The sequence below is a fragment of the Coregonus lavaretus genome (assembly GCF_964263955.1).
Source record: "Coregonus lavaretus genome assembly, chromosome: 17".
Lineage (NCBI taxonomy): Eukaryota > Metazoa > Chordata > Actinopteri > Salmoniformes > Salmonidae > Coregonus > Coregonus lavaretus.
The window spans coordinates 1569197-1713375 of record NC_140004.1 but is presented as its reverse complement, the minus strand read 5'-3'; the positions used below and the strand labels follow the sequence as shown (position 1 = coordinate 1713375).

The window sequence follows — 144179 nt, the reverse complement described above, 5'->3', positions numbered from 1 at the left end:
AGGTAGTTCTAACCTGTAACTCACCTCGTTCAATCTCCTCAGGACTTTAAAAGGCCCCACAAACCGCCGACCCAGCTTCCGGCAGGGCAGGCGGAGGGGCAGGTTTCTGGTTGAGAGCCAGACTCTATCTCCAGGTGCGTACACTGGCCCCTCACTGCGGTGTAGGTCGGCGCTCGTCTTCTGTCGACGTATGGCACGCTGCAGATGGACGTGTGCAGCGTCCCACGTCTCCTCCGAGCGCCGCACCCACTCATGACGGACTCCATCCTAGCTGGAGGGGTGCTCTCCTCTTATCTACCAACATAGATAGGGCTCTAACTCCTCTAGCCCCACAGTAAAATAGGGTGCAGGCCAGGCAGCAGGCTGTTAGCCAACCTGCCAGCTTAGTGGAGTCTGCCAATAGCACAGTCAGTGTAGTCAGCTCAGCCATACCCATTGAGACTGTGTCTGTGCCTCGACCTAGGTTGGGCAAAACTAAACATGGCGGTGTTCACCCTAGCAATCTTATTAGGATAAAGACCTCCTCCATTCCTGCCATTATTGAAAGAGATCGTGATACCTCACATCTCAAAATAGGGTTACTTAATGTTAGATCCCTCACTTCAAAGGCAGTCATAGTCAATGAACTAATCACTGATCATAATCTTGATGTGATTGGCCTGACTGAAACATGGCTTAAGCCTGATGAATTTGCTGTGTTAAATGAGGCCTCACCTCCTGGTTACACTAGTGACCATATTCCCCGTGCATCCCGCAAAGGCGGAGGTGTTGCTAACATTTACGATAGCAAATTTCAATTTACAAAAAAAAAAATGGCGTTTTCATCTTTTGAGCTTCTAGTCATGAAATCTATGCAGCCTACTCAATCACTTTTTATAGCTACTGTTTACAGGCCTCCTGGGCCATATACAGCGTTCCTCTCTGAGTTTCCTGAATTCCTATCAGACCTTGTAGTCATAGCAGATCATATTCTAATTTTTGGTGATTTTAATATTCACATGGAGAAGTCCACAGACCCACTCCAAAAGTATTTCGGAGCCATTATCGACTCAGTGGGTTTTGTCCAACATGTCTCTGGACCTACTCACTGCCACAGTCATACTCTGGACCTAGTTTTGTCCCATGGAATAAATGTTGTAGATCTTAATGTTTTTCCACAAAATCCTGGACTATCGGACCATCATTTTATTACGTTTGCAATCGCAACAAATAATCTGCTCAGACCCCAACCAAGGAGCATCAAAAGTCGTGCTATAAATTCTCAGACAACACAAAAATTCATTGATGCCCTTCCAGACTCCTTCTGCCTACCCAAGGACGTCAGAGGACAAAAATCAGTTAACCACTTAACTGAGGAACTCAATTTAACCTTGCGCAATACCCTAGATGCAGTTCCACCCCTAAAAACGAAAAACATTTGTCATAAGAAACTAGCTCCCTGGTATACAGAAAATACCCGAGCTTTGAAGCAAGCTTCCAGGAAATTGGAACGGAAATGGCGCCACACCAAACTGGAAGTCTTCCGACTAGCTTGGAAAGACAGTACCGTGCAGTACCGAAGAGCCCTCACTGCTGCTCGATCATCCTACTTTTCCAACTTAATCGAGGAAAATAAGAACAATCCAAAATTTCTTTTTGATACTGTTGCAAAGCTAACTAAAAAGCAGCATTCCCCAAGAGAGGATGGCTTTCACTTCAGCAGTGATAAATTCATGAACTTCTTTGAGGAAAAGATCATGACCATTAGAAAGCAAATTACGGACTCCTCTTTGAATCTGCGTATTCCTCCAGGGCTTAGCTGTCCTGGATCTGCACAGCTCTGCGAGGGCCTGGGATCGGGAGAGACACTTAAGTGTTTTAGTACTATATCTCTTGACACAATGATGAAAATAATCATGGCCTCTAAACCTTCAAGCTGCATACTGGATCCTATTCCTACTAAACTGCTGAAGGAGCTGCTTCCTGTGCTTGGCCCTCCTATGTTGAACATAATAAACAGCTCTCTATCCACCGGATGTGTACCAAACTCACTAAAAGTGGCAGTGATAAAGCCTCTCTTGAAAAAGCCAAACCTTGACCCGGAAAATATAAAAAACTATCGGCCTATATCGAATCTTCCATTCCTCTCAAAAATTTTAGAAAAAGCTGTTGCGCAGCAACTCACTGCCTTTCTGAAGACAAACAATGTATACGAAATGCTTCAGTCTGGTTTTAGACCCCATCATAGCACTGAGACTGCACTTGTGAAGGTGGTAAATGACCTTTTAATGGCGTCAGACCGAGGCTCTGCATCTGTCCTCGTGCTACTAGACCTTAGTGCTGCCTTTGACACCATCGATCACCACATTCTTTTGGAGAGACTGGAAACCCAAATTGGTCTACACGGACAAGTTCTGGCCTGGTTTAGATCCTACCTGTCGGAAAGATATCAGTTTGTCTCTGTGAATGGTCTGTCCTCCGACAAATCAACTGTACATTTCGGTGTTCCTCAAGGTTCCGTTTTAGGACCACTATTGTTTTCACTATATATTTTACCTCTTGGGGATGTTATTCGAAAACATAATGTTAACTTTCACTGCTATGCGGATGACACACAGCTGTACATTTCAATGAAGCATGGTGAAGCCCCAAAATTGCCCTCGCTAGAAGCCTGTGTTTCAGACATAAGGAAGTGGATGGCTGAAAACGTTTTACTTTTAAACTCGGACAAAACAGAGATGCTTGTTCTAGGTCCCAAGAAACAAAGAGATCTTCTGTTAAATCTGACAATTCATCTTGATGGTTGTAAAGTCGTCTCAAATAAAACTGTGAAGGACCTAGGCGTTACTCTTGACCCTGATCTCTCTTTTGACGAACATATCAAGACTGTTTCAAGGACAGCTTTTTTCCATCTACGTAACATTGCAAAAATCAGAAATTTTCTGTCCAAAAATTATGCAGAAAAATTAATCCATGCATTTGTTACTTCTAGGTTAGACTACTGCAATGCTCTATTTTCCGGCTACCCGGATAAAGCACTAAATAAACTTCAGTTAGTGCTAAATACGGCTGCTAGAATCCTGACTAGAACCAAGAAATTTGATCATATTACTCCAGTGCTAGCTTCCCTACACTGGCTTCCTGTTAAGGCAAGGGCTGATTTCAAGGTTTTACTGTTAACCTATAAGACACAGGCCTCCTAATTGTCCCTAGAATTTCTAAGCAAACAGCGGGAGGCAGGGCTTTCTCCTATAGATCTCCATTTTTATGGAACAGTCTGCCTACCCATGTGAGAGACGCAGACTCGGTCTCAACCTTTAAGTCTTTACTGAAGACTTATCTCTTCAGTAGGTCATATGATTGAGTGTAGTCTGGCCCAGGAGTGTGAAGGTGAACGGAAAGGCTGGAGCAACGAACAGCCCTTGCTGTCTCTGCCAGGCCGGTTCCCCTCTCCACTGGGGTTCTCTGCCTCTAACCCTGTTGCAGGGGCTGAGTCACTGGCTTGCTGGTGCTCTTTCATGCCGTCCCTGGGAGGGGTGCGTCACTTGAGTGGGTTGAGTTACTGACGTGATCTTCCTGTCTGGGTTGGCGCCCCCCCCCTTGGTTTGTGCTGTGGTGGAGACCTCTGTGGGCTATACTCGGCCTTGTCTCAGGATTGTAAGTTGGTGGTTGGGGATATCCCTCTAGTGGTGCGGGGGCTGTGCTTTGGCGGAGTGGGTGGGGTTATATCCTTCCTGTTTGGCCCTGTCCGGGGGTTTCTTCGGATGGGGCCACAGTGTCTCCGGACCGCTCCTGTCTCAGCCTCCAGTATTTATGCTGCAGTAGTTTATGTGTCGGGGGGCTGGGGTTAGTTGGTTATACCTGGAGTACTTCTCCTGTCTTATCCAGTGTCCTGTGTGAATTTAAGTATGCTCTCTCTAATTCTCTCTTTCTCTCTGAGAACCTGAGCCCTAGGACCATACGTCAGGACTACCGGGCATGATGACACCTTGCTGTCCCCAGTCCGCCTGGCCTTGCTGCTATTCCAGTTTCAACTGTTCTGCCTGCGGCTACGAAACCCCTACCTGTCCCAGACCTGCTGTTTTCAACTCTTAATGATCGGCTATGAAAAGCCAACTGAGAGACCTGAGCCCTAGGACCATACGTCGGGACTACCGGCCGTGGTGACTCCTTGCTGTCCCCAGTCCGCCTGGCCTTGCTGCTATTCCAGTTTAAACTGTTCTGCCTGCGGTTATGGAACCCCTACCTGTCCCAGACCTGCTGTTTTCAACTCTTAATGATCGGCTATGAAAAGCCAACTGAGATTTATTCCTGATTTTTTTTTGACCATGCTTGTCACTTATGAACATTTTTGAACATCTTGGCATGGTTCTGTTATAATCTCCACCCGGCACAGCCAGAAGAGGACTGGCCACCCCTCATAGCCTGGTTCCTCTCTAGGTTTCTTCCTAGGTTTTCGCCTTTCTAGGGAGTTTTTCCTAGCCACCGTGCTTCTACACCTGCATTACTAGCTGTTTGGGGTTTTAGGCTGGGTTTCTGTACAGCACTTCGAGATATTAGCTGATGTAAGAAGGGCTATATAAAATAAAATTGATTGATTGATTGATTGATCCACAGCGGGGGCCTCGATCTGGCTCTCATGCCATGGTGCCAGAACCGGCTGGTACCCTAATACACACTGAAAAGGGGTTAGTTGGGTGGAGGAGTGGCGGAGAGAGTTCTGTGCCATCTCGGCCCAGGGCACATATCTCGCCCACTCCTCCGGCCGGCCCTGACAATATGACCTCAGAAACCTACCCACATCCTGGTTAACACGTTCAACCTGCCCATTACTCTCCGGGTGGTAACCCGAGGTAAGGCTTACCGAAACCCCCAACCGTTCCATAAACGCTCTCCACACTCTGGAGGTGAACTGGGGGCCTCGGTCAGACACTATATCCTCGGGTACCCCGTAATGCCGGAAGACATGGGTAAACAGAGCCTCAGCGGTCTGTAGGGCAGTGGGTAGACCCGGCATGGGAAGGAGACGACAGGCCTTCGAGAACCGATCCACAACGACCAGGATGGTAGTATTCCCCTGTGAGGGGGGAAGGTCGGTAACAAAATCCACCGAGAGGTGGGACCAGGGTCGTTGTGGAATAGGCAGGGGTTGTAGCTTACCCCTGGGCAAATGTCTGGGCGCCTTACACTGGGCACACACCGAACAGGAGGAGACATAAATCCTCACATCCCTAGCTAACGTTGGCCACCAGTACTTTGTGCTAAGGCAGTGCACTGTCCGGCCGATACCCGGATGGCCAGAGGAGGGGGACGTATGAGCCCAACAAATGAGGCGATCGCGTACCTCGAGCGGAACGTACGTCCGACCCACTGGACACTGTGGAGGACTTGGGTCGGTGCGTAACGCCTGCTCGATCTCGCCATCCACCTCCCACACCACCGGTGCAACCAGACAAGACTCTGGTAGTATGGGCGTGGGCTCAACGGACCTCTCCTCCGCGTCATACCGCCGAGACAGGGCATCTGCCTTCCCGTTCTGGGACCCAGGGATGTATGTGATTTTAAACACAAACCGGGCTAGAAACATAGTCCAGCGGGCCTGGCGAGGATTCAGTCTCCTAGCTGCCCGGATGTACTCCAGGTTACGATGGTCAGTTAGAATGAGAAAAGGGTGTTGAGCCCCCTCGAGCCAATGCCGCCACACCTTTAGGGCCTGTACCACGGCTAACAGCTCCCTGTCTCCTACGTCATAATTCCGCTCCGCCGGACTGAGCTTTTTAGAATAAAACGCACAGGGACGGAGTTTAGGTGGAGTGCCAGAACGTTGGGAAAGAACGGCCCCTATACCGGCCTCTGACGTGTCCACCTCTACCTGGAACGGTAAAGAGGGATCCGGATGCGCCAACACCGGCGCCGAGGTAAACAGGTCCTTCAGTCTCCCAAATGCCCTGTCCGCCTCAGCTGACCACCGCAAGCGCACCGGACCCCCCTTTAACAGAGACGTTATGGGAGCTGCCACCTGTCCAAAACCCCGGATAAACCTCTGGTAATAATTCGCAAAACCCAAGAACTGTTGCACCTCCTTCACAGTGGTTGGGGTCTGCCAATTACGCACAGCTGACACCCGGTCTACCTCCATCTTCACCCCTGACGCAGACAACTGGTAACCCAGAAAGGAGACCGACTTCTGAAAAAACAGACATTTCTCTGCCTTGACATATAAGTCATGCTCCAACAGCCTCCTCAATACTCGGCGCACCAGGGCTACATGCTCTGCTCGGGTAGGACTGTACACCAGAATGTCGTCGATGTACACAACTACTCCCTGTCCCTGCATGTCCCGGAAAATCTCATCGACGAAGGATTGGAAGACTGAGGGAGCATTCATTAACCCATATGGCATGACTAGATACTCGTAGTGTCCGGAAGTCGTGCTAAACGCTGTCTTCCATTCATCGCCCTCTCTAATGCGCACCAAGTTATATGCGCTCCTGAGATCCAATTTTGTAAAGAACTGCGCACCGTGCAGTGACTCCGTCATAGTCGCAATCAGAGGAAGTGGATAGCTGTACTTCACCGTAATCTGATTGAGACCGCGGTAATCAATACACGGGCGCAGACCTCCATCCTTTTTCTTCACAAAAAAGAAACTAGAGGAAGCGGGTGAAGTGGAGGCCCGTATGTATCCCTGTCTCAGAGACTCAGCGATGTACGTCTCCATTGCCTTCCTCTCCTCTTGAGACAAGGGATACACATGGCTCCGCGGGAGAGCTGCTCCTGACTGGAGATCTATCGCACAATCCCCCCGTCTATGAGGCGGCAGCTGCGCCGCCCTAGTCTTACTAAACACCAGTTTCAAATCCTCATACTCGGGGGGAATATGCAGTGCTGTCATTAGATTCGGACTTTCCACCGAGGTCGCCCCTATGGAAACACCCAGACACCGCCCCTCACACTGGGCAGACCACCCTTTAAGAGCTTTCTCTCGCCACATAATAGTAGGGTCATGGGTCATCAACCAGGGAAGGCCCAGCACTACCGGATACGCAGGAGAGTCAATCAGATAGAGCTGAATCGTCTCCTCATGACCCTCCTGCGCCATCATCTGAAGGGGCGCTGTGACCTCCCTAATCAACCCAGACCCTAACGGACGGCTATCTAGGGCATGAACAGGGAAAGGCTTATCAACTGGAAGGAGGGGAATCCCTAACTCTATACAAAACTGGCGATCTACAAAATTCCCAGCTGCGCCTGAATCTACCAGCGCCTTATGCTGGGAACGAGGTGCAACCTGTGGAAAACAAACAGGCAAGGTTAGGTGCACGACAGAAAGCTCTGGGTAAGTAGGGCGCCTACTCACCTGGGGGGACCCCCCAATGCGTGACCTGCCTTCTCCTCCACCGGGGGACCCTCCCCAACACCTAGCCGCGGTGTGCCCTCCACGGCCACAGTTAGTGCAGGGAACGGCCCCCCCTCGGGTTCCTACTCCTCCGTTCTCTAGCGCCAGCACCCCCGAGCTCCATAGGGCTCGGCTCGGAGGTGCTGGAGAGTGGAATGGGCGAACCCCACCCGGGACGTCCACGGGTGGCGAGCAGGGTATCCAGCCGAATGGCCATGTCGACAAGTTGGTCAAAGGTCAACGAGGTGTCCCTGCACGCCAACTCTCGCTGGACGTCCTCCCGGAGGCTGCAACGGAAGTGGTCTATATGGGCCCGCTCATTCCACCCTGCATCGGCCGCTAGAGTCCGGAATTCCAAGGCAAAGTCCTGGGCGCTCCTCATCCCCTGTCGGAGGTAGAACAGACGCTCCCCCGCCGCCTTCCCCTCTGGTGGATGGTCAAACACAGCACGGAAGCGGCGGGAGAACTCCGCATAGTTAGTGGTTGCGGCGTCCATTCTCCTCCATTCAGCGTTGGCCCACTCCAACGCCTTGCCGGTGAGACAGGAGATGAGGGCTGAGACGCTCTCGTGTCCCGAGGGCGCCGGGTGTACGGTGGCGAGGTAGAGCTCCACTTGCAGCAGGAACCCTTGACACCCGGCAGTGGAGCCGTCGTACGCCCTCGGGAGCGAGAGCCGAATCCCACTGGGTTCCGGAGATGGGACAGGAGGACTGGCCGATGGGGATGGTTCGGTACGTGGGGTCGTGGGTACCCCGCTGGTTTCCCATCGGTGGAGAGTGTTCATCACCCCCTCCAGGGCATGACAGACCTGGTTAATCCGATCCTCCTGCCCACGAAGACGTTCCTCCATACCTGCTGTTGGCGCGGTCGCTCCTGCTGATTCCATGGAGTGATGCGTGATTCTGTCAGAGTGGTGTGTGGGGATGAGTGAAAGGAATCAAGCGCAGGAACCAGGATGACTTCAACCGTCTTTAGTAATTTCCAACACATGAACAATGAGTCGCCAACCCAACCGGGTGGCGCAAACAATTACGCACAAACACAGTGCGTAATAAACAAGAAAAGCGCACGCAGTGCGAACTCTCGGAAAAACAACAACGAGAGATACAAACTCCTCTGAGGCAGGCTGACAATAAACAATCACGCATAACACCTGACCCAAACCAACGAAACTAAATAGGGAACATAATCAAACACAAACAAGGGACAGGTGTTACAAAGAGACAAAACCAAACGAACATGAAACATAGAACGGTGGCAGCTAGTACTCCGGAGACGACGACCGCCGAAGCCTGCCCGAACAAGGAAGAGGAGCAGCCTCGGCCGAAACCGTGACAATAGTTCAACCGCTGCAGGATTGTATTAATGGGAGAAAGATGGAGGCGAGTGAAGTTGTGGTCCGGACTGATGAAGCTGAGGTGGCATTGGTAATATTGAAACAAACAATGTCTACCCCTTGCTTGGGTTTTCCAGACCATACTAAACCCTTCCATCTCTTTGTTTCGGAGACGGGTGGGTTTATGTCAGCAGTTTTGACACAGTATAATGGGGTGGGATACAGACCTGTTGGTTATTATTCTAAAAGACTGGATACTGTGATCAGGGGAATGGTTTCCTGTTTGAGATCGGTAGCGGCTGCTACTGTGGTTGTTTTGGCATGTTCTGATATTGTGGCAATGTCTCCTCTAACTGTACATGTGCCCCATGCTGTGCACGCAATTATTACACAGGCAAGAATGGCTCATTTGACGCCTGCAAGACTGCTAGACTATCAGAACATTCTGTTGACAATGTCCAATGTTAGTCTGAAACGATGTACAATTCTTAACCCGTCAACTCTTCTCCCTACAGCAGATGCCCGTGAAGACCATGACTGTGACTTAGCTATTAAAGTTGGCTGTAGCCCTAGGTTGGACGTGAGAGACACCCCGTTAGACAATCCAGACTTTGAGTTTTTTGTAGATGGGTCTGCTCAGAAAAATGAAAAAGGGAATCCATTAGTTGGATATCCTGTTGTGACTGTTTTGCAAACAGCGGAGTGTGCTAGACTCCCCTCACACTTACCTGCACAGTTGGCAGAACTATTTGGCTTGACCAGAGTTTGTATTTTGGGAAAGGACAGCTCTGTTAACATTTACACTGATAGTAGATATGCGTTTGGTATAGTCTGTGATTTTGGAACATTGTGGAAGAATAGAGGGTTTTTAACCTCGTCTGGAAAACAAATTGCACACAGTAATCTTGATTTGTCTCTGTTACAGGCTGTCCAAATGCCCTCCTCTATTTCTGTAATCAAGTGTCAGGCACATACTTCCTCTGCAGATAACATTTCTCTGGGGAACGCTAAGGCTGACTGCGCAGCTGAATTAGCTGCGTCATCTTCTGTTTCCCCCCTCTTACAGATTGCAACAGTTCCTGCTTCCACTAACACTTTCTCTGTTAATGACATTGTTGCTCTGCAGGCAACGACTGATGAATCAGAGAAACGCAAGTGGGATGGCTGCTGTCATAAGGACTTCTCGGGTGTATGGCTGGATGAGTGGAGCAGACCAGCCATGCCCCTTTGTACTTTCCAATTCCTTGTCAAATTGTCACATGGTCAAGACCATGTGTCAAAAGGAGGGATGGTGGATCTTGTAAATAAATATTAGTGTACAGTAGGTTTTACTGTGTTTGCAGAAAAGTTCTGCAAGAAATGTTTGATTTGCATGACTAACAATGTTGGACGCGGCAGTATCCCCTGCTTCCCATCCAAGGCCTGAACTAAGATCATGGATATCCTACCAACGGGACATTAAAAACTGTAATATCTTATGTTTCACCGAGTCGTGGCTGAACGACGACATGGATAACATAGAGCTGGCGGGATATATGCTGCATCGGCAAGATAGAACAGCTGCCTCCGGTAAGACAAGGGGTGGCAGTCTGTGTATATTTGTAAACAACAGCTGGTGCACGAAATCTAATATTACGGAAGTCTCGAGGTTTTGCTCGCCTGAGGTAGAGTATCTCGTGATAAGCTGTAGACCACGCTATTTACCAAGAGAGTTGTCATCTATATTTTTCGTAGCTGTCTGTTTACCACCACAAACAGATGTTGGCACTAAGACCACACTCAATGAGCTGTATAAGGCCATAAGTAAACAGGAAAATGCTCATCCAGAGGCGTCGCTCCTAGTAGCCGGGGACTTTAATGCAGGGAAACTTAAATCCATTTTACCTAATTTCTACCAGCATGTTAAATGTGCAACCAGAGGGAGAAAAAAACAAGAGACGCGTACAAAGCTCTCCCTTGCCCTCCCTCGCCCTCCATTTGGCAAATCTAATCATAACTCTATCCTCCTGATTCCTGCTTACAAAAAAAACTAAAGCAGGAAGCACCAGTGACTCGGTCAATAAAAAAGTGGTCAGATGAAGCAGATGCTAAGCTACATGACTGTTTTGCTAGCACATACTGGAATATTTACATTTTAGTCATTTAGCAGAGGCTCTTATCCAGAGCGACTTACAGTTAGTGAGTGCATACATTTTCATACTGGCCCCCCGTGGGAAACCATCCCACAACCCTGGCGTTGCAAGCGCCATGCTCTACCAACTGAGCTACAGGGGACCTACAATATGTTCCGGGATTCTTCAGATGGCATTGAGGAGTACACCACATCAGTCACTGTCTTCATCAATAAGTGCATTGATGACGTCGTCCCCACAGTGACTGTACGTACATACCCCAACCAGAAGCCATGGATTACAGGCAACATCCGCACTGAGTTAAAGGGTAGAGCTGCCACTTTCAAGGAGCGGGACTCTAACCCGGACGCTTATAAGAAATCCCGTTATGCCCTCCAACAAACCATCTAAAAGGCAAAGCATCAATACAGGACTAAGATTGACTCGTACTACACCGTCTCCAACGCTCGTCGGATGTGGCAGGGCTTACAAACTATTACAGACTACAAAGGGAAGCACAGCCACGAGCTGCTCAGTGACACGAGCCTACCAGACAAGCTAAATTACTTCAATGCTCGCTTTGAGGCAAGCAACACTGAAGCATGCATGAGAGCATCAGCTGTTCCGGATGACTGTGTGATCATGTTCTCCATAGCCGATGTGAGTAAGACCTTTTAAACAAGTCAACATTCACAAGGCCGCAGGGCCAGACGGATTACCAGGACGTGTACTCCGAGCATGCGCTGACCAACTGGCAAGTTTCTTCACTGACATTTTCAACCTGTCCCTGACTGAGTCTGTAATACCAACATGTTTCAAGCAGACCACCATAGTCCCTGTGACAAGAACACTAATCTGCCTAAATAACTACCGACCCGTAGCTTCACGTCTGTAGCCATGAAGTGCTTTGAAAGGCTGGTCATGGCTCACATCAACACCATTATCCCAGAAACCCTAGATCCACTCCAATTTGCATACCGCCCCAACAGATCCACAGATGATGCAATCTCTATTGCACTCCACACTGCCCTTTCCCACCTGGACAGGAGGAACACCTACGTGAGAATGCTATTCATTGACTACAGCAGCGTTCAACACCATGGTGCCCTCAAAGCTCATGACTAAGCTAAGGACCCTGGGCCTAAACACCTCCCTCTGCAACTGGATCCTAGACTTCCTGACGGGCCGCCCCCAGGTGGTAAGGGTAGGTAACAACACATCTACCACGCTGATCCTCAACCCGAGGGCCCCTCAGGGGTGCGTGCTCAGTCCCCTGCTGTACTCCCTGTTCACCCATGACTGCATGGCCAGGCACGACTCCAACACCTTCATAAAGTTTGCCGACAACACAACAGTGGTATTCCTGATCACCGACAACGATGAGACAGCCTATAGGGTGGAGGTCAGAGATTTGGCCATGTGGTGCCAGGATAACAACCTCTCCCTCAACGTGATCAAGACAAAGGAAATGATTTTGGACTACAGGAAAAAGAAGAGGACCGAGCACGCCCCCATTCTCATTGACGGGGCTGTAGTGGAGCAGATTGAGAGCTTCAAGTTCCTTGGTGTCCACATCACCAACAAATTATCATGATCCAAACACACCAAGACAGTCATGAAGAGGGCACGACAAAGCCTATTCCCCCTCAGGAGACTGAAAAGATTTGGCATGGGTCCTCAGATCTTCAAAAAGTTCTACAGCTGCACCACTGAGTGCATCCTGACTGGTTGCATCACTGCCTGGTATGGCAACTGCTCGGCTTCCGACCACAAGACACTACAGAGGGTAGTGCGTACGGCCCAGTACATCACTAGGGCCGAGCTTCCTGCCATCCAGGACCTCTATACCAGGTGGTGTCAGAGGAAGGCCCTAAAAATTGTCAAAGACTCCAGGCACCCTAGTCATAGACTGTTCTCTCTGCTACCGCACGGCAAGCGGTACCGGAGTGCCAAGTCTAGGTTCAAAATGCTTTTTAACAGCTTATACCCCCAAGCCATAAGACTCCTGAACAGCTAATCAAATAGTTACTCTTTCATTATTTGTTTTGAGCACTTAATGATGGACTTAATTGAGTTGACCCCTTGTGAGGGGAACAAGTATTGTTTGGTGATCGTTGACGTGTTTTCTAAATGGGTTGAAGCTTTCCCTTGCCGGAGAGCCACAGCAGCTGCTGTAGCGAAAGCACTCGTGAGAGAGATCATACCCAGATGGGGTCTGCCATCAAAAATCTCTTCTGACAATGGTTGACATTTTGTGAATGAGATTGTTCAGTCCCTGTCAGAGGCTTTGCAGATTTATTTGAGAACCCATTGTGCCTATCATCCTGAATCTGGGGGTGCAGTAGAAAGGCGAACTAATTGGTGAAACAAGCCTGACATGGGTAAAGGTGCTTCCATTGGCACTGATGAGTAAGAGAGGCAGGTCCCACACAGTCACGGGTCTCTCTCCACACGAGGTGCTGACTGGCAGTCCCATGAGGATGACTAATACACCTTTTCCCCAAAACAGGTTGTCCTTGCAAGGAATGGAGGAAGACATGGTTGAGTATTATGTCACCCTTAACAGTGTTCTTAAGACTCTCTTTCCCCTGGTGAAGGCGTCTTTGCCGAACCTAGCAGGTGGAGCTGGGCACTGTTTGAGCCCAGGTGATTTTGTGGTGGTCAAAGACTTCAAGAGAAAGAGTTGGAAGGACCCCCGTTGGAGAGGGCCGTACCAAGTTCTTCTGACCACCCCAGCTGCGGTGAAGGTTGCTGAGAGAGATACCTGGATCCACGTGTCGCACTGCAGACAAGTTCCTGATCCAGGAGAAGATTGGCCTCACCAGTTACGGTGGTGCAGTGTGGTCCTCCTCTGCATTAGCACAGGAGTGCTAATAAGAACAGTAGGTTGTCCTCGTGTAGGAAACCTGACAGAGGGTGAGATGAGTCCTGAGCTAAAGGGACCAACACAGGCCTGGAGTAGTGTCCCAGAAGAAGATGGTCATCGGAGAAGGAGAGGCCTGCTGGGCCCACATAACCATGAGGACAATCTGTTCCTCTCTAGAGCAGAAATGTTTGCTAACGTCTGGACAAAATGAGTGTTGGGTGTGTGGGTTGGGGCCAGTTAAGGTAGGAGCAGCTTTAACACTTGTGGGAGTTCCAATAGGGGTAGATCAAGACAATGCAAATGGCTGAAACATTCGTAGGCCTCCTGTAGCTCAATTGGTAGAGCGTGGCGCTTGCAACGCCAGGGTTGTGGGTTTGATTCCCACGGGGGGCCAGTATGAAAAATGTATGCACTCACTAAACTGTAAGTCGCTCTGGATAAGATGTAAAAAATGTAGTAGAGATACCACGTAACCCTGACCGCATGACATTTTTTGCATTATACAACCACACAGGTCCACCGTCTTTTGCTAGGCCAGATAATACTTTACTCCCACCTATTTCAGTAGCTGGAGTGATGACAGCCCCTTGGTGTATTAGAGGAGAATGAGATAATCATTTGGGTGAACTAGAATGTAATTGTACAATGTGTTACAACGGATCCAATACCTGTAAGTTAACCGTTAACAATGCACGACACTGGGGAACCTGGTAATGTTACTTATGGTATTTCAGTCTATAATGTTCTTATCCCTTTGGGAGGAGCCCCAAATGGCACCTATTGGTTGTGTGGCAAGATGGCTTGCTATAGCCTTCCCCTGAACTGGAGAGGTACTTGTACTGTTGAGTTTGTGGTGACAGCTATGAGAACCGTTCCAAACAATGACAAGAATCTGAAGGCTCTGTTTAGAGTTTGAGGTCTCTGGCTGACATCACTCACACTCAGGCACCTGCCTCCAGGTTCTTTGGTGTGTTTTTCCCTGGGTATGGAGTTGCATGTGCCCTAGATACGTGATATCTCTAAACAATTGAATGGGGAACTAAAATAATTGCCTAAGTTGGCTCTGCAAAATAAAGAGGCTCTTGACTATCTTTTGGCAGGTCAAGGGGGCACTAGTGCAATAATTGGAGATGAGTGTTGCACTTTTCTCCCAGATCGGTACTGTAATGTTACTGATCTTGCCGAATACATTGCCACTGTGGCTAAGAACAATTCCCCACAGCCAATGGGCTGCAGTGTGTGTTTTTTGCTTAGTCTGCCTAATTGTATTACTAACATGCTGTAAGGCTATATGTACCTCCCTGGCTGATAAGGTCTCAGCAGCCATCATGTTTAATACTCCTTAAGAGGATGGTGAGACTGATGAGCTGCTGACGCTGGATGAACTAACTGTACCAAGTTCTTCTGACCACCCCAACTGCGGTGAAGGTTGCTGAGAGAGATACCTGGATCCACGTGTCGCACTGCAGACGAGTTCCTGATCCAGGAGAAGACGGGCCCCCTCCTGTACTCCCTGTTCACCCATGACTGCGTGGCCACATGCCTCCAACTCAATCATCAAGTTTGCAGACGACAGAACAGTAGTAGGCCTGATTACCAACAATGACGAGACAGCCCTACTGGGAGGATGTGAGGGCCCTGGCGGAGTGGTGCCAGGAAAATAACCTCTTCCTCAACGTCAACAAAACGAAGGAGCTGATCGTGGACTTCAGGAGACAGCAGAGGGAGCACGCCCCTATCCACATCTACGGAACCGCATTGGAGAAGGTGAAAAGCTTCGGCGTACACATCACTGACAATCTGAAATGGTCCACCACATGCCTCTTCAACCTCAGGAGGCTGAATTAATTTGTCTTGGCCCCTAAGACCCTTACAAACTTTTACAGATGCACAATTGAGAGTGTCCTGTCGGGCTGTATCACCACCTGGTACGGCAACTGCACCGCCCGCAACCGCAGGGCTCTCCAGAGGGTGGTATGCTCTGCCCAACGCATCACGGGGGGGACACTGCCTGCCCTCCAGGACACCTACAGCACCCAATGTCACAGGAAGGCCAAAAAGGTCATCAAGAACATCAACCACCTGAGAAACGGCCTGTTCACCCAGCTATCATCCAGAAGTTGAGGTCAGTACAGGTGCATCAAAGCTGGGACTGAGAGACTGAAAAACAGCTTCTATCTCAAGGCCTGACTTGCCTAGTTAAATAATATTTACAGTGCCTTCGGAAAGTATTCAGACCCCTTGACTGTTTTCACATTTTGTTAAGTTACAGTTTTATTCTAAAATGGATTTGTTTTTAAATAATCCTCAACAATCTACACACAATACCCTATAATGTCGAAGTGAAAACAGGTTTTAAGAAAAAAAAAACAAAAAAAAAAAAACATGCAAACTTAAATACCTTATTTACATAAGTATTCAGAACCTTTGCCTTGAGACTCGAAATTGAGCTCAGGTGCATCCTGTTTCCATTGATCATCCTTGAGATGCTTCTACAACTTGATTGGAGTCCACCTGTGGTAAATTCAATTGATTGGACATGATTTGGAAAGGAACACACCTGTCTATATAACGTCCCACAGTTGACAGTGCAAGTCAGAGTAAAAACCAAACCAAATCAAATCAAATCAAATCAAATCAAATTGTATTGGTCACATGCGCCGAATACAACAGGTGCAGACATTACAGTGAAATGCTTACTTACAGCCCTTAACCAACAGTGCATTTATTTTAAACAAAAAAAGTAAGAATAAAACAACAACAAAAAAAGTGTTGAGAAAAAAAGAGCAGAAGTAAAATAAAGTGACAGTAGGGAGGCTATATATACAGGGGGGTACCGTTGCAGAGTCAATGTGCGGGGGCACCGGCTAGTTGAGGTAGTTGAGGTAATATGTACATGTGGGTAGAGTTAAAGTGACTATGCATAAATACTTAACAGAGTAGCAGCAGCGTAAAAAAGATGGGGTGGGGGGGCAGTGCAAATAGTCCGGGTAGCCATGATTAGCTGTTCAGGAGTCTTATGGCTTGGGGGTAGAAGCTGTTGAGAAGTCTTTTGGACCTAGACTTGGCACTCCGGTACCGCTTGCCGTGCGGTAGCAGAGAGAACAGTCTATGACTAGGGTGGCTGGAGTCTTTGACAATTTTGAGGGCCTTCCTCTGACACCGCCTGGTATAGAGGTCCTGGATGGCAGGAAGCTTTGCCCCAGTGATGTACTGGGCCGTACGCACTACCCTCTGTAGTGCCTTGCGGTCGGAGGCCAAGCAGTTGCCATACCAGGCGGTGATGCAACCAGTCAGGATGCTCTCGATGGTGCAGCTGTAGAATTTTTTGAGGATCTGAGGACCCATGCCAAATCTTTTTAGTCTCCTGAGGGGGAATAGGCTTTGTCGTGCCCTCTTCACGACTGTCTTGGTGTGTTTGGACCATGATAGTTCGTTGGTGATGTGGACACCAAGTAACTTGAAGCTCTCAACCTGTTCCACTACAGCCCCGTCGATGAGAATGGGGGCGTGCTCAGTCCTCTTTTTTTTCCTGTAGTCCACAATCATCTCATTTGTCTTGGTCACGTTGAGGGAGAGGTTGTTGTCCTGGCACCACACGGCCAGATCTCTGACCTCCTCCCTATAGGCTGTCTCATCGTTGTCGGTGATCAGGCCTACCACTGTTGTGTCGTCGGCAAACTTAATGATGGTGTTGGAGTCGTGCCTGGCCATGCAGTCATGGGTGAACAGAGAGTACAGGAGGGGACTGAGCACGCACCCCTGAGGGGCCCCCGTGTTGAGGATCAGTGTGGCAGATGTGTTGTTACCTACCCTTTCCACCTGGGGGTGGCCCGTCAGGAAGTCCAGGATCCAGTTGCAGAGGGAGGTGTTTAGTCCCAGGATCCTTAGCTTAGTGATGAGCTTAGAGGGCACTATGGTGTTGAATGCTGAGCTGTAGTCAATGAATAGCATTCTCACGTAGGTGTTCCTCTTGTCCAGGTGGGAAAGGGCAGTGTGGAGTGCGATAGAGATTGCATCATCTGTGGATCTGTTGGGGCGGTATGCAAATTGGAGTGGGTCTAGGGTTTCTGGGATTATGCTGTTGATGTGAGCCATGACCAGTCTTTCAAAGCACTTCATGGCTACAGACGTCAGTGCTACGGGTCGGTAGTCATTTAGGCAGGTTATCTTAGAGTTCTTGGGCACGGGGACTATGGTGGTCTGCTTGAAACATGTTGGTATTACAGACTCAGTCAGGGACATGTTGAAAATGTCAGTGAAGACACTTGCCAGTTGGTCAGCACATGCTCGGAGTACACGTCCTGGTAATCCGTCTGGCCCTGCGGCCTTGTGAATGTTGACCTGCTTAAAAGTCTTACTCACATCGGCTACGGAGAGCGTGATCACATAGTCATCCGGAACAGCTGGTGCTCTCATGCATGCTTCAGTGTTGCTTGCCTCGAAGCGAGCATAGAAGTGGTTTAGCTCGTCTGGTAGGCTTGTGTCACTGGGCAGCTCGCGGCTGTGCTTCCCTTTGTAGTCTGTAATAGTTTTCAAGCCCTGCCACATCCGACGAGCGTCAGAGCCAGTGTAGTATGATTCAATCTTAGACCTGTATTGACTCTTTGCCTATTTGATGGTTCGTCGGAGGTCATAGCGGGATTTCTTATAAGCGTCCGGGTTAGAGTCCCGTTCCTTGAAAGCGGCAGCTCTACCCTTTAGCTCAGTGCGGATGTTTCCTGTAATCCATGGCTTCTGGTTGGGGTATGTACGTACGGTCACTGTGGGGACGACATCATCGATGCACTTATTGATGAAGCCAGTGACTGATGTGGTGTACTCCTCAATGCTGTCTGAAGAATCCCGGAACATGTTCCAGTCTGTGCTAGCAAAACAGTCCTGTAGCTTAGCATCTGCGTCATCTGACCACTTTTTTATTAACCGAATCACTGGTGCTTCCTGCTTCAGTTTTTGCTTATAAGCAGGAATCAGGAGGATAGAGTTATGGTCAGATTTGCCAAATAGAGGGCGAGGGAGAGCTTTGTATGTGTCTCTGTGTGTGGAGTAAAGGTGGTCTAGAGTTTTTTTCCCTCTGGTTGCACATTTAACATGCTGGTAGAAATTAGGTAGAACGGATTTAAGTTTCCCTGCATTAAAGTCCCCGGCCACTAGGAGCGCTGCATCTGGATGAGCGTTTTCCTGTTGATTAATGGCCTTGTACAACTCATTCAGTGCAATCTTAATGCCAGCATTGGTTTGTGGTGGTAAATAGACAGCTATGAAAAATATAGATGAAAACTCTCTTGGTAAATAGTGTGGTCTACAGCTTATCATAAGATACTCTACCTCAGGCGAGCAAAACCTCGAGACTTCCTTAGTATTTGATTTTGTGCACCAGCTGTTGTTTACAAATATACACAGACCGCCACCCCTTGTCTTACCAGAGTCAGCCGTTCTGTCCTGCCGATGTGGAGATGGGAGAACATTCCAGAAGGACAACCATCTCTGCAGCACTCCACCAATCAGGCCTTTATTGTAGAGTGGCCAGATAGAAGCAACTCCTCAGTAAAAGGCACATGAAAGCCCACCTGGAATTTGCTAAAAGGCACCTAAAGACTCTCAGACCATGAGATATAAGATTCTCTGGTCTAATGAAACCAAGATTGAACTCTTTGGCCTGAATGCCAAGCGTCACATCTGGAGGAAACCTGGCACCATCCCTATGGTGAAGCATGGTGGTGGGAATGTATTTCAGCGGCAGGGACTGGGAGACTAGTCAGGATCGAGGCAAAGATGAACAGAGCAAAGTACAGAGAGATCCTTGATGAAAACCTGCTCCAGAGCGCTCAGGAGCTCAGACTGGGGCGAAGGTTCACCTTCCAACAGGACAACGACCCTAAGCACACAGCCAAGACAACGCAGGAGCGGCTTCGGGACAAGTCTCTGAATGTCCTTGAGTGGCCCAGCCAGAGCCCGGACTTGAACCCGATCGAACATCTCTGGAGAGACCTGAAAATAGCTGTGCAGCAATGCTCCCTATCCAACCTGACACAACTTGAGAGGATCTACAGAGAAGAATGGGAGAAACTCCCCAAATACAGGTGTGCCAAGCTTGTACCATCATACCCAAGAAGACTCGATGCTGTAATCGCTGCCAAAGGTGCTTCAACAAAGTACTGAGTAAAGGGTCTGAATACTTATGTAAATATTATATTTCAGTTTTTTATTTTCAATACATTTGCAAACATTTCTTAAAACCTGTTTTTACTTAGTCATTATGGGGTATTGTGTGTAGATTGATGAGGGGAAAAAAAACTATTGAATCAATTTTGGAATAAGGCTGTAACGTAACAAAATGTGGAAAAAGTCAAGGGATCTAAATACTTTCCGAAGGCATTGTGTATATTTCTTAATTCCATTCTTTTACTTTTAGATTTGTGTGTATTGTTGTGAATTGTTAGATACTACTGCACTGTTGGAGCTAGGAACACAAGCATTTCGCTACACCCACAATAACATCTGCTAAATATGTGTATGTGTCCAATAAAATTTGATTTGATTCCAATAAGGAGACAGTGAAGAGGGAACAGTGGCCTCCTGGTAAACATAAGTTATCAGGTTTAGTTTTGTCTGTAATGAAAACCTTTTTGTTCACCTGGTAAAGTAATGTTAAATGGAAAGTTGGGACTGATTTTAAGATTTAGCATAGTGGAAACTTACAAAATGTTTATTTTCTCTTCCAGTAGATGATGGGTTGTCCCCTATCAAGTATTCTGATGAGTTCAACAATTATTCTGTTTCTCTCCCTTTGAAATGCTTCCTGAGGCTGGTGCCTTGGGAGAGCAGTTAGTGAAATTCTGCAGTTCTATAAAGTATAAAGGTACCCGGATCTGGCTGTTAAGGGAGCTCACAATTAAGCCACACACACCAGGATACACACACAACCCACCCGTTTGTTAGTAGTGTTAATACAATCTCTGATTCATTGGGTGTGTTTTTTTGTTGTTGTCTTTTTATTAGGTTTTAGTAGGTTCTTCATGGGTGAGAAAGGATGCACCTTAAAGGGCACACAAATGTTCCGAATTTTGGTTGTACACATGTAAGTTCTCCTGATGAAAAATTTACTGAAGAATAACGCAAACCTGGTACGGAGAATGTTTTAAACACTTTAAAACCGGGAAAGAAAGGGGAAAGAACACTCACTTAATGGTGTTGAATGACCTCTGTTCTGACTTGGTGAGGTCTGATCGCCCTCACTAGAAAGATCAGAGACATTGGTTGAAATTTAAACATAATATGTAAACACTGATAATTATGTAGAAGCGTGTTGTTGTTGTTGTTGTTGTTGTATGTTTAGTTTTTTTTGTATTTGCTTCCTGATTTTGTTTTGTTTTTTACCCTTTTTATAATGTATCAATAGTTCTAATTTGGATTTGGATGGGTGACAAGGAGAGAGACAGAGCACTGCCCCTGAACTGTTAAGAAAGCACAAAGGGAGGGTTGGGTAAGCTACTCACACACAACAAGCGCATGAGTGGTGTGAAAGAAACCGGTCTCTAGTCTATTCCTTAAATCCCCTTATGGGGTTACAATAATTTCCTTATTAATTTATCAAGGTTTGTAATATTAATTGTATTTGTTATTCTGATTCTTTTGTTTTGTTGAAATGTTTTCTTCCGAATAAATATTGAGTTACACTGCCAAGGGGAGAAATGTAGGGAAACAGTACAGAAAAGCTACTCCTACACATTCCTGTGCACTCATTCATATTTTGTGGAGAGGTGTCATATGATTTCACACTTGGAAATGTCATCCTGCAGGTGGTTTCTTAAACTAATTACATTTGTTGTAGGACTCTCTTGAGATCCATGGTTAGGGAGGGTTTCCTTCCAAGATTGAGAGAGAACGCACTTTTGTATACTCTAGCCGATAACAAGCTACTTTGTATTAGTGGCTTCTGGTTGATTACTGTAACCAATTTTTGAAATGTCATACTGTGTTGGCTACATATGGGGAGGGTTCCACTGAGGAAGGTACAACCCTTGAACGATTAGCCACCGGCACTGTTGGGTTATCTTGGACGCATGTATCACGACGTGAGTCGTGTCCAAAGGTTGGAATGGTCAGTGCATGCAGAAAAGAATGGGACGCACCGAAATGTACTACTTTCGCAGCACAAGTTTGTGCAAAATGTTTAATTTGCCAACAACTCAACCCATTTCTTTGTCTCGACTGCCAGTTCCCTGGGGCCCATTTGTAAATATGCAAATTGATTTTGTGCATATGCCCACCTGTAAGAGAAAGAAATGCATGTTGGTAATAGCGGATAGCTACTCAAAATGGATTGAAGCTTTTCCTATCACAAATGAGGACGCAAATACAGTGGCTGAGTGCCTGTTGCAGAAAAACTGGACTTAGCCCAAACAAGGTTCTCATAGCAAGGCCTATGAGAACGCCAGCATCCGTTCCATGTGCTATCCTAGACCTGCATTTGCTAGATGATACTATGATAAAGTATTGTGTAGCCGTAACTGACTGCATCCGAGCTGTTCACTCATAAGTCTCCGCAGCACAGGCCTGACGAGAAACTGCACCACGAGCTCCAGCCAGGAGACAGAGTAATGGTGAGATGACACGATCAAGGGAAAGAACCACTGAAACCCTGGTGGAAAGGGCCGTTCCAGATCGTCCTGGTCACTCAGACTGCAGTTGCCTTGGACGATACACGTGGATCCACGCCTCCCACTGCAAGAAGGTTGCCGAACCGGAAGAAGATGTTGCTCCTACAGCCAAGTAGCGGTACTCTGTTCGTCCTGGGACACTCAGCAGGTCTGGCTCTGGGACTCCTTTGGGCGTTAGCAGACAATGGGCCGGAAGCAGGTGTAAGTACTGGTAACTCTTCCTATCTTCTCCGCCCCAGGAGGACATGGTCCCCAAAAAGGGGGACCCAGAAGAAGCCCAGAACCACCGGAGACAAGAGATACGAGAACATCATCAACACAACGTGTTTCTGAACCTCACTGCACATGTGGCCCATACAATGAACTCTTGGGTCTGTCAGCATGTTCCAACCTCACTTAAACATGGTATACCCCTGGTCCCGAATCTATTTGATGCTCAATCTATAACCACTGATTATTGCTCTAGGTATAGTAGATACCAATCTGATTCTGTGTACAATGCCTGGCACCAGGCTACAATTATTTTCGAGATGAATATAACAAGTAAATAATTCCACTCTAAGAATTTGGAAAACATTGACTATAGTAGTTTTTATCTGCCCTCATTCAACCTCTCTACCCCACCAAAACCGCTGGTGGTCGCTAGGCGACTAGGCTGTGTGTGTCTAACCTCGGAGTTATTGAAGTGGGAACATGTAAGTGCAATTTCGCTATCAAATGTGAACATGCTAATGCAGATTTGGGCAGTACTAAAGAAACCTAACAACCAGGTCACTAATTTGACTGATATAACTGCTATTTGCGACTTGCTGAAAGGAGCTAGAACATGGAATAACACCTATTGGGTGTGTGGGACCTCTGCCTACCCCCATTTGCCTTTTGGGTGGAGTGGCTCCTGCTACATGTAAATGTCCACCCTTCAGCACGTGTTTTGCCTTTTCTGCCAACTCCTGTGTCCCGTAGGCTCAGATCCGTGGCAAAGAGACCGAAATGTTCTTTGCCATTGCGTTCCCACCCTACAGGATGGGGATGTTTATGAAAGGTAATTAATTTGGCCCAGGTTGTACAGCAGACTGCAAATGACACTGCAAATGCTATAGACAAATTGAAAACTGAGATGGTGGCTATGAGAAATGTTGTGTGGCAAAACCGTGCTGCCTCAGATTATTTGTTGGCATCTCAAGATGGCACATGTGCAGTAATTGGCTCAGAGTGCTGCACTTTTATCCCAGACAATGCTAATGACATCACTGACACACCTCCCACATCCAACAAGAAATCAAAAAGCTAAAGCAGCCTGAAGAGTGGGGATGGGATTTGTTTGGGTGGATAAGGGGGAGCATGGGAAATATAAGAATTATGACTATGCAAACTGTACTGGTGATGAAAGGCTTTCTAATGTTTGTATTCTTTCTGTTCACTTGCTTTAAAGTCATTTTGCATAAACACTGTGTTAAAAACTGTCCCTCTACCACAGTTTGTATTAATCACTCAAGAAAAACTTTGTCTCCACTCTGGCGGAGGTGTGTCCTCTCAGTGAGGAGGGAGACTGCCCCTTAGAGGATGTTAATGCTTATTGCCATAGAAATGACCCTGAGTTCTATGTAACTCATCATTTCAGAATGTTCAACTCCCCTGTGATTATTAAGGGTCTAAAAACCATATCTGACAGCAGATCAGGTATACAAAGGTTGGTTATGCTTATGGAACACCATAGCATAAAAGGGAGACTTGTGGGTGCAAAAATGGTTTTGTTACAGTCTAAAATGCTATGAATATGCTTGAGTTGTATAGTGCTATAAAACGGGTAATGTTCCATTACTGTCTTGTGTTCCTCTTCTCACAGCACACAAAGGAGTGATTTGCTGCTGGCTCCTTATCTTTTCGGGCACCAGAGGCCAAGCTCAATGTTAAAATCTTCTTGCAGCTGAATAGGCTTTAAAGAACTCATCACTACCAAATCTTGGGCATGTAGGCTGTGAGAACTGGTGTACAATGCTTTAAGTGGAGCCAAATACTCCTTATCTCTCATGTAACCTTGCATCCCCTGAGAGGAAAGGCAAGCAGCTCTTTGTGTAAGCAGAAGTATATAATGATTGTGTGTGACTCTAACTTTGAGTTTTCCTCTCAGATTCATCCTGAGTGTAATCTCCCTTGCAATTGCTTGAATAAACTCTTTTTAACTGGATAATGAGCTCTGCCTGATCCTTGGAAAAGTTTTTCTCAACAATTGCATGATAATAGGGAGGAGTGGTCAGGGGTGAGGGCTCTCTCTCTTTCTAGCACTCACTACCTCTATCTGTCTCTCTCCAGGTGCTACAGAGACAGAATGGTCCAAGGACCTCCAGAGCCTTATGACCAACTACCTGTGATCTCTCCAGAGCACAGAGAAGTAAGCTACACTCATAATAGTATCAACTAAAATGTTAAGTTATTGGTCGCATACACATATTTAGCAGATGTTATTGCAGGTGTAGCAAAATGCTTGTGTTCCTAGCTCCAACAGTGCAGTAATATCTAACAATATACACAAATCTAAAAGTAAAAGAATGGAATTAAGAAATATAGAAATATTAGGACGAGCAATGTCAGAGTCCGGAGTGTGTGTGTATATATATGTGTGTGTGTGTGTGTGTGTGATGGGATGTATAGACAGTATGTGGATAGAATATGTAGTATATCTGAAGAATACGTGGATAGAGTAGTACACTCAGGATAGTAGATGCACTATGTAAACCTCCTTCACTATGGCAGTCTGCCTGTGTGACAACATAGCATATTATCCAGGGCCACTGGTTGGATTGGATTTACTGTACTCACGCCAAAACTCATGCTCTCTCCTCCCTGTAAAAGTCTCCCAGACATTTATCAAAACTAACATGTCCATCCCCCTATCCCCAGGTGAGTCTGCTGGGCTATGGAACTCTATAGAACATCACCCCAAAAAACCTGCCAAACCTGTGGAAGGATGCAAATATCAAGCCTTTCAAAGGCCACATTTTGGGGATGACCAAATGCAATAAAGTTTTGTATAAACACATTTTACTTAGATTACAAAACTTTTTCATAGCATGTTTATCACGTTGGTCTTCACACCAACTTTGACTAACTTCTGTGGTAACTGAAACACAGACAGCACTTGGAGCTTATGATTCAAAAGGAGTAAATGCAAGTCTCATGTCCAGGGTGAATACATATTTATTAATGTATATCAGATACATCACACAGGTGTGTTAACTAAAATATATATCCAAGACAAGATTGAAGAATGGGGCAAGTAGACAAAGTCAGTGATTGCATCCGTAGCAGTTTGTATGAATTTGAGTGCTTACATACAATACATGTTGACAGAATGACAGTTTCTGTACTCCCAGGTAAGGCCCTCGCTTCCGGTACCACTGAAGGCCACAGCATACAATCAGACAGCTTGAAGATGTGTCACCATCCAGGCCCATGTCACAGTATGCAGAGGCCTGATAAGGAGATGACATTATGTATCTTTCATTACCCAAGCCATGTTAGCATTTACTGCACATGTTTCTGAACAATTCAAACCTTTTGTTAGTGTCATTGATATATGGAAATTCACATACAATATTCAGTTCATAAGCATTGACTAATACATCTAGGGCAGGGGTATGCAACCCTGGTCCTGGAGCGCCGCAGACACTTAACCAACTTGGAAGACCAGGTGTGTTGAATTTAATCAATCACTGAACTGATCAATTAGCTCAGTTGGTCAGGGCTGCGTTCAGCACATAAAAACGTACTGAACGACCAGTTGAAAAATGTGGCATTCAGTACAAAGCATTCCGCAACGTAGCAAATGTTCAAGCGAAGTGAACGCACCCCTGGTATGGTACCTGCAGCACTCCAGGAACAGGGTTGCCTAACCCTGCTCTAGGGACCTGTGGTGAAATGACTGCTGTGCAAGGTATTGGGCAACCGCTTTCTTCTAGGGCCCATTTCACAAAGTGTCTCAGAGTAGTGATAGTGATCTAGGATAACCTCCCCCTTGTCAATGTAATTGTACTCAGTGTGCAGGCAAAACGTATCCTAAAATCAGTAAGCCTACTCTGAGATTCTTTGTTAATATGGGCCCTGATTTGTCAGCAATGCCACTCCACCTGAAATGCAACAAAAACATGAATAAGAATTAGCTTAGTCAGTCAGTAACTTAGCTAACGAAACACTCGTGTAAATGTGCACACGCCCCCTAATCAGAAAAATGATATGAAAACAGTCTATTTACAGTCAAATTAGGAGGGCACAAATTCATGAATAAACCGGCCGGGGAACAAAGTTCAACAAAAACTGTTCAAATAGTCAGCTAGTCTTTAAAATGTGTATATAGTTACCAGTTATATAGCTAGCAGTTATTTTCTAAGTGTCCCAGCAGTTTCAACATAGCTGGCAATTTTATCAACTTTATTAATCATATGAATAGCTAGCACATATATTTGTTCACTTATGTGTGCCTTGTAGCAGCTAGCGGACCCACATTTTCGATGCATGCCTCCACACGGAAAATAAGGTAATCTGGAGATGCGTCCTTTATTAGCAGCGGCCACACCGCCAGAACCACCAATGTGAAGCTAGCCACAATAAAGATTAGTGACAATAGTGGAATTTGCGGTTTGCCTTCAAAATAAAGGTTCTGCATTGTAACGTATACAAATAGTGGAATCATGCCATATTTGGACTAGATAATGCTTAACAACTTTGGAATGTTGTTATATGAATTCAACAAAAGACAATAATTCGTTATTTGACAAAAAAAATGACAAATCAGTTCAAATCGCACTGTGGATAGATTAGATTTCATAATTGCATTGGGGGCATACTTATATTTCACTGTACAGCCTTACCTATGGATTGTGGATCAATGAAATGACGTATCAGCCTATTCAGTGACACCCACAGAACACAACTGTGAAGAGTTTACAAACATATTAGCTTCGTAGCTCTTATTGCAGGACTTTGACTGTGCGAAATCACCTCCCCTGTCAGTCTATTTGGTATTGGAGATTGATATTACAATGTACAGCCTTACCTATGGATCTTGGGTCCATGATATGGGGTATCAGCCTACTCTGTGACAGCCACAGAACAAAACTGTGAAAAGTTCACACAAACATTAGCGTCGTAGCTGTTATTGCAGGACTTTGACTGTGGGAAATCACCTCACTATTCAGCCTGTTGACTGGTGAGCTAATGTGGCTAATTTCACAGTAGTTTTATTTCACAGCGGTGTCAAAGTCCTGCAATAAGAGTTACAACCTTAATATTTGTGTAAACTCTTCCCAGTTGTGTTCTGTGGTTGTGACTGAGTAGGATGATACCCCATTTCATGGACCCAAGATCCATAGCTAAGGCTTTACATTGCAGTATATATGTTCAATACGCACAATTGGCTGAATAGTGAGATGATTTCCCACAGTTAAAGTCCTGCAATAAGAGCTACGACACTAATATATGTGTAAACTCTTCACAGTTGTGAACATGTTATGGACCCAAGATCTATAGGCAAGGCTGTACAATGCATAAAGTATACCCCCAATGCAATTCTGAAGTCATATACATCCACAGTGCGATTTCAACTGATTTAAATGTTTTGGTCCAATTAACAAATTATTGTCTTTTTCGAATTTATATAACAACATTCCAAACTTGTTAAGCATTATCTACTCCAAATATGGCATGATTCTTCTATTTGTATCTGTTTGCGTCAGTTTCAATGGATAACTTTTATTTTGAAGGCAAAACACAAACGCTACTATCGTGGCTAATCGTTATTGTGGCTAGCTTCACATAGTTGGCGCAAAAGCGATAGCAATGCGCTGTGACATTGATCAACCAATGGTGTGTTAGATACCACACACAGACGTTTGATTGACATGCCCTCATTGTGACGTTGGAGGAAGAAATACATAAATAAATAAACGAATACATATATAAATGACTAAAATGAATTAAAGTTTGAATAATTAGATAACACATCGATAATTAATTAAATATTTACAGATATGTAGAGAATTAATACATTTTAGTCAGTATTTTTGTATTTCCTCGCTCATTTATTTAATTATGTGTGCATTTATTTAATTATATTATGATAAGTTTGGTCCTCTATATGGGCGAGGGGGTGGTTTGGGATTCATGACACTATTTACCATGGGATTTCTTTTTATTGTCCTTACTATCCGGGATCCTTGGGACGTACATAACCCCCATTGAAGTTGAAACGTAAAAGGGTAGGGGTTAAGGTTGGTGAAGTTCCAAGGATTCTCGATAGCACTACTTCGCTTTTTAAGCACTTGCAAATGATCTGTTGCCCTGGATGTGCCCTCTGACTTGCCGTACTGCGTCTCTCTGCCACTGTTTTCTCCCCAGAGTTGCTTGGGGTGTATTCATTATTGAAACCGTTTAAGAACCAAACGGAAGCAAACGGAACTAAACGGTGAGAGACTACCTGAATCTGTCCAATAGAAATTATCTTTTGGGGTTTCCGTTTGGAGTGTACGGTTACGTTTTGTAACAGAATCGGTGTAATGATTACACCCCTGTTTCGCATAGTGGGGTAAACATGTCGGTGACGGGATGCGGAACGAGAGGGTTTTACTTCAATACGGTTCTGTCTCTAGCCCGGTCTCTGGCTACACACAGACCTGCACCAGTTGAAAAGGTGAGTGCCGATATATGCACTCCATTGCTTCCGCACAGGCGGTGTTTTTTGATTGGTGATACATTTGACAGGTGTGTCTGCAGACTCGCACGGTTCCTGTTTTACCTCAATCGAATCTACTGCTGTAATCACTTTTGTAGTCGTGAAAGTAGTAGAAAGTTAGTGGCGTGTATTCATGGATGCCAAGGGAAGCCAGGCGTACTAAAAAATGTGACCAATATGTGTTATCAAAATTCTCCTTCAATTCGCAATTGGCAGTATCTACTGTACTTCACCGGAGAAATCAGCGCCCCTCTGTCTCAGTATGTGTAGCCCATGTATCTTATGCTGTCTGGACAAAAAGAGTATGACATGATGCCGCCTTAACGTTTGATGCCAGCGGGCATATGCTTGCCAGCTTGTAGTCCTAAAACCCGGAAATGAGTTACTTCTGGTTCGTTCAGCCATTCCTATTGGGAAAGAATAGGGTTTTGGAATAAACGGCGAAAATAAGGTCTGAGGTTAACAAGCTCAGGATATTTTATACATTTTGTTCAATGAGATAATATCAGTCAGTTAACATGACTTTTATGAATTATGACGCCTTTATGTGCTTTTTTAAAATTACATAAATGCTTTAAAATTCAGTGACATTAGTTGATGAAGATTCTCAGAACAAAACGTGTAAGATTTCCTAAGCCTGTGTTTACCACAGACCTTATTTTCAGCTTTTGTCCAAAACGCCATTCATTTCCACATAGGCTTTGTCCAATGAACGAAGGTTACATATGTAACCACGGTTATGTGAGCTATTGGATCACTCCAATATGGTATCCATCCACGCGGCAGGATACATTCCGAGTAAGAATTTCAGATTAGTCCCGTGTACTTGGTAGTGCTGCGGCTGACCCCCTTAAATAGCTTCCGCCGCACTACTTCCACCTCGTGTCCTTTTCGATGCGCTGTAGATCACCGACGAAGAGGATTGGAGTGGTCCAATAGCTCACATAACCGTGGTTACATACGTAACCTTTGCAAGGTAGCACTATATTGGATCACTCCAATATGGTATCACAATACCAGATGAATCGGTGAACTATGTAAGGGCCAGACAGAGAGCAAAGTCCCGTAGGACTGAGCTGATAGTTGCTATGTCCCGCTGTCCCCACTCAGGGAAGCAGAGGCAACACCCAGCACCTCCGTTCCGACCTCATTGGTGGGGGCAACAATGACTGGATAGTACCTCGAAAAAGGTGCTAGACGATGCCAAACTTGCCGAGGCGCAAACGTCATTGAGGGGAACGCCTCGGAGCAGTGCCCACGATGTAGCTACTCCTCTAGTAGAATGCGCCACTACAGCAGACGGCAGAGGCCTGCTGGCCAGATGATATGCTGTAGTAATAGTGTCCGAAATCCAATGTGAGAGTCTTTGTATCGATAGGCTCTGGCCCAGAACTCTCTCACCATAGCAAACAAATAGCCGATCATACTGTCATATTTTTTTAAAGTAAAAAAATTACTTTTTGGGGTAGATCAGCTTTAATATTGCATAAAGATTGTAACTTCCATCAATGTAATTGTCTGCATCACTTCCAATCCCCCATATATATATATATTTTCTCTCGCATATACAGTATATGTGTGTGTGTGTGTGTGTATATATATATATATATATATATATATACATACATATCCATATCCTTAAAAAATATATATTTCCCTTCATTACTTTCCAACCCCCCACCACCCCTTCCCTAATTGGAGTAAACTAGTGAACAACAACGCTTAGGCCTCTACTTCCAGCTTATACATACTATATACATTTTATGTACACAGTCAAATTTACAATAATTCTATTTTGTTTGTTTTTACTCCTGAACTTCCTCTACCCTCAACCTCTCCGATCATTTTCATGATGTCCGTCCGGTTTGCTTCTATATGCCATATCTTTCGAACTGTGCTCTTTCACAAAAGCTCTCAACCTATAACCTATATACTTATTATGGACACAGAATGCTTTACATTAGTTATCTTGTTGTTATTAGTTGTTGTTATTAGTCCCATCCTTCAGCTCCATTCAATACCTCCCATCTATCTCTTAACACCATCCATATTGGATTTTTATTTGCCATATAATTTTCAACTGTGATGTTTCACAAAAGTTCTGAACCCTTCTATTCTCATTGTTTCTACAGATTGTCAATTGAAAATAAACATTTTTGCTAAAAGTATTATTATATTATTGATCGATTGACTATGACTTTTCAGATCACCCAGTAGTGCTATCTGTGTCGTATTGCTTGTGTCTGTGCAATGTAAGTGTCCAAGGCCCTGACCCAGGCAGAGAACGCTTGGGGGGAAAAAACACCCAGCTCACCCGCAGCCGCGGAAGGAGCATATGCGGACAAATTTAAGGGCCGGAACACATGTCTGTCAAACAAGACCTTCGGCAAGAATGAGGGGTTAAGACGGAGGGTAACACTCCTCTTGTCTGGACCCATTCTGAAAAACATTCAGTGCTCACTGAAAGGCATTAAGTTCACTCACCCTCTTAGTGGAGGTAGTAGCCAACAGGAATGCCACCTTCATGGATAGGTGCTTCAAAGTCATCGAGAGAGAGAGTGCATTTAGCAAGTGCTGACAGCACCCTGTCAATGTTCCAGTTTGTCACCGAGCGGGCCATTGCTGGACACAGACGTCGAACTCCCTTCATAAATTTGGAGAGCAATGGGTAGCTAGCCATGTGTCCCTCTTGGCCTTCGTCATGGCATGCCGAGATGGCGGCAAAAAAGATTTGGCATGGGTCCCCAGATCCTCAAAAAGTTGCACCATCGAGAGCATCCTGACCGGTTGCATCACCGCCTGGTATGGCAACTGCTCGTTATCCGACCGTAAGGCGCTACAGAGGGTAATGCGTATGGCCCAGTATGTCACCAAGCTTCCTGCCATCCAGGACTTATATGTGACCGACCGGCTCATGTCCAATGTTTTTTACATTGGATAAAAGTAGAGACTCATAGCTAGAAAATGGTATATCATACACTACAGTTGAGGAACAATGGGAAAGTAGTTCTGCTTTGAAAGTTGATCGACTTGTAATCTCACTTTTGAGAAAATGGCCTTTGAATGTTTTTGTACACCCACTGGAGAGCTCTTCTTTGTCTACACCCATTCAGCATCATTCACACCCTCTTAAGCTATAGCCCCGTCCATAAACTCAGAGCGTTGTCACATTTGTCTGTTTGTAAATTCAGAGCGTTTCGCTCTCTGAGCGTTCAGAGCGCACACTGGACGCTCTGGCCGAGGAGTAGGGTTGATCCGAGCGTTCTGCCCTAACAACAGCAGTCAAGCACCCAAGCTAACGTTGGCTAGCTTGCTAGCTACTTCCAGACACAAATGAGAGAACAGCTCACTGACCATTTTATTAGCCCTAGCAGAGCTGGTTAGGCTGTTTTTATGTTATCCAGAGCGTTGGTGACTGCAACTGTGCTGCTGGTAACAATTTTAATTACGCTTTTTGCCAACGTTTACTGACACCGGCCATATTCAACGGGTGTTGAGCATTCGTTAATTCGTCAGTTATTCTGCGCTCTGGCACACTCAGACGAGAGTGCTCTGAAATCGGAGTAGATAGCCAGAGCGAATTTACCAGCTACGTCTATCAACAGTTGTCGCATTGATATCATGAACATTCTATTGAAATGGTTACTTGCCAGCTAACATTAGCTATCTATCTAACAGTACACTTTAACTTGAAATGAAAACGACTTTCTTAGCTAGACTGTTTTACCCGTATACATCATGGTTGGATGCTTCTTCCTGTCACAGATGCATGGTTTCCCTTAGTTTGAAGATGTAATCCGAAGACAGGTGTTTTCTCCATCTCCTTAGCTATCATACTGTAATTCCACTGATTTCAAAACTCGGTCCTCCAGAAAGTGGAGAGCAACACTTATGCAGTTCTACTAAGCAATATATTTGTTAAAAAGCAGCGTTAGACAGGATTACCTACACATACTGACCAGCTCAAATAGCGTGCTATATGGCAGACCAATCCGAACTCCTCTCTCGGCATGTCCAGGTCACTCATTATCTCAGCCAATCATGGCTAGCAGGAAGGTTGCTGTCTTTTTCTGTGGCTAAACCAACTAGGCTCGTAATTTAACAATTTTATTCGTATTTACAGATGGCATACAAGTTTGTTATTAAGGCACATGAAAATGTGCATGTTCCAGAAGGCATTTCTGCCAAAAAACACATTTTAATAAAAAAAATTGTTTACGTTCAAATGGCTCTCCTGTGAAATAGTGACCCGCGACATACGCCCAGTTTCCTGAAACGAATCACATATACTAGGCAGTGTCAGAGGAAGGCCCAAAAAATTGTCAAAGACTCCAGTCATCCAAGTTATAGACTGTTCTCTCTGCTACCGAATGGCAAGCGGTACCGGAGCGCCAAGTCTATGTCCAAAAGGCTCCTTAACAGCTTCTACCCCCAAGCCATAAGACTGCTCAACAATTAATCAAATGGCCACAATTAATCAGCAATTAATCAGCATGGAGCTATCAAGAGCAGCTGGTGGCCAACCAAGATGACCCTGTCTAGTGTAGCTGTGATCAGGGGAAATGGTGGGAAAGTGTAAAGCGGTGTTGCAGGCCAATCGTGAGTGAGGGCGTCCAGACCCATAGGGTCTGACATCGAGTGTTCTCCTGAAATGCAAACAGGACCCCTTGTGCTCTCCCGAACCTGTCCCAAAGCTATAGCACCACCTGAGGGTGTAGACTCTTAGCCCCCCCCCCCCCCCCCTTGGTGGGCCGTCTCTCGATAGTATGTCCGCTGCATTGTTCAGGACGTCGGGGATGCCTGAACAATGCAGCGGACATTGGATCAGGAATGGGCTGGAACTGTTGAAGAGTTAGGTGAACCACCCTGAGCTCCAGCACTCCATGGGGTGATCCAGCGGCCAGCTGCCTCTGAACACGGCACCTCAACAAGTCAGAAAGGCTTCAGTGCACACCAGCTCTTTGCGGTGGACTCTGTTCAGACTCACCCCCTTTAACAGGAAGGAGCGGGATAGCCACTTTGATAGGGTCCTCAAACATGCACTCATCACCAACAGTTGACAGTGTCTGTGTTGTTTTGGATGCCGGCCGTGGGAGTTGAACCATCGCTGGATTGGCCTGATGGAGAATGCCCAGCAGAACCAACAGTGAAGCCACCGTCAGTAGGCCAAGTAATTGTTGGCACTCAAACACCGATATGGCTCGTCTGAGCCGGAAACAGTTGAGGTAGGATTTTGTCACCCTCACCTGAGGGAGACGTGCCCTAATGAGAGTCGAGTCTATGGACATCCCGAGGTAGATCACCTTCCGTGAAGGGGTCAGGTGACTCTTCTCCTCGCTTAGGGTGAGGCCCAGAACTCGAATCTGGTTCAAGAGGGTCCTTGTGTCCATTGTGGCCTGTTCCCTGGATGGGGTAGACTATCCAATCATCCAGGTAAGGCAGTTACTCCTCCAGTAGAATGTGCCACCACAGCTAAAGGCAAAGGCCGGCGGGCCAGCCAAAATGCTGCAGTAACAGTGTCCACCATGCAATGTGAGAGTCCGGTTGTATAGGCCCTGTTCCAAAACTCTCTCACCATAGTTAACGAAAACTGATAAAGCTTTCGTATTGCCTGCGCTTGTGAAATGTGTTCATTGCCCTAGCCGGGCACAACACACTGGGGAAGCCCCTAGTTCACCCGCAACAGGGAGAGGGGCGCGTGTTGACAACTGTAATGGCCGGTTAACCTGTCTGTCAGACAGAACCCTTGGCCAGAATGAGGGGTTTGGGTGTAGGTTGACACTCCATGATCTGAACTCATTCGGAAACATTCAGTCAACCAGGGCATCAACACTAGAAGACCTGAGACATTTGAGGCGCCAGAACTATAGCGGTGGCCAGCATCGGAATTGGATTTCGTAGCCTTCCATCACTGTATTCAGAGCTTTGGGCCTGTGAGAAGCTGCTAATGACATCGGCAAGCACCTCAGGGTGACTGCAGAGTGCCACCCTTCTTAGATGCAGTTCGCTGCCTGTGGAAATGGTAGTTTCTCTCTGTGGGAAGAAGAGATGGATAGTGGATACCCTGCAGTGTAACAAAATAATATGGCAACCCCAGCTACACACTGCGTAAGATCAGCAGTGTAATCTAGCTGTTATGTGAGTTTCTAAGGGAAACTAGGATAGTTACTGTCAGTACTGTAAACTGATGTAACAAAACTATAGAAAACCCAGCTATATACTGAAACCCTCAGTGTAATAGATCTGAATTGTGCGTTTCCAGGGGAAACTAGGATAGTTACTGTCTTAACTGTAAGTACAAAGTACCCCAGCTACACACTCTGCAAGACCGCAGTGTAAGAGTGGAAAAGTGAAACTAGGATAGTCACTGGAAACTAGCATAGTTACTGTATGTAGCCTACTGTATGAAGCTTACTGTAAGTAGTGTACCCAGCTACACACTGTGAAAACAACAGTAGTGTAATAAAGCTGTCAGTTTCCAATTAAGGTATAGTTACTGTCTGTACTGTGAAGTAGCGCAACAGAACTATAGTAAACACAGCTACACGCTGAAACACTCAGTTTAATAGAGCTGAGATGTGAGTTTCCAAGGGAAACTAGGATAGTTACTGTCTGTACTGTAAAATAGTCTAACAAAAACTATCGCAACCCAGCAACTGTGTGAAAAACAACAACAGTGTAATCTCACTATGGTTGGGCTAACATAAACTCAGCCCAATACTGGAAAATGAAGCCAACAGTGTAATATTACTGTCTATAGTACACTCTGTGCAATACTGTATGATAGTATAGAATGGGACCTACAGTATCAGCCTTTGTCTCATACACTATCTGAATGAAGGAGAGGAGACATGAATGGCTGTAGTTTTTCCTTGTGTAAAAATAATTAAGGCAACAGTGTAATATACTGTCTATATTAATCACTGCGCAATACTGTATTAGTAAAGATTACTACAGACCTACAGTATCAGCCTTAGTGTGTGAGACAATCTGAATGATGGAGAGGAGACATGAATGGCTGTAATGTAAACTGTCTGACTGTGAAGGGGCAGGGCATTCTACCTCACACACATTTCTAGCTTATTTTTTGCTTTGTACGTGTGGGTTGGCTGTAACCTGAGGCACGTTTATAGCTTATCTCTTGCTATATACGTGGGGGTGCTGGTTGGCAGCAGTGTGTTTATAACCATGCTTAGTCCTGCAATGGTCACCTCTGGTTAAGCTAGCTACTTTGCATAGCTCGTTCACCATGGAACACACGAGTCTAGGCAAGATGGCTGTGACCTGTGAGAGATAAAACATGGTGCGCCTCGTGACATTTAGCTCATTTTCAGGGGAGAACTGCAAGCCTGCCCGAGCGAAACATACAGTCTCCCGATCTTGCAAGGAAGGCGCGGTCCCCGAACCCGAAGGCTATAACCGGGAGGGTTCCAGTGGACAGACAAGTCACACAGACAACCAAGAGTGTGCAAAGCTGTCATCAAGGCAAAGGGAGGTTATTTGAAGAATCTCAAATATAAAATATGTTTTGATTTGTTTAACACTTTATTGGTTACTACATGATTCCATATGTGTTATTTCATAGTTTTGATGTCTTCACTATTATTATTATAAATAGTAAAAATAAAGAAAACCCATTGAATGAGTAGGTGTGTCCAAACCTTTGACTGGTACTGTATATATTTGCAAAATAAATATACGGTGGATTGGAAGTGATGCAAACAATTACATTGATGGAAGTTACAATGTATCTGCAATATTAAAGCTGATCTACCCCCTAAAATAAAAATTAAATAAATAAAAAATAAGACGCCATTACTATTTCTCTCTATTGAGTCCCACTGTCTTAATACCCATAAAACCTAGTGGTCAAACACGGAAATGGTTCCAATCGTTTTTTCACCATTCATTTTATCCGTTGTGGACTTTAGAAACACTTCAAATAAGGGCTGTGTTTCGTGATATTTTGATAACCGTGTAAATCTCTCTTGGACAAGGTAACTTTTATCAATATATTTGTCTATTTACTCTCAGATTCTAATATGCTAATTATCAACAAAGTAGACATCATGCAAGGCTACAAATTCATGCAAGCTCCTGCACGTCATCTCTAGCTGACACCTTTGCTATCAGCTAGCTACCTTGATCCAAAACAAAAGATATATTGAAATTTTTTATTGACTGTTCCGTATTTTATTTTATTAATATTTGTTGTCTTATTCATGCATTTGGTCTTGTCTTGTACAGAATACTATCCTAGTAGCAGTCAGATATTTATATTAGCAAATAGAGCTTTCCCCGACTAAAAAAAATATTGGTCGACCGAGAGTCGTCTGTTCTTATTTTAAAATGTGTATTTTTCCATATATGCTACCGTTCAAAAGTTTGGGGTCACTTAGAAATGTCCTTGTTTTCGAAAGAAAAGCAATTTTTTTGTCCATTAAAATAACATCAAATTGATCAGAAATACAGTGTAGACATTGTTAATGTTGTAAATGCTACTGTAGCTGGAAACGGCTGATTTTTAAAAAATTGATATCTACATAGGCGTACAGAGGCCCATTATCAGCAACCATCAGTCCTGTGTTCCAATGGCACGTTGTGTTTGCTAATCCAAGTTTATAATTTTAAAAGGCTAATTGATCATTAGAAAACCCTTTTGCAATTATGTTAGCACAGCTGAAAACTGTTGTGCTGATTAAAGAAGCAATAAAACTGGCCTTCTTGAGACTAGTTGAGTATCTGGAGCATCAGCAATTGTGGGTTCGATTACAGGCTCAAAATGGCCAGAAACAAATAACTTTCTTCTGAAACTCGTCAGTCTATTCTTGTTCTGAGAAATTAAGGCTGTTCCATGCGAGAAATTGCTAAGAAACTGAAGATCTCGTACAACGCTGTGTACTACTCCCTTCACAGAACAGCACAAACTGGCTCTAACCAGAATAGAAAGAGGAGTGGGAGGCTGCCAGTTGAGGACCTGTGAGGCATCCGTTTCTCAAACTACACACTCTAATGTATTTGTCCTCTTGCTCAGTTGTGCACCGGGGCCTCCCACTCCTCTTTCTATTCTGGTTAGAGACAGTTTGCAAATTTATTAAAAATAAACAACTGAAATATCACATTTACATAAGTATTCAGACCCTTTACTCAGTACTTTGTTGAAGCACCTTTGACAGCGATTACAGCCTCAAGTATTCTTGGGTATGATGCTACAAGCTTGGCACACCTGTATTTGGGGAGTTTCTCCCATTCTCTGCAGATCCTCTCAAGCTCTGTCAGGTTGGATGGGGAGTATTGCTGCACAGCTATTTTCAGGTCTCTCCAGAGATGTTTGATCGGGCTCAAGTCCCAGCTCTGGCTGGGCCACTCAAGGACATTCAGAGACTTGTCACGAAGCCGCTCCTGCGTTGTCTTGGCTGTGTGCTTAGGGCGGTTGTCCTGTCGGAAGGTGAACCTTCGCCACAGTCTGATGTCCTGAGCACTCTGGAGCAGGTTTTTATCAAGGATCTCTCTGTACTTTGCTCTGTTCATCTTCCCTCGAGCCTGACTAGTCTCCCAGTCCCTGCCGCTGAAAAAGATCCCCACAGCATGATGCTCCCACCACCATGCTACACCGTAGGGATGGTGCCAGGTTTCCTCCAGACGGGACGCTTGGCATTCAGGTGAAAGAGTTCAATCTTGGTTTCATCAGACCAGAGAATCTTGTTTCTCATGGTCTGAGAGTCTTTAGGTGCCTTTTGGCAAACTCCAAGTGGGCTGTCACGTGCCTTTTACTGAGGAGTTGCTTCCGTCAGGCCACTCTACAATAAAGGCCTGATTGGTGGAGTGCTGCAGAGATGGTTGTCTTCTGGAAGGTTCTCCCATCTCCACAGAGGTACTCTGGAGCTCTGTCAGTGACCATCGGGTTCTTGGTCACCTCCCTGACCAAGGCCCTTCTCCCCCGATTGCTCAGTTTGGCCGGGTGGCCAGCTCTAGGAAGAGTCTTGGTGGTTCCAAACTTTTTCCATTTAAGAATGATGGAGGCCACTGTGTTCTTGGGGACCTTCAATGCTGCAGACATTTTTTGGTACCCTTCCCCAGATCTGTGCCTTGACACAATCCTGTCTCTGAGCTCTATGGACAATTCCTTCGACCTCATGGCTTGGTTTTTGCTCTGACATGCAATGTCAACTGTGGGACCTTATCTCCGCAGATGAATAGTGTAAACAACACTAAATAAATAATACCAGAGAGGCTGTTCTAACGAAAAATTTGTAAAACCTTATTACAGCATAGCAAAGATTAAAAACAGACGAATTTGTGTAATTCTTTATCTGACATGTGGCTGCGTGAGGCTTGATGCTCATGGAATCAGTAGGCTATTAAACAAACACTCAGGCAACAGAAGCAGGATCTGTCTTATTTCTTAAGATATATATGCATTATTTATAAAGCCAGGCACATTTAACAGTTAGGATATTGATTATAGATCTAATTCAGTTGGGCTTTCCACTCTCCTCACTTTTCTTAGACAGTTAAGGCAAGGGATGTTTTCTAGTCTCCTAATTCCGCTGCATTGTTCTCAACACCAATATGCTGGTTAATTATGCGATTATGCAAATATTATTTGTATTAGTGTTGCGCCATTGTTCTTACGTAATATAACCATATACAATTTCAGTAGCACATGTCTTAGTGATGGACTGTGCCATCCCCACGGCCTCCACAACGGATTAATCCACTCAGACAGGTGTCTTGTACACCATGACATTATATATATTATTTTTGCTACTGCTCGATTAAAGAAATCTCGGTCGACCTAACAATCGACCAGTCGACTAAATGGGGTATACCTTTTATACATAACATATAAACATCTGAATAAAGTAAACGTTAAATGATTTATTCATGAATGCCACAAACCTGAGAGATCGAAAGAGCACCATATAAACTATTATTACTATCCGAGAGCGCACATATTCTTCTGCTTTTCCATCCCGTGAATATATTGTCTCACATTCCTACCTGCAAAAAGACCAACCACATGGACAACCGATAAAACATTCTGGCTTGTAGAGGTCGTGAGAAGAAACATTCTGATCCAAACGCTCTTTTATGCCCGACGTAGAATTCAATGCAATTCAACGTCTGGTCTTCAGGCTAAGGCCTAAGTACAATCAAAGATTTCCAATTCAGAATGGGCATGAGATATAGCACCTAAATATTATATGAGTCCTATTAATTGAAATGGCCAATTTGGTATACAAAACATTAAGAACACCTGCTCTTTCCATTACACAGACTGACCAGGTGAATCCAGTTAAAAGCTATGATCCCTTATTGATGTCACTTGTTAAATCCAGTTCAATCAGTGTAGACGAAGAGAAGGGGACAGGTTAAAGAAGGATTTTTAAGCCTTGAGACAATTGAGACATGGATTGTGAATGTGTGCCATTCAGAGGGTGAATGGGCAAGACAAGATATTTAATTGCCTTTGAACGGGGTATGGTAGTAGGTGCCAGGCACGCTGGTTTGTGTCAAGAACTGCATTGTTGCTGAGTTTTTAATGCTCAACAGTTTCCTGTGTGTATCAAGAATGGTTCTCCACCCAAAGGACATCCAGACAACTTTAGTATTATTATTATTTACTTTTTTTGTCATTTAGCAGACGCTCTTATCCAGAGCGACTTACAGTTAGTGAGTGCATACATTATTTATTTATTTTTTCATACTGGCCCCCCATGGGAATCGAACCCACAACCCTGGTGTTGCAAACGCCATGCTCTACCAACTGAGCTACACGGGGCCTACTGTGGGAAGCATTGGAGTCAACATGGGCCAGCATCCCTGTGGAATGCTTTCGACACCTTATAGAGCCCATGTCCTGACGAATTGAGGCTGTTTTGAGGGCAAAAGGTGCAACTCAGTATTAGGAAGGTGTTCTTAATGTTTGGTATACTCAGTGTATATTTAAACAAAATAATTTTGCGGGAATGCTAATCTTATCTGTTTCTAACTATAAAAACAATTTTAGAAAGACCTGAGATGGTGGGAGTCATGGCTTGCTAAAATGACATGGAATGACCCACCATTCTTATCAGGACACTGTTGCAGTATGGGCATGTTTGGGTATTTTTTTTAAATTTTTTATTTAACCAGGTAAGCCAGTTGAGAACAAGTTCTCATTTACAACTGCGACCTGGCATTTATTTTTTCATACTGGCCCCCCATGGGAATCGAACCCACAACCCTGGTGTTGCAAACGCCATGCTCTACCAACTGAGCTACACAGGGCCTACTGTGGGAAGCATTGGAGTTGTGTATGTTTCCCCTTCAAATTGCACCATAACATGGAGGCAAACCACATAAGGGGTGTATTCATTAGATGAAGACCGTAGCAAACAGTTGAAAACTGTTGCAAAACGTTTCGCAACAGAAAACTATTACTCCAAATGGAAATAGTTTTACAACGAAAACGAGTTTCTATTGGACAAATTCAGTTAGGTCCCTCCCTGTTTCATTCAGTTTGCTTCCGTTTGGTTCTGTTTGGTTCATAGTGAATAACCTACACACCAGGGCTAGTTTGACAGCAGATTTATGAAAGTTGTGGGTCTGGCTTCTAGGCATGTTCCCCTGTACTGTTACCATGCACCTGTCCTGACCTCAGTCCCATGGCCTCTCTCTCAGATCCAGAAGCTGCAATGCATGTGCCCTGTGGAGGTGAGGGGTGCCTTCACCCTTGACTTGCGTCGCAGAGATGCTGTCATAGCTCTCGCTGTCTTCCTCGTGGAGTCTGACTTACAGGTAGGTGGTTTATTGATTGATTTCAGGTAGGTAGGTTATTTGGCTTTGTAACCGTTTCAACAGGAATCCTGGCCCTGTTTCAATGCATCCTTCCTCCTTTCCCAGATGTAGCAAAATTGCATGCATGTAGGTATTCAGCTTTGCTTGTTGGAGTGGCTGTGTGTATTCTGGCCAATCTTGTTAGATCGGTGATTAGGCTATGAGAAAGGATGAAAGGTATAGTGAGTTTTGGAAGTACTTAAACTAGGCCATGCTATGTCACAGCATACACCCACTCCATAGGTAGACATTATTATTATAAAGCCAAATCACATTATTCAGATGTCACAGGCAAGGGAACTGCAGCAGCTCCACACAGATCAACAAAGTAAGCTAATTGGCCTAATCGGTTTGAGCTAGTGATTAGACCTGGTGCTGCTGTGTAAGCTACTAAAGTCCATCACAACAAGACATGGCATGGCAGGCCACAGAAATACACCTTTTGAGAAGCTATCAATCCCCCAACACACGCACACACACACGCACCTACACACTTTTTGATTATGGGGTGAACTGTCCCTTTAAGAGGAGTGAACAAGTGTGTACTGTGTGTACTGTAAGTGTGTACTGTACTAGTGTGTGTACTGTGATGGTAAGGGTGTATACTGTATTGTGTACTGTAATTGTGTACTCTAAAAGTGTGTGTACTGTGATGGTAAGGGTTTGTATTGTATTGTTTTGCCCCTGCAGCACAAGGAAACAGTTGTTCCTTACTTGTTGACCCTACTGAGGGGATTGCCAAGGGTCCAATGGATCGAGGAGAGCTCGGGAAAGAAAGGAGGGGGTTCAGACAATCTTCTTACTCATTGCATTTTTCATCTACAAGAACAAAGTCCTGTTCACACAAAGCATCTCAGAGTATTAGTGCTGATCTAGGATCAGGTCCCCCCTCTTATTCATTATGATTTAGAAGGCAAAACTGATCCAAGATCAGTACTCCTACTCTGAGATGCTTTGTGAATATGGGCCCTGTTGTTTACTTTTGATTAGTTTATTATTGACTTTATACTTATACTATACTATTACAAATAATTTTTTCAGTGTCATTGTAGTATTGTTTAGTTATATTTACATTTATTTGGACCGTACATTGAAATACGTTTAGTTGTTTTTGTAATATATATATAGGCCTACTGCCATTGACATACTTTAGGCTACATTTGCAATGTCATTGCAGTGTGACTTTACTAAACTCCCCATGTTGCCTCAACAGCTTTTTATATGGCTCTGAGTGTGCACACAGTCAATGTCCCAAATGCAGTCACAGTATTTGCTGTTTGATAACTGTACTGTGTCTCTCCCCCTCAGAGGCCCTCCCCATTGCGGAGAACTTTAGCTTCTGTCTGGTGACCCTGCTGGCTGATGTGGCCCAGAGAGACCCAGACTCCAGAACCCAGGTTTGTGGTAACAATAGGCTTTATAGCACTGTGCTAGGAATTAATAACTGTTAATAACAGCGTTATAGCACAGTGCAAGGAGTTCAATACTGTTAACAGAATTATAACACTGTGTAGGAGTTAATAACAACATTACAGTACTGTGCTGGGAATGAATAACTGTTAATAACAGCATTATAGCACTGTTCTATGGAGTGAATATCAGCATTACAGCATCGTGCTAGTTATTAACTGTTGATAACAGCATTTTTTACTAAGAAGTCCCCCTCTGCCATGTCTGTAGATTCTGGAGGCTGTTATGGAGGTAATGCATGGGTTTCTGGAGATGTGCCAGACTCCAGAGAACCACGACAAAGGTACCGACACACACACACACACACACACCTCTCTCTCTGCAGTCATAGCATGTAGCACATTGTGTGCATGTTTTTCCTGATGTGGTGTGTGTGTGTGTGTGTGTGTGTGTGTCTCTTCTCCAGTCTACCTGTGCAGGTACATCTTTCCCTGCCTGCTGGGTGTGATCCGGGCATTTGGTCGCTACAGCAACACGGAGGAGGCCCTGCTGTCCAAACTGTTCCCTCGAGGGGTGCCACAGACACCTCGCGTCAGCGAGGAACCGGAAGGAATACGGCGGAGGTCCTTCAACGACTTCCGCTCCATCATGCCCAACTCCCTGCTCACCGTGTGTCAGGGGGATACGATCCACAGGCGCACATGTACCGCCACGGACACCTCACAGGTAGGACTATTGTAAACCCTGGGCTTGTTGTTGTTGACTGTCCGGTTGTGGAAGGAGTTAGGGTGTTTGTGTTTTATGGGAGATGGACACACACACGCACACACACGCACTGTTTGTCAGTTCATGTTATGACGGCATGGAACATCTCTCGTCCTATAGGTTAGTCCGGACCCAGCAGGCCAGTCCCCCTGCTCCCCTACAGGTCCTGGCCTACACTACTTTGAAGGTAAAACCAGCTGCATTTAATGAAGTAGTTCCCTCCCTTCTGCCCTCGTCGATCATGGGTCTGTTTTTATACAGTTAGTCAACATTGTCATGATTCTAAATTAAGTGGAGGGTTTTAGGCGTTGGTTCTGCCTCTCCTCAGCTTATTGTTTCAGCTGTGTGTGTGAGTGTGCACGTGCATGTGCGTGGTCATTTATGAGGGATAATCATTTTTCAGGATATTAACCATTTTATAGTCCCAGTTCAGTAGCCGTAGCCAAGCAGTCTAAAAATGAAGTTGTTGTGCGTGATTGAGACAACAAAATCTGACAAAATGGGGAAAACATTTTTAAATGTAGAGTCAGCGATGCACGAACGTAAAACGGCAATATCGGGCCGACTTCCGCAAAAATCCAAAGTATGAACCGCGAGGCTAAACTTCACTTCTGTTTTTGTCCCGCGTTTATCACGTTGCAGCAGTGGGAAGCGCACCAGTGCACTTGCGCTGATTTTTTTTGCGAGTGCAACGTCTTGGCTCGCCCTCATCTGCAATATCCTGCTACCTGTAGCAACTTTACATCGCTGAGTCTCCATTTAAGATGAATGAAAATTATGACAGAAGTGTATCTCTCCCTCTCCAGGTTCCTATCTTCCTGACGGTAGCGCAGTGGACCCAGACTACTACTTCATGACTGTTAGCTCCAGCTTTTCCGTGTCTCCTCTTTTCATCAGGGAGGGCGAGGGGGAGATGGAGGTGCCTGTGGATCTGCTCAGACAGCTCCTCAGCATGGTACACTACCACACAGCAGGACTATTACTGTCGGCTGTAGCACTCACACATTCACATCTCCTTGGTTAGAACTAAGAGCATATAGCACAGCAATTTATCTTCAAAGCCTGTGGGAGAAGGAAAAATGTATTGTTTGTATGAATTAACCTAATCCGTATAAGTTGTCAATGTGTTAGTTGTACGTGCTACGATTATGAATTCTGCATCAACATTTGAAAATGTTATTTAGTTTTTTTGCACAAGTACTTGATGTACAGTGTCTTGTAAACCCATATAGGCTGGGCACCAAATGGTGTATTACACTGAAATAAATCAATATCCAAAAATTGAAATTACAGCAAACATGTATGGCCATTGGTCAGTTATTACATGCACTGCATTCTAAACGGATGTTGTTTTTTCATGTGCAGGTGAAGAGCTTTTTGTCTGACTCCTTCCTGAAAACACTGGACGCCACAATGGTGGAAGTCACTGAGGTGGGGATTGGTTTTAGGGCTGACCCCATTTAGTCGACTGGTCGATTGTTTTGGTCACTAGGCTGTTGGTCGATCGAGATTTCTTTAGTCGAGCAGTAGAAAAATATTAATGGTGTACAAGACACCTGTCTGAGTGGATTAATCCATTGTGGAGGCCGTGGGGATGGCACAGTCTACTAAGACATGTGCTACTGAAATTATATATGGTTATATTACGTAAGAACAATGGTGCAACACTAACAAATGCGCTTTCTCCCACGTTGGATAGTGGTCGCTCTCCGCGGTTCTGGAACATCAGCACGCTGTTGAATTGGCGTCTATTGCTAGACCATGTTGCTATGTGCTAGCAAAGTTAACCATCATATTGGTGTTGAGAACAATGCAACGGAGTTAGGAGACTTGAAAACAGCAATTGCCTTAATTGTCTAAGAAAAGTGAGGAGAGAGGAAACCCCAACTTAATTAAATCTATAGTCAATATCCTAATGTGCCTGGCTTTATAAATCATCCATATATATCTACAGAAATAAGACAGATCCTGCTTCTGTTTGAGCGTTTGTTTAATAGCCTACTGATTCCATGAGCATCAAGCCTCACGCAGCCACAACATGTCGGATAAAGAATTTCACAAATTCGGCTGTTTTTAATCTTTGCTTTGCTGTACTGAAGGCTTTACACTTTTCTTTGTTCGAACAGCTCTCTGGTATTACTAATTATTTATTTCGTGTTTACACTCTTCCAAATTGTCAGAAAAATAATATTTATAATAATAATAATAACCCTCCCTTTTTCTTGATTTCCTTATTGTTATTATTAGTCTTATTATTATTATGATCATCGTTATAATAATAAGTAATGTCTTATCATTACTTGGCTTAGTATAGCAGCCTTGTATAACCACCATCGAGCTGTAGGCCAAAGAGCGCATCCGGGTTAGTCTTAATACCGTAACTTCCTTAGGCCTATATTTCAATAGTTACAGTGTATAGGCTACTGTATCAATCAATATTTATTTGTTCATGTCATCACACAGCATATGAATCACACACAACTTTTCAGTCAGAAATAGCTTCAGCAACACGGACAGCGCGATAAACACTGTTGAAGTTCTGTAGTGGTCGCTGCAGCATGGAGGAGAGGGAGACAACGGGTGCTAGTCACACAGTCATGCGCTGTCATTTTTGTTAACACAGCGCAGCAAGTCTGAGCACAATCAAATCAATTGCGGTCGGACTCCCTCTAGTCATTTGTCTGTCTTAATTAGTTAATCAAACCGTGTGCTTAAAGCGTCAGACAAGCTAAGTGCATATAGTTAATTTGATTAAAACACAGGATGTGTATGTAAACTCAGCAAAAAAAGAAACTGTCTTTCAAATATAATTTGTAAAAATCCAAATAACTTCACAGATCTTCATTTTAAAGGGTTTAAACACTGTTTCCCATGCTTGTTCAATGAACCATAAACAATTAATGAACATGCAGCTGTGGAATGGTCGTTAAGACACTAACAGCTTACAGACGGTAGGCAATTAAGGTCACAGGTATGAAAACTTAGGACACTAAAGAGGCCTTTCTACTGACTCTGAAAAACACCAAAAGAATGATGCCAGTGTCCCTGCTCATCTGCGTGAACGTGCCTTAGGCATGCTGCAAGGAGGCATGAGGACTGCAGATGTGGCCAGGGCAATAAATTGCAATGTCCCTACTGTGAGACGCCTAAGACAGCGCTACAGGGAGACATGACGGACAGCTGATCGTCCTCGCAGTGGCAGACCACGTGTAACAACACCTGCACAGGATCGGTACATCCGAACATCACACCTGCGGGACAGGTACAGGAGGGCAAAAACAACTGCCCGAGTTACACCAGGAATGCACAATCCCTCCCTCAGTGCTCAGACTGTCCGCAATAGGCTGAGAGAGGCTGGACTGAGGGCTTGTAGGCCTGTTGTAAGGCAGGTCCTCACCAGACATCACCGGCAACAACGTTGCCTATGGGCACAAACCCACCGTCGCTGGACCAGACAGGACTGGCAAAAAGTGCTCTTCACTGATGAGTCGCGGTTTTGTCTCACCAGGGGTGATGGTCAGATTCTCGTTTATTGTCGAAGGAATGAGCGTTACACCGAGGCCTGTACTCTGGAGCGGGATCGATTTGGAGGTGGAGGGTCCTCATGGTCTGGGGCGATGTGTCACAGCATCATTGGACTGAGCTTGTTGTAATTGCAGGCAATCTCAACGCTGTGTGTTACAGGGAAGAAATCCTCCTCCCTCATGTGGTACCCTTCCTGCAGGCTCATCCTGACATGACCCTCCAGCATGACAATGCCACCAGCCATACTGCTCATTCTGTGCGTGATTTCCTGCATTTCCTGCATGTCAGTGTTCTGCCATGGCCATGGTCTGGGACCTGTTGGATCGGAGCGTGAGGGCTAGGGCCATTCCCCCCCAGAAATGTCCGGGAACTTGCAGGTGCCTTGGTGGAAGAGTGGGGTAACATCTCACAGCAAGAACTGGCAAATCTGGTGCAGTCCATGAGGAGGAGATGCACTGCAGTACTTAATGCAGCTGGTGGCCACACCAGATACTGACTGTTACTTTTGATTTTGACCCCCCTTTGTTCAGGGACACATTCCATTTCTGTTAGTCACATGTCTGTGGAACTTGGCAGTTTATGTCTCAGTTGTTGAATCTTGTTATGTTCATACAAATATTTAGACATGTTAAGTTTGCTGAAAATAAACGCAGTTGACAGTGAGAGGACGTTTCTTTTTTTGCTGAGTTTATAGATATGGAAAAATACACATTTTGAAATTTCAACCAATCGATTGGTCGAAAGAACAGACGACTCTCGAAGAAAATGACTCTCATTCTGTGACACAACATGTGTTCTGTCTTAAATGACACCCTATTCCCTATATAGTGCACTACTTTCGACGTCAAAAGTAGTGTACTATGTAGGGAATAGGGTGCCATTTGTGACACAATCTTGGTTTACATTTGACTTTCCCATCTGCAGGCTAATCCTAGTATGAATTTATACTACAAAACCTTCAGTGATCCTCTCTACGTCTGCATGTTCAAAATGCTGAGGGACGCCCTGTATTACATTAAAGGTAAGCGAACAGGTCCCACTGCTCCTCTCCCACTGTTTTGCAGTTATTTATGATCATGCTAAGCTGTAGCGAATCCCTGGATTCATAGACCTCTTTGTAGATATCAATAAGATTAAATCAATTTGGGTGAACCATTCCTTTTTAAAGTGCATTAATTTCTGCGTTCTCAGCCTTGCAGCAGTGATTTGTGATGGAGGAAAATGACGATGTATTACATGTGATTGTGAATGTGTAATAATGGTGTAATGTGTTCTAAGCCCTCCACCCGGGGTTCGTCAGGGAGGTGCACGACTTTGTGCTGGAGCAGTTCAGCAGCAGCCAGTCCGAGCTGCAGAGGGTGCTCCATGATGCAGGGGGGCTGCCGGGGGAGCCCAACCCTCTTAAACTCCGTTGCCAGGCCAACGCAGCCTGCGTGGACCTCATGGTGTGGGCCGTGAAAGACGAGCAAGGTAATTAGTCACAGCAACGCCTGATAACGCATTGCTTCTCAGCATATGGTGTTATCACATCTTCGATATTGGGTAATGTTGTACAGTGGGGAAAAAAAGTATTTAGTCAGCCACCAATTGTGCAAGTTCTCCCACTTAAAAAGATGAGAGAGGCCTGTAATTTTCATCATAGGTACATGTCAACTATGACAGACAAATTGAGAAAAAAAATCCAGAAAATCACATTGTAGGATTTTTTATGATTTTATTTGCAAATTATGGTGGAAAATAAGTATTTGGTCACCTACAAACAAGGAAGATTTCTGGCTCTCACAGACCTGTAACTTCTTTTTTAAGAGGCTCCTCTGTCCTCCACTCGTTACCTGTATTAATGGCACCTGTTTGAACTTGTTATCAGTATAAAAGACACCTGTCCAAACCTCAAACAGTCACACTCCAAACTCCACTATGGCCAAGACCAAAGAGCTGTCAAAGGACACCAGAAACAAATTGTAGACCTGCACCAGGCTGGGAAGACTGAATCTGCAATAGGTAAGCAGCTTGGTTTGAAGAAATCAACTGTGGGAGCAATTATTAGGAAATGGAAGACATACAAGACCACTGATAATCTCCCTCGATCTGGGGCTCCACGCAAGATCTCACCCCGTGGGGTCAAAATGATCACAAGAACGGTGAGCAAAAATCCCAGAACCACACAGGGGGACCTAGTGAATGACCTGCAGAGAGCTGGGACCAAAGTAACAAAGCCTACCATGAGTAACACACTACGCCGCCAGGGACTCAAATCCTGCAGTGCCAGACGTGTCCCCCTGCTTAAGCCAGTACATGTCCAGGCCCGTCTGAAGTTTGCTAGAGTGCATTTGGATGATCCAAAAGAGGATTGGGAGAATGTCATATGGTCAGATGAAACCAAACCAACTCGTCGTGGTTGGAGGACAAAGAATGCTGAGTTGCATCCAAAGAACACCATACCTACTGTGAAGCATGGGGGTGGAAACATCATGCTTTGGGGCTGTTTTTCAGCAAAGGGACCAGGACGACTGATCCGTGTAAAGGAAAGAATGAATGGGGCCATGTATCGTGAGATTTTGAGTGAAAACCTCCTTCCATCAGCAAGGGCATTGAAGATGAAACGTGGCTGGGTCTTTCAGCATGACAATGATCCCAAACACACCGCCCGGGCAACGAAGGAGTGGCTTCGTAAGAAGCATTTCAAGGTCCTGGAGTGGCCTAGCCAGTCTCCAGATCTCAACCCCATAGAAAATCTTTGGAGGGAGTTGAAAGTCCGTGTTGCCCAGCGACAGCCCCAAAACATCACTGCTTTAGAGGAGATCTGCATGGAGGAATGGGCCAAAATACCAGCAACAGTGTGTGAAAACCTTGTGAAGACTTACAGAAAACGTTTGACCTGTGTCATTGCCAACAAAGGGTATATAACAAAGTATTGAGAAACTTTTGTTATTGACCAAATACTTATTTTCCACCATAATTTGCAAATAAATTCATTAAAAATCCTACAATGTGATTTTCTGGAAAAAAAATTCTCATTTTGTCTGTCATAGTTGATGTGTACCTATGATGAAAATTACAGGCCTCTCTCATCTTTTTAAGTGGGAGAACTTGCACAATTGGTGGCTGACTAAATGCTTTTTTCCCCCACTGTAGCTCTCAAATAAGGTCAGAATCATCTTAACTTCAGTACATGCAGCAACATGTCAAAAGGTCAGAGCCATACAGTTTGATTAATCATCCACCATGTGGGCAATAGCATTCATGCTTTATGTGTCCCGATGGGCCTTCTATTGCCATGGGCCACTATTTTAGTGTCCCTAGAGCTTTAATAACAGCAGCCTACCTCCTCTTTCTTCCCTTTTGTGCTCGTAGGAGCCGAGAATCTGTGCATCAAACTTTCCGAGAAGCTGCAGTCTAAGACCTCCAGTAAAGTCATTATCGCACACATGCCCCTCCTCATCTGCTGTCTACAGGTAATCTTCTTCTTCCTTCTTCCTTCTTCCTTCTTCCTTCTTCCTTCTTCTTCTCCTTCTCCTTCTCTGTGTCTTTCTGAAGGGTCTGGGGCGTCTGTGTGAGAGGTTTCCAGTAGTCAAATCAATTCAAATTTTATTTGTCACATGCTTCGTAAACAAGCGGTGTAGACTAACAGTGAAATGCTTACTTAGCGGAATAACAGAAAGGTACATACAGTGCATTCTGAAAGTATTCAGACCCCTAGACTTTTACACATTTTGTTACGTTACAACCTTATTCTAAAATTGATAAAATTGTTTTTTTCCCCCGCTTCAATCTACACACAATACCCCATAATGACAAAGCAAAAACAGGTTTTTAGAAATGTTAGCAAATTTATAAATAATACAAAACTGAAATATTACATTTACATAATTATTCAGACCCTTTACTCAGTACTTTGTTGAAGCACCTTTGGCAGTGATTACAGCCTCGAGTCTTCTTGGGTATGATGCTACAAGCTTGGCACACCTGTATTTGGGGAGTTTCTCCAATTATTCTCTGCAGATCCTCTCAAGCGCTTTCAGGTTCGATGGGGAGCGTTGCTGCACAGGTATTTTCAGGTCTCTCCAGAGATGTTTGATCGGGTTCAAGTCCGGGCTCTGGCTGGGCCACTCAAGGCCATTTGACTTGTCCCGAAGCCACTCCTACGTTGCCTTGGCTGTGTGCTTAGGGTCATTGTCCTGTTGGAAGGTGAACATTCACCCCAGTCTGAGGTCCTGAGCACTCTGGAGCAGGTTTTCATCAAGGATCTATCTGTACTTTGCTCCTTTGATCGTTCCCTCGATCCTAACCAGTCTCCCAGTGTCCTGCCGCTGAAAAACATCCCCACAACAGGATGCTGCCACCACCATGCTTCATGGTAGGGATGGTGCCAGCTTTCCTCCAGACGTGACGCTTGGTATTCAGGACAAATAGTTCAATCTTCGTTTCATCAGTTTCTCATGGTCTGAGAGTCCTTTAGGTGCCTTTTGGCAAACTCCAAGCGGGCTGTCATGTGCCTTTCACTGACGAGTGGCTTCCGTCTGGAGTCCTGCAGAGATGGTTGTCCTTCTGGAAGGTTCTCCCATCTCCACAGAGAAACTCTAGAGCTCTGTCAGTGACCATCGGGTTCTTGGTCACCTCCCTGACCAAGGCCCTTCTCCCTCGATTGCTCAGTTTGACCGGGCGGCCAGCTCTAGGAAGAGTCTTGGTGGTTCCAAACTTCCATTTAAGAATGATGGAGGCCACTATGTTTTTGGGATCCTTCAATGCTACAGATATGTTTTGGTACCCTTCCCCAGAGCTGTGCCTCGACACAATCCTGTCTCGGAGCTCTACGGACAATTCCTTCGACCTCATGGCTTGGTTTTTGCTCTGACATGCACTGTCAACTGTGGGACCTGATATAGACAGGTGTGTGTGTGCCTTTCCAAATCATGTCCGATCAATTCAATTTACCACAGGTGGACTTGTAGAAGCATCTCAAGGATGATGAATGGAAACAGGATGCATCTGAGCTAAAGTTCGAGTCTCATAGCAAAGGGTCTGAATACTTATGTAAATAATGTGTTTCTGTCTTTTATTTGTAATCTTTGTCATTATGGGGTATTGTGTGTAGATCGATGAGAAAAAATAAATAATTTAATCAATTTTAGTATAAGGCTGTAGCGCAAAAACGTGGAAAAAGTCAAGGGTTTCCAAATGCACTGTAACAAACTCTGAACACTGTAACACATGTGACAGCAAAATGGATGCAGAGGACGTGACAAATAAACTCGAAACGGGGGAATATTTACTGGTTTCTAAGGAGGTAAAGGGGTAGTCAGATGTGTGGAATATATTTGACTAGTTGTGGAAAATACTGGATATCAAGAAAAAGGCCAATGTGTGCCAAACCGGTGCTATTAGACTACAATATTTTTCGGACCGTTTGGAACAATATAAACAACACTAAATAAATTAAGCGTACTAGAGAGTCTGTTGTATAGTTTTTTTGTAAAGCCTTTATAACAGCAAAGACTAAAAACAGTCACATTAATTTGTGAACGCAATTTCCGAAATGGAACGGTTTAGGCCTATTTGTGACCAACCGGCTCGTTTCAGTCTTATGTAGCAACATTTGAAATTGTGTTTTTTACAATGGATACAAGTAGAGACTCAGAGCTAGAAAATGGTATATCATACACTACAGTTGAGGAACAATGGGAAAGTAATTATGCTTTGAAAGTTGATAAACTTGTGACCTCACTTTTGAGAAAATGGTCCTTGAATGTTTTGGTACGGAGAGCTCTTCTTTGTCTACACCCATTCAGCATCGTTCACACCCTCTTAAGCTTTAGCCCAACCCAGCTCTTTAAGGATTCACATGTGAGAACTAAACAACCAAAGATTTCAAGACTAAAGGCTGGTTTTATACTACGGGTGTGTTCGTAAATTCAATCTGGAGTGCCAGAGTGTGCTCAGAGTGCGTTCTTGGCGTTCGTAAACTCAGAGCGTTGTCAGATTGTCTGTTCGTAAAATTCAGAGTGTTTCGCTCTTGGAGCGTTCAGAGCGCACTCTGGATGCTCTGGACGAGGAGTAGGGTTGATCCAAGCATTCTGACCTAACAACAGCAGTCAAGCATCCAAGCTAAAGTTGGCTAGCTTGCTTGCTACTTCCAAACACAAATGAGGGAATAGCTCACTCTGACCATTTTACTCACCCTCGCAGAGCTGGTTAGGCTGTTTTTATGTTATCCAGAGCGTTGGTGACTGCAACTGTGCTGCTGGCAACAATTTTAATTACGCTTTTTTTGCCAACTTTTACTGACACCGTCCATATTCAACGGGTGTTGACCGTTCGTAAATTTGTCAGTTATTCTGCGCTCTGGCACGCTCAGACGAGTGCTCTGAAATCGAAGTAGATAGCCAGAGCAAATTTACCAGCTACGTCTATCGACAGTTGTCGCTGTGACATCATGAACATTCTATTGAAATGGTTACTTGCATAGTGGAGTCTTTTGTTTAGACATGTAACTTAGCTAGCTAGCTAAACAATGAACCATAATCCCAACTCATAACGTTACTACCCTGCATGAATCTGCAGGTAGCTAACCAACCAGGTTCAATGTTAGCTAGCTAGCTAACATTATGGCTATAACTAGCAATGCAAATGGCTCTGAGATACGAATAATATTACTACACATATCATACACATAATGTTAGTTATCGAGCCAGCTAACATTAGCTAGCTAGCTAATAGTACAATTTAACTTGAAATTAAAATGACTTTCTGACTATTTGAAATGTGTAATATCTGAAAATGTAGCTAGCTAGACTATCTTTCTGTATACATGGATGGACGCTTCTCCCTCTCTGTCACGGATGCCATGGTTGCTTTAGTTTGAAGATGTAATCCGGAGACAGGCGTTTTTATACAACAGCCTTCTGTGTGTTCTCTTTTCAACTCCGTCTGCATATTTGCAATCAAATGCCATCTCCTTAGCTATCATACTCTAATTCCACCGTGCATTCCACTGATTTCAAAACTCGGTCCTCCAGAAAGTGGAGAGCAACACCTTTGCAGTTCTACTTCGAGATATCTTTCAAAAAAACTGCGTTAGAAAGGATTACCTACACATACTGACCAGCTCATGTTATAAACGGAAGCGCGCTACATGGCATACCAATCCAAAATCATCTCTCGGCATGTCCAGCCCACCCGTTATCTCAGCCAATCATGGCTAGCGGGAAGGTTCCTGTCTTTTTCTGTGGCTAAACCAACTAGGCTCTTAGTTTTAACAATTGTATTCGTATTTACAGATGTATACAAGTTTGTTATTAAGACACATGAAAGTTCACATGTTCCAGAAGGCATTTCTGCCAAAAAACGAATTTTGATTTTTTTAAACCTTACATTCAAATGGTTCTCCTGTGAAGTAGTGACGCGCGACATACGACTAGTTTCCTGAAATGAGTCACATTTATTGTTTACGCTAATTGTTCTTGATTGCATTTACATCATGAATGACTTGTGTGCTGTGCGATGACATCAACAAATAAGTGATTGATTGATACAGTAGCCTATATAAGTAATATATATAAATTAATTAATATAGGCCTCCCGAGTGGCGCAGCGGTCTAAGGCACTGCATTGCAGTGTTGCGGCGTCACTACAGCCTGGGGTTCGATCCCAGGCTGTGTCATTACCGGCCGTGACCGGGATTCCCATAGGGCCGCGCACAATTGGCCCAGTGTTGTCCGGGTTAGAGGAGGGTTTGGCCGGGGGGACTTTACTTGGCTCATCGCGCTCTAGCGACTCCTTGTGGCTTGCTGACTTCGGTCGTCAGTTGGACAGTGTTTCCTCTGACACATTGGTGCGGCTGGCTTCTGGGTTAAGCGAGCGGGAAGTGCAATTGGCTGGTCATGTTTTGGAGGACGCATGACTTTCGCCTCTCCCGAGCTCGTTGGGGAGTTAACGCGATGAGACAAGATCGTAGTCACGAAAAAGGGGGTAAAACAAATAGGCCTAAGTAAGTTACGGTATTAAGACTGAACAGGATGCGCTCTTAGGCCTACAGCTCGATGGTGGTTATAAACGGCTGCTATACTAAGCCTACTAATGATAATGACATGACTTATTATTATAATGATAATCATAATAATAGTAATAAAAACAATAAGGAGATCAAGAAAAATGAGGGTTATTAGTATTATTATTATTATAAATATAGAATTTGGAACAGTGTAAACAACACTAAATAACTTATTAATAATAGGCTGGTTTAACAAAAAAAAAAAGTATAAAGCCTTTATTACAGCATAGCAAAGATTAAAAACAGCCGAATTTGTGTAATTCTTTATCCAACATGTTGTGGTTGCGTGAGGCTTGATGCTCACGGAATCAGTAGGCAAATAAACAAACACTCAAACAGAAGCAGGATCTGTCTTCTTTCTGTAGATATATATGGATGATTTATAAAGCCAGGCACATTTAACAGTTAGGATATTGACTCTAGACTTAATTAAGTTGGGGTTTCCTCTCTCCTCACCTTTCTTAGACAATCAAGGCAAGGGCTGTTTTTCTCGTCTCCTAACTCTACTACTGCCACCGTCGCATTGTTCTCAACACCAATATGCTGGTTAACTTTGCTATTATGCACATACAGTGGGGAGAACAAGTATTTGATACACTGCCGATTTTGCAGGTTTTCCTACTTAGAAAGCATGTAGAGGTCTGTAATTTTGATCATAGGTACACTTCAACTGTGAGAGACGGAATCTAAAACAAAAATCCAGAAAATCACATTGTATTATTTTTAAGTAATTATTTTGCAATTTATTGCATGACATAAGTATTTGATCAGAAAAGCAGAACTTAATATTTGGTACAGAAACCTTTGTTTGCAATTACAGAGATCATACGTTTCCTGTAGGTCTTGACCAGGTTTGCACACACTGCAGCAGGGATTTTAGCCCACTCCTCCATACAGACCTTCTCCAGATCCATCAGGTTTCGGGGCTGTCGCTGGGCAATACGGACTTTCAGCTCCCTCCAAAGATTTTCTATTGGGTTCAGGTCTGGAGACTGGCTAGGCCACTCCAGGACCTTGAGATGCTTCTTACGGAGCCACTCCTTAGTTGCCCTGGCTGAGTGTTTCGGGTCGTTGTCATGCTGGAAGACCCAGCCACGACCCATATTCAATGCTCTTACTGAGGGAAGGAGGTTGTTGGCCAAGATCTCGCGATACATGGCCCCATCCATCCTCCCCTCAATACGGTGCAGTCGTCCTGTCCCCTTTGCAGAAAAGCACCCCCAAAGAATGATGTTTCCACCTCCATGCTTCACGGTTGGGATGGTGTTCTTGGGGTTGTACTCATCCTTCTTCTTCCTCTAAACACGGCGAGTGGAGTTTAGACCAAAAAGCTCTATTTTTGTCTCATCAGACCACATTACCTTCTCCCATTCCTCCTCTGGATCATCCAGATGGTCATTGGCAAACTTCAGACGGGCCTGGACATGCGCTGGCTTGAGCAGGGGGACCTTTTGTGCGCTGCAGGATTTTAATCCATGACGGCATAGTGTGTTACTAATGGTTTTCTTTGAGACTGTGGTCCCAGCTCTCTTCAGGTCATTGACCAGGTCCTGCCGTGTAGTTCTGGGCTGATCCCTCACCTTCCTCATGATCATTGATGCCCCACGAGGTGAGATCTTGCATGGAGCCCCAGACTGATTGACCGTCATCTTGAACTTCTTCCATTTTCTAATAATTGTGCCAACAGTTGTTGCCTTCTCACCAAGCTGCTTGCCTATTGTCCTGTAGCCCATCCCAGCCTTGTGCAGGTCTACAATTTTATCCCTGATGTCCTTACACAGCTCTCTGGTCTTGGCCATTGTGGAGAGGTTGGAGTCTGTTTGATTGAGTGTGTGGACAGGTGTCTTTTATACAGGTAACGAGTTCAAACAGGTGCAGTTAATACAGGTAATGAGTGGAGAACAGGAGGGCTTCTTAAAGAAAAACTAACAGGTCTGTGAGAGCCGGAATTCTTACTGGTTGGTAGGTGATCAAATACTTATGTCATGCAATAAAATGCAAATGAATTACTTAAAAATAATACAATGTGATTTTCTGGATTTTTTTTTTAGATTCCGTCTCTCACAGTTGAAGTGTACCTATGATAAAAATTACAGACCTCTACATGCTTTGTAAGTAGGAAAACCTGCAAAATCGGCAGTGTATCAAATACTTGTTCTCCCCACTGTAGCAACATGGTATAGGAAAAGGTGCCAATTCAACAATGCACTGATGTGTTTCAGAACCGCGGACAGCGACCACTTTCCAACGCAGGATACATTTTTATTTGTGTTGCACCATTGTTCTTACATAATTTAACCATATAGAATTTCAGTAGCACATGTCTTAGACTGATGGACTGTGCCATCCCAACGGCCTCCACAATGAATCAGTCCACTCAGACAGGCGCCTTGTACGCCATGATTTTGCCCAATTCTTTTTTGCTACAGCTCGACTAAGGAAATCTCGGTCGACCAACAGCCTGTCGACTAAATGGGTCAGCCCTAGTGTGGAGATATGGGATCAGAGCATGACAACGTTCTATTTCATACCGAGGCTTGGTCGTCATCGATGGGGAGTGTTGGAAAGATTTTTCGCATTGAGAGAGGAACTGTTGTTATTCAATGGATGTAAAAAAACAGACTTTCTGTGTAATGAAAAGAAAATAGCATCAGTAAGTGTCCCACACGAGTGATGACTGCTCACCTCCAAAGCTTGGAAAGAGCACTTTGGAATCGAAAAGCTGATCAAGCTGTCATGTGGCCGAATGCTGCAGACAACGCATTCACAGGTCACTACGGAGGAGTTTTGGTTCCTGACTCAAAGGGAATACCCTGCCGTCTCCCTCTGAGCATTAATGCCATGTTCAAAACAACTGGGAACTCTGAACGGGGAACTTGGAAGTCTCAGACTTCAGTGCGTTCAAGACAACTGGGAAATTGGAAAGAAACAAGCTCCTACTGGGCAAAATCTTTTGAACGGTCATCAAACTCAGAATTCCAACTCAGGAACTCAGGCCTCTTTCTAGAGCTCTGACTTTCCGACCTAAAGATCACTGATGTCATGATTTGACCTCGTATTTTTCGGAGTTCCCAGTTGTCTTGAAAGCACCATAAAACTCATGGTACTCTTCACCAGCTCATATATGTGTGAAGCTGGGTTCAGTGCTCTCGTCTGCATTAAAACCAAATATTGATCCAGGTTGGATGTGAGATGAGGTGTGCACTGTTGACCCCCACCCCTGACTTTGAGAAGCTCCGACATGACCTGCATCAAGCCACACCCATCTTTTTATTTTATTTTATTTATTTCACCTTTATTTAACCAGGTAAGCCAGTTGAGAACAAGTTCTCATTTACAACTGCGACCTGGCCAAGATAAAGCAAAGCAGTGCGATAAAAACAACACAGAGTTACATATGGGGTAAAAAACATAAAGTCAAAAATACAACAGAAAATATATATACAGTGTGTGCAAATGTAGCAAGTTATGGAGGTAAGGCAATAAATAGGCTATAGTGCAAAATAATTACAATAGTATTAACACTGGAATGCTAGATGTGCAAGAGATGATGTGCAAATAGAGATACTGGGGTGCAAATGAGCAAAATAAATAACAATATAGGGATGAGGTAGTTGGGTGGGCTAATTTCAGATGGGCTATGTACAGGTGCAGTGATCGGTAAGGTGCTCTGACAACTGATGCTTAAAGTTAGTGAGGGAGATAAGAGTCTCCAGCTTCAGAGATTTTTGCAATTCGTTCCAGTCATTGGCAGCAGAGAACTGGAAGGAATGGCGGCCAAAGGAGGTGTTGGCTTTGGGAATGACCCGTGAGATATACCTGCTGGAGCGCAGACTACGGGTGGGTGCTGCTATGGTGACCAATGAGCTAAGATAAGGCGGGGATTTGCCTAGCAGTGATTTATAGATGGCCTGGAGCCAGTGGGTTTGACGACGAACATGTAGTGAGGACCAGCCAACAAGAGCGTACAGGTCACAGTGGTGGGTAGCGTATGGGGCTTTGGAGGCAAAACGGATGGCACTGTGATAGACTACATCCAATTTGCTGAGTAGAGTGTTGGAGGCTATTTTGTAAATGACATCGCCGAAGTCAAGGATCGGTAGGATAGTCAGTTTTACGAGGGCATGTTTGGCAGCATGAGTGAAGGAGGCTTTGTTGCGAAATAGGAAGCCGATTCTAGATTTAATTTTGGATTGGAGATTCTTTGTGTGAGTCTGGAAGGAGAGTTTACAGTCTAACTAGACACCTAGGTATTTGTAGTTGTCCACATACTCTAGGTCAGACCCGTCAAGAGTGGTGATTCTAGTCGGGTGGGCGGGTGCCAGCAGCGTTCGATTGAAAAGCATGCATTTAGTTTTACTAGTGTTTAAGAGCAGTTGGAGGCTACTGAAGGAGTGTTGTATGGCATTGAAGCTCGTTTGGAGGTTTGTTAACACAGTGTCCAATGAAGGGCCAGATGTATACAAAATGGTGTCGTCTGCGTAGAGGTGGATCTGAGAGTCACCAGCAGCAAGAGCGACATCATTGATATACACGGAGAAAAGTGTCGGCCCAAGAATTGAACCCTGTGGCACCCCCATAGAGACTGCCATAGGTCCAGACAACAGGCCCTCCGATTTGACACACTGAACTCTATCTGAGAAGTAGTTGGTGAACCAGGCGAGGCAGTCATTTGAGAAACCAAGGCTATTTAGTCTGCCAATAAGAATGCGGTGGTTGACAGAGTCGAAAGCCTTGGCCAGGTCGATGAAGACGGCTGCACATTACTGTCTATTATCAATCGCGGTTATAATATCGTTTAGGACCTTGAGCGTGGCTGAAGTGCACCCATGACCAGCTCGGAAACCGGATTGCATAGCGGAGAAGGTACGGTGGTATTCGAAATGGTCGGTGATCTGTTTGTTAACTTGGCTTTCAAATACTTTCGAAAGGCAGGGCAGGATGGATATAGGTCTGTAGCAGTTTGGATCTAGAGTGTCACCCCCTTTGAAGAGGGGGATGACCGCGGCAGCTTTCCAATCTCTGGGGATCTCAGACGTTATGAAAGAGAGGTTGAACAGACTAGTAATAGGGGTTGCGACAATTTCGGTGGCTAGTTTTAGAAAGAAAGGGTCCAGATTGTCTAGCCCAGCTGATTTGTAGGGGTCCAGATTTTGCAGCTCTTTCAAAACATCAGCTGTCTGAATTTGTGTGAAGGAGAAGCGGGAGGGGGCATGGGCAAGTTTCAGCGGAGGGTGCAGAGTTGGTGGCCGGGGTAGTGGTAGCCAGATGGAAAGCATGGCCAGCTGTAGCAAAATGCTTGTTGAAATTCTCGATTATTGTAGATTTATCGGTGGTGATAGTGTTTCCTAGCCTCAGTGCAGTGGGCAACTGGGAGGAAGTGCTCTTATTCTCCATGGACTTTACAGTGTCCCAAAACTTTTTGGAGTTAGTGCTACAGGATGCAAATTTCTGTTTGAAAAAGTTTGCCTTTGCTTTCCTGACTGCTTGTCATTAGTGATGGTGAGATAAGAGACATTATGTCAGACTAATTTGCAATTCATAGCCCCACATTAAAAGAATGTGATGGTGAGTTGAGAAGACAATCAGAAATACTGTTAAAATGTTTTTCAATTGACTGCCATAGCCCCCCCCAAAAAAGTTAACATTGATTTAGAAAGTCATAGTCAATCTATCAATAATATAGTAACACTCTTAGCAAAAATGTTTTATCTTTAATTTACAATCTGTAGAAACTATGAGAATAGAAAGGTTCAGAACTTTTGTGAAACATTACAGCACAGTTGAAAAATATATGGCAAATAGAAATCAAAACTGGATGGTGTTCAGATATAGATGGGAGGGGTTGAGTGGAGCTGAAGGGTGGGAGTAAAAACAAACACATTTCCCCTGTAGCTCAGTTGGTAGAGCATGGTGCTTGCAACGCCAGGGTTGTGGGTTCGTTTCCCACGAGAGGCCAGTATGAAAAATGTATGCACTCACTAACTGTAAGTCTCTCTGGATAAGAGCGTCTGCTAAATGACTAAAATGTAAATGTAGCCCTGAGTCTGTCTGTAGGCTCTAGAGCACCTGTGTAAGAGGTTTCCAGTAGTAGCCAACTCTGCTCTCTCTCTCTGTGTCTGTCTGTGTCTGTCTGTCTGTCTGTCTGTAGGGTCTAGGGCGGCTGTGTGAGAGGTTTCCAGTGGTAGCCCACTCAACCACCACATCGCTCAGAGACTTCCTGGTTGTGCCCTCCCCGGTCCTCGTCAAGCTCTACAAATACCACAGCCAGTACAATGCAGGTAACCATGACTCCCATCGGCATACGTTACCACAACATTTAAGAGTGGATTTATATCTACCAGATACGGGACAACTAAGTACCGTCTCTTATATGTGAATAAGAGTTCAGAGCAGTCTGACCGCGCAGTGGATGCCTTTCAGTCCGATTCTCCCGGAGAATCTTGTCGGAAGTTCTCACCCGACATGCTATCACTTTACATTTGCATGCGCCGTGACACAGTATAAATTGTGTGTCGGCCGTGTGGGGAAAAAACTCAGAGGTGTTGGAGCTGGGACTGTCGTTCCCACATCTCTGCGATATAAATCCATTCTAAGTAATTTAGCAAACGCTCTTATCCGGAGTGACTTACAATCAGTGCGTTCATCTAAAACAACGTATCGCATAAAACGATGACATATCACCATTATTGCAAGTAAATGATTTGCAATGGAAAGTATCATCACAGCCAAATCTGTACAGGACAGGAAGAATCTGATTTACAGATAATGTGCACACAACCAACCAAACACAGGGAACTAATACAGCACAGATAACTATGATGGGATGCCACAGCAAAGTCAGCACAGATAACTATGATGGGATGCCACAGCAAAGTCAGCACAGATAACTAAAAGTGCCACAGCGCAGCCCAAATAGTTCTATATACCGTCCTCAGAGTAGAGTGTTCGGTGGCCCACTTAAAGGGATAGTTCACCCAAATTACAAAGTTACATGTTGGTTTGGTACATACATGTACTGGTGAGATCTGTGTTGCAAAACAATCCCATTTCCTGTTGAGCTGTCACGGCTATTAATTACCTTAGTGGAGCATAGTCCATGTCTAAACACATCGATATGCAATTAAAGTTATTTTTATTTGGATCACCATTAGCTTTTGCAGAAGCTCCAGCTACTCTTCGTGGGGTCCACAAAAAACACAAAACATGACAAAGTAACAAAACACTGATAGACAAGGACAGTCACACAAATGTAAAATATAACCATATACAAACAATATAACTAAAAGATTGTGTGTCTGTGTATCAAATGTATTTATAAAGCCCTTTTTACATCAGCAGACATCACAAAGTGCTTATACAGAAACCCAGCCTAAAACCCCAAACAGCAAGCGATGCAGATGTAGAAGCACGGTGGCTAGGAAAAACTCCCTAGAAAGGCAGAAACCTAGGAATAAACCTAGAGAGGAACCAGGCTCTGAGGGGTGGCTAGTCCTCTTCTGGCTGTGCCGGTGGAGATTGTAAGAGTACATGGCCATTAAGGCTAGATCGTACTTCAAGATATTTAAACAGCAGAAACTGGATAAGCAGCACGACTGGGGACGGGGACAGCCAGGAGTCCTGAGGCATGGTCCTAGGGCTCAGATCCTCCGGGAAGGAGAGCGAGACACATGGGAGAATTAGAGGGAGCATACAGTAGGGGAAAAAAGTATTTAGTCAGCCACCAATTGTGCAAGTTCTCCCACTTAAAAAGATGAGAGAGGCCTGTAATTTTCATCATAGGTACACGTCAACTATGACAGACAAAATGAGATAAACAAATCCAGAAAATCACATTGTAGGATTTTTTATGAATTTATTTGCAAATTATGGTGGATAATAAGTATTTGGTCAATAACAATAGTTTCTCAATACCTTGTTTTATACCCTTTGTTGGCAATGACACAGGTCAAATGTTTTCTGTAAGTCTTCACAAGGTTTTCACACACTGTTGCTGGTATTTTGGCCCATTCCTCCATGCAGATCTCCTCTAGAGCAGTGATGTTTTGGGGCTGTCGCTGGGCAACACCGACTATCAACTCCCTCCAAAGATTTTCTATGGGGTTGAGATCTGGAGACTGGCTAGGCCACTCCAGGACCTTGAAATGCTTCTTACGAAGCCACTCCTTCGTTGCCCGGGCGGTGTGTTTGGGATCATTGTCATGCTGAAAGACCCAGCCACGTTTCATCTTCAATGCCCTTGCTGATGGAAGGAGGTTTTCACTCAAAATCTCACGATACATGGCCCCATTCATTCTTTCCTTTACACGGATCAGTCGTCCTGGTCCCTTTGCTGAAAAACAGCCCCAAAGCATGATGTTTCCACCCCCATGCTTCGCAGTAGGTATGGTGTTCTTTGGATGCAACTCAGCATTCTTTGTTCTCCAAACACGACGAGTTGAGTTTTTACCAAAAAGTTATATTTTGGTTTCATCTGACCATATGACATTCTCCCAATCCTCTTCTGGATCATCCAAATGCACTCTAGCAAACTTCAGACGGGCCTGGACATGTACTGGCTTAAGCAGGGGGACACATCTGGCACTGCAGGATTTGAGTCCCTGGTGGCGTAGTGTGTTACTGATGGTAGGCTTTGTTACTTTGTTCCCAGCTCTCTGCAGGTCATTCACTAGGTGCCTGGTGCAGGTCTACAATTTTGTTTCTGGTGTCCTTTGACAGCTCTTTGGTCTTGGCCATAGTGGAGTTTGGAGTGTGACTGTTTGAGGTTGTGGACAGGTGTCTTTTATACTAATAACAAGTTCAAACAGGTGCCATTAATACAGGTAACGAGTGGAGGACAGAGGAGCCTCCTAAAGAAGAATTTACAGGTCTGTGAGAGCCAGAAATCTTGCTTGTTTGTAGGTCACCAAATACTTATTTTCCACCATAATTTGCAAATAAATTCATTAAAAATCCTACAATGTGATTTTCTGGGTTTTTTTCCTCAATTTGTCTGTCATAGGTACACGTCAACTATGATGAAAATTACAGGCCTCATCTTTTTAAGTGGGAGAACTTGCACAATTGGTGGCTGACTAAATACTTTTTTCCCCACTGTACTTAAGATCACACAGGATACCAGATAAGACAGGACCCTAGCACATAGACTGTTGCAGTATAAATCCTGGGGACTGAGACGGGGGGTTGGGGGACACCGTGGCCCTGTCCGACAATACCCCCGGACACGGCAAACCAGGCAGGATATAACCCCACCCACTTTGCCAAAGCACAGCCCCCACACCACCAGAGGGATAACAACAGACCACCAACTTACTACCCTGAGACAAGTTGAGTATAGCCCATGAAGATCTCCCCCCACCACACAAGCCTGAGGGGGTGCAAGACTGGACAGGAAGATAACGTCAGTGATTCAACCCACTCAAGTCGAGTATAGCCTGGCAATAAGTGATGCACCCCTCCTAGGGGGAGAGCATTAGCAAGCCAGTGACTCAGTCCCCGTAATAGGGTCAGAGGCAGAGAATCCCAGTGGAGAGAGGGGAGACGGTAAGTCAAAGACAGAGTCTGCTTCTCTCACATGGATCGGCAGACCATTCCATAAACATGGAGCTCTATAGGAGAAAGCCCTGCCTCCAGCTCTTTGCTTAGAAATTATAGGAACAATATTCTAGGCCTGTGTCTTTGGGGCTTCACCATGTTTCATCGAAATGTACAGCTGTGTGTCGTTTGCATAGCAATGAGATGTTTCATCCGTTTTTAAGCTAATTTTGCTGTTTGTTTGAGTAATTGGAGATGGGAGTTCCATGCGATCATGGCTCTGTATAATACTGTGTGTTGCCATGAATTTGTTTTGGACTTGGGGACTGTGAAGAGACCCCTGGTGGCATGTGTTGTGGGGTATCTGGAATTTTCATCATAAAAACTAGAAGAGAAGCAGTTAATCTCTCATCAACCCTCAACCAGGAAAGACTGGCATACATGTTGTTGATAGTTCTGTATGTGCAGTTAAGGGCAAGGCATTCTGCTCTGTTTTGAGCCAGCTGCAGCTTTGCTAAGTCTTTGCTGTCGTGCAGCATCTAACAAGTTACTATTACAGTACAACATCTACTAGTCTGCTATTATATAATGATATGGCTTCTTGGTTTAGATTAAAGTCTCTCTCTCTTTCTCACACTTGCTCTCTCTCTCTCTCTCTCTCTCTCTCTCTCTCTCTCTCTCTCTCTCTCTCTCTCTCTCTCTCTCTCTCTCTCTCTCTCTATCTTGTTCTCTCTATCTCTTGCTCACTCGTTCGTTCTATCTCTCGCTCTATCTCACTGGGTCTCTCGCTGGGTCTCTCGCTGGGTCTCTCGCTCTCTCTCTCTCCCTCTGTCTCTCTTGCGCTCTTTCTCGCGCTCTTTCTCGCGCTCTCTCTGTCTCTCTCTGTCTCCGTCTCTCAAATTAAAATTAAAATGAATTTATTGGAATGGAAAGTGTTACCACATACATTGCCAAAGCAAACATATAGACACAAATCAAATCAATGATGATGCAGATAGATAATAAGAGGAAAATGAATAATACTCAATAAGTAGTAACAATTAACAGGACACTACAGTAAGAAATGAATGAGGACAATAATGTTATAGTGAGAAAGACACGGGTAGCAATGTTATTGCTCTGGTTGGTCATTCCACTGGCTGTCCCTACGGGTGTGGCAGGAAGCTACATATTTTGCTGCTAATATGGCACAAAGGGGGTTTTCTCCCAATAGATATGAGATTGTCTCCTTTTCTGTTTTGTTTTCACATTTGTAGTTTTAGTTTTCAATTTTGGGAAAGAAAATTGCCCGTAAGTCTGTATAGTTCTCGCCTATCAGAAGCTTCTAAAGCCATTACATAATTTTCTGGAATTTTCCAAGCTGTTTAAAGGCACAGTCAACTTAGTGTATGTTAACTTCTGACCCACTGGAATTGTGATACAGTGAATTAAACAATTGTTGGAAAAATGACTTATGTCATGCACAAAGTAGCTGTCCTAACCAACTTGCCAAAACTATAGTTTGTTAACAAGGAATTTGTGGAGTGGTTGAAAAACAAGTTTTAATGACTCCAACCTAAGTGTATGTAAACTTCCTACTTCAACTGTAGATATTAAATAGACTTGAGCTCAAGTTTTTCCTGTTTTACTCCACGCCCTTAGGAAAATATATCAGTATGTTTATCTTCACATTTTTTATTTTTTTTGTTAGTCCCTGGCTCCAGATGTCAGGGAAATAGCTTACACTCAACACTTTGTTAAAAAGTTTGAGTATGGCAGTGCTACATTGGCTGTCTGTTTATTTAATCATTTTGTTTAATATTCCATCAATACCGCAAGCCTTTTTGGGTTTCAGGGCCTGTATTTTTTCCAATATTAATTTTTCTGTTATTGGGGAATCCAGAGGGTTCTGGTTGTCTTTAATGGCTGATTCAAGTATTTCACATTTTTCATATATTTATTTTTGTTTCAATTTCATTGAAATATTTATATATAGTTCTTCAAAGTGATTCCTCCATAGGTCACCATTTTGGATAGCCATTTCTTCTCCGTGTGGTTTGGGAGTTCAAATTTTCCCAGAAGTTTTTTGAACCAATGGATTCCTCAATTTCAGTAAGTTGGTGTATGATGTATTGTTAATTTTTTGTTCTGAGAGTCTGTCTATATTCTTTTAGGGTTTCCCAATACTGAAGGCACAGATCCTGGTTGTCTGGTTCTCTATGTTTTAGGTTGGATATATTCCTACGTTTTTTTTCTTCTAGATTTGCAGTCATAATCAAACCATTTTTAATTATTTGTCTTTTTAGATTGTTTTAGGTGCCTTCTTTAAATTGGATAAGGATGCCTGTCACGATCGTCGGGAACAGAGGACCAATGCGCAGCGTTGAATGCAAACATATTTATTTAATCTGAAAGATAACACGAACAAAACAACAAAACGATAACGTGACGTCCTTAGCTCAAACACAACCTACTAGGAACACGGAACAAGATCCCACAAACACTGAGGGAAAATAGACTGTTTAAATATGGTTCCCAATCAGAGACAACCAGCAACAGCTGACACTCGTTGCCTCTGATTGGGAACCACTCTGGCCAACATAGAAATACAAGACCTAGAATGGAAAACAAAGAGCACAAAACATAGACTCTACACACCCTGGCTCAACATAAAAGAGTCCCTATAGCCAGGGCGTCACAGTACCCCCCCCCCCCAAAGGCGCGGACTCCGACCGCGCCAACAGAACACCACAGGGGAGGGACCGGGTGGGCATTCCGCCTTAGCGGCGGATCCGGCTCTGGGCATGATCCCCACTCCCTCTCTAACCCCCCACAGTACCCCTGGTCCGGTCTGGCCCTGCTGGCCGGAGCTGGACTGAACACTGGTGGAGCGGATTGCTCTAGCTCCGACGTGGAGCAGCTGACCGGTACCGGACCAGGCACCGGTGGAACAGGCACGGGCCGTGCCGGACTGACGACGCACACCACTGGCTTGGTGTGGGGAGCAGGAACAGGCCGAGCCGGGCTGACGAAGCGCACCACTGACTTGGTGCGGAGAGCAGGAATGGACCGGGCCGGGCTGGCGACGCGCACCACTGACTTGGTGTGGGGAGCAGGAACAGACCGGGCCGGACTGGCGATGCGCACCATAGGCTCGGTGCGGGGAGCAGGAACAGGCCGGGCCGGGCTGGCGACGCGCACTATAGGCTTGGTGCGGGGAGCAGGAACAGACCGGGCCGGACTGGCGACGCGCACCATCGGCTTGGTGCGGGGAGCAGGAACAGGCCGGGCCGGGCTGGCGACGCGCACCATAGGCTTGGTGCGGGGAGCAGGAACAGGCCGGGCCGGGCTGGCGACACGCACCATAGGCTCGGTGCGGGGAGCAGGAACAGGCCGGGCCGGGCTGACGACACGCACCACAGGCTCGATGCGAGGAACAGGAACAGGCCGGACCGTACTGGGGACACACACCACTGGCCCTATGCAGGGATCAGGAACGGGCCGGACCGGACTGGTAACACACCCCAGTACCTCTCGCCGTGCCTCCACACTTTCCCTCTCCTCTGTGACCAGTGGCCCCCTTAACCTGGCGGCCTCCTCTGCAAACCCGCTGGACCGCTCCATCGCGGCCTCCTGCTGCCTCGTCGTCCACGGCGTGAGCCCCCCCCTAAAAAATTTCTGGGGGTCTCTCCTCCCCGTGGGCCAGGCCTCTATAGTTCTCGCCCAACTCTCGCTCTTCTGCTTCCAACTCCAGCCTCTCTCCTCCTCACATGGCTTGACCCAGTCGAGACTCTTCCTCCACTGCTCCCAAGTCCACCCTCTCTGCTCTTCACTAGGCTTGACCCAGTCGAGGTTGCCACGGAGATCCGCTAGCGATTCCCCTGGCGATGGCTCCTGGACACGCTGCTTGGTCCAGTTTTGGTGGGATCTTCTGTCAAGATCGTCGGGAACAGAGGACCAATGCGCAGCGTTGAATGCAAACATATTTATTTAATCTGAAAGATGACACGAACAAAACGATAACGTGACGTCCTTAGCTCAAACACAACCTACTAGGAACACGGAACAAGATCCCACAAACACTGAGGGAAAATAGACTGTTTAAATATGGTTCCCAATCAGAGACAACCAGCAACAGCTGACACTCGTTGCCTCTGATTGGGAACCACTCTGGCCAACATAGAAATACAAGACCTAGAATGGAAAACAAAGAGCACAAAACATAGACTCTACACACCCTGGCTCAACATAAAAGAGTCCCTAGAGCCAGGGCGTGACAATGCCATTCATCAAAAATGTTGTTGATGTTTTGTATAGCCAAATCTGCGTAGGAGGGACTGAATCTTTTGGTTGCCAATTGGTTTCTAGTAGTTTTCCATACTATTCTTAGTCCATCGATAGGACTGATTGGTCTTGTGTGGGGCGGCAGGTAGCGGTGGTTAAGAGCATTGTGCCAGTAACCGAAAGGTCGCTGGTTCTAATCCCCGAGCCGACTAGGTGAAAAATCTGTCGATGTGCCCTTGAGCAAGGCACTTAACCCTAATTGCTCCTGTAAGTCGCTCTGGATGAGAGCGTCTGCTAAATGACTAAAATGTAAATGTATAATTTACTGGGCTCTTCTCCCTTGTGGTTTGTTTCTGCCCTTTTTAGATATGCTGTAAATTTGCTTGGTCTAATAGTGGCGTTAGTGGCTGACTATGAATGCTCTGAAAGACACTCTACAGTACTACTGCCAAGCGGTGAGCTTTGTGTATACAGTGCGTTCAGAAAGTATTCAGACCCCTTCCCCTTTTCCACATTTTGTTACATTACAGCCTTATTCTAAAATTGATTTTAAAAATGTTTTCCTCATCAATACCCCATAATGACGAAGTAAAGAAGAAATTAGAAATTTTTGGAAATGTATACAAATTAAATACTGAAATTCCTTATTTACATAAGTATTCAGACCCTTTGCTATGAGACTCGAAATTGAGCTCAGGTGCATCCTGTTTCCATTGATCATCCTTGAGATGTTTCTACAACTTGATTGGAGTCCACCTGTGGTAAATGAAATTGATTGGACATGATTTGGAAAGGCACACACCTGTCTATATAACGTCCCACGGTTGACAGTGCATGTCAGAGCAAAAACCAAGCCATGAGGTCGAAGGAATTGTCCGTAGAGCTCCAAGACAGGATTGTGTCGAGGCACAGATATTGGGAAGGGTACCAAAACATTTCTGCAGCATTGAAGGTCCACAAGAACACTGAGGCCTCCATCATTCTTAAATGGAAGAAGTTTGGAACCACCAAGACTCATCCAAGAGCTGGCCACCCGGCCAAACTGAGCAATCGGGCTCCAGAGTTCCTCTGTGGAGATGGGAGAACCTTCCAGAAGACAACCATCTCTGCAGCACTCCACCAATCAGGCCTTTGTGGTAGTGGCCAGACGGAAGCCACTCCTCAGTAAAAGACACATGACAGCCCGCTTGGAGTTTGCCAAAAGGCACCTAAAGGACTCTCAGACCATGAGAAACAAGATTCTCTGGTCTGATGAAACCAAGATTTAACTATTTGGCCTGAATGCCAAGCGTCACGTCTGGAGGAAACATGGCACTATCCCTACAGTGAAGCATGGTGGTGAAAGTATCATGCTGTTGGGATGCTTCTCAGCTGCAGGGACTGGGAGACTAGTCAGGATTGAGGGAAAGATGAACGGAACAAAGTACAGAGAGATCCTTGATGAAAACCTACTCCAGAGCGCTCAGGACCTCAGACTGGGGCGAAGGTTCACCTTCCAACAGGACAACGACCCTAAGCACACAGTCAAGACAACGCAGGAGTGGCTTCGGACAAGTCTCTGAATGTCCTTGAGTGGCCCAACCAGAGCCCGGACTTGAGCCCGATAGAACATCTCTGGGTAGACCTGAAAATAGCTGTGCAGCAACGCTCCCCATCCAACCTGACAGAGCTTGAGAAGATCTGCAGAGAAGAATGGGAGAAACTGCCCAAATACAGGTGTGCCAAGCTTGTAGCGTCATGACCAAGAAGACTCGAGGCTGTAATCACTGCCAAAGGTGCTTCAACAAAGTACTGAGGAAAGGGTCTGAATACTTATGTAAATCTGTTTTTGCTTTGTCATTATGGGGTATTGTGTATTGATTGATGAGGGGGAAAAAAAACAATTTTATCCATTTTAGAATAAGGCTGTAACGTAACAAAATTTTGAAAAAGTCAAGGGGTCTCAATACTCTGTACATCGATGATTTGTAATATGCTGAAAAGTGGGCAGGCAGTGGGTGCCGACATTTTTGACTTGATTTATTTGCGTCTTATAGTGAATGTCATTCTGGCATTAGGGCGCTTTCGCTTGTCAAACATAAACAAACATTGCTGCCTTCATAAAAAATTTAGCTGCCGTTAGCTTAGCTGACAGGCATCTCTTTTCTAAACAATATTACATTTCTCCCTTGTGCTCACCAGAGATGTGGTACATTGTAAACAAGTCTAGCTGTTAGGTCGCTAACTTATGTTTAGTTTTTTGTCAGCACAACCTGTTATTTTGACTTGTTTATGGAATGACTTTGGCTGTGGATATGTTCCATGTGATGTTTGGATGATGAAGTTTGCATTTATTCTTTTACAATAAAAGGTGAAATTGAGGAACAAAGTTGTGAAGACCTTTTTTCCCATCAGTACAAAACATTGTTTAGATGCTTTTCAGGCAACAATGCTGTTTAGACGCATTTGTTGCATCATATGTTCTGTTGCTACTGTTCCAATCACATATTTGTGATTGTACGTTGCAGGGACCAGTCTACAATGATCAGAAATATGTGATCGTACGCGTCAAAGGGTTGCAGGTTGAATACATGGTCTGTCGTAGGGTAATTTGGTAGAAAGCCAATTTTATATTTGCGCTCTCTCACCCTCTATCCCGCTCTCTCTTTATCCCGATCTCGCTCTCTCGCACTCTCTCTCACGCATTCTCTATTTCACTCTCTCTCTCGCTCTCGATCTCTGTCTTGCTTTCTCTCTCTTTTATGCTCTCTCACTTTCTCTCTCTCTTGCTCTCTCTCTCTCTCTCTTGCTCTCTCTCTCTTGCTCTCTCTCTATCCCTCTATATCCCTCTATTCTGCTCTCTCTATCGCGCTCTCTCTCTCTATCCCTCTCTTGCCCTCACTCGCTCTCTCTCTTGATCTTGCTCTCTCTCGCTCTCGCTCGCTCGCTCTCTCTCGCTCTCGCTCGCTCTCTCTCGCCCTCTATCTCGCTCTCTTACCGCTCTCTATCACTCTCTGTCTTGCCCTCTCGATCTCGCTCGTGCTCTCTATCGCTCGTTCTCTCTATCGCTCGTTCTCTCTCGCACGCTCTCTATCTCGCTCTCTATCGCTCTCTGTCTCTATCCGTTTCTCTCGCTCTCTCTCTCGCGCTCTCTCGATCTCGCTCTTTCTCTCTTAATTCAAATTCAAGCTGCTTTATTGGCATGAAAAACATTGCGTCAATATTGCCAAAGCAACAATGTATACAATATACATTGTAATAAAATAATGAATAATAATAATATAAAATGGTAATAAACAATAAGAAATGAATAAAAACATAACAACAATAAAATGTTAAGTCAGTATTATAAATATAATAAAGATAAAACATGGAAAATTATACTATAATTAACTAACTGTCATCCTCACCATTACATCAGTACTACAACTACCCCCACCATCATTAAACTGCTATCATTACCATCACCCCTACTACCCGTACCACTACTATTTGTAATAATAATAATAATAATAGTAATAACAATAATACTAATAACAAGTAAGTTACTGCTTACTATGCAGATGTTGTTATTATTCAGTGTCCCTCAGGCTATGGCAGGAAATTCATATTTGGCTGCAAGAGGAGCTGTTTTGTTTTTCCTCTGGGTTTAATAAGTTAACATTTTGAATACATATAGTAATTTCTGTGAATAATGAATGTCTTGGTGAGGAATATTTCGGAGAAAGTGCATCTCTGTTTCTACCTCCCCTGTCGTGCAGTGACCACATACATGCTCCTCTTTGGGTAGCCATGTCTTTTTATGTCTGCCGGTTTCTATTGCCAATTGGTGGTCACTCAGCCTGTACTTGGTAAGGATCTGTCTCTGCTTCGGATCTCTGACGGAGTAGAGATAATCAGCCAGTTCATATTCTCTGTTTAGGGTCAGATAGCAATTTAGTCGGCTTTGGGATTTTGTTTAGTTTTTCCAATGTTGTAAATATGAGTCCTTTGATTGGTTCATGATTTTGTTTATTTGAGCTATTTATTTTGAAGTAGTGCTGGTGTCAGCTTGGTTGGTTAGGTCCAACACCAGCTGACTGAGAGGGCTCGTTTCTGAGCTCAGCTCTTGAGTTTGAAGTGCTTTAAATTGGAGACTTGAATTTGGACTTTAGGTGTATCCAAAATTGTAATGGTATTTATTTTCATTACCACTTGTAAGCAGCCTAATTCTGCCCTAAATGCATTAGTTGGTGTATTTCTTTTGACATTTATTCAGACAGAATTATGCATGTAGGGCTTCAATTGGATGTTTATCCCACATTTTAAAGTCCAGTTTATTGAGTGGCCCCCAAACCTCACTTCTGTAAAGAGCTATTGGTAGGATTACGCTGTCAAATATTTTGGTCCAAATTCTAATTGAGATGTTGTTTTTGAATAATTAAATTTTTATTGCATACAATGCTCAGCAGGCTTTTTCTTTGAGTGCATTCACTACCATATTAAAGTTTCCCGATGCAGATATGGTCAGATCAAGGTATGAGTAGGGCTGTTACGGTGACCTTATTACCGCCACACCGGCGGTCACGAGTCATGACGGCAGTCAAGTTCCATGTGACCGTTTAGTCACGTAATTAGGCATCTCCAAGCTCTGTTGCTGCTGATGGTCATTAGTAGCCTACCAAACTTGCTAACCGCTTAGTACTCAGCACTCTATTGTTCTTCTAATCACTCTGACATCAATGCAAATGTATTTCGAAAATCTAATCAAACACTTCATGAGAGCCCATAAGCTCATGTTGCTCAACATTTCTATATGCTATGCAATTGCGTGATAAAACAGAGTGATGGCCTCTTAAAAAGAGGAGGATCCCATCAGCTTTCTATAGGCTAGGTCTACTATATTTATTACTCAACTTTCCTAATATTAAGCACATTGCTTCTCTTTACAACAGGAGTATAGCCTACCTGACTTGCATGAAAATGAACCACGGGAAAAGCGTCCTCCATTCGCTATTTAAGTGCATAGATGACATGTATTTTTTTCCCCCTGCCCCTGTTTTGAGACAGGTGCATGATAATGGTCCATTCTAAATTAAAACAAATTTCATACATATTATTTAGTATATGTAAAGCCAAGATTAAATCAAGAATAGTCTGATGGGTGACAATATTAGCCAATCACTTGTGAATGATATATTATCACTTGTCAATGATGCCCAGCTTGAACCTATCAAAGTACTCATATTTACAACATTGGAAAAAAGAATAATAATCCCAAAGCCAACTAAATTGCTATCTGGCCCTAAACAGAGAATATGAATTGGCTGATTATCTCTAATCCGTCAGAGATATGAAGCAGAGACAGATCCTTACCAAGTACAAGCTGTGTGACCACCAATTTGCAAGAAATGTATACCTTTTCTTTGCAACTTTTTCAAATCATAGTCGCATACCTCATGTAGCCTAGCCCATAGGCCTGTATGTTTTGATACTAAAGTGGCCAAATAACTTCTTTAAATTAATCACATTAATCTGCTTTACAACGGGTGTAGAGCCTAACTGGCATGCATACGCAGTGCATGAGTTTCAAGTTTGGGGAAAATAATGTACCATAAAAATGCACCTTTATAATAAAAGCATCACATGCATAATCACATTTGTGGTCACTTTTGAGAATGGTGTTTTCCCGCTAATGGAACATTCGTGCTTATAGCCTACTGCCATGTCTGCATTGCTGCGCTTATAATGTGAGGAAATAGCCAAATAGTTTATCAACATTTTAAGCTAAGCGTTCTGATCTGTTGTGTTAGCCTCATTGCTTAAAAAATGTTTTTTGATGCTAGTGGTTGTATTAATTTGGGATCTATCACATCCCACAACTGTCCCAGACTATGTTTGAAATATTTATTTCTCGCACAGAATAGAATAGGTTGAATTTTGTACTATGGGGGATAGTAGATTGACATAGGCTTTTGCTGTTCTTTAGGCCTACTCATCTTGTTGGCTGACGAAAAGTAAATGTGGACAGATGTGTCTGTCTTCACTTGTAGCCTGTGAGAAAGACCCGATCACGTGACGGAGAGCCATGTGAGTGAGAGGTGCTTCGAGCATGCAGCCGGGAGAAGGGAATTATAATTGTTATGTTCAGCCCAAGGGCACAACGGCCACTGGCCGCAAAAGGCATGGATTTTTTTAGGGGACATTACAGCCACACAAAGGGGATGCCGGCGGGAAATTCAAGGCATTATCAAGTGCTTGTCAAATTGTGAATGAGAGACTGATGAAGTGTGTACAGCCTGCACAAAAAACAAAGAAGAGCTCATGCCTTTCATGCAACTTTTTTCAAATCATCATTAGTCACATCATGCAGCCTTAGAATGTATTAAAAAAATATATATATATAGCCCAACGTTTGTATCACAACTACAATTACATAAATAACTCTAAATTAAGCATGTAGGAGTACCTGTTAATTTGTTAACCGCTCAACACATAATAGCCGCATGTGCACTCTCCCTCAAATCGTTTGGAGGAAATATCCATTCTGTTTTATTTAGCTATGTTCAATTGTGTTCAACATACTATAAAATAATGCCACAGAATTCTAAGCAAATCTTGTCTGCTAAATTAACTAGTGTAGCCCACAGCCATATGGCATAGCCAGATCAGGGCCTAACATAAGGACAACTCAGAGTATGCTATTCTGTTATTTTGAAATTGACTACATTTTCTTCATATCATGTTTCTTTAGACCTGTCTAAAATTAATAATGTATTTATTGTGATGGTGTAGGCTATATTACATGGATTTATTCGATTTGTAGAAATGTAGATGTTCCAAGGTCTGCATCAGTGGATGGTAGGCTATACGTGGAAGCCAGGAGATGCTAAATCAAATCAAATCAAATCAAATCAAATTTTATTGGTCACATGCGCCGAATACAACAGGTGCAGACATTACAGTGAAATGCTTACTTACAGCCCTTAACCAACAGTGCATTTATTTTAAACAAAAAAAGTAAGAATAAAACAACAACAAAAAAAGTGTTGAGAAAAAAAGAGCAGAAGTAAAATAAAGTGACAGTAGGGAGGCTATATATACAGTAAAATAAAGTGACAGTAGGGAGGCTATATATACAGGGGGGTACCGTTGCAGAGTCAATGTGCGGGGGTACCGTTGCAGAGTCAATGTGCGGGGGCACCGGCTAGTTGAGGTAGTTGAGGTAATATGTACATGTGGGTAGAGTTAAAGTGACTATGCATAAATACTTAACAGAGTAGCAGCAGCGTAAAAAGGATGGGGTGGGGGGGCAGTGCAAATAGTCCGGGTAGCCATGATTAGCTGTTCAGGAGTCTTATGGCTTGGGGGTAGAAGCTGTTGAGAAGTCTTTTGGACCTAGACTTGGCACTCCGGTACCGCTTGCCGTGCGGTAGCAGAGAGAACAGTCTATGACTAGGGTGGCTGGAGTCTTTGACAATTTTGAGGGCCTTCCTCTGACACCGCCTGGTATAGAGGTCCTGGATGGCAGGGAGCTTTGCCCCAGTGATGTACTGGGCCGTACACACTACCCTCTGTAGTGCCTTGCGGTCAGAGGCCAAGCAGTTGCCATACCAGGCGGTGATGCAACCAGTCAGGATGCTCTCGATGGTGCAGCTGTAGAATTATTTGAGGATCTGAGGACCCATGCCAAATCTTTTTAGTCTCCTGAGGGGGAATAGGCTTTGTCGTGCCCTCTTCACGACTGTCTTGGTGTGTTTGGACCATGATAGTTCGTTGGTGATGTGGACACCAAGGAACTTGAAGCTCTCAACCTGTTCCACTACAGCCCCGTCGATGAGAATGGGGGCGTGCTCAGTCCTCTTTTTTTTCCTGTAGTCCACAATCATCTCCTTTGTCTTGGTCACGTTGAGGGAGAGGTTGTTGTCCTGGCACCACACGGCCAGATCTCTGACCTCCTCCCTATAGGCTGTCTCATCGTTGTCGGTGATCAGGCCTACCACTGTTGTGTCGTCGGCAAACTTAATGATGGTGTTGGAGTCGTGCCTGGCCATGCAGTCATGGGTGAACAGAGAGTACAGGAGGGGACTGAGCACGCACCCCTGAGGGGCCCCCGTGTTGAGGATCAGTGTGGCAGATGTGTTGTTACCTACCCTTACCACCTGGGGGCGGCCCGTCAGGAAGTCCAGGATCCAGTTGCAGAGGGAGGTGTTTAGTCCCAGGATCCTTAGCTTAGAGCTTAGAGGGCACTATGGTGTTGAATGCTGAGCTGTAGTCAATGAATAGCATTCTCACGTAGGTGTTCCTCTTGTCCAGGTGGGAAAGGGCAGTGTGGAGTGCGATAGAGATTGCATCATCTATGGATCTGTTGGGGCGGTATGCAAATTGGAGTGGGTCTAGGGTTTCTGGGATTATGCTGTTGATGTGAGCCATGACCAGTCTTTCAAAGCACTTCATGGCTACAGACGTCAGTGCTACGGGTCGGTAGTCATTTAGGCAGGTTATCTTAGAGTTCTTGGGCACGGGGACTATGGTGGTCTGCTTGAAACATGTTGGTATTACAGACTCAGTCAGGGACATGTTGAAAATGTCAGTGAAGACAATTGCCAGTTGGTCAGCACATGCTCGGAGTACACGTCCTGGTAATCCGTCTGGCCCTGCGGCCTTGTGAATGTTGACCTGCTTAAAAGTCTTACTCACATCGGCTACGGAGAGCGTGATCACATAGTCATCCGGAACAGCTGGTGCTCTCATGCATGCTTCAGTGTTGCTTGCCTCGAAGCGAGCATAGAAGTGGTTTAGCTCGTCTGGTAGGCTTGTGTCACTGGGCAGCTCGCGGCTGTGCTTCCCTTTGTAGTCTGTAATAGTTTTCAAGCCCTGCCACATCCGACGAGCATCAGAGCCAGTGTAGTATGATTCAATCTTAGACCTGTATTGACTCTTTGCCTGTTTGATGGTTCGTCGGAGGTCATAGCGGGATTTCTTATAAGCGTCCGGGTTAGAGTCCCGTTCCTTGAAAGCGGCAGCTCTACCCTTTAGCTCAGTGCGGATGTTTCCTGTAATCCATGGCTTCTGGTTGGGGTATGTACGTACGGTCACTGTGGGGACGACATCATCGATGCACTTATTGATGAAGCCAGTGACTGATGTGGTGTACTCCTCAATGCTGTCTGAAGAATCCCGGAACATGTTCCAGTCTGTGCTAGCAAAACAGTCCTGTAGCTTAGCATCTGCGTCATCTGACCACTTTTTTATTAACCGAATCACTGGTGCTTCCTGCTTCAGTTTTTGCTTATAAGCAGGAATCAGGAGGATAGAGTTATGGTCAGATTTGCCAAATGGAGGGCGAGGGAGAGCTTTGTATGCGTCTCTGTGTGTGGAGTAAAGGTGGTCTAGAGTTTTTTTCCCTCTGGTTGCACATTTAACATGCTGGTAGAAATTAGGTAGAACGGATTTAAGTTTCCCTGCATTAAAGTCCCCGGCCACTAGGAGCGCTGCATCTGGATGAGCGTTTTCCTGTTGATTAATGGCCTTGTACAACTCATTCAGAGCAATCTTAATGCCAGCATTGGTTTGTGGTGGTAAATAGACAGCTATGAAAAATATAGATGAAAACTCTCTTGGTAAATAGTGTGGTCTACAGCTTATCATAAGATACTCTACCTCAGGCGAGCAAAACCTCGAGACTTCCTTAGTATTTGATTTTGTGCACCAGCTGTTGTTTACAAATATACACAGACCGCCGCCCCTTGTCTTACCAGAGTCAGACGTTCTGTCCTGCCGATGTAGAGTATAGCCTGCTAGCTGAATGTTATCATTGTTGTCGTTCAGCCACGACTCCGTGAAACATAAGATATTACAGTTTTTAATGTCCCGTTGGTAGGATAACCGTAATCTTAACTCGTCCATTTTATTCTCAAAAGATTGAACGTTGGCTAGTAGGATTGATGGGAGAGGCAGTTTACTCGCTCGCCGTCGGATCCTTACAAGGCACCCGGATCTGCGTCCGCGATATCTCCGTCTCTTCCTCACGCGAATGACGGGGATCTGGGCCTTGTCGGGTGTCTGTAGGATATCCTTCGCGACCGCCTCGTTGAAGAAAAAATCTTCGTCCAATGCGAGGTGAGTAATCGCTGTCCTGATATCCAGAAGCTCTTTTTGGTTATAAGAGACGATGGCAGAAACATTATGTACAAAATAAATTACAAATAACGCGGAAAAACACACATAATAGTACAATTGGTTAGAGGGCTGTAAAACGGCAGCCATCTTCCCGGCGCTGTTCTTCTAAATTTGTTTATTTTAATTAACAGTCAATTACCGTGAGACCGGCAGTTATTTGCTTGCCAAAAATGGTGTTGTTCAAGGTACATTTATATTTGTGTTTCTGACATCTGGGGTTTTTCAGGAAAATCATGATTTTAGTTTTTTTGAAATTTACTGCCAGGGCCCAATTATGGCAATATTACTCGAGAATGTTAAGGTTCTGTTGAAGACCTTCTTTGGTTGGTGATAGAATAACCAAATCATCAGCATATAGCAGGTATTTTACCTCTGTGTCAAATAGTGCCTTTTGATGGCATAGAAGGCCCTTCTTGCCTTGTCTCTCAGATCGTTCACAGCTTTGTGGAAGTTAACTGTGGCGCTGATGTTTAGGCTGAGGTATGTATAGTGTTTTGTGTGCTCTAGGGCAGGGTTTCCTAAACTCGGTCCTTTCTCTTGTTGAATTTGTCTCACCACAGTCCAGAGTGCAGACATGTTTCTCTCTACCTCCAGCTCTCCGGGTCTGGTTGAGGGGGTGTTGTTGTGCTGGACTATTATGTGTGCTGACTGGCATGTGTTCACCTGCTGTTCCAGCTCCACCTGCCTTACCTCCAGCTGGGTGAATTTATCCTTCACTTCAGTGAGGGAGTAGTGCTCTGTGCTGGGAGGTTGACTTTCTACTTGGGGTTGCTCGTCTGTGGGGTTGTTTAATGAAGAGGTCTGGTTTGACTCTCACGGGGTAGGGGAGTCTTTCTCAAGAGAGAGCTTCTCCTGCTGTGCTCCCTCTTTGATTCTGTGAAAGTCCAGCTGAATTTTTTTGTTTGTTGGGGGGGTAGATCAGCTTTAATATTGCTGATAGATTGTTGCTTCCATCAATGTAATTGTCTGCCTCATTTCCAATCCCCCATATATATTTTTTGTAAATAGATATATATATATATACACTACCGGTCAAAAGTTTTAGAACACCAACTCATTCATGTGTTTTTCTTTATTTCTACATTGTAGTGAAGACATCAAAACTATGAAATAACACATATGGAATCATGTAGTAACCAAAAACGTGTTAAACAAATCAAAATATATTTTATATTTGAGATTCTTCAAAGTAGCCACCCTTTGCCTTGATGACAGCTTTGCACACTCTTGGCATTCTCTCAACCAGCTTCACCTGGAATGCTTTTCCAACAGTCTTGAAGGAGTTCCCACATATACTGAGCACTTGTTGGCTGCTTTTCCTTCACTCTGCCATCCGACTCATCTCAAACCATCTCAATTGGGTTGAGGTCGGGGGATTGTGGAGGCCAGGTCATCTGATGCAGCACTCCATCGCTCTCCTACTTGGTAAAATAGCCCTTACACAGCCTGGAGGTGTAATGGGTCATTGTCCTGTTGAAAAACAAATGATAGTCCCACTAAGCCCAAACCAGATGGGATGGTGTATCGATGCAGAATGCTGTGGTAGCCATGCTGGTTAAGCGTGCCTTGAATTCTAAATAAATCACCGACATTGTCACCAGAAAAGCACCCCCACACCATAACACCTCCTCCTCCATGCTTTATGGTGGGAAATACACATGCAGAGATCATCCGTTCACCAACACCGCGTCTCACAAAGACACGGCGGTTTGAACCAAAAATTTCCAATTTGGATTTCCACCGGTCTAATGTCCATTGCTCGTGTTTTTTGGCCCAAGTAGGTCTCTTCTTATTATTGGTGTCCTTTAGTAGTGGTTTCTTTGCAGCAATTCGACCATGATTCACACAGTCCCCTCTTAACAGTTGATGTTGAGATGTATCTTGAACTCTGTGAAGCATTTATTTGGACTGCAATTTCTGAGGCTGGTAAATCTAATGAACTTATCCTCTGCAGCAGAAGTAACTCTGGGTCTTCCTTTCCTGTGGCGGTCCTCATGAGAGCCAGTTTCATCATAGCGCTTGATGGTTTTTGCGACTGCACTTAAATAAACTTTAAAAGCACTTGAAATGTTCTGTATTGACTGACCTTCATGTCTTAAAGTAATGATGGACTTGGTCTTTTTTCAAAATAGGGCTATATTTTGTATACCCCCCTACCTTGTCACAACACAACTGATTGGCTCAAACCAATTAAGAAGGAAATAAATTCCACAAATTAACTTTTAAGAAGACACACCTGTAAAAATAAAGAAAAACCCTTAAATGAGTAGGTGTGTCCAACCTTTTGACTGGTAGTGTACATAGGAGTGATTAAAACATGCTAATAACGGTCCTCTGAGTATATAAAAAAAAAAGTTTGGTATGTAAGTCGCTCTGGATAAGAGCGTCTGCTAAATGACTTAAATGTAAATGATACCTCCACTGGTATGCCATCCAGCCCTAGAGTTTTCCCGGACTTAAAGGCTTTAATTGCATCAAAAAGTTCCTCCTCTGTAATTTGACCTTCACATTAGTCTTTCTGTACAGCTGAAACTTTTTTGGGTTGTCCTGTACCAATACTGTTCCAGACTTGTACAGTTGACATTGGCTGACTTAGCGACTGACCCCCCCTCCTCATAGCACTGCGCCATGCCAGGGGATGGTCTGTGTGGAAGATTAAGTTGATTACGTTCCCATTTTTGCAGCAGTCAGCAAAAAGTGTCTCTGGCTTGTCCACGAGGAGCTTCTCTTTGTACTCTTTCCGTGCCTTCAAATATTTTACATCCAGGGGGTACTGTATTGTAATTACAGGGAGGAGGCTTCAAAGGCCTCTGCATTTGGGTGGGGGAGGCTGTGAAACTATCCTGCCATTGTTGGGCTCAAGGGCTTTGAAACCTCACTTCACACCTCAGTGCTAATTGAAGTTGCAGCCAGATCTGTTAATAATAATAATAATGTTCTGTCCTAGTAAGCTTGGTAGCCTTAACATAGCATTCAGTCCTTTAATTAATAAAATTTAATTAATTATTGTAATGTATTTTTCTTCTTGGCTTTAAAAGTAGTTTCAGACTAAATATTACTCACTTATTTCCAGGTTGGATGGTATTTTCAGGTTTCTGTTGTGCTTCTTTTGCTGGTCGTTGGTTTGCCAGAGCATTTGCTGTATAGCCCTTGTGAATTAGAATCTTTGGTAGTAGGAATCTTTCCAGGTAATTTTGACCAAAATAAGGTTGTAGGTTTGGAGTTTTGATTTGGAGTGAAGGTTATGTTGTGGAGGGTAGTATCCTGTATATGTCCTTGTGGAAAAATCCAAGTTTATCAAACTATAAATTCAGGAGCTCATCTGCTCACGACCTCTCTCTCTCTCTCTCTCTCTCTCTCTCTCTCTCTCTCTCTCTCTCTCTCTCTCTCTCTCTGTGTCTCTCTCTGTCTCTCTCTGTCTCTCTCTCTATCTCAAAGCGGCGGCGGCAGAGATCAGGATCAACGTGACCAATGAGCATTCTCAGTCCACCTTCAACATCCTGTCTCACAGGAAGGACCAGCCATCCATGTATGAACAGCTCCGGGACATCTCCATCAACAACATCTGCAGGTATACACACACACGGTGCACTCAAACATCTTACCCACTGTGTGATTCTAGCTTAAAATATACTCATTCATGTTACCATACTAGAACTTATTAATTACTTTACATGTATAAGGAATGTACATGTTGGGGTCAATGGAGGGTGGATAAGAACTAGGTGTATGGAAAGTTACTGAGTGAGAAAGTTTACATTCTGTCAAAATATGGTATTGTTAAATCTCATGTCTCCTAAGGAGGGAGGCAAAGGGCAACAATCTGGTTTCAGTCACTGATAAGGTAGGACAGCTGTGGATTAGGGAGGAGAGAGGAATTCGGCCCGAGGTCAGGTCAGATGAAGTGAGAAGGAACAGTCCTATCCCTCACACACATATTTCCACGCCCCCACGAAGGTTCTAGCTTGAGGCAGGGCCATGACTACACCAGTGAGAGGAACCAATTAAGTTCCTGCCTAGCAACAGAGATGTATTGGCTGTCTAGATGTGCAAGGAGTTGACTCCGCCTAGTAGTAGGGTATAAATATATGTGCTTGTGTAAACATGTCTTTGTCTTTGCAGCTGTTTGACCCAGTGGGTGAATAAACTTGGTTTGAGCTTTTCCTAGTCATCCGTTTGAGTTTTTACTCTGTTTGTTCAGAAGCTAACACCACATAGGCGTAGGGTGAAGTTGCCCCTAGACACTGATCTTGTATCTAGGGGAAACTTGACCCTGTAGTGCCCACATACATCTGGGAGGCCAGGCACCCTTCCGTCGAAGACTAATAGCGTTAACAACCTAACTCCCTCTCTATCTCAGGTGTTTGAAGGCAGGGTTGACTATGGACCCAGTCATTGTAGAGGCTTTCCTGGCCAGCCTGTCCAACCGTCTCTACATCTCCCAGGAGAATGACAAGTAAGACACATTTGTGTGTTTTCTATTTTAACATGATGATGATAATGATGGGGGTATGATGACGAGACCCCTTATTGCCCCTTTTACTAGTGATACCTCTACTACCCATGATTGACAGCCACTCTAACCAATCCAGTGTCTCTCTTGCCCCCTTTTACTAATGATAACACTACCCATGAATGATTGACATCCACTCTGATCAATCTGGTGTCTTTCTCTTTCTCCCAGAGAGGCCCACCTGATCCCGGACCACACCATCAGGGCACTGGGTCACATCGCGGTGGCTCTGAGGGACACTCCCCGAGTCATGGAGCCCATCCTGCAGATCCTGCAGCAGAAGTTCTGCCAGCCGCCCTCCCAGCTCGATGTGCTCATCATAGACCAACTGGGCTGCATGGTCATCACAGGCAATGTGAGTTGTCCACGCACGCACACACTCACACGCAAACGTATTCCCCCCTCAGTGAATTCACCCCATTTTCTATAAAATATATTGTAAATTGTATTGAAATTGTAAAGTATTTTTGTCTGAAATGCATTTTTCGTTATGTCTGACCCCAAGCATTTCACTTCACCTGCAATAACATCTGCTAAATATGTGTATGTGACGAATAACATTTGATTTGATATGATTTGAGGAAGATCTAAATTCACCTTCCCCCTCTCTCTGTGCCTCTCTCTCTCTCCTCAGCAATACATCTACCAGGAAGTTTGGAACCTGTTCCAGCAGATCAGTGTGAAAGCCAGCTCAGTGGTGTACTCCGCCACTAAGGACTACAGAGACCATGGATACAGGTGGGGTTTTCCTCCAGGACTACAAATACCATCATGGGTGTCAAAAGGGCTACATATGATGTTATCTTTCATGAAGTATTGAAATGACAAAGTTGTGTGTGCGGTGTTTGTGTATACTGCAGACACTGCTCCCTGGCTGTGATCAATGCTCTGGCCAATATCGCGGTCAACCTCCAACAGGGGGAGCTACTTATCGATGAGCTAATGGTCAATCTGCTGGAGCTGTTTGTCCAGCTGGGACTGGAGGGCAAGAGAGCCAGCGAGAGGGCCTCAGACAAGGGCCCTGCGTTGAAGGTACACGGACGCCCATGCACCCAGACATACACGCATGTGCACTAATAACAACAGTGTCTTAGAGTGACTTTCCCTGCTCCCTCCTCTAGGCATCCAGCAGTGCAGGCAACCTTGGGGTCCTTATCCCAGTCATCGCTGTGGTAAGTACCTTATGCTGTCTGTTCAAAGTGTCTTCCCATTTTACCTGATTTCCTGACTTGAACCATTGGCACTCCAATCACTCATTGGTAGTCAGATAGGCATCAAAATTGTGTGAGTAGCTGAACTAAAGCACTTAAAAGGAAAGGACGTGTGTGTGTGTGTGTGTGTGTGTGTGTGTGTGATGGATCTGATGGTATCACATACCAACCCGAATAGATCTGAGCTCTATCTAGTTAGTTTAACTCTGCCAACAAATATTTACTCTACTTGCAAAATATGTCACTGGGTTTTTATCTTGGAGCTTTTGTTTTCAAGCCTGGCTGAGGCGTGACCCAAGTGACTACACAGTCAAGGATATAGAGATGCTGGTGTTAGCAATACTTTTAGTTTTCACCCTTTATCAAATAAAATAAAATGTTATTGGTCACGTACACATATTTAGAAGATGTTATCGCGGGTGTAGCGAAATGATTATGTTCCTAGCTCCAACAGTGCAGTAATATTTAACAATACAAAACAATATACCCAAATCCAAAAAATCCAAAGAAAGGAAATTAGAAATATTAGAACGAACAATGTCAGAAAGTAATTACACACCTTGACTTTTTCCACATTTTGTTGTGTTACAGCCTGAATTTAACATGTGACTCAATGCCTCGATTTGGTCTTATGTAGCAACATTTGAAATGGTGTTTTTTTTACATTGGATAAAAGTAGAGACTCAGAGCTAGACAATGGTATATCATAAACTGCAGTTGAGGAACAATTGGAAAGTAATTCTGCTTTGAAAGTTGATAAACTTACTACTGGAGAGCTCTTCTTTGTCTACACCCATTCCCATCTCTTTAGGATTCACATGTGAGGCCATGTGCTAAACAGAGTGAGTGGTGTAGTAAACAATCAAAGATTAAGACTAAAAGTAGTAGCCTACAATAAGGAAAAACTCCAGGTAGAAATACACTTTATCTAGTCTTTGGGCTATATCTGACTTTGGTGCAGGTCATGTTGTTCTTCACATTACCATTTCTGGTAAACACAAAATAAAAAGTTGATTTGTCACATGCACAAGATACAGAAGGTGTAAATGGTACAGTGAAATGGTTACTTGCATATTTGCATAGTAGCAATATCAAAAACAGAAAGTGTCCAGATACAAATATTTTATAAATATTAGATGATGCTTACCCAGACACACTAAATTGATGGGTCATGTGAAAGAAATGCTATAACCCCCAGCCACATCTTGCTAAGTGGATGGGTCTCTACAGAAGGTGTAAACGGTACAGTGAAATGGTTATTTGCATGGTAGCAAAACCATCAAGCGCTATGATGGAACTGGCTGTCATGAGGACTGTCACAGGAAAGGAAGACCCAGAGTTACCTCTGCTGCAGAGGATACGTTCATTAGAGTTAACTGCACCTCAGATTGCAACCCAAGTAAATGCTTCACAGAGTTCAAGTAACAGACACATCTCAACATCAGCTGTTCAGAGGAGACTGCGTGAATCAGGCCTTCGTGGTCGAATTGCTGCAAAGAAACCACTACTAAAGGACACCAATAATAAGAAGAGACTTGCTTGTGCCAAGAAACACGAGCAATGGACATTAGACCGGTGGAAATCTGTCCTTTGGTCTGATGAGTCCAAATTTGAGATTTCTGGTTCCAACCACAGTGTCTTTGTGAGACGCAGAGTAGGTCAACGGATGATCTCTGCATGTGTGGATCCCACCGTGAAGCATGTAGGAGGAGGTGTGATGGTGTGGGGGTGCTTTGCTGGTGACACCTATTTTGATTTCAAGGCACACTTAACCAGCATGGCTACCACAGAATTCTGCAGCAATACGCCATCCCATCTGGTTTGCGCTTCGTGGGACTATCATTTGTTTTTCAACAGGACAATGACCCAACACACCTCCAGGCTGTGTAAGGGCTATTTGACCAAGAAGGAGAGTGATGGAGTGCTGCATCAGATGACCTGGCCTCCACAATCCCCCGACCTCAACCCAATTGAGATGGTTTGGGATGAGTTGGACAGCAGAGTGAAGGAAAAGCAGCCAACAAGTGCTCAGCATATGTGGGAACTCCTTCAAGACTGTTGGAAAAGCATTCCTCATTAAGCTGGTTGAGAGAATGCCAAGAGTGTGCAAAGCTGTCATCAAGGCAAAGGGTGGCTATTTGAAGAATCTCAAATATAAAATATATTTTGATTTGTTTAACACTTTTTTGGTTACTACATGATTCCATATGTGTTATTTCATAGTTTTGATGTTTTCACTATTAGAAAAATAAAGAAAAACCCTTAAATGAGTAGGCATGTCTAAACTTTTGACTGGTACTGTATGTCAGAGTGGTTAGAGGAACTATCGAGTACCAGGCCATTAGGACCTGATGGTCTTTAACAAGTTGGATACTACCAAAAACATGTCCAGAGTGCATAAGAGGAGATTACCATGACTCAACAGTCACTGTCGGTGTGGTGAGTCCCCTGTATCTCAGTTGGTAGAGCATGGCGCTTGCAGCGCCAGGGTTGTGGGTTTGTTTCCCACGGGGGGCCAGTATGAAAATGTATGCACTCACTAACTGTAAGTCGCTCTGGATAAAAGCATCTGCTAAATGACTAAAATGTAAAAAATGCTAATACTGTTACCTCAACAGCCTTAGATGTGGTCCTTGATGATCTTCGTGGCCTTATTGTAACACCGGGTGCTGTAGATATCCTGGAGGGCAGGGCAGGCAGTGTGCCCCCCCATTTATTGGAAAGCTGACTGTATTTGTAAGATTTCTGTATCTTGATTTAGATTAGTTTTTTATATTGCAGATTTTTTGTTGTTGTTGAGTGGTCCACAAACAGACACAGACACAAACACAACGTGACACACACACACACACACACACACACACACACACACACACACACACACACAGAAAACATGTTTTGCGCTGGTATTTTAACTTGTAAAGCCCCTTTAATGTATGTCATACAACACAAAATTATTTTCAAACGTCTCTTAATGGTTTTGCATATCATTTTAGCTAACCTTCTAGACAGAACTTCACATACACTTCAGAACATCTAAACAAAAAAATGTTACAAAATGTCCAATCTTTTTAAGTCATGGTCAAATGGACTAATTTATTTTCTCTAAAATGTTTCTTGATTAGCCAAAGCAGTCACAACATTGCATCAATGTGGTCACGGCGATAAATTATCAGAGTTTCTAGTCGAACAGCCTCCACTGTAAATATAGGGAGAGATGGAACATTAACAGACAGCAAATAACAAACACTCCTAACTGACCTCTCCCTCAGACACCGGTTAGGAGTCCCATTGTAGGATCAGCAGGATTGGTTAAAAGGCAAATATTCTTGAAATGGCTTCCTACTTTGGGTAGATGCTTGCTGGAAAAGGACATTAATTAGTGGCCAGGTAAACAAAACCAAAACGTGGATTTCTGTCCATAGACTGCTTACAGGGTAAAGAAACCAATATGTAAATGTATAATTTGGGTGAACTATCCCTATAAGATACAGCGTTACCAAGCTTTTAGCTCTGTGAGGGGTCGACCACGCGGCCCATGAACACAAGGCAGTCTGTGCGGTGCTCGTAGATGAGGAAGAGGAAGGGACGGTCGATGATGAAGCGGATCTGGGAGGAGAGGGGCATGAAGCCCACTTGGGTCAGAGCCGCAGCCTCTGTCCCCTCCTCGTTCACGGTGATCGTCCCCTGGTGCTTCAACTGGTGGGGAGGGGAGAAAAAGAAAGAGAACATAGTTCAGAACCTTGTCTTGACCCAGTCATATTTAAACATTATTAGATAGCCAAAACTTATTTGACTTTGATGGTGTATTGATGTTATTAGCATAGAGTAAATTAAAGTGAAAATGGTGGCACTTGTCAGGTGGGACTCTACTCTAGAAGGTAGATTTACCCAGTTAATAGTGATCTTCTCGGAAGTCATCCCAGTGAAGTCGCCCTTCTCCTCAAACAGGTCTGTGAGGCCCATCTCCTTCAGGTTGTCTATCAGGTCATAACTCTGCTCCAGCTTAAACTTGGGAAACACAACCTCACGCGTCCTGTGGGAGAAACCAATACAGAATATAATATTTTAGACCCATATCTCTTATCCCATAACTCCGATCATTTGTTAGTTATGTTTTGGCCCTATACTCTAACCTAGTGGTAATCTTACCTGTGTTCTTTCCTGTTCACCTTGTGTAGTCAGTTGTTCTTACCTGGGGGCCAGGTCTGCTCACTTGCCGGTCAAGTATTGTCAGGAGTGGTCACCTATTGTCTTGTATGGTCATGTGTGCTCATGTCTTTTATCAAGTCTGCCTGTCCGTCAATCATGTTTTCTTACCTTTTGGACAGGTGTGACCAGGTGTGGTCATTATGTTCTGAACTGTAGTTCAGGTGTGACCAGGTGTGGTCATAATATGGTCTCACCTGTTGGTCATGTTACTTAGCCACTTGTTGACCACAGTGGGGGAGATCTCTTGCTCCAGGTTCCTCATGCCAGAGATCTTCCTGGGCAGGGCGATGAGCATGCTGATGTTCCCGGCGTATGGTAGCTAGAATAGCAATAATCATGGTTTGATTCATGTAGACTACAATAGTGCTTTTCCAGTTTTCAAATGTCTTTACATTGGAAAGGCTAGAACATTGTTTCACAGCAACTTTTGATCCTTTAGGGGCATCATCTGACTTGGAAGCATACCGTAGGCCTATATCGCAGTGCACTAAATCTTCTTTATTTTCTAACCCACTTCCCCCAACTAAATGTCTACCACCCACCTGTAAGATGTCACACTGTAGTTCGTGGTCTGCAGCCGCCAGGTAGTTCCCTTTGTTCTGCATCATTGGCACTCGAACATTTGTCTTCTCATTCACACGGAAGTTCCGGTAGTGAGTCATCTCCTTTGGGAATTTCTGCTGCCATGTACCTGTTTGTGTGGGTGAGATCGACTGGCTTGTGTCAAGAAGTTGTTTCTCAACTGGTTTACAAAGAGAGGATTTGAAGCTGGTCGTTAAAATGTAATGGAAATGTAATATAGCCCATAATATATCAACTTTAAAATCTAATCTGAGGCTAGACAGAAAGATACTTGAACCTTGGTCCATAGAAATGGCATAGTTGAGGCTTATTTCTCTGATGTTGTACATACCTTTAAAATAGAGGTAGTTGAGTAGCATCAGCACCATATTGGGGTCCACACTCTTCAGTGGTTCTTTGATCAGTCCTTTGGTCAGCTTCGAGATGCGCCAGTTGGCCTTGTCCAGAAACGCCTTGTCCCCGAAGTCCACCGACTGGGGCTCCGCAAAATAGTATGCCTTGGTATTTGCCCGGAAACTTGGTTCCACCGCCACCTCTTTTTTCACGTACAGGTCATTAACGGATCGCAATGTGTATCCGAAGTTCCGTCGGAAGAGTCTGTGCGTAATCTTCCGGAACAGCTTGTGTACGGTAACGTTGTCGTAGTGATGGCTGGCGTTGACGAATTCGGCAAATCCCAGCGTCCGGTAAAGCTGCGCATGTGTTCTGGGCCCCGCTCCCAGTGACATCATTCCCATGGCGATGGAGATTCCGGCGGGCGCCAGCAGAATGTTGTCAGTCTGATTGACTTCGTTCCGAAGGCTACGGTAGAGTTTGAAACCAAAGTGGGCGTTGACCAAATTGATTCGTTGGAGGCGCGAGCGGCCGTGGAATAGGCGTAGGAGTCTGGCTCGCCGTGTCTTTGGGTCTGAGGGTTCAGCGAAGATGTCGATATCTGGAGCGGGAGTTGCGATCTCATCAATTGTATCCCCTTCACTGTAATAATATAAATATTATGAAACTAGCAGAAGTTTTTATTCCAAAATGATTTACACAGTCAACACTCTGTAATTGTGGAATCAAACCCACAAGCATGCACCATGCTCCAGCCAACTGTGCCACTTCAATCAATGGATGTCTACAGAGCATGTCTACAGAGCTTCCCAGTGCTCAAATCACTTGACATTGTTAGAGGATGAGTACAATGTATATCACCCACCTGTAGTCATCCCCCCCTTCGGCCAGGATCTTGTCAAAGTCAATGTAGTCTTCGTCCTCGTAGCCTTCCAGGGGCAGATCGTTGGTCACAGTGTTCTCTTTGTGGAACTCCAGAGGAATGTTCTCCATGTCCAGAGCTCCACCCTGGCCAAGGCCTCGTGGGTCTGGCTTAGTATTTGGGGTCGGACTCTGGTCATAGAAGCTGAAGTGAGAGCCCAGGTCCTTGACCCCGGCCAGAGAGGTACCGACGAGGAGACAGGACACAGCGATGACCGTGACGACCCACATCCTTACACCGACATGACATAGAAGGCATTTATTAATCTAGAACAAACCACCTGACTAGAAGCCACCAGTGTTTCTAGTCAGGACTGAGTCTTAAGCCACGACACAACAGGAATCATCCACGACCCACCATTTTGGGAAATACTGACCTAAGGCATTTATCAAGCACAAATAGCCATGGTCAATATCAACATGCTTTGCCTTCTTTTGGCTGAATACCGAAGACAACAGTTTCTCCATACAGCAAAGAACATCCAAACTTGTTATTAGACTTAAATTAACACTTTATTAACACCCTTTCCTATAGGTAATTTTATTCAGCAGTTCAAATCTCACAAACTTTTCTGCTCAATTTCAAAGGAAGTTTTCAGTTAATAAATAGTTTAAGCATGAACACGACAACGATAGTCAATATCTTGGTAGGTTTGACGACAGTAGGGGACTAAAATGGCTTACCTGTGCTTTCTCTGTGGTGGCTGGAACTTGTGTGTTTGGTCTGTTTGCAACACTGAAGAAAGAGCAGAAATACCAAACTGAACTTTGATGTCCTCTTCCTGAACAAATAACCCAGATCAAACAACAATGGGCACAAAGTCCCCACTGTATCTGTCTTTTTTTAAACTTGTTTGTCCATTTATCCAATTGATGTCAATAACATGGAAGCCGACATCAAATACTGTTTCACTGCCATGTTTAGATTATTATTGGTTACACAGTTTTAAGTGCTACATCATCAATATTGTAAAAATGTGCTATTTTGTGGAATAGTTTTTTTTATGGTTATGACATGCCCATGCATTGTTATTTTAGATTTTAGAATGCCATTGCAATCCAGATTCACTAGCCTTGATGGTTTTCAATCTCTGTCTCTCCCTCTGTCATCTGTTGTGCAAAGCCTATGGTCACATTATATTTGCATCCACCCTTCCTACTGTGCTCCCACTTTCCTGTCCCCCCCCCCCCTCTGTTTCCAGGTGACTGAATAAAGTGTACAATTTTTTAAAAATCTTTCTCTCCCTTTACAGCTGACCAGACGGATGCCGCCAATCATTGAGGCTAAGCCCCGCCTTCAAAAGCTTTTCAGGGACTTCTGGCTGTACTCTGTGGTCATGGGCTTTGCCGTGGAGGGCTCGGGTCTATGGCCAGAGGAGTGGTATGAGGGAGTGTGTGAGATCGCCACCAAGTCTCCTCTCCTGACTTTCCCTAGCGGTGAACCACTCCGCTCCGAACTACAGTACAACTCTGCCCTGAAGAATGACACAGTCACACCGGTACACACAAAACACAGACACACAGACACACACACAAAGAACAACACAGTCAGGTGATCAATTCACCTAACCTAAATAATGCCACCTGTATCTTTATTGGAACTCTACTTGTCCAAGTCTAACTCTATCTGTCCCCATCCTGTACCTAGTTGTCCCTCTTCCTGTAAGTATTACTACCTGTCTGTCTGTCGTGCAGGCTGAGCTGAGTGATCTGCGATCCACCATCATCAACCTGTTGGACCCCTCCCCTGAAGGATCTGCTCTCATCAACAAACTAGACTTTGCCATGTCGACGTACCTACTGTCTGTCTACAGGCTGGAGTACATGAGGTGAGCTACCCCCTATATATCTATACCTGCTGCTGCTCTATTACCCATGTCCACCTACATGCTGTCTGTATACAGACCAGGGCCCATACAGTGGGGAAAAAAAGTATTTAGTCAGCCACCAATTGTGCAAGTTCTCCCACTTAAAAAGATGAGAGAGGCCTGTAATTTTCATCATAGGTACACGTCAACTATGACAGACAAATTTAGATTTTTTTTTCCAGAAAATCACATTGTAGGATTTTTAATGAATTTATTTGCAAATTATGGTGGAAAATAAGTATTTGGTCAATAACAAAAGTTTCTCAATACTTTGTTATATACCCTTTGTTGGCAATGACACAGGTCAAACGTTTGCTGTAAGTCTTCACAAGGTTTTCACACACTGTTGCTGGTATTTTGGCCCATTCCTCCATCCAGATCTCCTCTAGAGCAGTGATGTTTTGGGGCTGTCGCTGGGCAACACGGACTTTCAACTCCCTCCAAAGATTTTCTATGGGGTTGAGATCTGGAGACTGGCTAGGCCACTCCAGGACCTTGAAATGCTTCTTACGAAGCCACTCCTTTGTTGCCCGGGCGGTGTGTTTGCTGAAAGACCCAGCCACGTTTCATCTTCAATGCCCTTGCTGATGGAAGGAGGTTTTCACTCAAAATCTCACGATACATGGCCCCATTCATTCTTTCCTTTACACGGATCAGTCGTCCTGGTCCCTTTGCAGAAAAACAGCCCCAAAGCATGATGTTTCCACCCCCATGCTTCACAGTAGGTATGGTGTTCTTTGGATGCAACTCAGCATTCTTTGTCCTCCAAACACGACGAGTTGAGTTTTTACCAAAAAGTTCTATTTTGGTTTCATCTGACCATATGACATTCTCCCAATCCTCTTCTGGATCATCCAAATGCACTCTAGCAAACTTCAGACGGGCCTGGACATGTACTGGCTTAAGCAGGGGGACACGTCTGGCACTGCAGGATTTGAGTCCCTGGCGGCGTAGTGTGTTACTGATGGTAGGCTTTGTTACTTAGGTCCAGCTCTCTGCAGGTCATTCACTAGGTCCCCCCGTGTGGTTCTGGGATTTTTGCTCACCGTTCTTGTGATCATTTTGACCCCACGGGGTGAGATCTTGCGTGGAGCCCCAGATCGAGGGAGATTATCAGTGGTCTTGTATGTCTTCCATTTCCTAATAATTGCTCCCACAGTTGATTTCTTCAAACCAAGCTGCTTACCTATTGCAGATTCAGTCTTCCCAGCCTGGTGCAGGTCTACAATTTAGTTTCTGGTGTCCTTTGACAGCTCTTTGGTCTTGGCCATAGTGGAGTTTGGAGTGTGACTGTTTGAGGTTGTGGACAGGTGTCTTTTATACTGATAACAAGTTCAAACAGGTGCCATTAATACAGGTATCGAGTGGAGGACAGAGGAGCCTCTTAAAGAAGAAGTTACAGGTCTGTGAGAGCCAGAAATCTTGCTTGTTTGTAGGTGACCAAATACTTATTTTCCACCATAATTTGCAAATAAATTCATAAAAAATCCTACAATGTGATTTTGGGGATTTTTTTCTTCTCAATTTGTCTGTCATAGTTGACGTGTACCTATGATGAAAATGACAGGCCTCTCATCTTTTTAAGTGGGAGAGCTTGCACAATTGGTGGCTGACTAAATACTTTTTTCCCCACTGTATGTATCAAGCGTCTCAGAGTAGGAGTGCTGATTTGGGATCAGTTTTGGCTTTTGGATCATTATACGCATTGATTGTATGGAAAAGCAAGGACCTGAGCCTAGATCAGCACTCCCACTGTGGGACACTTGATACATACAGCACTTGAGGTTGGAGCAGCACCTATTTATGCACTCCTGGTTTATATTCCCCAACATTAGGGGACTCATACTGTTCTCGCTCTCTCTCTCGTTCTGTCTCAGGATGTTGCGTTCTAACGACGCAGACATATTCCAGGTGATGTTCCGGTACTTTGAGGACAAAGCCATCCAGAAGGACAAATCTGGTGGGCGTAACGTTGTATCTGCGTTTGAACTGCGTTGTAATGTTGTATATTGGTTGTATTTATGTATTTTTTTTTTCTGTTTCTGATTCAACGTCTCATCAGGTATGATGCAGTGTGTGATCTGTGTTGGTGATAAAATCTTCAATGTCTTCCTACAAATGATGGCTGAGAAGGTAGGCGTGCTCTTAATCACACATGCTGCTTTGGTTATGCTTTATTTTACCTCCCTGTTTAAAGTGGTATTTACATGGTATTTACTAAGAAATTGATACTTTCTGGTACTTACCTCAAATAATTCAACACCATTGGTAACAGGTACCAAATGGTACAAACCTACGCTTGTGCCAATGAATCTCAAAGAAACTACATTTTTATTGATTGAAAACTCTCTCAGCCCAAGACCAAAGAACACGAGGAGGAGTTGGAACGTCACGCCCAGTTCTTATTGGTCAACTTTAACCACACCCACAAGAGGATCCGCCGAGTGGCCGATAAATACCTCTCTGGATTGGCTGAAACGTAAGTAGGGCTCACTTAACTTCCTACATATACAGTTGAAGTCGGAAGTTTACATACACTTAGATTGGAGTCATTAAAACTCGTTTTTCAACCACTCCACAAATATCTTGTTAACAAACTATAGTTTAGGGAAGTCGGTTAGGACATCTACTTTGTGCATGACAAAAGTAATTTTTCCAACAATTGTTTACAGACAGATTATTTCACTTATAATTCACTGTATCACAATTCCAGTGGGTCAGAAGTTTACATACACTAAGTTGACTGTGCCTTTAAACAGCTTGGAACATTCCAGAAAATGATGTCATGGCTTTAGAAGCTTCTGATAGGCTAATTGACATAATTTGAGTCAATTGGAGGTGTACCTGTGGATGTATTTCAAGGCCTACCTTCAAACTCAGTGCCTCTTTGCTGTTTGGCCATAATGACCATTGTTATGTTTGGAGGAAAAAGGGGTATGCTTGCAAGCCGAAGAACACCAACCCAACCGTGAAGCACGGGGGTAGCGGCATCATGCTGTGGGGGTGCGTTGCTGCAGGAGGGACTGGTGCACTTCGCAAAATAGATGGCATCATGAGGAAGAAAAATAATGTGGATATATTGAAGCAACATCTCAAGACATCAGTCAGGAAATTAAAGCTTGGTTGCAAATGGGTCTTCCAAATGGACAATGACCCCAAGCATACTTCCAAAGTTGTGGCAAAATGGCTTAAGGACAACAAAGTCAAGGTATTGGAGTGGCCATCACAAAGCCCTGACCTCAATCCTATAGAACATTTGTGGGCAGAACTGAAAAAGCGTGTGCGAGCAAGGAGGCCTATAAACCTGACTCAGTTACACCAGCTCTGTCAGGAGGAATGGGCCAAAATTCACCCAACTTATTGTGGAAAGCTTGTGGAAGGCTACCCGGAACGTTTGACCCAAGTTAAACAATTTAAAGGCAATGCTATCAAATACTAATTGAGTGTATGTAAACTTCTGACCCACTGGGAATGTGATGAAAGAAAAAAAAACTGAAAGAAATAATTCTCTCTACTATTATTCTGACATTTCACATTCTTAAAATAAAGTGGTGATCCTAACTGACCTAAGATAGGGAATCTTTACTAGGATTAAATGTCAGGAATTGTGAAAAACAGAGTTTAAATGTATTTGGCTAAGGTGTATGTAAACTTCCGACTTAAACTGTACATAAGGTACTCTCATTTCTAAACATTAAAACAAATACAAGGTGACCTTCTATACTGTCGCCTCATATAAAACATTTGATCTCAAATCAAAAATGCTGGAGTAAAGAGCCAAATTAAGTTTTAGCTTCAATGTCCAAAAAAATACCTCTTTCAACCATACCAGTCTACAAGTCTTACCCTGTGTGCATATAGTGTCTCAGAGTAGGAGTGTTGATCTAGAATCAGGTCCTCCTAGTCCATTCATTCTAATAAAACATTTTACAAATTATCAGAAATCATCACTCATACTCTGAGATGCTTTATGAATAGGGGCACTGGTCTCCCGTCCAGGTGTCAGCCTGGCCCAACCCTCCTTAGTTTCAGTGAGCCAGTAAAGGGGTATAGGGTAGGATGGCTGCTGGACATAGTCTTAGGTCTACAATTCCCACTCTTGTTAAATGCATTCAATTATCGTTCATTCTCTCAGATTCCCCCACCTGCTGTGGAGTGGGCGCGTGTTGAAGACCATGTTGGACATCCTACAGACTCTCTCTCTGTCTCTCAGTGCTGTAAGTAGTGCCATGATCTGGTCAATGTCTTGGGGAAGGGGGCTAGCGATTAGTTTCTGTTTTCGTCCCAAAAGGCAACCTATTCCCTATATAGTGCACTATATAGGGAATAGGGTGCCATTTTGGACTCATCCTCTGAAGCCCTGTGTTCTCTGTTTGTTCAGGACATCCATAAGGACCAGCCGTACTATGACATCCCAGACACCCCTCACAGGATCACTGTCCCAGACACCTACGAGGCCAGAGAGGTAAGACAGCCTAGCCTGCACTGGTGCACTGGGATAGGGCGAAGTTGCCCCTAGACGCTGATCTGGGGTCAGTTATGTATTTCCCCCCACTAATGGTTAAGGTTAGGATTGGGGGAGGGGAAGCTGATCCTAGATCTACACCTAGGGGAAAGTTAACCCCGGAGCGCCTGCACTGCTGTTACACTCCACCACCACTCGGCGGAGGCGTTAGCAATGTCTGAAGCGAGGGGTTGCACTTGGGAATCATGGGATCTACAGTTGTTTAGCTGAAGCTGTATTCTGACAGACATGAACTGATTGATTGACGGATGGCATTAATTCTTAATTGTTCTAATTGCTGTTTGTCATTATTTAGTTAGTGTGATTTGGAAAAAGCTCAAGTAATGATAGAGTTAAGGTTTCCAATGTATTCATTTCATCATATCTCTCTCTCTCTCTCTCTCAGAGCATAGTGAAAGACTTTGCAGCTCGCTGTGGGGAGATCCTCAAGGAGGCCATGAAGTGGGCTTCTTCTGTCACCAAGTCCCACCTACAGGTCAGTCCTTGATTTTGTCCCAAATTGGACCCTATTCCCTATAAAGAGAACTACTGTTGACCAGGGCCAAAAGTAGTGCACTTCATAAGGGATAGGGTGCCATTTGGGACTCATTCCTCCTGTCTTCAGCTCCCCACTCCTAGAGCTCACTCCCACCTTCTTTGTAGCTCAGTTGGTAGAGCATGGCGCTTGTAACGCCAGGGTGGTGGGTTCGATTACCCGGACTACATACAGTGGGGAAAAAAAGTATTTAGTCAGCCACCAATTGTGCAAGTTCTCCCACTTAAAAAGATGAGAGGCCTGTAATTTTCATCATAGGTACACGTCAACTATGTCAGACAAAATGAGAATTATTTTTCCAGAAAATCACATTGTAGGATTTTTAATGAATTTATTTGCAAATTATGGTGGAAAATAAGTATTTGGTCAATAACAAAAGTTTCCCAATCCTTTTTTATTTTCCCTTTGTTGGCAATGACACAGGTCAAACGTTTTCTGTAAGTCTTCACAAGGTTTTCACACACTGTTGCTGGTATTTTGGCCCATTCCTCCATGCAGATCTCCTCTAGAGCAGTGATGTTTTGGGGCTGTCGCTGGGCAACACAGACTTTCAACTCCCTCCAAAGATTTTCTATGGGGTTGAGATCTGGAGACTGGCTAGGCCACTCCAGGACCTTGAAATGCTTCACTCCTTCGTTGCCCGGGCGGTGTGTTTGGGATCATTGTCATGCTGAAAGACCCAGCCACGTTTCATCTTCAATGCCCTTGCTGATGGAAGGAGGTTTTCACTCAAAATCTCACGATACATGGCCCCATTCTTTCCTTTACACGGATCAGTCGTCATGGTCCCTTTGCAGAAAAACAGCCCCAAAGCATGATGTTTCCACCCCCATGCTTCACAGTAGGTATGGTGTTCTTTGGATGCAACTCAGCATTCTTTGTCCTCCAAACACGACGAGTTGAGTTTTTACCAAGAAGTTCTATTTTGGTTTCATCTGACCATATGACATTCTCCCAATCCTCTTCTGGATCATCCAAATGCACTCTAGCAAACTTCAGACGGGCCTGGACATGTACTTGCTTAAGCAGGGGGACACGTCTGGCACTGCAGGATTTTAGTCCCTGGCGGCATAGTGTGTTACTGATGGTAGGCTTTGTTACTTTGGTCCCAGCTCTCTGCAGGTCATTCACTAGGTCCCCCCGTGTGGTTCTGGGATTTTTGCTCACCATTCTTGTGATCATTTTGACCCCACGGGGTGAGATCTTGCGTGGAGCCCCAGATCGAGGGAGATTATCAGTGGTCTTGCATGTCTTCCATTTCCTAATAATTGCTCCCACAGTTGATTTCTTCAAACCAAGCTGCTTGCCTATTGCAGATTCAGTCTTCCCAGCCTGGTGCAGGTCTACAATTTTGTTTCTGGTGTCCTTTGACAGCTCTTTGGTCTTGGCCATAGTGGAGTTTGGAGTGTGACTGTTTGAGGTTGTGGACAGGTGTCTTTTATACTGATAACAAGTTCAAACAGGTGCCATTAATACAGGTAACGAGTGGAGGACAGAGGAGCCTCTTAAAGAAGAAGTTACAGGTCTGTGAGAGCCAGAAATCTTGCTTGTTTGTAGGTGACCAAATACTTATTTTCCACCATAATTTGCAAATAAATTCATAAAAAATCCTACAATGTGATTTTCTGGAATTTTTTTTCTCAATTTGTCTGTCATAGTTGACGTGTACCTATGATGAAAATTACAGGCCTCTCTCATCTTTTTAAGTGGGAGAACTTGCACAATTGGTGGCTCACTAAATACTTTTTTCCCCCACTGTATATGTAAAATTTATGCACACATGACTGTAAGTTACTTTGGATAAAAGTGTCTGCTAAATGGCATATATTATTATTATTATTATTATTATTATTATTATATTACTCATTGGAATGCTTCTATGGAATAATTTATGTCCATAACACAGTACTCTCCAACAGGCAAACAAAGGCATATTCTATCATCTGGACTGTGCAAATTCACTGTGCAATATGTGTGTATCTTTATATCTGTTTGTTTACTATATATTTTAACATCTTATCAGACCTGCTCCAGCTTAAATAAAAAAATGTTTTTTTAATGGTGAACGAGCGTTACTCCTTTTCAATGATGATCACAATTTTTATTTTTTTGGTTGGACCTTGACTCACATCTTATCCGACTTGCCACCACTGAAATTCCCTCTGGGGAAAATAAAGCTATTCTATTCCATCTCCAGGAGTACCTGAACAAGCACCAAAACTGGATATCAGGTCTTTCCCAGCACACTGGCCTGGCTATGGCCACTGAGAGCATACTGGACTTTGCTGGCTACAACAGAGAGAGCACATCACTGGGGGTGAGACACACAGAAACACACCAACAGAGGCGTCATGCCCGTAGGGGGCATGTGCCCCCTCAGATTTGTCCTGTTAACATTTTTGTTTTTTCTCTGTAATACTACACTTAACAATTTTATGACGTTGGCTTTAGCTAGCCCAGATCGGTTCCCAATCTCCCAACCTCATAACTAGCTACCAAGAAGCCATTTCAGGCTATCAATCAAGTTAGAGTAGCTAGCTTGTCTAACTATCTTAGCTGGCATGCCTGCTGGCAAGGTTGGTAGACTTTAGAAAATCAAGCCATAACTAAATGTACTGAATAAGACTCACATTCCTTTCATTCTTTTACCAGATTTTAGCAGAGAAGCATATTTAGTTTCTTTAAAAAAAGAAACACCAGTCAGAAGGATACAGACAGCTCAAGAGGTATGCTTAGATATAAAAAATATTACACTTTTTTTGACAGAATTAAGCAGAATGATTATGGCTCTCGATTGCAGGAAAAAAATGTTTCAGGTGTTTGAAAAATTCAAAATTCTCCAACTCAGATTTTTGGGGCTGGGGGGTTACGTTCCCCAGCAAAAAAAAAAACATTGTCGCTCAAACAGAAAGGGGAACTAACAAAGTCACTAACAACAACAAAAACAAAACAGGTGGGGTGCAACAACAACTGGAACCTAAAAGACACCCACTGTGATCGCCAACTAAATTTGCCCAAGAAAAGGCAAACAAAATAAAAAACAACACCAAACTTAGACAGGAAGCAAACCAAAAAGTGGAGCAAAACAGAAACAGGGAAGTTCAGATAAAGGATTGTTTAAAAAAATATATATACTACATTTTTTGTTGGACAAGTATGCCCACAACCAACAGAAAACAACTTTCATCACAACATGATCAACTTAAATGCGTCGCTACTTAAATGCTTTGCCTCTTCCAATATAAACATGGCATCTACTGGCTGCATGACGCCTCCACACATCCCCCCCCCCCCCCCCCCCCCACCTGTCTGTGGCTGCTGCTGGTTATGATGCTGCTGGCTGCTGCTGGTCTGTAAACGTTAGACTGCAGAGACTGTCCAACAGCAGCTGAAGGTAAGTGCGGGGCTAGAAGTAGATGACCAATGAAATTATAGCTAGGAGTAGACGACCAATGAAAAAGAAAGCACCTAAACAGACATGATCCAATTAATCAATCAACTGTTTTAGTGATAACAGTAGCTTAACTTTATATTATGTTCAGATTAACACTCATAACATGTACTGAACATGTTAGACAATGTGATCTTTGCAACGGCCAAAGCCAGTTTTTTGTAATTTAACACAAATAACTGAGATATGAGTGTAACTAGACTGATAGTTTAAAACGCAGTGTCATAAAACCAGTTATTCTTGAATATGAAAGTTAAAGGTTAATATGATCTTTGGGTTTGGTTTGAGTCAAGATTCCCATGCTTTACTAACATTCCCCCAATGTTGCCATATTGTCGTTTTGTAAAATGTCCCTTATACACTGAACAAAAATATAAAGGCAACATGCAACAATTTCTAAGATTTTACTGAGTTACAGTTCATATGGAAATCAGTCAGTTGAAATAATTCATTAGGCCCTCATCTATGGATTTCACGATTGGGAATACAGATATGTATATGTAGGTCACAGATACCTTAAACCAAAAAAAATACCAAAAAATGTAGGGGTGTAGATCAGAAAACCAGTCAGTATCTGGTGTGACCACCATTTGCCTCATGCAGCGTGACACATCTCCTTCGCATAGCATTGATCAGGCTGTTGATTGTGGCCTGTGGAATGTTGTCCCACTCCTCTTCAATGGCTGTGCGAAGTTGCTGGATATTGGCGGGAACTGGAACACGCTGTCATACACGTCGATCCAGAGAATCTCAAACATGCTCAATGGGTGACATGTCTGGTGAGTATGCAGGCCATGGAAGAATTGGGACATTTTTAGCTTCCAGGAATTTTGTACAGATCCTTGCGAAATGGGGCCGTGCATTATCATGCTGAAACATGAGGTGATGGCGGCAGATGAATGGCATGACAATGGGCCTCAGGATCTCATCACGGTATCTCTGTGCATTCAAATTGCCATCGATAAAATGCAATTGTGTTCATTGTCTGTAGCTTATGCCTGCCCATACCATAACCCCACCGTCACCATGGGGCACTCCGTTCACAACGTTGACATCAGCAAACTGCTTGCCCACACGTCTGCCATCTGCCCGGTACAGTTGAAACCGGGATTCATCCGTGAAGAGCACACTTCTCCAGTGGCCATCGAAGGTGAGCATTTGCCCACTGAAGTCGGTTACGACGCCGAACTGCAGTCTCGTCAAGACCCTGGTGAGGACGACGAGCACGCAGGTGAGCTTCCCTGAGACGGTTACTGACAGTTTGTGCAGAAATTCTTCAGTTGTGCACACCCACAGTTTCATCAGCTGTCTGGGTGGCTGGTCTCAGATGATCCCCCGGTGAAGAAGCCAGATGTGGAGGTCCTGGGCTGGCATGGTTACATGTGGTCTGCAGTTGGGAGGCCAGTTGAATGTGCTGGCAAATTCTCTAAAACGAATTTGGATAAGGCTTATGGTTGAGAAATTAACATTCAATTCTCTGGCCACAGCTCTGGTGGACATTCCTGCAGTCAGCATGCCAATTGCACGCTCCCTTAACTTCAGACATCTGTGGCATTGGGTTGTGTGACAAAACTGCACATTTTAGAATGGCCTTTTATTGTCCCCAACACAAGGTGCACCCGTGTAATGATCATGCTGTTTAATCATCATCTTGATATGTCATACCTGTCAGGTGGATGGATTATCTTGGCAAAGGAGAAATGCTCACTAACAGGGATGTAAACAAATTTGTTCACAACATTTTAGAGAAATAAGCTTTATGTGCATATGAAACATTTTGGGGATCTTTTATTTCAGCTCCTGAAACATTGGACCAACACTTTACATGTTGCGTTTATATTTTTGTTTAGTAGAGTTGCTTTGTTAATGCCGTGCATTAAAGCTGCAATATCTAACTTTTTGGGCGACCTGATCAAATTCACATGGAAATGTAAGTTATATATCTGTCATTCTCATTGAAAGCAAGTTCATTTTTGCATCTTTTACTTTAGTTTTTGTACATCAGCTTCAAACATCTGAAAATACAATATTTTTGGTTATGGAAAATATTTTTCACAGCGGTTTAGATTGTACAATGATTCTCTACACTATACTTGCTTGTTTTGTCACATATAAACTGATATTAGGCGAACTATTAGATTTTTAGCAACCAGGAAATGGCAGAGCGATTTCTACATAGAGGTTAACATATCAATGTGCTTTTTGCATGATGTATGTACTGTACATGATGCACAGCATGCACTGGAATTTGTTGTGTTTATGTACGTCGGTGTGTGCACATACAGTGCATTCGGAAAGTATTCAGACCCCTTCCCATTTTCCACATTTTGTTACGTTACAGCCTTATTCTAAAATGGATTCAATAAATAAAAAGCCACAATAATGACAAAGTGAAAACAGGTTGTAAATTGTTTTTTGCAAATGTATTAAAAATAAAAAACTGAAACCTTATTTACATAAGTATTCAAACCCTTTGCTATGAGACTCGAAATTGAGCTCAGGGTCATCCTGTTTCCGTTGATCATCCTTGATGTTTCTACAACTTGATTGGAGTCCACCTGTGGTAAATTTGATTCATTGGACATGATTTGGAAAGGCACACACCTGTCTATATAAGGTCCCACAGATGACAGTGCATGTCAGAGAAAAAACCAAGACATGAGGTTGAAGGAATTGTCCGTAGAGCTCCGAGACAGGATTGTATCGAGGCACAGGGGAAGGGTACCAAAACAATTCTGCAGCATTGAAGGTCCCTGAGAACACAGTGGCCTCCTTCATTCTTAAATGGAAGAAGTTTGGAACCGCCAAGACTCTTCCTAGAGCTGGCCGTCTGGCCAAACTGAGCAATCGTGGGAGAAGGGCCTTGGTCAGGGAGGTGACCAAGAACCCAATGGTCACTCTGACAGAGCTCCAGAGTTCCTCTGCGGACATGGGAGAACCTTCCAGAAGGAAGGTTCTCCCATCTCTACAGCACTCCACCAATCAGGCCTTTATGGTAGAGCGGCCAGACCGAAGCCAAAAATAGCTGTGCTACGACGCTCCCCATCCAACCTGACCGAGCTTGAGAGGATCTGCAGAGAAGAATGGGAGAAACTCCCCAAATACAGGTGTGCCAAGCTTGTAGCAACATATCCAAGAAGACTTTAGGCTGTAATCGCTGCCAAAGGTGCTTCAACAAAGTACTGAATAAATGGTCTGAATACTTATGTCAATGTCATATTTCAGTTTTTTATATATATATATTTGGAAACATTTCTAAAAACCTGTTTCTACTTTGTCATTATGGGGTATTGTGTGTAGATTGACGAGGGAAAAAAACGATTGAATCAATTTTAGAATAAGGCTGTAACGTAACAAAATGAGGAAAAAGTCAAGGGGTCTGAATACTTTCCGAATGCACTGTATGTGTGTGCGCATGCATGCATGTGCATCAGCGCGCACATGCCAGCGTTTTTGCGTGCTTATTCTTGTGTTTGCGAATGATTTTTGCTTCATTTTGCTTTGTTTTGTCCACCTTCTCACTCCCATTGCCCTCGCTTGCCTGCCTGTTTGCTTGCCTGCCTCCCTACCTACACCTGTACTGGGCTACCTGGTTGCCTGGTTAACGGATTGACCGACTGGTTGGTTGGGCTGTTCTGGTCTAGCCTGCTAACTGATTGTCCCTGCTGCTGTTCCTTTCTTCAGGCTGGTTTCCCCCAGGTTGGACTGAAAGGGGCTCCACATGCTTCAGACCAGAGACTGTTAGGCTCCCACAACTCATTCTCACGTTCCGTATTTCTCTCTCTCTCTCCTCCCCCCCATGTCCCTGTCTGCCTAGAAATGAACTAACAAACCGACCCCCTACCTGGTTTCTCCCCTACAGACGATCCAGCTGACTGAGAGACCAGCGTGTGTGAAGAAGGACTACTCCAATTTCATGTCCTCCCTCAACCTGAGGAATCGCTACACTGGAGAGGTGTGTGTTTACGTGCGTGTGGGCATGCAGCAGGATGATCGCAAATAATATATGAGGGTCCTTTTTGATTGTGGATCCAATAAAAATGCAGGTGTATGCTTCTGTGTGTCTGTATGTTTGTGTAGGTGGCAGGTATGATCCAGTTCGCCGAGGCGACCCACAGCCAGTCAGACCTGAGCAAACTGATGGTGAAACAGATGACAGACGCCCTTTCCTCCAAAGTCCCAGAATCCTTCTCTCAGGCCATGTTCAAAATGTCTGCCTTGCTCATCAGTCACAAAGGTAAAGACTGAGGAACACACACGTATACATTAGCATCCGGGTCGTCTGACACAGCTGAAGCCTACTGTAGGTGTTACGTTAGCTCTGAAAGTGTTGTTTCTCTGCTCTACAAGAACTGAACCTCTGAACAGTTTTAAGATGCTTATACATGTAGGGCCGGTTTCCCAGACACAGATGAAGTCTAGTCCTGGACTATAAAGCTCAATGTTCAATAAAGATTCTCAGTTGAAAGTGCTCCAGGACTAGGCTTAATATGTGTCCGGGAAAACCGCCCCATAGTCTCTTATTTTCTCCCTTGTTCGTGCCTCTGACTCTCTTTCCTTATCAGTCTCCCTTTTTGCCTTTCTCTCTCCCTCCACCTCTCTCTCCCCTACCTTTCTCTGTAGACTATGACCCCCAGCTCCTGCACCACCTGTGCTGGTCTCCCCTGAAGATGTTCACAGAGCATGGGATGGAGACTGCCATCGCCTGCTGGGAGTGGTTCCTCGCCGCACGCAACGGACTGGAAGTCCCGGTACGTGTGTGTGTGTGTGTGTACGTGTGTGTGTACTTGTGTGTGTGTGTGTGTGTGTGTGTGTGTGTGCTTGCATGCTCAGTACGAGTGTGTACCTCATGTCTCTCTCTGTAGTTTATGCGCGAGATGGCCGGGGCGTGGCAGATGACAGTGGAGCTGAAGATGGGCTTGTTCGGAGAGGCCCAGGTGGAGGCTGACCCGCTGGCTGCCTCAGAGGAGAGCCAGCCCATCCCCTGTCCCCCCATCGTCACCCCACACATTCTATGGATAGAGGTCAGTGCCACTGGAGATTCTCAGGGTGCCTTTTTGTGGCTGATACTGGAAGCAAACGGACTGAAACTGGGAGGGACTAGCTGAACATGTCCAATAAGACAATTTCATTTTCTTTGAGTAATGTTTTACGTTGCAAAACGTTTTGTTACGGTTTGCTACGGTGTGCACTAATGTATACACCCCTGCTCCTGTCCTTGTCTAGTTCCTGGTGCAGAGGTTTGAGATCGCCAAGTACTGCAGTGCCGACCAGGTGGAGATCTTCACCACTGTCCTGCAGAGGTCGCTATCGCTCAGTGTCGGAGGGGCCAAGAACAGTCTCAACCGCCACGTAGCGGCCATAGGACCCCGATACAGGTTAACACACACATGCATGCACGCACGGACGCACACTACTACTACTGCTACAGTGCACATTTCATCTACACACAAAATAACTCCCTCTACCACTCTCTCTTCAGGTTGTTGACTCTAGGTCTAAGTATCCTACATGCGGACGTGGTCACTAATGCCACCATTAGAAATGTCCTCCGAGAGAAGATCTACTCCACCGCATTCGACTACTTCAGGTACACACACACACACACACACACACACACACACACACACACAACCAGTACCTTGTACAGAGTAAGATGCAGTGTGAGTAAATTCCACTAGATGGCGGTGCAGGTCCACCAAACTCCTGATTAATTTACTAAAGTTACCGGAAACTTCTGTAATTTTTGTAATTAACAGAAATCTATGGCAATCTATCGTAACTTTGGCAATCTATCGTAACCTTGGTCATTTATACTTAAAAAATAAAAAATGTGTGCTAATATTACCTCAAAAGTCATATTAATCAAAAAATAACTATTGACCATGCCAAAAGAGTTGAAAAGGAAAGTTTTGAGTGAGGAAAAGAAGGGTTCAATTCTGGCTTTACTGGCAGAGGGATACAGTGAGCGTCAGGTTGCTTCCATCCTTAAAATTTCAAAGACGGCGGTTCATAAGAACAAGGTCAAGCAGCAGACAATGGGGACAACAAAGCTACAGACCGGCAGAGGGCGAAAACGACTCTCTACTGACCGGGATGACCGCCAACTCATTCGAATGTCACTCAACAACCATAGGATGACATCAAGTGACCTACAAAAATAATGACAAACGGCAGCTGGGATGAAGTGCACGGCAAGGACGGTTCGAAACAGGCTCCTAGGGGCAGGGCTGAAGTCGTGCAAAGCTAGAAAAAAGCCCTTCATCAATGAGAAGCAAAGAAGAGCCAGGCTGAGGTTTGCAAAAGACCATAAGTATTGGACCGTAGAGGACTGGAGTAAGGTCATCTTCTCTGATGAGTCCAATTTTCAGCTTTGCCCAACACCTGGTCATCTAATGGTTAGACGGAGACCTGGAGAGGCCTACAAGCCACAGTGTCTCGCACCCACTGTGAAATTTGGTGGAGGATCAGTGATGATCTGGGGGTGCTTCAGCAAGGCTGGAATCGGGCAGATTTGTCTTTGTGAAGGACGCATGAATCAAGCCACGTACAAGGTTGTCCTGGAAGAAAACTTGCTTCCTTTTGCTCTGATATTGTTCCCCAACTCTGAGGATTGGTTTTTCCAGCAGGACAATGCGCCATGCCACACAGCCAGGTCAATCAAGGTGTGGATGGAGGACTACCAGATCAAGACCCTGTCATGGCCAGCCCAATCTCCAGACCTGAACCCCATTGAAAACTTCTGGAATGTGATCAAGAGGAAGATGGATGGTCACAAGCCATCAAACAAAGCTGAGCTGCTTGACTTTTTGCGCCAGGAGTGGCATAAAGTCACCCAACATCAATGTGAAAGACTGGTGGAGAGCATGCCAAGACGCATGAAAGCTGTGATTGAAAATCAGGGTTATTACACCAAATATTGATTTCTGAACTCTTCCTAAGTTAAAACATTACTATTACTATTGTGTTGTTTAAAAATGAACATGAACTTATTTTCTTTGCATTATTCGAGGTCTGACAACACTGCATCTTTTTTGTTATTTTGACCAGTTGTCATTTTCTGCAAATAAATGATCTAAATGACAATATTTTTATTTGGAATTTGGGAGTACTGTTGTCAGTAGTTTATAGAATAAAACAAAAATGTTATTTTTACCCAAACACATACCTATAAATAGTAAAACCAGAGAAACTGATAATTTTGCAGTGGTCTCTTAATTTTTTCCACAGCTGTGTGATATATATATATATATATATAGTTGAAGTCGGAAGTTTACATACACTTAGGTTGGAGTCATTAAAACTCGTTTTTCAACCACTCCACAAATTTCTTGTTAACAAACTACAGTTTTGTCAAGTTGGTTAGTACATCTACTTTTTGCATGACACAAGTCATTTATCCAACAATTGTTTACAGACAGATTATTTCACTTATAATTCACTGTATCACAATTCCAGTGGGTCAGAAGTTTACATACACTAAGTTGACTGTGCCTTTAAACAGCTTGGAAAATTCCAGAAAAATGATGTCATGGCTTTAGAAGGTTCTGATAGGCTAATTGACATCATTTGAGTCAATCAGAGGTGTACCTGTGGATGTATTTCAAGGCCTCCCTCAGTGCCTCTTTGCTTGACATCATGGGAAAATCAAAAGAAATCAGCCAAGACCTTAGAAAAAGTGTTTTGTAGACCTCCAGAAGTCTGGTTCATCCTTGGGAGCAATTTCCAAACGCCTGAAGGTACCACGTTCATCTGTACAAACAATAGTATGCAAGTATAAACACCATGGGGCCACGCAGCCGTCATACCGCTCAGGAAGGAGACGCTTTCTGTCTCCTAGAGATGAACGTACTTTGGTGCGAAAAGTGTAAATCAATCCCAGAACAACAGCAAAGGACCTTGTGAAGATGCTAGAGGAAACAGGTACAAAAGTTTCTATATCCACAGTAAAACAAGTCCTATATCGACATAACCTGAAAGGCCGCTCAGCAAGGAAGAAGCCACTGCTCCAAAACTGCCATAAAAAAGCCAGAATACTGTTTGCAACTGCACATGGGGACAAAGATTGTACCTTTTGGAGAAATGTCCTCTGGTCTGATTAAACAATAATAGAACTGTTTGGCCATAATGACCATCGTTATGTTTGGAGGAAAAAGGGGGTTGATTGCAAGCCGAACAACACCATCCCAACCGTGAAGCACGAGGGTGGCAGCATCATGCTGTGGGGGTGCTTTGCTGCAGGAGGTACTGGTGCACTTCACTAAATAGATGGCATCATGAGGAAGGAAAATGATGTGGATATATTGAAGCAACATCTCAAGACATCAGTCAGGAAGTTAAAGCTTGGTCGCAAATGGGTCTTCCAAATGGACAGTGACCCCAGGCATACTTCCAAAGTTGTGGCAAAATGGCTTAAGGACAACAAAGTGGCCATCTCAAAGCCCTGACCTCAATCCTATAGAACATTTGTGGGCAGAACTGAAAAAGCGTGTGCGAGCAAGGAGGCCTACAAACCTGACTCAGTTGCTCCAGCTCTGTCAGGAAGAATGGGCCAAAATTCATCCAACTTATTGTGGGAAGCTTGTGTAAGGCTACCCGGAACGTTTGACCCAAGTTAAACAATTTAAAGGCAATGCTACCAAATATTAATTGAGTGTATGTAAACCTCTGACCCACTGGGAATGTGATGAAAGAAATAAAAGCTGAAATAAATAATTATCTCTATTATTCTGACATTTCACATTCTTAAAATAAAGTGGTGATCCTAACTGACCTAAAACAGGAAATTTAATTAATTAATTAAATGTCAGGAATTGTGAAAAACTGAGTTTAAATGTATTTGGCTAAGGTGTATGTAAACTTCCGACTTCAACTGTGTATAATATATATATATATATATATATATATATATATATATATATATATATAGTATTAATTTGTTATATCTGTGTCCATATTGTCCATTACTTTCTAGTCGATAAACCATATGGTTAAAGAGAAAATAGCCTAATTAATAAAAAAAGATTCAGCAAAGGCATTATTTTCAATTAACTCTGCAACTCTTCCAACTAATGACTTCTTTCACAACTGCCACCAGTTTGACGCCAAAGCGTCTCAGAGTAGAAGTGCTGATCTAGGATCAGGTTCCCTCTGTCTATACAATGTTATTCATTGTAATCTAAAAGGCTAAACGGATCCTAGATCAACACTTCTACTCTGAGACGCTTTAAGAATACGGGCCCTGGAGTACTGTATCCCCATCAGAAAATAAGAGCAAAGCAAAAAATGAAATCATTATAATTTCACTGAAAACGTGTACTTTGTCATTTTGTGTGACAGCATTCTGTGTAATGTCATGAGCAAGTACGGCCACTAACCGGGCCTCTCTCTCTGTCTCCTCAGCGTTGCTCCTAAGTTCCCCACCCAGACAGAGAAGAGACTGAGGGAGGACATCAGTATCATGATCAAGTTCTATGCCAGTCTGCTGTCGGACAAAAAGTATATTGCTGCCACCCAGCTGGTGCCTCCAGGTATGCCCACTTTCCCCTTAAAGGCGGAGGCTGCGTCCCAAATGGCACCATATTTCGTATCAAAAGTAGTGCACTATATAAGAGAATAGGGTACCATTTGAGTCTCAGCTACAGGTTCAGTTCAGAGAAGCCTAAGCACTGTTACAATGCTTACTGTTTCCCCTACCATTACTCATTGGTATCCACAATGTCTACGGATGGCACTGTAATATTCTATTTCATGCTTCCTGTGCCCAGACCCCCAGGACATGTCTGTGAACAGTCTCTCTGTTGCCATGGTGACAGACAGCCGGAGCAGTCTAGATGCCGCAGTAGGCCAGAGACAGCAGGCGGCTCAGGGCTGGATCAACACATACCCACTGTCTTCTGGCATGTCCACCATATCCAAGAAATCAGGTAACACAGACACGCACCACACACATCTCAACTTCCAATTAACTGACTCACTGCTATACACAGGCCGCATGAAATCTGGTAGGGCAGCAAAACAACACCCAGACCCCTGACTGTGTGATTTCCTTTTGTTCCAGGACTGTCTAAGAAGAGCAATAGAGGGTCACAGCTGCACAAGTACTACATGAAGAGGAGGACCCTGCTACTGGCCCTGCTGGTAACTAACACCTTTCTTTTTTGCTCTAACACTCACACTAGTCTTTTCTTACTAGCTCTGGGTTTTGCTGATAGCTACTTTATTGAGGAAAGTTTTCACTTACAATGACTGTGATATGTAGTTGTCTTACCTAGCTTAGTTGAATGCACTGACTAAGTCGCTCTGGATAAATGACCTAAATGTAAATGTGGTAGCACTTCTTTAATCTTAACTCCCCCCCCACACTTCCATTTTGTACAATGAAAGTACTGCCAATATGGTGCCTTTCTTTCGCTCTCTCTAGGCCAGTGAGATCGAACGGTTGACTACATGGTACAACCCTCTGTCCACGCCGGAGTTGGCCATCGCTACAGAACAGTCCGTGGAGACCAGCATCGCCAACTGGAGGTCCAAGTACATCAGCCTGAGTCAGAAACAATGGAAAGACCATGTCAACCTGGCCTGGAGTATAGCTCCTTATCTGGCCCTGCAGCTGCCTGCAAGGTACACACGCACATACACACACACACACACATGCAGGCATGCACGTACGTGTGCTCAAACACACAATATACACACTGAAATATATTCTATTCTCTATGGTTTGTTCTTTCTCATTTGATCATCTTTTACCCTGGATGTGGGTATGCTGTGATATGGCTGTATGTCTTTTTAGATGTTAAAATGTAATCTATCTACGGATGCATCAGGTTTAAGAACACTGAGGCCATTGTGGCGGAGGTGACTCGTCTGGTGCGTTTGGACCCAGCGGCTGTGTGTGACGTACCTGAGGCCGTCAAGGTGAGAGAGCGAGACCTCGTGCCTGAGACCATCCAATAGCCCCTCTCAGGCTGCACTTACTACACTTGGTTCAGTTGATTTATGTGCACATAGAAACATTCAAGACTGAGGAGACTAGGAAGTGTGCACTAGGCCATGTGCTCAGCTCTCTAGACTGGCACTTACACATAATCTTCTCCCTTCAGATCTGCAAACAGTGAAGAAGTAGAAGCCAAGGTCAGGAGTAAGGCTAGGGTGTAGGGCACAACAAATCCTAACAAACCTGATTGAGCTACAGGCTTGATGATGAGTTAATTAGTTGAATCAAGTGTCTTAGTGCTAGGGCAAAAACTGAAATGTGCACCCCAATAGGTCCCTAGGACCGGGATTGGGAAACACTGGTATATGGGTTGTTTTGTAGAGTCATTGTTGATGTTGAAGTCAATTCTCCTGTTCAGTCTGTTGTGGTGACTTAGTTCTGCATGGATAGACCTTCCTAGTAAACTGCCTAATGAGCTTGTCTCTGGACTACTGTTAATAACAGCTCCACCATTGCCTTAGTGGGGCAGTCAGTCAGTGGAGAGGTGATGCTCTCTGACAGGCCATGGCTGTTTGTTCCAGTCCCCTTCCTCTCACTGGTCCTCTGGGGTGTGTGGTGAAGTTGTCCCTAGATCCTAATCTAGGGTCAGTTTAGCTTTTTCCCCACTAATTGTTAAGGTTAGAATTGTGGGAGGTGAAGCTGATCCTAGATCTGTACCTAGGAGAAACTTCATTCGGGAGTGATCGTCTGGAGGCGGAGGCTCATTAGCACCACCACAGCCAGGGGGATTGGGCAACTTTGTGCCTTTTGAAGTTTGGTCGGCAAAACAATGGTGCAATAATATCACTTTCAATTTATGATAACTAGGAAGTTGTAGGGGTGACACAGCAAGCATAGGATAACACAGAGGGTAAATGTGTGGATTTACAGTAGTAACCCACTCATTCACTTCTCCAGACCCAGATCTCCTCTTCTGAGACATAGCTATTTCAATGGAGATTCTCTTTAATCTGTGTCTGTTAAACAAGTCCCAAAAATGTGTATTATAATAATAATAATAACTTTGTTTTTATAGCGCTTTTCAATACAAGTAACAAAGTGCTTCACATCATAAAATAATAAAATAAAGGTACTAACAAAGAAACAACAACAAGATGAAGGAGAAATGAAAAAAAGAGATGGCAAATTAAAATCATACATTGAAATCATACATAAAAAACGTATCTATAAAAGTGTGTCTTCAGCAGGGGTTTAAAAAGAGGCACTGAATCTGCAAGCCTGATCGACCTCTGGCAGACCATTCCAAAGTCTAGGGGCCCTAATGGCAAATGCCCAGTCTTCTTTCGTTTTCAACCTAGACTTTGGAATGGTCAGCAGTGCCCTGCTAAAAGATCTGAGATATAGGATGGGCCTAAACCTTAAACGTGATCTATCTTATGTCTAAATTCATCGGGTGAACAAACAGTGCCTTCAGAAAGTATACACACCCCTTGACTTTTTCCACTTTTTGTTGTGTTACAGCCTGCATTTAAAATGGATTAAATTGAGTTGTTGAATTATAGTATGTTTTTCAAAATTTTTACAAATTAATTAAAAATGAAAAGCTGAAATGTCTTGAGTCAATAAGTATTCAACCCCTTTGTTATGGCAAGCCTAAATAAGTGAATTACTAAAAATGTGCTTAACAAATCACATAATACGTTGCATGGACTCAGTCACTCTGTGTGCAATAATTGTGTTTAACATAATGTTTGAATGACTACCTCATCTCTATACCCCACACATACAATTGTCTGTAAGCAGTGACATTTCAAACACAGATTCAACCGAACCACAAAGACCAGGGAGGTTTTCCAATGCCTCTAAAACAAGGGTAAAAAATTAAACGCAGACATTGAATAAACTTTGAGCATGGTGAAGGTATTAATTACACTTTGGGTGGTGTATCAATACACCCAGTCACTACAAAGATACAGGCATCCTTCCTAACTCAGTTGCCGGAGAGGAAGGAGACCGCTCAAGGATTTCACCATCAGGCCAATGGGGACTTTAAAAAAGTTACATAGTTGAATGGCTGTGATAGGAGAGAACTGAGGATGGATCAACAACATTGTAGTTACTTCACAATACTCCACAAATATTCCCAAACATGCAGCCTGTTTGCAACAAGGCACTAAAGTAATAATACAAATGTGGCAAAGCAATTCACTTATTGTCCTGAATACAAAGTGTTATGTTTGGGGCAAATCCAATACAACACATTACTGAGTACCGCTCTCCGTATTTTGTGGTGGCTGCATCATGTTATGGGTATGCTTGTAATCTTTAAGATCTGGGTCGTTTTTCAGGATAAAAAATGAACGGAATGGAGCTAAACACAGGCAAAATATTAGAGAAAAACCTGGTTCAGTCTGCTTTCCACCGGACACTGGGAGATGAATTCGCCTTTCAGCAGGACAATAACCTAAAAAAGAATAATGGGCAAATGTTGCACAATCCAGGTGTGGAAAGCTCTTAGAGAATTACCCAGAAAGACTCACAGCTGTAATCGCTGCCAACGGTGCTTCTACAAAGTATTGACTCAGGTGTGAATACGTATGTAAATGAGAAATCTCTGTATTTTAATTTCAATACATTTGCAAAAATGTCTAACAACATGTTTTCACTTTGTCATTTTCGGCTATTGTGTGTAGATGGATGAGAAAAAAATATATTTAATCAATTTTGAATTCAGGCTGTAACACAACAAAATGTGGAATAAGTCAAAGGGTACTGTACGTATAGTATCAGTCAAATGTTTGGACACACCTACTCATTCAAGGGTTTTTCTTTATTTTTACTATTTTTTTACATTGAAGACATCAACACAAATAACACATATGGAATCATATAGTAACCAATAACGTGTTTAACAAATCAAAATATGTTTTATATTTGAGATTCTTCAAGTAGCCACCCTTTGCCTTGATGACAACTTTGCACACTCTTGCCATTCTCTCAACCAGCTTCACCTGGAATGCTTTTCCAACAGTCTTGAAGGAGTTCCCACATATGCTGAGCACTTGTTGGCTGCTTTTCCTTCACTCTGCCGTCCGTCTCATCCCAAACCATCTCAATTTGGTTGAGGTCGGGGGATTGTGGAGGCCAGGTCATCTGATGCAGCACTCCATCACTCTCCTTCTTGGTAAAATAGCCCTTACACAGCCTGGAGGTGTGTTGGGTCATTGTCCTGTTGAAAAACACTAAGCCCAAACCGATGGGATGGCGTATCGCTGCAGAATGCTGTGGTAGCCATGCTGGTTAAGTGTGCCTTGAATTCTAAAGAAATCACAGACAGTGTCACCAGCAAAGCACCCCCACACCATAACACCTCCTCCTCCATGCTTTACAGTGGGAACTACACATGCAGAGATAATCCGTTCACCCACACCGTGTCTTACAAAGACACGGCGGTTGGAACCAAAAATCCCAAATTTGGACTCCAGACCAAAGGACACATTTCCATCAGTCTAATGTCCATTGCTCGATTTTCTTGGCCCAAGCAGGTCTCTTCTTATTATTGGTGTCCTTTAGTGGTTTCTTTGCAGCAATTCAACCATGAAGGCCTGATTCACACAGTCCCCTCTGAACAGTTGATGTTGAGATGTGTCTGTGACTTGAACTCTGTGAAGAATTTATTTGGGCTGCAATTTCTGAGGCTGGTAACTCTAATGAACTTATCCTCTGCAGCGGAGGTAACTCTGGGTCTTCCATTCCTGTGGTGGTCCTCATGAGAGCCAGTTTCATCAAAGCGCTTGATGGTTTTTGCGACTGCACTTGAGGAAATGTTCAAAGTTCTTCACATTTTCCGTATTGACTGACATTCATGTCTTAAAGTAATGATGGACTGTCATTTCTTTTTGCTTATTTGAGCTGTTCTTGCCATAATATGGACTTGGTCTTTTACCAAATAGTGCTATCTTCTGTATACCCCCCTTCCTTGTCACAACACAATTGATTGGCTCAAACGCATTAAGAAGGAAACAAATTCCACAAATTAACAGGCATTAGGTGACTACCTAATGAAGCTGGTTGAGAGAATACCAAGTGTGCAAAGCTGTCATCAAGGCAAAGGGTGGCTACTTTGAAGATTCTCAAATATAAAATAGATTTTGATTTGTTTAACACAATTTTGGTTACTACATGATTCCATATGTGTTATTTCATAGTTTTGATGTCTTCACTATTATTCTACAATGTAAAAAATAGTTTAAAAAAGAAAAACCCTTGAATGAGTAGGTGTGTCCAAACTTTTGACTGGTAGTGTATATATTGCATTTGGATTACTGTTACAGTGCTATTTGGGTTGTTAATTAGATTCGTTCTGACGTTTCTTGATTTCATAATTCTTTAAAATTATTTGTGTACTTGATTGACATTTTACTGCATTTAGGAGCTAGTAACATGATTATTTCGCTGCACCTGGTATAACATCTGCTAAACTGTGTTATGCAACCAATAAACATTGATTCGATTAATACAATTTTAAAATCTATTCTAAAAGTGACTGGTAGCCAGAAGCTAAAATAGGTGTGATATGGTTACATTTCCTAGTACTTGTTAAAAGCCGAGCTGCAGCATTTTGAACAAACTAGACGATGGAGTGATTTTTGACTGAGATAGGTATACAAAGAGTTACAGTAATCAAGGCGTGAGGAAATAAAAGCATGTATACGTTTCTCCAGATCAGTGACTGATATGAAAGTCTTGACTTTAGCTATATTTCTTACATGATAAAAGTAGGACTGACAACCTTTTTTACATGCAGCTCGAGGTTTAGGTCAGGGTCTTAATTCACTCTCTCTCTCTGGTGTCCAGTTCCTGGTGACGTGGCACACCATCGATGCAGACTCTCCAGAGCTGAGCCATATCCTGTGTTGGGCTCCCGTCGACCCCCCGACTGGCCTCTCCTACTTCTCCTCCATGTACCCCCCGCACCCCCTCACGGCTCAGTATGGGGTGAAAGTACTGCGCTCCTTTCCCCCGGTACGCATGCACGAACACACACACACACCAAGTAGGACTGATCTGTAACATCATGGGCCAAAAAGGTGACAGAAAATGTTGTTGTGCGATGCAAGGAACCACTTTACAAAATGAACTCCCTATAATGAGAGCTTGAGAGGCGGTTTTACAACAGGAGTTGTTATTATTATACCCATTCATCAACTGTGTGTCGTCCAATGTGATTATTAACGAGTGATGGTGGTTTTTAGGACATAACAATGACATTAAAACATGCAAATAGCTAAATAGTTAACTACAAAATACACTGTATGTACAAAAGCATGTGGACACCCTTTCAAATTAGTGGATTCGGCTATTTCAGCCACACCCGTTGCTGACAGGTGTATAAAATTGAGCACACAACCATGCAATCTCCATAGACAAACATTGGCAGTAGAATGACCTTTCTGAAGAGCTCAGTGACTTTCAATGTGGCACCGTCCATAGGAAGCCACCTTTCCAACAAGTCACTTTGACAAATTTCTGCCCTGCTACAGCTGCCCCGGTCAACTGTAACTGCTGTTATTGTGAAGTGGAAACGTCTAGGAGCAACAATGGCTCAGCCGCAAAGTGGTAGGCCACACAAGCTCACAGCGTAAAAATGAGGGGTGGGGGGCGCGTAAAAATCATCATTCCTCAGTTGCAACACTCACTACCAAGTTCCAAACTGCCTCTGGAAGCAATGTCAGCACAATAACTGTTCGTCAGGAGCTTCATGAAATGGGTTTCCATGGCTGAGCAGCTGCACACAAGCCTAAGATCACCATGTGCAATGACAAGCGTCGGCTGGAGTGGTGTAAAGCTCGCCGCCATTGGACTCTGGATCAGTGGAAACGCGTTCTCTGGAGTGATGAATCACACTTCACCATCTGGCAGTCCGACTGACTAATCTGGGCTTGGCGGATGCCAGGAGAACACTACCTGCGCGAATGTATAGTGCCAACTGTATGCATAGTGCCAACTGAGGAGGAATAATGGTCTGGGGCTGTTTTTCATGGTTCAGGCTAGGCCCCTTAGTTCCAGTGAAGGGAAATCTTAACGCTACAGCATACCATGACATTCTAGACGATTCTGTGCTTCCAACTTTGTGGCAGAAGTTTGAGAAAGGCCCTTTCCTGTTTCAGCATGACAATGCCCCAGTGCACAAAGCGAGGTCAATACAGAAATTGTTTGTCGAGATTATAGCAGCAAAGTGGGGACCAACTCCATATTAACGCCCATGATTTTGGAATGAGATGTTTGACGAGCAGGTGTCCACATACTTTTGGTTTTGTAGTGAAGCTAGCATGACTGCACTATATGTTTTCAATTGGCTATCGGGTAAGTATTTTGTCTATCATTATTTTAGGCTACCCGCTGCAATCTCTCTCTCTCTCGCACTGACACACACGCAGGCGATGCACACATCATTACTTTTCCAGGATTTTCATGACCGTATGACTGCTCGTGCATGTCAATACAATAGGCTACAATTCTACTCCGATGCGCTCTGCAGAAATTGGGAGAACACCTATCCAATTCTGATCGAGTAATTGTTTTTGTGTGATCATTTTTTACTTGTCCATTCGGACAACTGAAATCTGTATTCTGCTTGCCCAACATTTTTTTTTACTTGTCCCATACAAGCGGACAAGGGTTAATGTCGAGACCTGCACTATACCCCACCATCTCACAGCTCAAACTCTCAAACTGCTCTCCTTTCCCCTATTACACACACACACACACACACACACACACACACACACACACACACACACACACACAAAAGACAGTTGATCTGTTAATCAATCTCTTCCTTCTTTTTGTCCTTTCATTTTCAGGATGCCATCTTGTTCTACATTCCTCAAATAGTTCAAGCCCTCCGCTATGACAAGGTAAACACACCAGTTGTGTTTGCATGAGTGTGTGTGCATGCTTATGCATGCATGCGTTGTGTGTGTAGTTCCATGTGCGTTACGTTGTGTGTGTGTGTGTGTATGTTCTAGATGGGCTATGTGAGAGAGTACATCCTGTGGGCGGCTCAGAAGTCTCAGCTGCTGTGTCACCAGTTCATCTGGAACATGAAGACAAACATCTACCTAGACGAGGAGGGACACCAGAAAGACCGTGAGACGTGCACACACACACACACAAAATACAAAAGAGAAGACCTGGAGGATTGGGCTGAATGAAAAGGAAGACAGACACACTTTGTTACAATGTAAATAAGCTCTCCTCTGTGTGTGTAGCTGACATAGATGGTTGAGGAGATGACAGGCTCACTGTGTGGTTCAGCCACAAAACACACCAGACACTTTGACATAATCTCTCCCTCTTTCTTTCTGTCTCTCTTTGTAGCTGACATAGGGGAATTACTCGAACAGATGGTCGAGGAGATCACTGGTGCTCTATCCGGTCCGGCTAAAGACTTTTACCAGAGAGAGTTTGACTTCTTCAACAAGATCACCAACGTGTCTGCCATCATCAAGTAGGCCCCAACACACACCTCCTACACACACACACACATACACCCTCCTAAACCACAATTCTAATGAGTTCCTCTATAGACCTAGATGTTCATTGTCAGGCCTGTTCCCATAGGTACGTTCCACTGCTGTTAATATGTTCTAGTGGCCCCTAATGTGGCCCCTGAATGCTGTTATTCAACCATTATTATCCAATGTGTCTGTGTGATTATTTAGCCATCTGGAATGACACTGGTGTCATGGAGCGTTCTGTCCCATCAGCTCCTTAGTTACCTGCCCATCTGTGTATTAATTGACTACCTGAGTGTAGGCTGAGGCAGCGTCCCAAATGGCCCCCTATTCCCTACAGTGAGGGAAAAAAGTATTTGATCCACTGCTGATTTTGTACGTTTGCCCACTGACAAAGAAATGATCAGTCTATAATTTTAATGGTAGGTTTATTTGAACAGTGAGAGACAGAGTAACAACAAAAAAATCCAGAAAAATGCATGTAAAACATGTTATAAATTGATTTGCATTTTAATGAGTGAAATAAGTATTTGACCCCCTCTCAATCAGAAAGATTTCTGGCTCCCAGGTGTCTTTTATACAGGTAACGAGCTGAGATTAGGAGCACACTCTTAAAGGGAGTGCTCCTAATCTCAGCTTGTTACCTGTATAAAAGACACCTGTCCACAGAAGCAATCAATCAATCAGATTCCAAACTCTCCACCATGGCCAAGACCAAAGAGCTCTCCAAGGATGTCAGGGACAAGATTGTAGACCTACACAAGGCAGGAATGGGCTACAAGACCATCGCCAAGCAGCTTGGTGAGAAGGTGACAACAGTTGGTGCAATTATTCGCAAATGAAAAAACACAAAAGACCTGTCAATCTCCCTCAGCCTGGGGCTCTGTGCAAGATCTCACCTCGTAGAGTTGCAATGATCATGAGAACGGTCAGGAATCAGCCCAGAACTACACGGGAGGATCTTGTCAATGATCTCAAGGCAGCTGGGACCATAGTCACCAAGAAAACAATTGGTAACACACTACGCCGTGAAGGACTGGAATCCTGCAGCGTCCGCAAGGTCCCCTTGCTCAAGAAAGCACATATACAGGGCCGTCTGAAGTTTGCCAATGAACATCTGAATGATACAGAGGAGAACTGGGTGAAAGTGTTGTGGTCAGATGAGACCAAAATCGAGCTCTTTGGCATCAACTCAACTCGCCGTGTTTGGAGGAGGAGGAATGCTGCCTATGACCCCAAGAACACCATCCCCACCGTCAAACATGGAGGTGGAAACATTATGCTTTGGGGGTGTTTTTCTGCTAAGGGGACAGGACAACTTCACTGCATCAAAGGGACGATGGACGGGGCCATGTACCGTCAAATCTTGGGTGAGAACCTCCTTCCCTCAGCCAGGGCATTGAAAATAGGTCGTGGATGGGTATTCCAGCATGACAACCCAAAACACACGGCCAAGGCAACAAAGAAGTGGCTCAAGAAGAAGCACATTAAGGTCCTGGAGTGGCCTAGCCAGTCTCCAGACCTTAATCCCATAGATAATCTGTGGAGGGAGCTGAAGGTTCGAGTTGCCAAACGTCAGCCTTGAAACCTTAATGACTTGGAGAAGATCTGCAAAGAGGAGTGGGACAAAATCCCTTCTGAGATGTGTGCAAACCTGGTGGCCAACTACAATAAACGTCTGACCTCTGTGTTTGCCAACAAGGGTTTTGCCACCAAGTACTAAGTCATGTTTTGCAGAGGAGTCAAATACTTATTTCCCTCATTAAAATGCAAATCAATTTATAACATTTTTACATGCATTTTTCTGGAATTTTTTGTTGTTATTCTGTCTCTCACTGTTCAAATAAACCTACCATTAAAATTATAGACTGATAATGTCTTTGTCAGTGGGCAAACGTACAAAATCAGCAGGGGATCAAATACTTTTTTCCCTCACTGTATATATAGTGTACTACACTGCTCAAAAAAATAAAGGGAACACTAAAATAACACATCCTAGATCTGAATGAATGAAATAATATTATTAAATACTTTTTTCTTTACATAGTTGAATGTGCTGACAACAAAATCACACAAAAATGATCAATGGAAATGAAATTTATCAACCCATGGAGGTCTGGATTTGGAGTCACCCTCAAAATTAAAGTGGAAAACCACACTACAGGCTGATCCAACTTTGATGTAATGTCCTTAAAACAAGTCAAAATGAGGCTCAGTAGTGTGTGTGGCCTCCACGTGCCTGTATGACCTCCCTACAACGCCTGGGCATGCTTCTGATGAGGTGGCGGATGGTCTCCTGAGGGATCTCCTCCCAGACCTGGACTTAAGCATCCGCCAACTCCTGGACAGTCTGTGGTGCAACGTGGCGTTGGTGGATGGAGCGAGACATGATGTCCCAGATGTGCTCAATTGGATTCAGGTCTGGGGAACGGGCGGGCCAGTCCATAGCATCAATGCCTTCCTCTTGCAGGAACTGCTGACACAATCCAGCCACCTGAGGTCTAGCATTGTCTTGCATTAGGAGGAACCCAGGGCCAACCGCACCAGCATATGGTCTCACAAGGGGTCTGAGGATCTCATCTCGGTACCTAATGGCAGTCAGGCTACCTCTGGCGAGCACATAGAGGGCTGTGCGGCCCCCCAAAGAAATGCCACCCCACACCATGACTGACCCACCGCCAAACCGGTCATGCTGGAGGATGTTGCAGGCAGCAGAATGTTCTCCACGGCGTCTCCAGACTCTGTCACGTCTGTCACGTGCTCAGTGTGAACCTGCTTTCATCTGTGAAGAGCACAGGGCGCCAGTGGCGAATTTGCCAATCTTGATGTTCTCTGGCAAATGCCAAACGTCCTGCACGGTGTTGGGCTGTAAGCACAACCCCCACCTGTGGACGTCGGGCCCTCATACCACCCTCATGGAGTCTGTTTCTGACCGTTTGAGCAGACACATGCACATTTGTGGCCTGCTGGAGGTCATTTTGCAGGGCTCTGGCAGTGCTCCTCCTGCTCCTCCTTGCACAAAGGCGGAGGTAGCAGTCCTGCTGCTGGGTTGTTGCCCTCCTACGGCCTCCTCCACGTCTCCTGATGTACTGGCCTGTCTCCTGGTAGCGCCTCCATGCTCTGGACACTACGCTGACAGACACAGCAAACCTTCTTGCCACAGCTCGCATTGATGTGCCATCCTGGATGAGCTGCACTACCTGAGCCACTTGTGTGGGTTGTAGACTCCGTCTCATGCTACCACTAGAGTGAAAGCACCGCCAGCATTCAAAAGTGACCAAAACATCAGCCAGTAAGCATAGGAACTGAGAAGTGGTCTGTGGTCACCACCTGCAAAACCAGTCCTTTATTGGGGGTGTCTTGCTAATTGCCTATAATTTCCACCTGTTGTCTATTCCATTTGCACAACAGCATGTGAAATGTATTGTCAATCAGTGTTGCTTCCTAAGTGGACAGTTTGATTTCACAGAAGTGTGATTGACTTGGAGTTACATTGTGTTGTTTAAGTGTTCCCTTTATTTTTTTGAGCAGTGTACTTCTTACCAGGGCCCATAGGACTCGGGTCAAATGAATTGCACTATATAGGAAATATGCAGCATGATTTCATCTGTGCACAAGTGATACAAGGCGTCCTGACAGCCCGTAAGTGCTGGATTACGGATGGAGTGTTTAAACCTGATGAGGGGAACAGGTCGAATGAAGGGGGACCATTTACACCCCCTACGAGGGGTTCAGTTCGCTCCCCTCTCTCCTCATTAGGGCTGATAATGAGAGCTAATTATAACTAGCTCGGGGGGAAAACATCTCTCCCTTCCGTCACTCTTTCCCTTCCTGTTCTCCCCTTCGTCCCTCGCTCCCTCCACCTGAGGGACTACCCTAGTACATCACATACAGGGGCTGTGTCCCAAATGGCAGCCTATTACCTATAGGGCCCACTACTTTTGACCGGAGCCCTATGTAAGGAATAGGGTGCCATTTGGGACACAGACAGAGACGTAGCACAACCAGCAGAGCCACAGGTACAGCGTTCAGCCTGCGCTTGTTTACGATGTTGTGTTGTTTGTCAGGCCCATCCCTAAGGGAGACGAGAGGAAGAGAGCCTGTCTGAGGGCTCTGTCGGACATCCAGGTCCAGCCAGGCTGTTACCTGCCCAGTAACCCAGAGGCCATAGTACTGGACATAGACTACAAGTCTGGGACTCCCATGCAGAGGTAGGCCTAAGCCACTATTCCTCAACCCTGGTACGAGAGAGCTAGGCTGGGTGCCAGTCTGTTTCTGCTCTCATGCGAACTCCTTATGGAATTGTCATGCCAAAAATGTGCAAGAGCAGAAACAGATCGGTGACCAGGCTACGAGAGAGCTGCAGGGTCCGCAGGCCTAGACTTTTACCATGAATTAACAATTAATAATGAAGCTACTGTAATGAATTCATACTAAGTTATTTTAAGTAATTCATATTCCATCACAATATTGTGTTGATCCCTGTGTGTCTCTTTAGTGCTGCCAAAGCTCCTTACCTGGCCAAGTTCAAAGTCAAGAGGTGTGGAGTCAGTGAGCTGGAGAAAGAAGGTGCTTTCTCACTAAATGGAATAGTCTCAACCCAGTGCCCTCTTTTTTCCTTACCTTTTACTACCACTGATCTGAAAAGAACATGACAGATGGAAGCTATACTATGTAAACCTATCCAGTCCTTTCACTCATCCGTGTTAATTAAAGAAAGGAAGGCATTTTATTGTTTTGAGATAATTGTTCCAATATTTATATGTTGCTAATGCTACTAGAAATATCCTCAACAAGGATTTAAAAAATAAATACTAATCTAATTTCCCCCTCCTCCCCTTTTCTCCCTCTCTCCCCCTGCCAGGTCTGCAGTGTAGGTCAGACTCTCTGGACGAGGCTGACAGTGAGGAGGAGGTCCAGAGGATCTGCTGGCAGGCAGCCATCTTTAAAGTGGGCGACGACTGCAGACAGGTCTCTACACACACACTCTCTCTTTCGACCTACACTACCGGTCAAAAGTTTTAGAACACCTACTCATTCAAGGGTTTTTCTTGATTTTGACTATTTTCTACATTGTAGAATAATAGTGAAGACATCAGAACTATGAAATAACACATATGGAATCATGTAGTAACCAAAAAAGTGTTGAACAAATCAAAATATATTTTATATTTTAGATTCTTCAAATAGCCACCCTTTGCCTTGATGACAGCTTTGCACACTCTTGGCATTCTCTCAACCAGCTTCATGAGGCAGTCACCTGGAATGCTTTTAAATTAACAGGTGTGCCTTCTTAAAAGTTAATTTGTGGAATTTGTTTCCTTCTTATTGCGTTTGAGCCAATCAGTTGTGTTGTGACAAGGTAGGGGGGTATACAGAAGATAGCACTATTTGGTAAAATACCAAGTCCATATTATGGCAAGAACGGCTCAAATAAGCAAAGAGAAACAACAGTCCATTACTTTAAGATATGGTCAGTCAATACGCCAAATTTCAAGAACTTTGAAAGTTTCTTCAAGTGCAGTCGCAAAAACCATCAAGCGCTTTGATGAAACTGGCTCTCATGAGGACCGCCACAGGAATGGAAGACCCAGAGTTACCTCTGCTGCAGAGGATAAGTTCATTAGAGTTACCAGCCTCAGAAATTGCAGCCCAAATAAATGCTTTACAGAGTTCAAGTAACAGACACATCTCAACATCAACTGTTCAGAGGGGACTGTGTGAATCAGGCCTTCAGGGTCGAATTGCTGCAAAGAAACCACTACTAAAGGACACCAATAAGAAGAGGAGACTTGCTTGGGCCGAGAAACACGAGCAATGGACATTAGACCGGTGGAAATTTGTGCTTTGGTCTGGCGTCCAAATTTGACAGTTTTGGTTCCAACCGCCGTGTCTTTGTGAGACGCGGTGTGGGTGAACGGATGATCTCCGCATGTGTATTTCCCACCGTAAAGCATGGAGGAGGAGGTTTTATGGTGTGGGGGTGCTTTTCTGGTGAGATTGTCTTTGATTTATTTAGAATTCAAGGCACACTTAACCAGCATGGCTACTGCAGCATTCTGCAGCGATACGCGATCTGGTTTGGGCTTAGTGGGACTATCATTTGTTTTTCAACAATTCAATGACCCAACACAAGGGCTATTTTTCCAAGAAGTAGAGTGATGGAGTGCTGCATCAGATGGCCTGGCCTCCACAATCACCCGACCTCAATCCAATTGAGATGGTTTGGGATGAGTTGGACCGCAGAGTGTAGGAAAAGCAGCCAACAAATGCTCAGCATATGTGGGAACTCCTTCAAGACTGTTGGAAAAGCATTCCAGGTGAAGCTGGTTGAGAGAATGCCAAGAGTGTGCAAAGCTGTCATCAAGGCAAAGGGTGGCTATTTGAAGAATCTCAAATATAAAATATATTTTGATTTGTTTAACACTTTTTTTTGGTTACTACATGATTCCATATGTGTTATTTCATAGTTTTGATGTCTTCACTATTATTCTACAATGTAGAAAATAGTAAAAATAAAGAAAAACCCTTGAATGAGTAGGCATTCTAAATCTTTTGACCAGTAGTGTATTTCAATATCTGTGTTCATCTTCTCTTGATGTCTTCTCTCTCTCTCCCATTTTCTTCACTGTCCACTATCTGTATCTTTCACACTCTGTTTCTTCTTCTCTCCTCCTGTTTACGCTTTCTGTCCCTTTCTCTCTGCCCTTTCTCTCTCTCTCTCTCTCTCTCTCTCTCTCTCTCTCTCTCTCTCTCTCTCTCTCTCTCTCTCTCTCTCTCGCTCGCTCGCTCGCTCGCTCGCTCGCTCTCTGTCTCTCTCTCTGTCTCTCTCTCTCTCGCTCTCTCTCTCTCTCTCGCTCTCTCTCTCTCTCTCTCTCTCTCTCCCTCTCCCTCTCCCTCTCTCTATTTAATAGCTGTTAATTGATGTGAGTAAAATTATATATCTTTCTATATCTGTGTAGGACATGCTGGCTCTGCAGATCATCGGTCTGTTCAAGAACATCTTTCAGCTGGTGGGACTGGACCTGTTTGTTTTCCCCTACAGAGTGGTGGCTACCGCCCCCGGGGTAGGTTACCTACCCCCTCTCCTTCTACACCTTACACCCTACTACCACTTATCCTCTACCTGTTTTATGTTCCCCTCTTTAGATGGTCCTTCACATACGATATATGTCAGATTTACAATGAGAAAAAGGACACATTTGAAAGATCTATCTGCGCAAACACCTTTGAACTTGGTTTTATAAGGTTCTATCTGCAATCCAATCACACATTGCTGGGTTTCCAATCAAATGATTTGCATGTAAGGTGATGTACTCATTGAGTAATGAAAGAGGAAGACATCACAAAACATATTTGATAGCTGGGACTTGAATAATACTGCATACAGTGCCTTCAGAAAGTAATCATACCCCTTTACTTATTCCACATTTTGTTGTGTTACAACCTAAATTCAAAATTGATTACATATTTTTTTTATCTCACCCATCTACACACAATACCCCATAATGACCAAGTGAAAACATGTTTGTAGATTTTTTTGCTAATTTATTGAAAATGAAATACAAAAATATCTCATTTACATAAGCATTCACAGCTCTGAGTCAGTACTTTCTAGAAGCACCTTTGGGAATGATTACAGCTGTGAGTGTTTCTGGTCTCTAAGAGCTTTCCACACCTGGATTGTGCAACATTTGCCCATTATTATTTTCAAAATTCTTCAAGCTCAGTCAAATTGGTTGTTGATCATTGCCAGACAACCATTTTCAGGTCTTGCCATAGATTGGTAAGCAATTCCAGTGTAGATTTGGCCTTGTGTTTTAGGTTATTGTCCTGCTGAAAGGTGAATTTATCTCCCAGTGTCTGGTGGAAAGCAGACTGAACCAGGTTTTCCTCTAGGATTTTGCCTGTGCTTAGGTCAATTCTGTTTATTTTTTTTAAATAAAAAACTCCCCAGTCCTTAACGTTGAAAAGCATATCCATAACATGATGCAGCCACCACTATGCTTGAAAATATGGAGAGTGGTACTCAGTAATGTGTTGTATTGGATTAGGCCCAAACATAACACTTTGTATTCAGGACAAAAAGTTAATTACTTTGCCACATTTTTTGCAATAATACTTTAGTGCTTTAGCAATGTAGATAATTATCCATAGGATATAGTGCAGGGTTCCCCAACTGGCGGGCCGAATTTGGCCTGCAGGTGGTTTTATTTGGCCCCCCAAGTTTTCTGAGCAAAAAATATATAATTTAAACGCAACATGTAACAATTTCAAAGATTTTACTGAGTTACAGTTCATATAAGGAAATCAGTCAATTTAAATAAATAAATTAGGCCCTAATCTATGGATTTCACATGACTGGGAATACAGATATGCATCCCTTGGTCACAGATTCCTTTAAAAAAGGTAGGGGCGTGGATCAGAAAACCAGTCAGTATCTGGTGTGACCACCATTTGCCTCATGCAGTGCAACACATCTCCTTCGCATAGAGTTGATCAGACTGTTGATTGTGGCTTGTGGAATGTTGTTCCACTCCTCTTCAATGGCTGTGCGAAGTTACTGGATATTGGCGGGAACTGGAACACGCTGACGTACATGTCGATCCAGAGCATCCCAAACATGCTCAATGGGTGACATGTCTGGTGAGTATGCAGGCCATGGAAGAACTGGGACATTTTCAGCTTCCAGGAATTGTGTACAGATCCTTGCAACATAGGGATGTGCATTATCATACTAAAACATGAGGCGATGGCAGTGGATGAATGGCACGACAATTGGCCATCAGGATCTCGTCACGGTATCTCTGTGCATTTGAATTGCCATCGATAAAATGCAACTGTGTTTGTTGTCCGTAGCTTATGCCTGCCCATACCATAACCCCACTGCCACCATGGGGTACTCTGTTCACAACGTTGACGTCAGCAAACCGCTCGCCCACACGACGCTATACACACTGTCTGCCTTCTTTCCGGTACAGTTGAAACTGGGATTCATCCGTGAAGAGCACACTTCTCCACCATACAAGTGGCCATCGAAGGTGAGCATTTGCCCACTGAAGTTGGTTACGACGCCGAACTGCAGTTAGGTCAAGACCCTGGTGAGGTCAATGAGCTTCCTTGAGATGGTTTCTGACAGTTTGTGCAGAAATTATTTGGTTGTGCAAACCCACATTCATCAGCTGTCCGGGTGGCTGGTCTCAGACGATCGCGCAGGTGTAGAAGCCAGATGTGGAAGTCCTGGGCTACTGCAGTCAGCATGCCAGTTGCACGCTCCCTCAAAACTTGAGACATCTGTGGCATTGTTGTGTGACAAAACTGCACATTTTAGAGTGGCCTTTTATTGTCCCCAGCACTAGGTGCACCGCTGTAATCAGCTTCTTGATATGCTAGACCTGTCAGGTGGATGGATTATATTGGCAAAGGAGAAATGCTCACTAACAGGGATATAAAGAAATTTCAGCACACAATTTGAGAGAAATACGTTTTTTCTGTGCGTATGGAACTTTTCTGGGATCTTTTATTTCAGCTCATGAAACATGGGACCAACTCTTTACATGTTGCATTTATATTTTGTTCAGTGCATTTATATATACAGTACCAGTCAAAAGTTTGGACACACCTACTCATTTAAGGGTTTTTCTTTATTTTTACTATTTTCTACATTGTAGAATAATAGTGAAGACATCAAAACTATGAAATAATACATATGGAATCATGTAGTAACCAAAAAGGTGTTTAACAAATTAAAATATATTTTAGATTCTTCAAACAGGACAATGACCCAAAACACACCTCCAGGCTATTTGACCAAGAAGGAGAGTGATGGAGTGATGCATCAGATGACCTGGCCTCCACAATCACCCGACCTCAATCCAATTGAGATGGTTTGGGATGAGTTGGACCGCAGAGTGTAGGAAAAGCAGCCAACAAATGCTCAGCATATGTGGGAACTCCTTCAAGACTTTTGGAAAAGCTTTCCAGGTGAAGCTGGTTGAGAGAATGCCAAGAGTGTGCAAAGCTGTCATCAAGGCAAATATTCTATTTGAAGAATCTCAAAAATAAAATATATTTTGATTTGTTTAACACTTTTTTGGTTACTAATTTACATGATTCCATATGTGTTATTTCATAGTTTTGATGTCTTCACTATTATTCTACAATGTATAAAATAGTACAAATAAAGAAAAACCTTTGAATGAGTAGGTGTGTCCACATTTTTGACTGGTACTATATATATATATATATAATTATTATTATTATTATTATATATGTATATATTATCTTTTTGGGCTTGTTGCGGTCAATTTACAAATTATTTGTAAATACATTTCGGCCCCCCAACCATCCGCTCAAGAAAAAATCGAACCGCGGCTGAATACGTTGATGATCCCTGATATAGTGCATTTGTCATTTCAGCGAACTATTGCTTTAACAAATGTATGATGAACATGAATTTATGTATTTGATGATGTGGTTTGAAGGAAGGAAGTGTATTCTCTTAATTTGATAATTAAATGGCTTTACTTTTCTATAAAAAATAATCTTATCATTCAGTGCCAGATAGAACCTTGTTACTGAACACAGGTTGGCATTTCAGAATTATAAGGTTTTAAATGTGATGATGCCCCCGTAAAAAAAATATATATATATATATATATATATATATATATATATATATATATATATATATATATATATATATATATATATATATATATATATTCTGCACTTTAGGTACCTTTTTAAGCTGAGGACTGTAATGGATTATGAAAGAAGAATTCACTACAAAACATTTCTGAGATCTGGGATGTGAAAACTTTTATGCTTAATATCTCAGAACTATGCTGTGTGCAGATATAACCTTATAATTCCAAGGTCATTGTTGTATGTGACTGTCGTTGGTTTGCAGCAAAATACATTGGGATGGTAAATATATCTTCTCTCTCTCTCTCTCTTTCTCCCTCTCTCTGTGTCTCTCTCCATCTCGCTGTCTTTCTCTGTCTCTTTTTCTCTTCTCTCTCTCTCTCTCTCTCTCTCTCTCTCTCTCTCTCTCTCTCTCTCTCTCTCTCTCTCTCTCTCTCTCTCTCTCTCTCTCTCTCTCTCTCTCTCTCTCTCTCTCTCTCTCTCTATTTCTATTTCTCTATTTCTATTATACTCCCTTCTGGACTGTTCTCTCCTGTCTCAGTGCGGTGTGATTGAGTGTATTCCAGACTGTAAGTCCCGCGACCAGCTGGGAAGACAGACAGACTTTGGGATGTACGACTACTTCAGGAACCAGTACGGAGACGAGTCCACTCTGGCATTCCAGAAGGTAAAGGCTGTATTCCGATTCTCTACCCTTCTACAGAAGTACTTGTGCACTCCTCCTCATGCATTTAAAAGCACTGGATTGGTGCAAGCCTGGCTGGAGGGAGTTTCCACCATACTCCTCACCCCAGTCCATTCCTTTTTAATCCACAAGGGGGAGTGTACAAGTGCACACTTCGGGACAAGGATAGAGAATTGGAATATGTGCCACAGTCTCAACTCACATTGAACAGCACACAAACTGTGATACTATACCTCTCCAACCTCATGTTATTCAGAGATCTGAAGGTAGAAGGTATATTTATGTATCTCCTCTCTCTGTAGGCGCGGTACAACTTCATCCGCAGTATGGCAGCCTACAGCCTGTTGCTCTTCCTACTCCAGCTCAAAGACCGACACAACGGCAACATCATGCTGGACAGCCATGGACACCTCATCCACATTGGTGTGTGTGTGTGTGCACGTGTGTGCGTGCATGCATTTCCTCTCATGCATTTCCTCTTTATCTTTGAGTTCCTTAGTGGGTAACCGCATGTGTGTTTCCTCAGACTTTGGCTTCATGTTTGAGAGTTCTCCGGGCGGTAACCTGGGCTGGGAGCCGGACATCAAGCTGACCGATGAGATGGTGATGATCATGGGAGGCAAGATGGAGGCCACGCCCTTCAAGTGGTTCATGGAGATGTGTGTGAGGGGATACCTTGCTGTCAGGTGAGTGTGTGTGTGTGTGTTTGTGTCTGCATCTTTGTGTGTGTACAATGATTACGCATTGTCAAACTATCACATACTGTTAACTGTTAGTAACAGTTAGTAAATATTGCCATAAAGACTTATTTATGCCACACATACATACGTACGCACGCAATACAAGAATTACAAGTAGCTGGGCAAAATGGCGTTGTGTAGCAAGTATGCAGGATCGCCATTTCGCGTAGCGTTCTTGCATTGCATATGTAAAGTAGAAATTAGGCTTAAGTCCCTGAGGTGGTGATGTCTTATTATTATGGTCTGTCTTTTAGGCCCTACATGGATGCTGTGGTTTCCTTGGTAACTCTGATGCTGGACACTGGCCTGCCCTGCTTCAGAGGACAGACTATCAAACTGCTCAAGTGAGTCGTGTGTACATGTACGTACTGTACATGTGTGTTTTGTGATGTCGAGAGGGATAGCAACTACTTGTGTGTGTATGTGTACGTGTGACAGATACTGACTACCCTAGTTTTTCCCCTAGGCAGCGGTTCAATCCTTGTGTGAGTGAGAAAGAGGCTGCTGCATTTATCATCAAAATCATCCAGAGCTGCTTCCTCAGCAGCAGGTCAGTTTAACACATTCTCCTTTATGTTGGTGACTGTGTATCAAACTCAGACTTGGGTTTCAAATACTTAAAAAATCGATTCAAATACATTCTGTGCCTGTTTTGAGATTGCCTGGCTTAATAAACCAATATCAAAGTCCCAAAACGGCAAACCCCACCCATCTGGCTCTTCAGGTAAACACTGAAAGTATTTTAATCGATTTTTCAAGTAGTTGAAACCCAGGTCTGATCAAACCTTATGCTTAACTCAAGTCTGCCATTACATGAACAAGATTATCTTTTATACCAAATATTTCACATTCTTAAACAGCTGTTTTCTTGTCTTGTTTTTCAGGAGCAAAACCTACGATATGCTCCAGTACTACCAAAATCAGATCCCATACTAAGCTTGTGTGCCTAAGTGTGTGAGTGTGTAGTAAGTGCATTGTTGGGTGTGTTGTATTTTAGTGTCAGTCGGTAGATGTTGGTGACTGTGTGTGTTTTTTGTTGTTGTTGGTTGCTAGATGTTGGCGATTGTGGGTGTGTCTTGCTTCTCATTCACCCAAATCCTCCACCCCTTCTCTTTTCTCCTACCTTCATTTTCATCCCCCTGTTTTCCTGTGTTGCTGAAATCTTGATTTCTTTGCACATGTAGAGAAAACGGTTTACTGTAATGACCTGCACATTTAGAGAATGAACATTTAAAAAAGTTTGTGTCCATTTTTTAAGATTTATAATATTTCTTTATTTGCTTCATTCTGAAACTCTTGATTTCTCTCTGGGTTTGACAATATGTATGTTTAAAGATAATTGGTGCTTCTTGTTTAATGGACCAATCAGAGTTCTGGAATCTGTGGACATGCTACTATTGGACTGCTTGTATGATGAAACACTAAGGGGTAACCTTATGGGGTGGGGGGGGGGGGCATACACACATTTGCCTTCTTTTAGTTATAGACAAGGTTAAGGAATGGGTAAAGTTTAGGGGTTTGGGGCTCGGGGCTCGGGTCAGGATGGGGTTAGCTGTATATGTACAAAAACAGCTTTATGCTGGCAAGCCATATAATTGTAATGGAAAAGGGTGTGCCAATGTATGTTGTGCCCTGCAAATCTTCAGGGGTGACACCGCTGCACTCAAAGTTCATATATGATCGACCGCCTCGATTCGGTCTTATGTAGCAAAATTTGAAATGGTGTTTTTTACATTGGATAAAAGTAGAGGCTCAAAGCTAGAAAGTGGTATATATCATACACTGCAGTTGAGGAACAATGGGAAAGTAATTCTGCTTTGAAAGTTGAACTTGTAACCCCACTTTTGAGAAAATGGCCCTTGAATGTTTTGGTTCACCTACTGGAGAGCTCTTCTTTGTCTACACCCATTCAACATCGTTCACACCGTCTTAAGCCTTAGTCCCACCCATCTCTTTAAGGATTCACATGTGAGGCCATGTGGTAAACACATGCTATATCAAATAAAATCTAAGTTTATTTGTCACATGCACAGGATACAGAAGGTGTAAATGGTACAGTGATAGTACTTACATAGTAACAATATCAAAAACAGAAAGTGTCCAGATAAAAATATGATATCAATATTTTATCGTTATTAGATGACGCTTACCCGAGACTCTTGTCTAAATTGATGGGTCAAGTTAACTAGCTAACATTAGGCTATAACTAGCAATGCAAATGGATTTCTGATTTGAATAATATTACTACACAGATCATACACGTAACGTTAGCTAGCGAGCCAGCAAGCTAACGTTTGCTAGCTAACTAACATTATGCTTTAACTTGCAATAAAAATGACTTTCTGACTAAATTAGAAAAGTATATCTGGAAAATGTAGCTAGACTCTTACCTGTATACATGGATGAACGCTTCACAGTAGACTGGAACCATTTAACTCCGTTTTGTTTGTAGCTACATCTTGTTTGGCCAGCTTTGTATCAAGTCACTCCGGTTCACACTGACCGTGGCGTGTGCAGAAAGTAGCCCATCACTTTTTCCTACTGATCTGTTGATAGCGCCTGCCAAATTCAGGGCATCAATGTTGTTGAGAAAAGTAGCAAAACTTTTGTAGTTCTCGATGGCTAATCTTTCAAAAACAGTGCGGTAGAAAGGACTGTCAACACATACTGAACAGCTCACGTTATAGACAGAAGCGCGCTACATGGCAGACAAATTCAAACTTATCTCCCTGCATGTCCAGCCCATACATTATCTCAGCCAATCATGGCTAGTGGGAAGGTTCCTGTCTTTTTCCATGGCTAAACCAACTAGGCTCGTAATTTAACAATTTGATTCGTATTTATGGATGGAATACAAGTTTGTTATTAAGGCACATGAAAGTTCACATGTTCCAGAAGGCATTTCTGCCCAAAAAAATGCATTTTGATAAAAAATTAAATGTTTACGTTCAAATGCTGCTCCTGTGAAGTAGTGACGGGCAACATACACCTAGTTTCCTGAAACGAGTCACATATGATTTATTGTGAACCTTCCAGCAAGTCTTCTGTGTCAAAGTCATGGTGAGCAAATGCACCTTGTGCTAATAAAAGTAAAAGCTTAATCCATGTCTGCAGGGTTAGACACAGACTTTGTTTAAAGTTACTGATTGTAATGATTCTGCTTTTCTTTGTGCTTTATATTTACATCCGTGATCCATTTTCTGTCTCCTTTTCTATTTTCATGCCTTTTGAATGTGAATGTCTAGGATATGAAATCGAATAAAGATATTTTAAATTAAAGGACTGTTTACTTGTCATTCATGTTAATTTTATATAATTAATTTACTTGCAGTGTGGTTTTGTTAATTTGGTAGGCCACAACATAATTTTAAAACTGCTTTAGATCTCTGCCAAAATTAAACATGAGATTTCTCTATCAGAGTTGCTTTTGCATGTATTCACCAGCAGGGAGAAAAGTACCATGTACAGTGCAATCGGAAAGTATTCAGACCCCTTGACTTTTTCCACATTTTGTTACGTTACAGCCTTATTCTAAAATTGATTTTAAAAAATCCTCATCAATCTACACACAATACCACATAATGACAAAGCAAAAACAGGTTGTTATATATTTTTCCACATTTATTAAAAATGAAAAACGGAAATATCAAATGTACATAATTATTCAGACCTTTTACTCAATACTTTGTTGAAGCATCTTTGGCAGCGATTACAGCCTTGCGTCTTCTTGGGGATGACACTACAAGCTAGGCACACCTGTATTTGGGGAGTTTCTCCCATTCTTCTCTGCAGATCCTCTCAAGCTCTGTCAGGTTGGATGGGGATGGGGAGTGTCGCTTCACAGCTATTTTCAGGTTTCTCCAGAGATGTTTGATTGGGTTCAAGTCCGGGCTCTGGCTGGGCCACTCAAGGACATTCAGAGACTTGTCTTGAAGCCACTCCTGCATTGTCTTGACTGTGTGCTTGGGGGAATTGTCCTGTTGGAAGGTGACCTTCAACCCAGTCTGAGGTCCTGAGCACTTTGGAGCAGGTTTTCATCAAGGATCTCTCTCTACTTTGCTCTATTAATCTTTCCTTCGATCCTGACTAGTCTCCCAGTCCCTGCCGCTGAAAATCATCCCCACAGCATGATGCTGCCACCACCATGATTCACCGTAGGGATGGTGCCAGTTTTCCTCCAGATGTGACGCTTGGCATTCAGGCCAAAGAGTTCAATCTTGGTTTCATCAGACCAGAGAATCTTGTTTATCATGGTCTGAGAGTCTTTAGGTGCCTTTTGGCAAACTCCAAGCGGGCTGCCATGTGCCTTTTACTGAGGAGTGGCTTCCGTCTGGCCACTCTACCATAAAGACCTAATTGGTGGAGTGCTGCAGAGATGGATGTCCTTCTAGAAGTTTATCCCATCTCCACAGAGGAACTCTGGAGCTCTGTGAGAGTGACCGTCTGGTTCTTGGCCACCTCCCTGACCAAGGCGCTTCTCCCCCGATTGCTAGGTTTGGCCGGGCGGCCAGCTCTAGGAAGAGTCTTGGTGGTTCCAAACTTCTTCCATTTAAGAATGATGGAGGCCACTATGTTCTTGGGGACCTTCAATGCTGAAGACATTTTTTGGTACCCTTCCCCACATCTGTGCCTTGACACAATCATGTCTTGGAGCTCTACGGACAATTTCTTCGACCTCATGGCTTGGTTTTTACTCTGACATGCACTGTCAACTGTGGGACCTTATATAGACAGGTGTGTGCCTTTCCAAATCATGTCCAATCAATTGAATTTACCACAGGTGGACTCCAAGTTGTAGAAACATCACAAGGATAATCAATGGAAACAGAATGCACCTGAGCTCAATTTCGAGTCTCGTAGCAAAGGGTCTGAATACTTATGTAAATATGGTATTTCTGTTTAACATTTTTTATAAATTTGCAAAAATTTATACAAAACTAAGGACAAACCTGTTTTTGCTTTGTCATTATGGTGTATTGTGTGTAGATTGATGAGGAAAATGTTTTCTTTAATCAATTTTAGAATAAGGCTGTAACATAATATAATGTGGAAAAGGGAAAGGGGTCTGAATACTTTCAGAATGCACTGTATGTAAAGTGTATGAATAATGTATGTAACAAAATATCTGTAAAAAAAAATATGAAAACGTAAAATGTACTTTTGTCCTCCGAAGAGGGGGGTGGATGGGCCAATAAAATAAATACAAATTAAGAGTATGTAAATTGGGTTAGGGTGGTGAGTTTCCCCTTACACTGTAAAGCGCTTTGGGTGTCTAGAAAAGTCCAATCAATTATTATTATTAAATGTTTTGCCTTCCATAGCTTGAAGACCATGCCTTTGTACAGAGACGGAAACTGGTACAAAATACCAAAAAGGTGGACTGCAAGGCAATGTTAAGTTAAATAAATGACTAGAGTAAGTGGCTAGGTGCCAAATAAAGTAACATGTTTGAAGTTGATCTTAAATCAGCCAAAGATCTGCCGATTTTACATTTGGACATTTCTGTGAACATTTCTGTGAAACCGTGTACACTAATAATACAAAAGTATGTGGACACCCCTTCAAATTAGTGGATTCAGCTATTTCAGCCACACCCGTTGCTGACAGGTGTATAAAATCGAGCTCACCACCATGCAATCTCCATTGTGTGCTCGATTATATGCACCTGTCAGCAACGGATGTTGCTGAAATAGCCGAATCCACTCATTTGAAGGGGTGTCCACATACAATTGAAGATGGAAGTTTACATACAGTCATGGTGAAAATGTTTGAGAATGACACAAGTATTGGTCTTCACAAAGTTTGCTGCTTCAGTGTTTTTAGATATTTTTGTCAGATGTTACTATGGTATACTGAAGTATAATTACAAGCATTCCATAAGTGTCAAAGGCTTTTATTGACAATTACATTCAGTTTATGCAAAGAGTCAATATTTGCAATGTTGACCCTTCTTTTTCAAGACCTCTGCAATCCGCCCTGGCATGCTGTCAATTAACTTCTGGGCCACATCCTGACTTATGGCAGCCCATTCTTGCATAATCAATGCTTGGAGTTTGTCAGAATTTGTGGGTTTTTGTTTATTCACCCGCCTCTTGAGGATCGACCACAAGTTCTCAATGGGATTAAGGTCTGGGGAGTTTCCTGGCCATGGACCCAAAATGTAAATGTTTTGTTCCCCAAGCCACTTAGTTATCACTTTTGCCTCATGGCAAGGTGCTCCATCATGCTGGAAAAGGCATTGGATGGTTGGGAGAAGTTGCTCTCGGAAGATGTGTTGGTACCATTCTTTATTCATGGCTGAGTTCTTAGGCAAAATTGTGAGTGAGCCCACTCCCTTGGCTGAGAAGCAACCTCACACATGAATGGTCTCAGGATGCTTTACTGTTGGCATGACACAGGACTGATTGTAGCGCTCACCTTGTCTTCTCCGGACAAGCTTTTTTCCGGATGCCCCAAACAATCGGAAAAGGGATTCATCGGAGAAAATGACTTTACCCCAGTCCTCAGCAGTCCAATCCCTGTACCTTTTGCAGAATATCAGTCTGTCCCTGATGTTTTTCCTGGATAAAAGTGGCTTCCTCGCTGCCCTTCTTGACACCAGGCCATCCTCCAAAAGTCTTCGCCTCACTGTGCGTGCAGATGCACTCACACCTGCCTGCTGCCATTCCTGAGCAAGCTCTGCACTGGTGGTGCCCCGATCCCGCAGCTGAATCAACTTTAGGAGACGATCCTGGCGCTTGCTGGACTTTCTTGGGCGCCCTGATGCCTTCTTCACAACAATTGACCCTCTCTCCTTGAAGTTCTTGATGATCCGATAAATGGTTGATTTAGGTGCAATCTTACTAGCAGCAATATCCTTGCCTGTGAAGCCCTTTTTGTGCAAAGCAATGATGACGGCACGTGTTTCCTTGCAGGTAACCATGGTTAACAGAGGAAGAACAATGATTTCAAGCACCACCCTCCTTTTAAAGCTTCCAGTCTGTTATTCTAACTCAATTAGCATGATAGAGTGATCTCCAGCCTTGTCCTCGTCAACACTCTCACCTGTGTTAACGAGAGAATCACTGACATGATGTCAGCTTGTCCTTTTGTGGCAGGGCTGAAATGCAGTGGAAATGTTTTTTGGGGTTTAAGTTCATTTTCATGGCAAAGAGGGACTTTGCAATTAATTGCAATTCATCTGATCACGCTTCATAAAATTCTGGAGTATATGCAAATTGCCATCATAAAAACTGAGGCAGCAGACTTTGTGAAAATTAATATTTGTGTCATTCTCAAAACTTTTGACCACAACTGTCCACCTTTGCCAAATACATTTAAACTCAGTTTTTCACAATTCCTGACATTAAATCCTAGTAAAAATTCGCTGTTTTAGGTCAGTTAGGATCACCACTTAATTTTAAGAATGTGAAATATCAGAATAATAGTAGAGAGAATGATTTATTTCAGCTTTTATTTCTTTCGTCACATTGAAAGAGGCCACTCCAATACCTTGACTTTGTTGTCCTTAAGCCATTATGCCACAACTTTTGAGGTATGCTTGGGGTCATTGTACATTTGGAAGGCCTATTTGCGACCAAGCTTTAACTTCCTGACTGATTTCTTGAGATGTTGCTTCAATATACAGTGAGGGAAAAAAGTATTTGATCCCCTGCTGATTTTGTACGTTTGCCCACTGACAAAGACATGATCAGTCTATAATTTTAATGTTAGGTTTATTTGAACAGTGAGAGACAGAATAACAACAAAAAGATCAAGAAAAACGCATGTCAAAAATGTTATAAATTGATTTGCATTTTAATGAGGGAAATACGTTTTTGACCCCTCTGCAAAACATGACTTAGTACTTGGTGGCAAAACCCTTGTTGGCAATCGTTTCTTGTAGTTGGACACTCAGGAGGGATTTTGATCCACTCCTCTTTGCAGATCTTCTCCAAGTCATTAAGGTTTCAAGGCTGACGTTTGGCAACTCGAAGCTTCAGCTCCCTCCACAGATTTTCTATGGGATTAAGGTCTGGAGACTGGCTAGGCCACTCCAGGACCTTAAGGTGCTTCTTCTTGAGCCACTCCTTTGTTGCCTTGGCCATGTGTTTTGGGTCAAGTTCATGCTGGAATACCCATCCACGACCCATTTTCAATGCCCTGGCTGAGGGAAGGAGGTTCTCACCCAAGATTTGACGGTACATGGCCCCGTCCATTATCCCTTTGATGCAGTGAAGTTGTCCTGTCCCCTTAGCAGAAAAACACCCCCAAAGCATAATGTTTCCACCTCCATGTTTGACGGTGGGGATGGTGTTCTTGGGGTCATAGGCAGCATTCCTCCTCCAAACACGGCGAGTTGAGTTGATGCCAAAGAGCTCGATTTTTGTCTCATCTGACCACAACACATTCACCCAGTTCTGTTCACTGGACCTTATGATCACTCAGCTGCACAGCTGATGCCTGCTGGACTGTTCCTTTACACTGTACCCTGTCCTGTTTATCTGTTTAGCCTCAGCCCAAACTTTCATCGCCATTACCATTTGTTGTCTTAGCTCACTCTAATAACACCTGTGATTGATGTATGCCTCTCTCCCATGTCAATATGCCTTGCCTATTGCTGTTCCAGTTAGTTCTTATTATACAATTTCACTATAGAACCCCAAGTCATTCTCAACCTGCCTCAAATAGCTTCTTTGTTCAACCCCCCATACACGCCGAGACCGGCTCAATCGGTGCCTCCAGTGATGCTATGTCTTTCATTGTTACCCAACGCTTAGGTTTACCTCCACTGTAATCATATCCTTCCATATCCTTGTCTGTACATAATGCCCTGAATCTTTTCTACAATGCCCGGAAATCTGCCCCCATTATTCTCTGTACCCAACGCACTAGAAGACCAGTTCTTAAAGCCTTTAGCCGTATCCTTATTCTTGTCCTCCTCTGTTCCTCTGGTGATGTAGAGGCTAACCCAGGCCCTGCAGCCCCCAGTATCACTCCTACTCCCCAGGAGTTATCATTTGTTGACTTCTGTAACTGTAAAAGCCTTGGTTTTCTGCACGTTAACATCAGAAGCCTCCTTCCTAAATTTGAGTTATTCACTGTGTTAGCACACTCCGCCAACCCTGATGTTCTAGCAGTGCCTGAATCCTGGCTTAGGAAGGCCACCAAAAATTCAGAAATGTCCATCCCCAACTACAACATTTTCAGTCTCGATAGAACTGCCAAAAGGGGTGTAGTTGCAATCTACTGTAGAGATAGCTTGCAGAGCTCTATCATACTATCCAGGTCTGTGCCCAAACAGTTTGAGCTCCTACTTCTAAAAATCCACCTTTCCAGAAATAAGTCTCTCACTGTTGCCACTACAGACCCCCCTCAGCCCCCAGCTGTGCCCTGGACACCATTTGTGAATTGATTGCCCCCCATCTATCCTCAGAGTTTGTACTGCTTGGTGACCTAAACTGGGATAAGCTTAACACCCCGGCCATCCTACAATCCAAACTAGATGCCCTCAATCTCACACAAATTATCAACGAACCTACCAGGTACAAACCTAAATCTGTAAACATGGGCACCCTCATAGATATCATCCTGACTAACTTACCCTCTAAATACATCTCCGCTGTCTTCAACCAGGATCTCAGTGATCACTGCCTTATTGCCTGCGTCCGTAACGGGTCCGCGGTCAAACGACCACCCCTCATCACTGTCAAACGCTCCCTAAAACACTTTAGCGAGCAGGCCTTCCTAATTGACCTGGCCCAGGTATCCTGGATGGATATCGATCTCATTCCGTCAGTAGAGGATACCTGGTTGTTCTTTAAAAGTGCTTTCCTCTCAATCTTAAATAAGCATGCCCCATTCAAAAAATTCAGAACTAAGAACAGATATAGCCCCTGGTTCTCCTCAGACTTGACTGCCCTTGACCAGCACAAAAACATCCTGTGGCGTACTGCATTAGCATCGCATAAGCTATACTGTTCAACTGTTCAACCTCTGAAGACTGAAGACAGTGACACGTGACTTCCGTCTCGCTTCCGCATTGTCTCCGTGCTGCTCTGCTGTTTGTTGCTACTTGGCTACCTGCCAAACTATTTCACGTTTTACTTTTAATAAACGTTTAATCAATCTCTGTGTTCAACAAATTTACCAACTTTTTAGTTCTGTCCTCACTCATCTTTTTTCGTTAAACTTTTTCACCCCGGACGTTTATCCCGAGACAGAAGAGTCATTTTCCTGTGCGTTTTAGCTGCCAACTTTACGTTATTTTCCGTTTTTCCATCGCAACTTTTTTCCCTTATTCAACTTTTTCACTCCGGACGCTTTATCTGGACATGGCTCATCAACATCTTCAACAGCCGAAGCTAAGTAGTAACATTAACATGATGTCTTTTAATTGCAGTCGCTGTACTCATAATATACAGGAGAATTCTCGCCTTACGGCGAGAATAGCTGTGCTACAAGCCCAGCTTCAGACGCAATCGTTAGGCAAGAGTATTATCAGTGTAGGAAAGGAAGAAACAGCGTCTGTGCCACCAGTAAGTACAGACAGTAACGTTAGTATAACTCCCCCCGCACAGTCCCTGCAGCCGGACAACTTTCTCATGGCTTCTGGAGGGAAATACTGTTGGAATGCTCAACCGGTGTCGCTCATTCAGCCGACAGAAACCTTCAACCGGTTTTCCCCATTATGTAGCGAGTCGGAGTCTGAGTCTGAGTCTTCTCTAGTCTCTACTCCTCCCGTTACGGGGTCTGAGACGCCGAAGGCTCCCACCATTAGCTCTGACAAATTGAAAACCCTAGTCATTGGCGACTCCATTACCCGCAGTATTAGACTTAAAACGAATCACCCAGCGATCATACACTGTTTACCAGGGGGCAGGGCTACCGACGTTAAGGCTAATCTAAAGATGGTGCTGGCTAAAGCTAAAACTGGCGAGTGTAGAGAGTATAGAGATATTGTTATCCACGTCGGCACCAACGATGTTAGGATGAAACAGTCAGAGGTCACCAAGTGCAACATAGCTTCAGCGTGTAAATCAGCTAGAAAGATGTGTCGGCATCGAGTAATTGTCTCTGGCCCCCTCCCAGTTAGGGGAAGTGACGAGCTCTACAGCAGAGTCTCATCACTTAATCGCTGGTTGAAAACTGTTTTCTGCCCCTCCCAAAAGATAACATTTGTGGATAATTGGCCCTCTTTCTGGGACTCACCCACAAACAGGATCAAGCCTGACCTGCTGAGGAGTGACGGACTCCATCCTAGCTGGAGGGGTGCTCTCCTCTTATCTACCAACATAGATAGGGCTCTAACTCCTTTAGCCCCACAGTGAAATAGGGTGCAGGCCAGGCAGCAGGCTGTTAGCCAACCTGCCAGCTTAGTGGAGTCTGCCAATAGCATAGTCAGTGTAGTCAGCTCAGCCATACCCATTGAGACTGTGTCTGTGCCTCGACCTAGGTTGGGCAAAACTAAACATGGTGGTGTTCACCCTAGCAATCTTATTAGGATAAAGACCTCCTCCATTCCTGCCATTATTGAAAGAGATCGTGATACCTCACATCTCAAAATAGGGTTACTTAATGTTAGATCCCTCACTTCAAAGGCAGTCATAGTCAATGAACTAATCACTGATCATAATCTTGATGTGATTGGCCTGACTGAAACATGGCTTAAGCCTGATGAATTTGCTGTGTTAAATGAGGCCTCACCTCCTGGTTACACTAGTGACCATATTCCCCGTGCATCCCGCAAAGGCGGAGGTGTTGCTAACATTTACGATAGCAAATTTCAATTTACAAAAAAAAAAATGACGTTTTCATCTTTCGAGCTTCTAGTCATGAAATCTATGCAGCCTACTCAATCACTTTTTATAGCTACTGTTTACAGGCCTCCTGGGCCATATACAGCGTTCCTCTCTGAGTTTCCTGAAT

The 144179-nt window shown here is 43.9% G+C and overlaps 2 protein-coding genes across 2 annotated transcripts; one reads left to right on the top strand and one right to left on the bottom strand.

Annotated features, from left to right (window-relative positions):
* The first annotated feature begins 28917 nt into the window (after nt 1–28917).
* On the top strand, nt 28918–135545 carry LOC311144278 (phosphatidylinositol 4-kinase alpha-like). Its single transcript, XM_084180291.1, has 53 exons — nt 28918–29039; nt 41748–41864; nt 42594–42687; nt 43212–43300; nt 43584–43656; nt 43780–44039; nt 44199–44265; nt 44885–45033; nt 45444–45509; nt 48528–48624; nt 48882–49073; nt 50958–51058; nt 61805–61934; nt 83029–83161; nt 83951–84046; nt 84275–84458; nt 84738–84841; nt 84964–85135; nt 85225–85275; nt 92616–92861; nt 93058–93191; nt 95108–95190; nt 95293–95363; nt 95585–95709; nt 97366–97447; nt 97612–97695; nt 98141–98230; nt 100488–100607; nt 105604–105696; nt 105822–105978; nt 106365–106492; nt 106607–106765; nt 106968–107119; nt 107224–107331; nt 111144–111271; nt 111509–111667; nt 111802–111881; nt 112165–112364; nt 112571–112661; nt 117538–117705; nt 119547–119600; nt 119712–119832; nt 120064–120193; nt 124268–124411; nt 124699–124769; nt 125065–125171; nt 127163–127267; nt 131389–131514; nt 131835–131955; nt 132059–132218; nt 132527–132616; nt 132739–132822; nt 133157–135545. Exons 1-53 carry the CDS (start codon nt 28941–28943, stop codon nt 133206–133208), a joined length of 6297 nt encoding a protein of 2098 aa, XP_084036417.1. The 5' UTR covers nt 28918–28940; the 3' UTR covers nt 133209–135545.
* Nucleotides 88222–92150, bottom strand: serpind1 (serpin peptidase inhibitor, clade D (heparin cofactor), member 1). Its single transcript, XM_084180917.1, has 7 exons — nt 92047–92150; nt 91307–91594; nt 90440–91083; nt 90069–90217; nt 89721–89845; nt 89206–89350; nt 88222–89013 (listed from the first exon to the last, which is right to left on the bottom strand). Exons 2-7 carry the CDS (start codon nt 91591–91593, stop codon nt 88822–88824), a joined length of 1542 nt encoding a protein of 513 aa, XP_084037043.1. The 5' UTR covers nt 91594; nt 92047–92150; the 3' UTR covers nt 88222–88821.
* Nucleotides 135546–144179: the final 8634 nt, after the last annotated feature.

Excerpts from the sequence above, each read along its gene's own strand:
- LOC311144278 (XM_084180291.1), top strand. The coding sequence starts at position 28,941 with ATGTCGGTGACGGGATGCGGAACGAGAGGGTTTTACTTCAATACGGTT. Across the intron at positions 49,074-50,957 it reads GGCCGTGAAAGACGAGCAAG|GAGCCGAGAATCTGTGCATC; the intron begins GTAATTAGTCAC and ends TTGTGCTCGTAG. Across the intron at positions 107,120-107,223 it reads GCCATAGGACCCCGATACAG|GTTGTTGACTCTAGGTCTAA; the intron begins GTTAACACACAC and ends CTCTCTCTTCAG.
- serpind1 (XM_084180917.1), bottom strand. The coding sequence starts at position 91,593 with ATGTGGGTCGTCACGGTCATCGCTGTGTCCTGTCTCCTCGTCGGTACC. Across the intron at positions 91,084-91,306 it reads GAAGGGGGGGATGACTACAG|TGAAGGGGATACAATTGATG; the intron begins GTGGGTGATATA and ends ATATTATTACAG. Across the intron at positions 90,218-90,439 it reads CAACTACCTCTATTTTAAAG|GTACATGGCAGCAGAAATTC; the intron begins GTATGTACAACA and ends CCACACAAACAG.